Source organism: Carcharodon carcharias, chromosome 27 (assembly GCF_017639515.1).
Source record: "Carcharodon carcharias isolate sCarCar2 chromosome 27, sCarCar2.pri, whole genome shotgun sequence".
Taxonomy (NCBI): Eukaryota; Metazoa; Chordata; class Chondrichthyes; order Lamniformes; family Lamnidae; genus Carcharodon; species Carcharodon carcharias.
Genome location: NC_054493.1, coordinates 10,125,637 through 10,269,815, shown reverse-complemented (window position 1 = coordinate 10,269,815; position 144,179 = coordinate 10,125,637). Strand labels below are relative to the sequence as shown.

The window sequence follows — 144,179 nt, the reverse complement described above, 5'->3', positions numbered from 1 at the left end:
GGTGGGCAGAAGGCACGAGGATTGAATCTCAGGTTGTACTGATGCCTTGTCAACTGCTGGGTGGAACTGGGGTCCTGCATTTATATTAGTGCAGGAGGGATCTTTGCCAATGGACATCTCATTGAGTATTGGCAATTGATCTACTGCAGAATGAATTAGTCCCGATCTCTCTCTTTCCCTGTAGTACAGTAAATGTGTTATTTGCAAGTAAAAGTTCCGTTTTGAAAGTTACTCTCCAATTTGCTTCCAACTCTCCCAGATAGGGCTTTCTACATTATAATAAGTCAATGCCTCAGAATTGCCTCTTCGTCTGAAATATTTTGCTTTTTTGCTCAGGTTCATATTCAGCATCCTTTGGTTGTTGAGCCTCCACTGCTGCTAAAAATAAAATGTTTATAATTGCTCTATGAATCCCCTGTGTAATTTTAAAGACATCTATAACCTATCGATGTGGCAAGCTTGACTCAGTGGTAAATCTCAGACCTCTGATGACAGAGGGTGGGCTATTCATGCCCTGCACAATGGATTTGAGCATGTGATCTAAGGTACTGCTGGACTTTCTGAGATGCTGCATTGAAAGGTTGGGGGAGTTGATGTCCCAGAGGAGTCAAGGACAGAATATATTTGGCTAAAGCTAATAAATGATAAATTTACCATTAAGTTGCTTGTTGAATGCTATAGGCCGCCCGGTATTTGGAAAGATAAAGAGAAACAAATTTGCAAGTAAATTGCAGAGAATGGGGAGAATAATAGAGGATGAAGGTATCGAACTCTGGGAGAGGGACTGCGAAGTTCTTAAGCAACTTGATATAGGGAGTGGCAAAGTATTGGAGACGTTGGCAGGCTTAAATGTGGACAAATCTCCAGGTCCGGATGATTTGTGTCCCAGACTGTGGAGGGAGGCAAGGGAGGCGATCGCAGGGACTCTGACCCAAATTTTTAATTCCTCTCTGGACACAGGGGAGGTGCCAGAGGACAGGAGAACAGCTAATGTGGTTCCACTATTTAAGAAGGGTTCTAGAATTAAGCTAGGGAACGACAGGCCAGTGAGGCTCACGTCAGTAGTAGGGAAACTATTGGATAACATTCTGAAGGAGGGAATTTATCTCCACTTTGAGTGGCAAGGGTTGATCAGGGATAGTCAGCATGGCTTTGTCAGAGGGAGGTCATGCCTAACAAATTTGATTGAATTTTTTGAGGAGGTGACCAGGTGTGTCGATCAGGGTCGTGCAGTTGATGTAGTTTATATGGATTTCAGCAAAGCTTTTGACAAGTTCCTACATAACAGGCTTATAAAGAAGGCAAATGCACAGGGGATACAGGGTAATTTGATAAGGTGGACTCAAAATTTATTTAGTTAGGAGACAGAGGGTGATGACAGAAGAATGCTTTTGTGACTGGAAGCTAGTGTCCAGTGGCGTACCACGGCGGTCTGTGCTGGGTCCCCTATTATCTGCCATTTATATAAACGACATAGATGACTAAATGGGAGGTAGGATTAGTAAGTTTGCGGATGACACAAAGATTGGCAGGGTGGTTAACAGTGAGGTTGAGTGTCTTGGGTTATAGGAACATATAGGCGGGATGATCAAATAGGCAGTTAAGTGGCAGATGGAATTTAACTCTGAAAAGTGTGAGGTGAAACACTTCGGAAGGAGCAATTTGACAAGGTAGCATTCAATGAACAGCATGACACTAGGAAGTTCTGAGGAACAAAGGGACCTTGCCGTGTGTGTCGATAAGTCTCTGAAGGCAGAGGGGGATGTTAGTGGGGTAGTGAAAAAGGTATATGGGACTCTTGTCTTTAACAATCCAGGCATAGATTACAAAAGTAGGGAGGTCATGTTGGAGTTGTATAGAACCTTGTTGAGGCCACAGCTGGAGCACTGTGTGCAGTTCTGGTTGCCACATTATAGGAAAGATGTGATTGCACTGGAGGGGGTGCAGAGCTGATTCACCAGGGTGTTGCCTGGGGTGAAACATTTAAGTTATGAAGAGAGGTTGGATAGACTTGTTTTCATTGGAGCAGAGAAGACTGAGGGGCGACCTGACCGAGGTGTACAAGAGTATAAGGGTCATGGAGAGGGCGGATAGGGAGCAGCTGTTCCCGTTAGTTGAAGGGTCAGTCACGAGTGTACATAAGTTCAAGGTGAGGGGCAAGAGGTTTGGCGGGGATGTGAGGAAAAGCTTTTTTACCCAGAGGGTGGTGACGGTCTGGAATGCTTTGCTTGGGAGGGTGGTGGAGGCGGGTTGCCTCACATCCTTTAAAAAGTGCCTGGATGAGCACTTGGAACGTCATAACATGGGCTGAAGGGTATCTTCTGCACTGTGTGATTCTGTGAGTTTACAATTGCCGAATATAGCTTGTTTTTGCCTCCACTTCACCAACAGTATGTATCACCATCAGGGATTTTTCCAACAAAATTCCCCCGCCATCAGTAAGACTGTCTTCTTCCACAGCCATAGCAATATCCGTCTCATCCACAGTCTCAGCTCATCTGCTGATGGAAAGCCATCTATGCCTTTGCTATTTATAGATTTGACTACTGCAACGTGTCTCTGGCCGGTTTCCCACGTTCTGCCATCCATAAACTTAGCCTTCTCTAATACTCTGCCTGCTGCCCAAGCCGTACATCGCACCAAGTCTCATTCATTCATCGTCTCTTGTGCTTGCTAATCGACATTGGCTCTCGGTTGAGCAGCACCTCATTCTGAGAATTCTCATCCTTATTTTTAAATTTCTATATGACGTCGCCTCCCTCTGTCTGTAACTCCCTCCAGTCCTAATGCACTTGCATATATCTGCACTCTTGCAAGCCTAACAATTTGTACATTCCCCATTTTAATGACTCCACCATCGGCGACTGTGACTTCAGCTGCCAAGGCAATGAACTATACAATTCCCTTCCCCTCTACCTCTCTATATCTCCTTCAGAGGCTTCTTGAAACCTATCCCTTTGACTAAAGGCTTTACCCTCTGCAATGATATTTTATTATTTACCTCGCTATTAAATTTAGTGAGAACACTCACGTGAAATGTGTTGGATATATTGATACACTCAAGGCGCTGTATAAATGCTCAGTTTTGAGAGACAATAAATTAGTTCTAGTTGGTGTTGGTTCATACATTTTAACTTCTCTTTGACAAAAACAAAAAGACAGGGATAATCGGTTTCACATTAGATACACGTTTTATTGGCTATGGATCCTATAATTACAAACACAACATTCATCGATCAAAGAACACTTCACAGTAAACTCCAACAGCCCATGAAACAAACAGACAATGAAAATTAGCATCTATGTTGACAAACCAGTCATGTTTCCTCTGAAGAAGCTACTAATTACTGAATCGTTCAAGTTGGACACATACAAGTGCCTATATAGAAAAACTGAGACATCAACCAACAGCGAATAGAAAATAAGCAGCACAAATTCCAATCTAATCCTTATGCCCTATACTTATTTCCCATATGCCTGCATTAATTGCAAACAAATCTCACTGGTCACTCTGTTCTCATTGGCGATTATTAATTCCACTCTTACTCTACGACTCATTCTGCCCCTCCAGAACTGCATTAATTAGAACGAAGCACATCGAATATTCCATCCTCATGGCCATGTATTAATAACAAAGCAATCTCACAGGTAACGCTCTGCCACGGCCCTGTAGTTCTCTCACTATGAATCGCAGATGGGATAACCACCACCTGGAAGTCCCCCACCAAGCCACTCACCATCCTGACTTGGAAATATTTGGCCATTCCTTCACTGTCGCTGGGCCCAATTCCAGCATTTATTTCCCATCCCTAATTGCACTTCAGAAGGAGGTGGTGAGCTACCTTCTTGACCAGCTGCAGCCCATGTGGTGTAGGTACACCCACATTGCTATTAGGGAGGGAGTTCCACGAATTTGACCCAGCAACAGCGAAGGAACGACGATAAGTTTCCAACTCAGGATGGTGAATGACTTGGAGGGGATGTTCTAGGTGGTGATGCTCCCATATATCTGCTGCCTTTGTCTTTCTAGATGGTAGTGGTCGTGGATTTGGAAGGTGTTGTCTAAGGAGCCTTAGAGAATTCCTGGAGTGCATCTTGTAGATGCTGCACACTGCTGCTACTGTGGTGGTGGAGGGAGTCAATGTTTGTGGTTGTGGTGTCAATCAAGTGGGCTGCTTTGTCCTGGACAGTGTCAAGCTTCTTGAGTGTTTTGGAAGCTGCACTTATCCAGGCAAGTGGGGAGTATTACATCACACTCCTGATTTGTGCCGTGTAGATGGTGGACAGGCTTTGTGGAGTTTTTCAAAAACAAATTTTGATTTTGAAATTTAACGTTTTGTCCCGCTCTCTCGACATAGCCCAGCATCAATTTTAAATTAGACCCACACTATACCAACTCCCTGTAGCCCGATGTTAACCCAAAACAACTCTCAGGGCTCCCTCCCTACCCTATCAGCAATGGTCAATCCAAAAATTAGTAAAAATAAACCTAATAATTTGTTTCCCTGTTCTTGTTTCTCCGGCCAGTTGCCACATGCCCAATCTGGCAGATATGTCATTCTGGACTCGGCAAGCTCAGTCAGTAGCGCTGCTGCCATCAGTCTTGATCAGGGACATTGAAGACCACCACCCGACTATTTCCAATGTCATTGTGTCCCTCAGCGCTTCTACCACGTGGTGCTGAATACAGGGGGACATCGATTCACCAGTCGATAAAAGGATGTTTCGTGATAATCAATAAAAGGCTTCCTTAACCTCCCGGCTATATATCAGTGTGCCGCAATCTCTGGGCAGTTTAGCTTGTTAGTGGGATAAGACATACCCAGAAATGATGATGGAGGAGTCTGTAAGTACGTTATTGAGTATGACTATGTTAGACTGTTGCTTGACTTTTTGGTAGGGCAGCTGTCCCAGTTTTGTCACGAGCCCCCAGAGGGTACAGAGAAAGACATAGCACGGTCGAATGGGCAGGGTTTGCTTTTGTCGTTTCTGGTGTCTAGGTCGATATCCGGTTTTATTCCTTTTGAACTTTCTGCAGCGGTTTGGTACAAATGAGTGTCCTGTTGACGAATTTCTAAGGGCAGCTGAAAGTCACCCACATTGCTCAGGGGTTGGAATCACATGTAGCTCAGACAAAGTAAGGACGGCAAATTCCCTTCCCTAAGGAATATTAGTGAACTAGATGATTTTGTTTGAATCACAATCCGACAGGTTTCATGGCCACCATTAATGAGGTTTGCTTTTGAGCCCAGGTTTAATAATTATTTGAATTTAAATGCCTCCAGTCGCTGTGGACGGATTTGAACTCAAGTCCCAAGAGCATTAATCTGGGTGAGTGAATTAATAGTCCAATAATATTGACTCAGGTCAATATGGGCTCTGCGGTCCCTGCACCATGTGTTACTGGCGTACTCTACAGCAACCCGCCTTCCATTGAAAAGTTTGGGACCTGAAAATGTAGAGCAGAGGATTAAGGACAGTGTTCAGGAAACTGATGGCCCAGGTATACGGACGAACATTACAAATGTACCAACTCAAGGTTTCCTTTGTGGGAACCAGCAGGCTCTTCGGAATAAAAGACATTTCAGTGACGTGATATGGGGCAACACAGATAAGCAGAAGAGCCAAAATTGCCCAAATGGTTCTCAGCACTTTCTTCTTCATCATTTCCATAGATTCCTTCCCAGTTCCCACTTCACTCAGTTTCTTTGCACTCAGGGCATAGCAGGTCAAAAGGATTAGGATTGGGATGAAAAACACCACAATTTCTGGGCACAGCATAAGCACCAGGTTCTGCTCCCAGGCTGAAACCTGAGCACTGCATGTAAATGAGTTGCCCAACGGGCCTCTTGCAAGGAAAAAGACCACCAAGCTCAGGGTTAGCATCGTCAGCCAAGCTGCTATTGACAGAACAACGTAATATCTGGGCTTTCTGCAGGCATGAAACTTCATGGGGTGAACAACAGTGATGTACTGGTCAATAGCAATGCAGGTCATGAAGAACGGGCTGCCGTAAAGGCTGATTATGTTGGTGCTAATGACGAAATAATCAAGTAGTTGTACTGAAATAAATAAATGTATAATTTTCAGAATGGTAATTGCAGAAGCCAGGATTATAACGATGTTCATGATGATTAAGTCCAGAAGGAGGATATCAGTGGGCGATGAGATTTTCTTTCCTTTGATATGCCATAGTGCAACTGAGTTCGCAGTGATACCTAATAGGAAGCATGGGCCGAGAAAAATGGGAATGACAAGCAAGTGCATCATGAAAGTGACTTCTTCAGCGTTGCCCATCGAGGCTCCAAGGCTAGCATTTCCATTCTGAATGGTTGAGTTGATTTCCAACCAAGTTCAGGTGACTGTTACATTCCAGGTCACAAAAAGAGCCATTGGTGTTCTGACAAAAATGTAGAACAGCCAATCAAAAAACGGAGTAACTTCCAGAGGATATTGCCCAATCAAGGTTGAGATTGCAGTCTCAGCTTATTGGTTTTTGAAGGAATAAACTGGATCTCAATGTCATTAATCCTCTCTCAGTGGTTCAGTTCGCATGAAGATCCCATCTGAAAACAGTGGAAACCAATTCTGCCAAGCGATTCCTGTGGCATCTGGTTACAGGATCCCAAAGATGGTGAAGGACTCAGAAGCCTGAAAATGGACAGATATGCAGAAAGCTGTTGAATTGTGAAATTTCCTGTATTGCGAATATGAGAAAGTTGGATAAATCTATCAATGTCTTTCAGTGAACCTCTCTCAGGGATATATCTGCCTATTATCTATCCATTTGGGTTTAAAAGAATGAGTAGTGAACTCATTGAAATATATAACATTTTAAGGGGACTTGACAGGGTTGATGCCTGGAGGGTGTTTCCTCTTGTGGGAGAGACTAAAACGAGGGGACATGGTTTAAAAAAAACTAAGCGATTTACCTTTTAAGACAGAAATGAGGACATTACCTTTCTCCCAGATGTTCGTTCGTCTGTGGAATTCTCTTCTTGAGAAAGTAGTCGATGCTGTGTCTTTAAATTTATTCAAGGCTGAGTTAGATAGATTTCTGATGCACAAGGTAGTCAAGAGCTATGGGCGGAAGACAGGAAGTTGGAGCTGACAGCAAGGTGGAGCTGACAGCACAACCAGATCTGCCAGGACCATATTGACTGGCAGAGCAGGCTCAAAGTGCCATATCGCTAGCTCCTGCTCCTAAGTCATATGTTCCTATGTTCCCATTAACCGCACTATCGATGGCCACACCCTCAAACAGATGTTGTGTAGTGAAAGGTGCATCTCAGGGAGATATCTGTGCGTTGAAACGGGTCCTTCGTTGCTGCAACACTGACAATTACACATATATATATACATTACCTATGAATTATCTGCCTTTTTATTCCCTTGGTATTCCTTCTTTACTTCACACTCACCTCGTTACTGTCACTCTTCTAGTCTCCTCAGAATCATAGTAGCTGAGAATCTAAATATTTAACAACTGCTCAAGGAGATGGGCATCGCTGTGGAAAAATCACAAATTTAATCCAAAAGCTCAATCTAGTGTAGAATCTGTCACTGTCCAGTGTATGTCTATATCTAACATGTATTTTCCTTGCTCCATCTTTCCCTTTCTTCCCCTATCTTTCTTCCCTCACTCGCCGTGTGCTGAGCTCTCTATCTCACTTTCTCAGTTTCCCTGTCTCTAAAATTGCTCTGCTCACCTCAATTCTATTCTATCTTCTTTTTCATTCAATTTTTCGCTTTATCTCTTTCTTGGGCTTTGCGTCTGCCTCTCTTCTCCCCTCTCTGCACTTCATTCTCTGCATCTTGCTCACTAAAAATTGTTTGTTAATTTATCACTTGTTGTCCCTACCTACTCTCTAACTTTCTGTGTCTTTCTCTCTGTTTCTGTCCCTCTCTCCTTCTCCCTGTCTCTCACAGTCTCTCAGTCTCTCTCTCTGTGTCTTTCTCTCTATGCCTCTTTCTCTCTCTGTATATATATATTTAATACGCATATTTATTTTTTTTCTGACTACACTCTGTTCACTTTTTTCACTCTTTTTGTCATGAATTTATTTCCTGCTCACTATCTGTGTGTGATGTTTGCACCTCCCTCTGATTAATGGCCAAGTGGTGATGCTTCATTTTCAGTCTGTTTGCCTTTCTCTGTCAATAGGAGTTTCCATTTTACACCATGAACCATTCTGCCCGACATGATGTCAAATTCTTCAATTTTGCTAAATATTAACCGAGAGATCAGAACGCACCAAGGCACAACTGGTAACATCAACAATCCCGTGCACTTTCAGCTTCCTTTCCCACAATCTATCCACCTATTGGTCCTCTCTAATCACACATTTCGCTGCACCACATTCTGGACTCCCAGCCTTTTTAGCCAAGCCATGCTCCCTGCTTATCAATGTCTGCTCTCCGCTCACCCATGTCTGAATTCCTCGCACCGATTCCCACTTTAGTCCACAGGCCTGCATCCTGCTTATCCACTCCCGCTTATTCATCTCCACTTTCCGTTTTCCCACACAAGCGCTCTGCTCAGGAATCCCTCACTCATCCTGGTCTTGAACCACCCATCCCCTTTCTCTATCATTGGCAGTGACCAAGCCAGCATGGACCTACCTTTTAACCTGCTGAAAGTGCCACTCACCTCCCGCTTCTTCTTAATCGCTGAGTGTTGGAAAGAAGCGTTTCTCCCCCCTTGCACATCGACTGTGCTGGAGTCGGGGAATGTCCAAGTGGTATACAAATTAACCTGTTATTGCAGTGGACAATCGGTTTGAATGCAAGCGGGAAGCGAGAGGCTTCAGGCCATCCTTCAGTCAACTTGCAAAAGGTGCAAGCAGTTGTAGGGATTCGTTGTCTGTTACAGCTCCTGATCTGCAGTTGGTGTAATTACTCTACTCGTCCATGACGTGAGCATCTCAGGCTCCTCCCCCACTCCCACACTGAAATTATTGCTGATCTCCATCTCAATGTAAATCTATTATTGTGGAGCTGGTGGCATATTGTCAACTCACCCCTGGGATTAGAGTTTTAACCCGGCTGTAGACAGATAGGATGGAGTTCTCCTCTCTCTCCTGCGTGACTGCTTTGGATAGCGAAACAGGCAACGACTTTACACCCTCTTTGCCCTGGGGTCAGCTGAGATTCCCGTCACCTTGACTCCTGCCGTTTTCTCTATTGCAGGCCCTGTAGCACATATGCTGTCATTATGCAATAAAATTCTCAATACTGGCGGGCCACCTAATCCTATTACATTGTTCGAGACCCTGATGTCCAGTCTCACCGTTCAACATATCAGGTGTTACTCCACATTGGGGTTTCCAAACCCTTAGGGTGACACTCAGACTTTTGCATGTTCTCCACAATGACTGCAAACAGAACTGTTTGACTATTGAGTGGGTGCGTTGGAACAGTTGTATATGACTTGGCTAGTATTTCAGAAACCCAGAATGGCGCGCTGGGGACTCAGGTTCATATCCCACCACAATCGATAATAGAATGAAATGTCTGATAATGACCACGTGCTATGCCAGTTGCCTGTTTCATTAATGTCCGCTCCACAGGGCAATCTGCTGCCCTTACCAGGGCTAGCTTGCATATGATTTCAAATTCATGGCAATGTGGTTGGCTCTTAAATGCCCTTGGGCAATTCGTGATGGGTAATAAATTGTGGTTCCTGCATCCCATGAGTAAAAAAGCTCAAAGTGACTGGGTGACCTTGATTACTTTTCTAATTAGCATACCGTTTTTAAAAATTTGTTCACGGAATCTGGATGCCACTGAAAAGGCCAGCATTCATTGCCCATCCGAAACAGCCCTTGAGAAGGTAGTGTTGAGTTGCCTTCTTTAACCGCTTCGGTCCCTGTGATGTAGGCACTCCCATATTACTGTTGGGAAGGGGGTTTTGATCCAGTGACAGTGAAGTGGCGGTACATCTTCAAACCAGGATGGTGTGCGGCTTGAAGTGAAACTTGCACGTGCTTCCATTGTCCACCTGGATGGCAGGTTTGGAAAGTGCTGTAGCCAGAGCCTTGTGATCTGTTGCAATTCATCTTATAGATGGTACACACAGTTGCCACTGTGCTTTGATGGTGGAGAATGTGATTCTTTAAAAATGTGGTAGATGGGGTGCCAATCAAGCAGACTGCCTTATCAAGGTGGTGTGAAATTCTTGAGTGTTGTTGGAGCTGCAATCATCCAGGCAAGTGGAGAGAACTCCATCACACTCCAGACTTGTGCTTTGTAGATGGTGGCCAGGCTTTGTGGAGTCAGGAGGTGAGTTAGTCACTACTGAAATCCCAGCCTCTGACCTACTCTTGTAGTTACAGTATTTATGAGGCTGGTGCACTCCAGCTCCTGATAAATTTGTCCTTCGCCTGTTTATCTCTTCCCCCTGCTTACTAAACAAATTGTTTTAGATAGAATTAGAACTTCAAAATAGACAGAGTGTATAGCTACCCGAAGGCCCTCCATATCTATAGCTCAGTGCACTCGGGGCGTTAACTGGTAGAATTCTACGCTAATTATACGCCTATCAGTTTTAACGCTGCAAAAGGAAAGCTGCTTGCTAGAATTATTAGGAGTTTGACCTAGGATTGCTTGGATATAAATCTTTTTTTTACTGGATGCAGGCCTCCATCATTAGCCATCCCTAATTGTCCTTGTCAGCCTCAGCCATGTGCTGTGAGATTAGAGACGCAAGTAGTCCAAGTTTCTTCTTCTAAATATTTAATAATGGGCATTAGATTTGTAATCTGATTTCAAATTCCATCACTGGATGCGAACAGCGGTTCCTGGGATACTAACCCAGTGACAGCACCACTACACCCTCGCCTCCCCTCTCTCTGTTAGTGAAAATGTTAGACAGACTGAGCTTCTTTGGAGTTTCGAAGAGTGGGGGTGTGATTTAATTCAATATAAGTATGAAGTATAAAAGCAAAAAACTGCGGATGTTGGAAATCCAAAACAAAAACAAAAATACCTAGGAAAACTCAACAGGTCTGACAGCATCTGCGGAGAGGAACACAGTTAACGTTTCGAGTCCAAATGACTCTTCATCAGAACTAAGGAAAAATAGAAAAGAGGTGAAATATAAGTTGGTTTAAGGGGGCTGTGACAGGTAAAGCTGGAATGAGGGGCAGGGATAGGTGGAGATTGCCCAAAGATGTCATAGACAAAAGGACAAAGACGTGTAGACGGTGGTGATATTAGCGAAGGAATGTGATAATTGTGACATTAAGGGTAGAAAGCAGGACGAGCAAGGTATAAATAGCCCTAGTGAGTGTGGGGTGGGGGGAAGGGATCGAAATAGGCTAAAAGGTAGAGATAAAACAATGGATGGAAATATATTTAAACATAATGGAAATAGGTGGGAAAGAAAAAGATAAATAAATTATTGGAAAAAGGGGGTTGGGAAAGGGGGTGGAGATGGAGGACAGAGATCATGATCTAAAGTTTGTGAAGTATATAAATTCTGAATGGTACTGACGAGGTGGATGTGGAAAGTATGTTCCCTCTGGTGGGTGAGTCCAGAACTAGGGGGCACTGATTTAAAATTAGGGGTTGCCCTTTTAGGGCAGAGATGAGGAGATTTTTTTCTCTCAGAGACTTATGTGACTTGGGAATTCTCTGCCTCCGAAGGCAGTAGAAGTGGAGTTATTGATTTTTTTAAGGCAGGTGTACTTAGATTCTTGTTGGCAAGGGAATCAAAGGTTATTGGGGATAAATGGGAATGTGGAATTCTAAACACAAACAGATCAGCCATGGTCTTATTGAATGGTGGAGCAGGCTCGAGGGGCAGAATGGCCTACTTCTGCTCCTAATTTGCATGTTCGTTTGTATGTTCGTACATTAGGGACTTATGGTTATAAAGCGTGGCTTTATAAGAAAGATTATGTCTGAGGCATCGATATATATACCCCACGTTTTTTAAAACAGGTCCAAAGATGCCGTGTAAGGAATGAATCATAGATATTATCTGCTCAGACTTCCAAAGAACACCTGATGAAATACCACAAGAGATTTCTATTAAAGCCTTTGATGTTAGGGGGTGACATACTCAATTTGATTAGGTCAGCTGACAGGATATAGGTAAAATAAGTTTGGGATAGATTTGGATCTGTTTATCAAGCCCAGCCCCAGACAAAAAACACTAATTCTCCTCTTTCTGATGGGGTACGTTCAGACCATGTAACTACAGAGGATCTAGATTTCCATACTTAAAGGTGACACTGAGCAGTTTCCACGTTGTCAACACGAACTGCAAATAGAGATCGATGTCTATTCAAAGTTACTCTTGTTATGCTTATTTCACATTCATTTGCACTTCCGTCAATCTGTCTCTTTAACCTTGGACTATCCATCAGTCTGGGTAACTATCTATCTGCCGGTTTATCTATCTACTTGTGTACAGATCATGAGATTTGATGGTGCATTAAGTAGCGTCCATACTTCTGGGCAATAAGCTTCCAGTTCCACTCCAGGACATGTTGCCCACGGAAGATGCATTCGTGACATGGCAAAGCAGGTTGATTATCACCCTGTAAATCCTTCCTTACACCTGATGGCAGGTGGTAAATGCAGGTGATTATTTGTTTACATACGGACACTTCACTGTACCTCCTTTTTCATGTAAATGTTTTAAGCCACTCTACTACCTACGTCTGTAGTTTATTTTTTATCATCAGCAAGGCTTGATTTATAAAGAAACGCTATTGTTTTGGCATAATGACCCGACCTTTATTCAGGCAAAATGCTAATCGTTGTCTTTCTTATCGACAGATAGTCATGGATACAATTCTACATTGAGATACGGTGACAGGACGTCCATTTGAAGCTACAGCATTTCCTTGAATCTTGAAACCTTTACTCTCTCGTCGTTCTCTCTCTCTTTCTCTTTCTCCCATTCAGTTCTTCAAACCCGTCAAGAATCCAGCCGAATCGCTGGAATGTCTGTGACCTTTGCTAACGTGTTACCAGACAGTAGGGGGCGCTGCAATTGTTCGTTCAATCCTGATTGAATCGAGACATGGCCGGGCAGCCAGAGGATGATTTCTGGACCCAACAGTCGGAACCCCTAATTAGCAAAATCTTTATAAAGACCTATCAATGTAAAACGTGAGAGCAAAGTATTAAATTGAAAGGAAAGCCTAACGCATTTTCCCAAGCCACCCTGCTCCCACCAGCTGAAGTCCTTGATAATATACAAAAGCTGTTATCACCCTTGCCTCGGGCAGGCAGAAATATAGACCTGTCTGTAGATAAATGGAATGATAACACGTGCATGAACATAGCAGATATGGGTTGCAAAATGGGTTCGGGATGAATGAGCTGCACACAAGATGGAGCTGCTTTTGTTGTACGGTGTTTCTTTGGTTAAAACATTTAGCTTAATTAAGGTTACTTAGGATCTCAACGTATTCCATTCATTCTGTTCAAACATTACTGTGGAAAAGCACAAAGAGGGACTTTAAACTAAGGCTGAAAGCCGATCAATATGGGGGTGCGCTGGGGTGGGTGTTTCCAAAACATTACACAATGCAGCAGCACGATCTTCAGTTAAAGTTCTGGGACCTGAAAATGCACAGCAAGGCAGAGAAGGAAATGAGAACCCAGATGTAAAATGGAACTTTGCACCGGTAAAATGCTATGACTGGATATGATGGATCTAGCAGATCCTCAGGACCAAAATATAATTCAGGGACGTGATAACGGGCAAAGCAGAAAAGGAGAAGAGCCAACATTCCAGCATCTACAGAATTACCTGGAAAAACTCAGCAGGTCTGGCAGCATTGGCAGAGAAGAAAAGAGTTGACATTTCGAGCCATTTTTCCAGCATCCGCAGTTTTTTGTTTTTATTCCAGCATCTATCTTCAAAATTTTCTTTTCATCAACTCCATGGGTTGCTTCCCAGTTCCCACTCCTGTCAGTCTCTGTGATGTCAGGACATAGAAGATGAACAGGATCCGGGCTGGAATAGCGAATGACATAATTTCAGAAATCCGCATGAAGATTTCCCGTGGCCTCCATGCCGTGGACATTTCCTTGCATGAAACTCTATTATATAATATCTTTATCAGTCTGAAAATAGTAATTAAACTCAGAGCTAAGACTTGCAGCCAAGTTTCAATGGACAGTATACCATAGTATCGATGCTTCCTCCAGGCCTGAGACCTGGTGGGATGGGCAACAGCTATGTATTAGTCAACAACAACGCAGGCCATGAAAGGTGCATACAAGAGAAGGATAAAACTATTATATAACTGCATTGTGATATAATCTAGGGTAATAGCAATAATGTCAACTGTGGAAGCAACAATAATCAACAAGTTGGTGATGGTTAAGTCCAGCACAAGCACATCAGATGTTGACGAGAGTTTCTTTAATCTTATGATGTGCCACTAAGCAATTGCATTCCCACTAATACCCAATACAAGTAGTAAGCTAAAGAGGCAGAGGAAGGTGATCGTTTTAACGTGATCCAAAGCATGGAAAGTGCTATCAGTTGAGGTCACAAGACTTGTATTTCCACTCTGATTGGATGGGTTAATCTCAGGCCAGGGTGTGAGGACTGTTACATTCCAGCTCACAAATTTATCAATTTGATGTAACATAGAATATGGAGAGCAGTGGAGAAAATAATGAACGTATATCGTACAATAACAGTTGAGACTACGCGGTCAGATTATTGGCTGTTAAGTTCCCACTTTTATCTCCAACACGTCAATGCTATTTCATTCGTACAGTTTGGCTAATGTACTTCTCGGAAAACTATGGATACCATTTGATATGAGAGATCCCTCTGGCGACAACATGCAGGAATCAGAATCCTGTAAATTTACAGATGGGAATAAAGTTATTGTACTCAAAATAATGTCATCCTATATGCTGGAAAGCGAGCTATCTGGACACTGAATAATGTTTCTCACTCTCCCTCAGAAATATGCCTGTCTGCTGCTTGGTATCTCTAATGACTCTCCCTGTGCATGGACTGTTATTTCCCTGCCTCTCTGTTTGAGCGAGATATTTGCAAACTGCCCACACTGACACTCAGTCTCTTTCCCTCGGGAAGATATTTGAACCCTGTCTGAGATTCCCTAGCCTTTACCTTTTATCTAAATGAAAACTGATTAATGACTCCGACTCCCAACTGCTCATGGAAATATCTTCACGCTGGCTCATGTCTTCCAGTCCCTCACCTCAGAAAGATATTGGTACACTGATTTGTATCTTTCCGTGCCTCCATCTCAATGAAATATTTGTGCACTAACCAGTTCTTCTGAGTCTGCCTCCTCTGGGGAGGTATCTGCACTCTGACTGACATTGCTTAAGTTTTTCTCTCACAGGAAGATAGTTGCCCGTTGACTGGTGTCACCCTTTGCGCTTTGAGTCAGCAAAATATCTAAAGATTGCATGGTGCCCCTAAGCCCCTCTCTTGGAGGTACATCTGCACACTAACTGTTTGCTCTCAGTCCCTTTTCGAAGGCGGGGGTGGGAGGAGGGGTAGGGGAGGGGAGGAGGTGGGTGCGTGTGAGGAGGAGGTAGCGGAGAAGGTGGCGTAGCGCTATTGCCACTGGACTAGTAATTCAGCGACCCAGAGTAATGCTCTGCACACTGGGGCTCGAAACAATGTGGGTGACCCTGTAATGGCCTAGCAAGTCACTCAGTTGTATCAAGCTGCTAGAAAGCATATAAGAAGTGAAACCGGATGGGCAACCCGGCATCAACCTAGGCACCGGAAACTACAACAGCAAACTCAACCCTGTCAACGTTGCAAAATCCTTTTTACTGACATCTGGAGGGTTTGTGCCAAAATTGGTAGAGCTGCCTCACAGACATGTAAGCAATAGCCTGAAATAGTCATCCTCACGGAATCATACATGAGAGATAATGCCCCAGGCACCAGCATTACCATCCCTGGGTATGTCCTGCCCCAACAGCAAGGACAAATCCAACAGAGGTGGCGGTGCCGTGGTACACAATCGGGAGGGAGTTACTCTGGGAGCCCTCAACATTGACTCCGGGCCACACGAAGTCTTATTGCATCTGGTCAAACATGGGCATCTACACCTGATAACCTTTGATTCCTTTGCCTAACAAGAATCTACCTAGTAGATCGGATGTCAGTACACTGAGATTTCCATATCCTCAATGCGATATTCAACATTTTCCATATTGTCGACATGAACTGCAAACAACCATTGAAGGACCAGGACAACGTATTCATCAATATTTAAAGTAAGTCATTCACTGCTGAGGTTTTACTTACCTCTATTATTTGCCATCTCCAAAGTAAATAACTCTCTCCCTCTCGTGTCACAGGGTTATGCCTATTTCCTTATGCAGCAAAATCTGTCTCAGCTCCTTTATGTCGCTATCTTTGTAGCTAACGATTAGACCCCAGATTTAGATTGATGCAGGACTAAGAAGAGAAAGCCGAGCGGAAAATTTACCTAACAGCCCAGCTTTCTTTTGCTACATGTAATTGTACCGGACATTTCTTTAAAAAAGGAAGGCGCCACTGATTTGTGTAATGAATTATTCATTTATTTACTCAAATGCTGAACTTTGTATACCGATTGTCAATGAAATAATTAGAAACACAGGTGAGCAAACATACCGTTCGGAACTGTACAACATTTCCTTGAGGATAGAACTCGTCCTTGGTCACCTCCCATCCCGTCTTCTGATAATAAGTAACTTTATTAATTAAACACTCAAGTCCGTTTTTGGAAAACACCTGTATTACCTCTCCTAACATGACGCCAGATTGGAGGAACCATTGCAGTTGTTATTTCGTTCTGAAGCCTCCAACCATTCAAGGTTGAACGCACCCTATGTGTCTAGAGGGAGCCTTGTTGCACATCCCTCATGGGAACATAGGAACAGAGGACTTACGAGCAGAAATAGGCAATTCAGCACTAGGATTCTGCTCCGCCATTCGATAAAATCATGGCAGATCTCGTTATGGTCTCAACTCAGCATTCTAGTCTGGAAGCTATACTTGCCTCTCAAAACAAATACCCAATTTAGCCTTGATTAAAGTCAATGGCCCAGACACAACTGTTTTCTCAGAAAGAGAATGTCACAGGCGAATGGCCATCTGAGAGAAGACAAAAGGTCTCCTCATCTCTCTCTTAAACAGGAGGCTGCTTCTTTTGAAACAACGTCCCCTTAGCTCTAGCTCTAGTTCTCATAATCTGGTAAGGGATTCAAAAATAGTTTTCTTCATATTCAATCCTGCTCTGAACTCCACGTTCCAGCAGCCATTTTCCCACATCTTTGCCTCCAGTTCATCACTAATTTAATGTCTGATTGTCTTAGTTCAATGAAGCAAAATCTCCACTCTGAATCAGGAGGTTACATCCTCACTCAAGATTGAACCCGTCATTTAGGCCGCATTCACCGCTAGCGCTGGAAGGGCACTGCCCAGTCGGCGGTGCTGCCTGCCTGGACGAGAGATTAAATATTCTTCCACAATTCGTGCCAACTCCAGCCAATTCAATTTTCTCTCCTAATGGAAAGTGCCTGTGTAAACGGATCGGATTGCAATTACACCCTCTTGCCTCCGCAGAGCCCTATCACTTCCGTTTTACTTTTGTGTCTCGGCAGCAAGGGATTTTAGGTGTTGGATTCAACTCAACTTCTCTGCTTCGCACAATGTCCCAAATCTTGCTATTCCCGTTTAATAAGGATATCAGCTCATTTTGAAAGGTGGATGGAATGGATGATGTTGAAGTGGGCCTGAATTACATCCACACTTCAGCGGTTCAAGAAGCCAGCTCATCAGCAGCTTCTCAAGCGTAACTAGGGATGGGCAATAGATGCTGGCCCATCCAGCGAAGCCCACAGCCCGTGAATGAATAAAAACACTCCACTGGTCTAACTCTCCCTGAGCATTCCAGCCCCATTGCAGCTGTAGGGAATTTCCAATTACAGAAACATCCTGAGCTCTCTGCTTCCCAAATTAGTCCAACTGTTGCTCGTTCGCTGCAAATACGAACTTGAAAACAAAGCCTGATGCTGAAGTGATCACAGATTGCATGTCCTTAACCTGGGATTGGATTGTTTCTGCGTGCCCTGCCTCGAAGTTCCCGGCCCTCAGACCCCACCCCAGATGATATCCACGATCGGTCTTGGTTCCTTATGTGAAACGCCAGTGGAGGCGAAGAGCAACTCCCTAAAGCAAGCCACTCGCAGCAGTAAAATTTGTTTTTTATATTCTATTCATGGTCCATTCAGTGAAGCTCGCATAAGGCTAGAAAGCCTCCTGGGAGTCCCGGCTAATAGACGCTGCTGCATTTTGTCCTCAGTCCAAACTTTCCCCGTTGCCCTACATTACATAACACCGCAGCTACTGCTTATCCGGGATGCAATAATTTAAAACCTTCGTAAGTTACATTTATTCTGACGCTCCACCCTTTGCTATTGAATTTTCATCAATTTTCCTATTGGACATCAAACTGAAATTTGGAAGGGGCATATCTAAAACAGCAACAACGACGTGCATTTGTATAGGCCCTTTAATGGAATTATACAACCCACAGCCCTTCGCAGGGTCATTTTCAAACAAAATTACAAAGCGAAAGACTTAGGGAGATGGTAGGTCAGAGCAGCAAAAACTTGCTCAAAGGGGTAGGTTTTAAGAAGTGTCTCAAAGGAGAATAGGTATGGTCAGCTGTGATTAGATACAAATGGCAGCACTCGGCTGAATATGCATCGAGCAGCTGGTTGGGATGTCAATGCCGCGAATCCAAACCTCTTCTAGAGCTGAGCTCTGGATAGATTATTGTAGTGAAAGTGCTTGATCAGCCTCCTGCGTTTGCTATCGTTCTCTTCACTTAGCCATCGTGTTTGTCATGTTATTTATGAAACTACTTTTGAAACCCTTATGTATCCTTCCGCAAACCCACAATCGTTGGCCTTGAGGGAGCTGCAGAGTCTATTTACCATATTGCTAGTGTTCTGTGATTATAGATACTGAAAGAGACAAAGTTGCAGTTGAAGGGACAGATAGCAACATTGAATGATTGATAGATGCAGTGATTGAGACAGGTGAACTGACACGTAGGCACAGGGCGAAAGTCCAATTATGAGGCCAATAGGGACGTGAAAAGGGCAGAGATAAATATAGATGCAAATATATATATTTTACATGGAGCTAGTTAGATTGGGACGTTTAGGGAGAGATGTGCTGGCATCCTGCCATCCACAAGAGATGATGATGAGCACGCAGCACACAATCCATTTAAGTGGGGTCTATTACCTTGGTGCACCTTCATGAGGATTGCGAGGGCCAGCCCTCGAGAGGCAGGTTCAGCCACAATTCAGCACATGAAGCCGTCAAGTGACGTTGCAGCTTGTTCTTCTTAACACGAGCGCCTGTTGCCAGGCTGCAGTAGCCATTGGTCATGGGGGTAGTGCACATCAGCCCATAAAAGGTGTCGCCATTTTCCCATTTCGCCAGCTACTGACATCCAATACCGACCGTGGGTGTTCAGGCCCTTCATGTCAGGCCTGACAGCTTCCTTGAAGCAGAGCCCTGGCGCCCAGGTGGTCACCTGGCTCGTGAGAAGTCACCATACGGAAGATACCTAGGTTTTTGGCAATCTTCCATTCTGTGGATATGCCTGATCTACCGAAGCTGCCACTGCTTGATTGGTGCCAGCACACTTGGGAGTTATGCCTTTGAGAGAGCTGTCAAATCCGTGATACTGTCCTGTTGGACTCTGCCCAGAATGCACCACAGGCAGCAAAGATGGAACGTATTGAGATTCTTTGACTGGTAGCCATAATGCACCAATATTTTACCGCTATGAAACAAGGTAATGAGAGCATGGGCCTTATAAGCAATCAGCTTGATCTAAAGGGGCAAGTTTGAGTTATACCATGCACGTTTCGTGGGTTGGGCAAAGATAGTGGTTGCAATCGCATGCATACATGGGGCTTTGCATCAAGGGAATGATACCGTGGACCCCAGGTAGCAGAAGTTGCTAATCACTTCGAGTGGGATATTCTTTACTGTGATCAGTCGTGGAGATGTCCGCTGAAACCTTGTCCCAAGACCATAGTTTACTTGACACTTATATTCAGGGCGAACCAGTGACAGACATGGGAAAGACAACCTATGAGCATCGTCAGTGCAGAGTCTTGATTGGGACACTATGTGCTTTTGTATTTGCTTTCAATCCTGAACGATTGCAGAGCTTGCTGTCTGACCTAGTCTGCAGGTAGACTACTCCCACAATGAGAGATAGAGATAGATATAGAGAAAGAAAGGTAGGAACACATAGAGATATTGTGGTATAGAGCGACATGCAGGTAGATAGTGAAATATAGATAGAGAGATAGATAGATATTTGGAGAGGCAGAGGTACGTAGACAATAATGGAACGATTATGAGATACGTTGATAGATGGACACTTAATGATGCATAGCTAGAAAGATGAAACATGCATGATAGTTAGATGGAAATACACAGTGAAAGATACTGAGAGTGATAGGCAGATAGAAAGATATATACATAGACAGAGGAGTAAATAAATGGACAGATGGCGAGTACATGAGTAAACAACATTTACAAAAGCCAAAAAATACATCGAGATAGACACACGTTTAAGTTTGGAGAGATTGCACTAAAATTTATTCAGCTTAAAATGGTGTAAAATTTCTTCCATTTGCCCAAACAAGATAGCTTTCTTTTGCATTTCTTTCAGCTCATTCTCTCCGAGTACAATTTTACAAAGGAGAAAGTGACGTTTTATTTTTAATTCAGACTCTGTGGGTATCAGGATAATGGTCACTCTTTCCAGCACGTTACACAGCGCAGCAATGTGATCTCCATTGAAAGGCCTGGGACCTGAAAATGTACAGCACGGGATTAAGGAAGGCAGATAAGGAAGTGAGGGCCCAAGTGTAAGTCTTAACATGGCACATGTAAAAAATTGAGACTTGATACCATGGATCTATCAGGCCACGACTCACAAAATACAATTCGGAGATGTGATGTGGGGAAAAGCAGAAAATGAGGAGAGCCAGGATTCCTGAAATTGTTTTTAGCACTTTCTTCTTCATCAGCTCCATGGATTCCTTCTCAACCCCCACTTCGTTCAGTTTCTTTGCTATCAAAGCATAGCAGATCAACAGGACCAGAAATGGGATAACAAATAATATAATTTCAGAAAATAGCATGAAGAGTTTCCAAGATGCATTCGTTAAAGTCTTGTCCTTGCATGAAATGCTTTCATCTACGATGGTTCTTGTCATGAGAAAGGCCACCAGGCTCAGGGTTAAGACTACCAGCCATGTTGCAATGGACAGAACGATGTAGTATCGGGGCCTTCTCCAGGCCTGGGACCTGATGGGATGAGCAACCGCAATGTACTGGTCAACAGCAATGCACGTCATGAATGGTGGGTTGCCATAAATGTTGACAAAAGCCATGAGCAGGTGGGCTTCAAGGAGTGAATTCGTGAACTTCCATCCTGGGATCAAGTGAATAAAAGAAAATATAGACGACAGGATAACCAAGGCGTTAGTGATGGTTAAGTCAAGTAGGAGGACGTCAGTTGCTGATGAGACTTTCTTCGGCCTTCTGATTGCCGCAGTGACATTGCGTTCCCAGCAATACCCAACACAACCGTGAAGCTAAGGAGACAAGGAAGGACGATCCTTTCAATCTTTTCCATTGCTTCGGAGATCCCATGACTTGCATTTCCAGTCTGATTGGTTGCATTGGCCTCTGTCCGGGGTGGAACGACTGTTGCATTCGAGCTCACGAAGGTAGCCATTTGGTGTCTGGATCAAATTGTAAAGAACAGCCGGCGAGTAATATGAGAGAAATGAGATGATAGATTGCTGAATAACAGTTGGGAATGCACTCAAAATGATTCGCTGTTGAAGGGCTCAGTTCAGTCTGCCCAACATCTTAGTTCTATCTCGCTGGTTCAGACTGGGTGAGGCTCCCCTCTGAAACCTGTGGATTATCAATGGATGTGAGAGATTTCTATGGTGCTGGGATGCAGAATTGCAAAGGTGAAGTTGAAAATTGAATCCTGTAAAAAAGACAAATATAAAGACATTTATCAATGCACTGAAAATATTATACTAGAAGTTATAAAGTGAGATATCTGTACAAAGACTAATGTCTCAGTCCCATCTGCCTCGGGCACATACCTGCACACTGGCTGGCGTTTCCGTGGTAATGTCTCTTTCCGAGGTATTAGTGCATTCCCCAGTGTCTCTCACATAGTATCCCTGAGAGATATACATGCATAGTCGTATTTACCGGTCTCTTCTGGCAGATATTCATTTAGAATGACTGGCGGCCTTCAGTCTTCCTCCCCCAGTAATGTACTTACACATCCCCGATATCTACTTAAACATCCCTGACATTCCAACCCCCACCCGTGCGTTTTACACTCTCTGATCCCCATTCCCCACTCTCCCAACCCTGCTGTCTAATCCCCCATCCATTCTCTCTAATGTCCTATTTCACACCTCGTCTCCTATCGCCACTGACGAATTTCTGATTCCCACTCGTTACGCTCCAATTCTTTTTCCCACCATTTCAGATCTCTACGGACCCAACCCCGTTCTTCATCCTTGACCACTGCATTGTCTGTGCCTAATCCATCCCTGTCCATTCAACTGCTGAAAGTGCCGCTCACTTTCTGCTCTTTCCCAATTTTTATCTTTTGGACTGAAGTAATTGTTTTCTTACTTGTAAACTGATCCACTATCAGTGAATGTGGACGTGGGCTTACAACATCATATATTATTATTGTTGAGAGTCCGCTTTAGTAGCAGTTCAAGATAAAAGTGAAAGATTTTCAGACAGTCCTTCACCCAGTTTCCAACAGGCACAAGCAACTGAGAGGATTGGAGGCATTTTATACTTCCTAGACAGCAGTTGCTGTACTACCTCCACTCGTCTATGTCAAAGGAAACTCAGGCTCCTCCCGCTATGATTGTTGGGTTGGACTCTTCATGCGTGCCTCGTTGTAATTCCAGGATTGGTGAGAACCGTGGTATATTCTCCACTCATTTCTGGGATTTGGGGTTAAATTAAGACCCAGACAGAGAGGATGCAGATCTCTCTCATCTTGGGAACGGATTTGAGCACCGGATCAGCCAATGACATTGCAACTCTGGGAATCCAGGGTTAACTGCAGCCCCAGTCAGTCGGGATGGATGTTTCTACTCTCTCCTCGGGGACTGGTTCTGGCAGTATGACATGGAAGGTTTGCTTCCAGCCCTGGAGCACTCTCAGAAATGAAGACGAAATGTTATCTCCACAATGGTTGTTTAATACGATGAAACAATTATATATGTTATGCACCAGTGAGCAGTGAATTCTCCATCCTCAGACCACCAAGCCCACGGTATATTATTACAAACGCTGTGACCAAGACCATAACCAGAATGGATCAGGGGGGACTGCACACTGCGATTTTGGCTACAGACCCCCATCCCATTAATATTAACTATCTCTCCATCCATCCATCCATCCATCTATCCATCTATCCACCCATCCATCCATCCACTCATCCATCCATCCATCCATCCATCCATTCATCCATCTATCCATCCATCCATCTACCTATCCATTCATCCATCCATCCATCTATCTACCCATCAATCAATCTACCCATCCATCTATCTATCTATCTCTCTATCTATCTATCTATCTATCTATCTATCCATCTATCTACCTATCTATCTACCTACATAGCTGTCTCTCTCTCTCTCTCTCTCTCTCACTATCTCTCTCAGTCTCTCTCTCTCTATTAAATGCTTAAGGAAGATTTGATGTGTCGTATTTCTAACTCCAATGGTCATCGCTGCTTAGAAGCATAGAACATAACAGCCTTGCTTGCTTGTTCCTCATTCACTGTCTCGGGACTCCTAAATTCTTTTGCTCCTTTAACTTGAAATGCATATTTAATTCATATTTCCTTTCCTTACTCCTCTTGTTTATATTTACCATGTCACCCCTATGGTCCCTGGTCACTATTGTTTCATCCAATGAGACAAACAGAAACGACATTTGTTGATTGATTTGAAGTCTGATGCTACAATTATATCTGACATCCACATTGACGTTCATGTCTCCTGGTGGTTTTAGTGTAACTGCGTGTTTGCCGATTTTGTCAAACTCTGCATTAATTCCCTGAATTATTTGTTTTCACCTCCATGCATTTTTACGAGGCGAGGAAATTCACTTCGAGGAGAGATTGTCTCGCCATGGAGACTGAGGTCGCGGCAAACAGACCGAGACTCTGAGAACATCGGAGCAAGATAAAGAACCAATCAGTGAAAACACTTGTCTGTAGCTCTCATTGATTGGAGCGCAATTGTAATCAGTTCCAACAGGCCAGCCAACCTTGTCCCTGGGAAACGCTCCTCCGTTTCCCAATAAGAGAAATCTGATTCTAATCTGGGTTACACTTTAAAATCAGACGAGGAGTATTAACATGTTTAGAACATTCTGTTATTTTCTGACAAATTCTAAACCGAACACTATATGCTCCCCATGTTCCTAAGTCATAATAATGGTCTTGTTGCCTGGTGAATCTACGTTCAAATAATCAGTGTATCTCCAGGAGGTGTGTTAAGTTCCTGACTTTTGAAAATGTATGCACTTGTGTCACAGGAATGAGTGGCGAGGATTCAGTGTCTCAGGGTCGGCCTGAATCAGCGGTTCAGGAAAGACAGAACATTATTCTGGACTGTCGTTGCTCGACACCCTGCCCTGTCCCAACTCTACTCCAGTATCCTGAAGAAGTTCCGCGAAATTTACTGAAGCTTGGGAAATGAAGGAATGTCTCCAGGTTTACCAGATAGATTATTTGCTGAGGAAACAAAACTCTCCACTCAAATATCGCTTGGGATCTTCTCTCAAACACCGCCGTGTATTTCTGTGCCATTAAACCCACACTGATGCAGAGAGATAGCGGATCCCGAACAAAAGCCCCAATGGGTGTTCCTGTTAATTCCCAGCAGAGGGCGCTCTAACACCGTTTAACAGAAACAACAATCCCACCTCGAGTGCGAGTCGCAGGGACCTTCCAAAAAAATCATAACAAATCACAAACCTCAACATTAAGAGGTGAAAAACACTTGTGAAATTGTATTAGTTAATTTCAAGTCGAATTTGGACTATTGCCGACCGTAATAAAGCTATTTGATCACTTCAATTTATTTTTTGCCTTTTAATGCAGTTTCAGTGACTGTCTGTAATATTGAGTTCCCCTTTCCCCATCTCGCCTGTCAGGTTCTTGGACCCTTTGGTCGCGGCCTGTTCTCAGGATTTATTTGTTCAGAGTGTGTTGCTGGGCCAGACACATTTTGTTCACAATGAGCAGAGTTCACCAGATCGTTAACACAAACCTCAGGTACAGGGTCCCCATCGAGCTTCAGAACGTTTCCTTAATGCTGGGATGTTTTCTGTTACCATTATTAATCTCGAGTTTACTGGTGATGATTAACAGACCAGAGTTTCACTCTCTCCACTCCCGTCTCTAAAAGTGCAGCCATTCCTCTATCAGGACATTGACTGTAGTCCAGCTCGGGGTGTTTCCATTCAATGTCAGGCAGCTCACCACCGACGGATCTCACAGAACCAGAGAGACAAGGAAGTCAGGTGAGAACATTCCTAGACATGACAGCAAATTATTGAGGATGGGGATTAGAAAGGGTGTCTTCAAATCTGACTCTGTGATGGCCTTTTGGTCGGATCCGATTCTGCCGTTTGTTTTCTTGGCCGCTCCTGGGAACAGTTGGTGACAGTTTGATTGGAGGTGAATGTGTTTTCCTCTCGATGTGTGTCTGAGGGGCTGACAGCGCCACTGTAGATTGTGGCTGCATGTGTCCACCATTCTACACAAACCCCAACAGTCAGGAGCTCCAAGCCACAGACCTAAGGCAGTTTCTGTACAAAGGCCAGACCGTTTTCCATCACTGTGAGTTTGAGAGCGCAGCAATATACGGTAGTGTCAGTCAGCTGCAAACCCGAGATGGTTAAACTGGTGAATTTATTCGAGGTCTGGAGCTCGACTGAGAAACGGCTTGTAGCAAAATTTGCTTTATCTTCACTACCGCTCCAATGTTTCCACAATATAAACTCAGGCTGTGTACCTGGGTGTTGCTAGTGCCAGTATAAATGACAGCTCCTCCGTGTAGTTTCATGAGTACAGCTTAAAGTCACCGATTCTCCTTCTGCCATAACATATGAGGACAACGGCTAAGTAACAGAGTCTCCATGACCTGCATCTGAACAATATGTTCACGTTTTTGTTAAATATTCAGGAGATAGTGGTTGTAGGCTTAGCTATCTGAATCAGCATTTATTGCTTATCCCAGTTGCCCTTGGTGGTGATAATTGAGGGCTTGCTAGGTCATTTCAGAGGGCATTTTTTGAAAGAGGCAGTAACATTTCTGTGGGCCTGGAGTCACACGGAGACAAGGCCAGATAAGGACGGCAGATTTTCTTCTCCAAAGGAGAGAACCAGATGGGATTTTACAACAATCGATTCATCGTAATTTTAATCCCAGGTGTCTAATGAAATCAAATTTCATAATCTGCCATGACGGGATCCAAACCTGGAACCCCAGAGCATTAACCTGAGTTTCTGGATTACATCGCGTCCCTTTCATTGTTTAAAACTGAGAGAAAATATGAAATGTGTGTGGTCCACAATTACCTGTCAGAATTTCCCCACACACAACCCAGATGTTGAGTAAACTCATTGTCGCTCTCCGCTCTGTGAAAGGGCAGTTGGATATTTGAAGACACCCGTTCTAAACCCCACCCTCTATAACTGCTGTTGTATCTCAGGATGTTCTCACCTCATTTCCTTCTCTCCCCGATGATACTGTGACAACGGTACATGGTGAGCTGGCTGCCAGTGATCAGAAACACCCTGAGCTGGGATTCAGTCAGTGGCTTCATAGGACGATTGTTTCAGTTTTGTAGAAAAGATGGTAGCCTGGATATTGAAACTGTCAAACACAAGATTGTACATGGGTTTGGCTTTTTCAGGGTAAATTTGTTCTCTATAAACATTTTCGTCTCACTATCAGGACATGAGCAACAGTGAGATTTCCCTCGTGAACCACTTAATGAGTAATTTGACTATGATTATATATCTTGTTGGACTGATTTATGGACTTATCATATTAAAGCGATTTATGTTGTTACCGCCGAAACAATTGAACAGACTTAAAGGATAAACTCTTCTGATAATGTAAATGGGTAGGCGATGGCGCACTGGTATTGTTGGTGGACTAGTAATCCAGAGATCCAGGGTAATGCCCTGGGGACCCCGGTTTGCCACGGCAGATGGTGGAATTTGAATTCAATAAAAATCTGGAATTAAAAGTCTTATTGTTGACTGTTGTAAAAATCCATCTGGTGCACTAATGTCCTTTAGCGAAGGAAATCTGCTGCCCTTATCTGGCCTGGCCTCTCTGACAGCGCCTATCAGGCCACTCGGTTGTATGAAAACATTATGAAATCTCAAAAAGGAATGGGCGGACCGCCCGGAATCGACAAAGACATAGGACAAAGCAACGGCAAACTCAACCCTGTCGACCCTACAAATTCCTCCTTACTAGGCGTTTAGACTTACAGACGTTTGCCGCGCAGAAGAATGCCACTCGGCCCATCGTGTCCGCGCCGGTCAACAAAGATCTGACCACACTAATTCCATTTCCCAGCGCTTGGCCTATAGCCCTGGTGGCTATGGCAACACACGTGAATATCTAAATACTTCTTAAATGTTACCAAAATTTCACACCCGTTCAGGCAGTGAGTTCCAGACTCCTACCGCCCCCTGGCTGGAACAGAAATCTCCTGACCTCATCTCAGCCTTCTACCTCTTACCTTTAATCTATGCGACCCCTGGTTATTGACCCCTCTATTAATGGAAAACGCTCCTTCTTATCTATCCTATCTATGCCCCTGATAATCTTATACACCTCTGTCAATTCACCTCTCAACCTTCGCTACTCCAACCCCAGCCTATCCAATCTTTCCTCATAGCTCCAGCCCAGGCAGCATCCTGGTAAATCTCCTCTGCAGCAGTGCAGGGACTCATGGTACAGCATGGTACCGGGGTCGGAGACCAAGGCTTTACTAATCGTTGACTCAGTGATCTCAGTAGTTTTAGCAAACCTAAGAGAGAATCAGTCTGCAAAGTAGAACTTTCAATTTGTTATCCATCCATGGAGAGGTTGGACAGCGGAGGGTGCCTGGAATGTTGACTACTCCACAGCACATAAGAGTCAGAATAACTTGGCTGAAGGTGCAGTTCAGGGAGATAATACTTTCCTCTTCAGCAGTCATTTCAGCAGCCGACTATTCTACTGTGTGTTGATGGCCCAATTCTGACATAAATGTTGGGAATAGTCACCATCTCATCATCAGCAACATCATAATCAGTGCATTGTTTTATTCATTTACGGGATGTGGGCTTCGCTGGCTGAGCTAGCATTTATTGCCCATCCCTAACTGTCGTTGAGAAGGTGGTGATGAGCTGCCTTCTTGAACGCTACAATCCGTGTGGTGCAGGGAAACAAACACAAGGAATTGCAGGATTTAAAATGAAGTTGGCATCAGCTCCCGTGTGTCTGTTCCTCTGCATTTAATCATATTACAATAGTAATAATATTAACAGGAATAATGTGACACAAATTTGCAAGAACATCGTTCAATAAGTTGAGAACCCGGTGATTTTTCCAATTAGTGCCCATTTACCTCAGATCGCCACCAGATGGAGCGCCTATATCGTGCTTGTTTGTTTGCTGCCACAGGAAGGGCACAATAACACGACGGTTAAGATCTTGATCTAGTAATCCAGGAGGCCATGTAGTTCTCGGAAGTCAACCTTTCCATCTCATGTGTTGCATAATGTTAATTTTCTTTCCCTCCTGGAATTCCTGCTTCCTATTAGGGCACTGCTTTTCTCACAGTAACAATGTTTCTCTCACTATCAATACCTTTGTTTAGCTTGCTGTCTGTTCGTTTGTCTCTCATCGTCTCTCCGTCTATAATGTCTTCATATTCCTACAACTTTTCCCTTCCCCGTATCTTCATCCATTTCCCTTCCTATCTACGTCTCTCCCTCATTATCTCACTCTCTCCCACTGTTTACCTCCCAGTTTCTCCTTCACTTCGATTGTTCCCGCCCTTTCTAGTTATTTCCCTCTGTTATCTCCATCTGTTTCTCTCCCTCTCTCTGTCTCTGCCTCTATATTTATCACAGTCTCTCCCTCCGAATCACCCACTGTATTTTCATTTTTTTTCTCTTCATTTCGTGCTTTAATGTGCCCATACTGCTACATCTGTTTCTCCTTCTGTATTTGCATCTAAATACTACCGTCTCTCTCTCTCTATCTGTGTGTGTGAGTGTGTGTGTGTGTGTGTCTGTCCCACTCTCTCTTTCTCTCTCATTTCTACCCTTTATCCCTCTCTCATTTCTCTCGTTGCTTCTCTCTCTGTTAATCTCCATGTTTCTCCTTCATTTTCTGGCATTGCCTTCCCTCCTGTTTATCCTCGCCCTGTATCTCCATCTGTGTTTTGCTCACTGTCTTTCACTCAGACTTTCTCTCTATATTTCCATCCGTGTTTCTACCTTTGTCACTCTCTGATTTTTTCTGTCTGCCTGTCGATATGATTCTCCCCGCAGACTCTCCCCCATAGACAGTTTTGAGAAAAACAACAAGTATTTAGATGAATGGTGGTGCTCTAGTCCATTTTAAATTCTCAATGCATTGAAAATGTCCAAGTGTGCCTCATACATTCTATTCCCTGGAGATTAATTAGCATTAAATTACGTTTACTGTTATAGAAGGTGAGGTTAGTCAATTATGTGCAGCCACTGCAGGCACTACAATTCATGTGTATCCGGCCCTGGGCACAACAACAGGCCTCAAATGCTCGAACATTAAAGGCATTCATTTCCAAAACCAATTGCGGTCATTCATTATTTTTGAGCTCTAATTAAACGCAGGGGAAATTGCAGCATTAGAACAACCAAGGCACTCAGTCTGCATCAGACACAATTGATGTGTACTCTTGTATGAAAGCAAAATACTACGGGTGCTGGAGATTTGGAATGAAAGTAGAACATGCTGGAAAGGTCTGGCAACATCTGTGGAGAGAGAAGCAGATTGAACGTTTCGGGTCCAATATTAGTCTCCTTCTGAATTCTGGTCTTGCCCACCAGTATTTCCTGAGCAAAAGGAGACAGTTGTGGCTTTTATTGAAAAGGATAGATGAGAAATCTGGCTCCAGAGGGCATATCAGCGTTGGATTGAACCCTTGCCCTCCGTGACGATATGAAAGATATTTACCACGAAAGTAATGTTCTTGACTGCAAATCCCAATAATTCCCAATTAAACTAATCCTCCAGTAATATTCCTGATCCACCGAGTGCAGAAACCAAGAAACACAATGAATGAAGTTACAGCTTCATCTTTTTGATCTTTAGCGAGGACTGACAATCTCCACACCCAACACTGCTCTCCTCAGTACGGTTGACTTCTTTATGAATTACAGGTCCACAGACACCATCCGTTCAGCAGGGAAAGTGTTTACAGGGTCGGCTGAAGTCTGTTACTGTTTTACTGCTATTGTTTTCTCATGTTGCTAACCTTCAGCTCTTGTCTGTAGGCCAGGTCTGTGCCGGAAACAGTGTTTAATTCAGTCAGGCGGAGATCAATGCACCATACTGCAGAGGTGGAGTCCATTCGGCCCATTGTGCTTGCGCCAGCTCTTCGCATGCCCAATGCAATTAATCCCTCATCTCCGCTCTTTCCCCAAACCCAAGACAATTCTTCATTCACGTGTTTGTAACATTATTCAATTAATTCATTTTAAAAAGGAAGTAACGGAAAATAGTCAGGAATAGAGGTTACCATTTCAAATGAAAAGTCTGTTTCATTTTAAACATTATGATGAACGATTAAGATATTAAGAATGTAAATACGTTGTAAATATATTTCACTGAGCAGAGTTTGTCTGATTCATCTACTGCTTGCCTCTCCCATTCTGCTCAACCCTTTCAGTCAATCCCCATTTCATTCATGTAATAGGTGGAATTCATCTAATTGACAGTGTCGCTTTACTCAAAGCTTTCAGAGCACCCTGGTCCTCTATAACCGCCTTTCTATTTGCCATGGATTGCCCTAATGACCAGTGAGAAGCTCTTTTCACGTGAGCTTCCGGCATTGATACCAGCGCAATATGAACACTTTCCATTCACTCTACCCACCTCGCAGACTCAAACAGTTGAAGGGATCACATTGTGTTTAATTCTTGTCCTTCTGCCTGTTCCATTCACTGCTGCCCGCTCTGATGTCACGAATTGGAGAGTAAAGGAGCTCTCAGCTGATTGGCCGAATAACATAATAAAAGACCCGATTGGATGCCACCTGCTGATTCTGTCAGGAATGAACCAATAGGCAGAGACGCCGGATGTTGCGCAATATTAACCAAACTCTTCACGAAAACAATTTCAGGTACACGCCCTCTACTCTGAAAACATCCCCAGCAGAAGTGGTGGAGATCAAGAATGTGGGAGCCTGCTCCCGGTGCTGACAGTACAGTTGTATGAAATAGAAACCAGCAGTGGTCGCATAACTGAAATTAATGTTCACCGAGTCTCCTTCAAACTGTTGCACTCTCTCCGGCTCCTGCGAAACAGAGTCCGCAGCATGAATACCTGCAGAAATTTAGAAATACAGAACTTTAACTTTTTATGAGAATTTTTTTATCACCGATTGTTATTGAGTTAAAAGAATATATGCAAATACAGGTAAAAGGCAGTTAAAGGGAAGATTACTGTCTCAGTGTCACCATCAGGATGAAAATTGTGTAACTTGTGAATCTTACCAGTTAAGAGAGCTGCAGCTACGAGGAATGATTAAAAAGTAACACCCAGCATGTTCACTGAGCTGATGGTAGATTCGAACACAATGTGTTTCACCAGAATTGTTTTAGTTGTTGAGTATTAACCGGACCTCGCAGTCGATTGGTTCACCCCTGAAAGAGTTAACAGGTGAATGAGTATAGAATGTGTCAAAATCTGTGCTTAAATATAACCCATGAAACACACACTGAGGATTTTAGCTCAGACTCACCGGGCAGCATGACCATTATCATCAGTAAATTACACAAGGAACACATGGTTCCCGATTCGATAGTAAACAGCACGCCATTTAAAATATGTTGACGCTTGGAGTCTTATACCAAAGGCACTTTTCTCCTTTTGGGGAACTGAGGGGCGTTTCTCAGCCCTGCGATTGGCTGCTGTCTCAGATATCTAGACCAATCACTGTTGGTTCAGCGTAATATACAGCTGACACTGACCACTCACCTTCCACCTCTGGCTCTTTCTGCCTGTCTTTCTCGTTCCCTTGCTGTCTCACATAATCAATCATTCTGTCTCTTTCTCGCTTTAACTCGCTTTCCTTATAATTCAACGTCTCTATCTTTAGATACATAGATCTTTCTCTCTCGTTAAGGCATTGTACTGGTCATCTTGTACTGGTAAAGTGCCGATTTTAGTCATTCACTATTTTACCCCAGAAACTCTGAAATGTGCCGTGCCTTAGGCCGCCTTTGAAACTAGGTCACTTTTGAAACATGTCATTGACAAATAGGCAGCAGGCCCAGAACCATTACAAATACAGATTGGTTCTGGTATTCACCCGGGGGCTCTACAGGTTTGCACCAAGCGGACAGTGAGATGTTTGAATTTGATCCTGGAGTTAAAATGATCGTTAAATGTCCCATTTCCCAACAATGACAAACATTGACCTTAACGAGAGGAATCAACTCGGATTGGACTGCATTGTTGCATTCATTCTCTGCACAGGTTCTCTGGGGTTGAACTTCTTGCGTTTTCTCGATATTTGAACCCTTGATTGTCGACCTGCGCCCAGTTTCTGGATGAGACCCACGAGACACTCAGTCCCTGTGGGCCCCAGCGCGTAATAATGCACTGAGATGTCTGTCATCTTCAGCTCTTTCATGGACAAGTGAAAAGTGCTTCGCGGCGTGTTGAGGTTCCCGTTGGAGTGTTTAAAACCAGAGCCGTATCGTTATACCCGTAAATATCGGCTCTGACCAGATACTGAGGAGTTTGCTGTGGATCCTGGCGATATCAGAACAGGTTATGCTGTGTAGCTCAACCCGATACAGAGTAACTTGCAGGTTATTGCAGCATTTGCGCCCTCTCCTGCTTCGCAACATTGTTCTGGCTGGGACCCTGAGTCTCTATTTCTCGTCTCTGAAAATAAACAGCGGATACACAGCGGATTAGAAGGAGCATTAGAAAGAGAATTATCATGCGGAGATGGGAAATTGCACAAGGATCGCGAAATAGTGTAGCAAGGTTCCAGTGCCACTGGCCTGAGATCAGGAAAATAATCACAGTCAGAGCAACTGGGAATAAGGAATAAAAGCTGGCCCAGCCAGCGAAGCCCACACCCCGTAAATGAATAAAAAAAGACAGTTCCAACCCCATGGTCCAAGTCTGATCTCCAGAAACAGAAGCAGCGATCACCGTCTGTACCGGACCTGGAATGGGAGAAATTGACGGAGCAGTGGGATGATATGCGATTGGCTGGGATTTCTTCACTCTGCCAAGTTTCATATCTTCAAGCAACTACTTCCTGTTGAAGGGCACCGTGATCTTTAGCAGGTGACCAGAGAGCGCCCTCCCGTGGACAGCACAACCGCTTTTAAAAAAAAGATATAGGCCCACGTGCACAGTCACATAAACATCGAGAAATATAAAAACATAGTAATATACACACAGGGGCATACATGAACATACAGACGTATGAACACACGGACATATTTACACAGGTATAGACACACGGATACACACGAACATCTAGGCATATGTCCAAGCGCAGTCACAACATTAACAGTGAGCCAACATAAAGCCAGTTATGTTTTTGAGGTTTTTGATGAAAATTCGGCTGAGCTGGTTACGACGAAAATCAGAATTATTGATCAGAGCGCGCCTCCTGTGTTCACAACAAACCTGGTACAGCACACAGAATTAAACATGCCGATTCAGAGAAATAGGCGGACAGACAGGTAAACACATTTACTGACACAAGAACAAATCCACTCCAATGTAGACACAGATGTGGATTAACACAAACATAGAAACAGGCAGATAAACACAGTCATAGACGCACAAACAGATCTAATTCATCGTGGGCCCACATATTGAAAATCACCAACATAGACAGACAAATCAACAGGGTGATTGACACAAAACAGATAATGCAGACTTGGAAACAGAGACAGAGAAATACAAATATAAAAACACATCCATCTTGTGCGTTTACCTACTGTGGTTATCTGTTTGTGCACGCGTTTCTGTACCTGAGGGTTTATGGGAATGTGATTGTGCGGCTCCGCGAGGGTTGTGTTGTCCAGCGGAGGGCGCTCTCTGATCACGTGATCGCGACCATGTTCCCCTGCGACATGAAGTGGTTGTTCAGAGAGATACAAATGGGGAAGAAATTTTCGCCGACCTGCTGTGACCTCGGCGCTGTTTCAGTTTTTTTTACCCCAATGATCAAAATATCTGATTCTAGAGTTCAGACTTGAGCCAAGGAGATGAAACTTTGCCTGGCTTTGGTTATTGTCTCGATCACTAGTCAGTGATATTGGGCATTTCCTATAATTTTCTCCCATCTTTGTATAATTTCCCAATTCCATCTCTGGGAGATTCGTCTCTTTCTGTCACTTCACCTAACCTGCTGTGTGTCCGTTGTTTATTTTCAGAGATGAGTGATGGAGATTCATTGCCCGAGAAAGAGCAAGAAATCGGATCAGAAGATTCCCCAGGGATTTACGCAGAAAATGAATGAGGATATACATCCTGATCCGATCGGGATCCGCCAGCTTGAAATCACTGCTCTCAGTCTTTGAGAAATTGAAATTTCTCAATCATTTTAAGTTTTGGCCAAATTCAGAAATTTCCACTTCCATGCTCAGACTTATGGACTTCTGAATGAATACCGGAGCCAACTGTTGTCGTAAGCGTTCTGTAGACTCTTCAGGTCATATTTTTAATTGTTATTTCACCAGTGCAGCTATGTTCACTTCATCATGCCTCTGGGCTCTTTTGGCTGTGACTAGTAATGGAGCTCGTTGACTGTGGCAGTGATGACAGGGGATGAATTGCGTTTCATTATTTTTCGCTGAAATTGTAAGGGAGAGCGGTGAGTGCTAGAGGGGCGGATATAGAGAGAAGGAGGAAGAAATAGGCAGTGTGACACCGGAATAAAAAGGAGATCACTGGAATGCATAGGTGTAGAGAGAGATGGAAAGAGAAAGACAACGAGTTAAGCAAAGTGAGTGAGATCAGGACAGAGAGATAAAGAGAGATGACCAGGAGCGAGAAAGCAGTAGGAACCGGGTGAAGGATGCAAACAGAAAGGCAAAGAGAGGCAGACGCCGGACTAAACAGATAGATTAACGCCGAAGTACCAAGGGAAAGAGCGGAAGAGAGAGAGAGAGAGAGGCCGAGAGACAGATAGACAGAAAGGGAGACACAGAAGACCGACAGACAGTATCACTCACACAGACAGACAAGGAAAATGTTGGACAGGAGACTTCAGTCATTGGCACACAGCCAGCGCCGGTTGGTATACATCTGCTGTCAGTTCTGATGGGCCAGACAATCGTGTCAAAGAGAAACGCCCAGAATTCCCACTACAAGCGAAATCTCTCCCTTCGCTGAATTTTCTCCTTAATATCGGGCCAGAAATGTCAACATAGATAAAACATTCTGTTCATTTCTATCATAGCTTAAACAAGACACCATATGTTCGCCATGTTCCTCACTGGTAGCAATGTGGTACCTGGTGATTCTATGTTTAGGTGATCAGTTTTTGAAACATCCTTTTTTTTTGCCACAATGAGTGGCTAAGATTCAGAATCTCAGGGTCCGCCTTCACAATTAACACTTCACAAAGAACAGATCCTGATACGAAGCTGCAGTTACTCCACGCCCCATGGCATTCACTATCTCCACTGGGATGTCCAGTATCCCAGAGCTCCGAGATATTTACTGGGGAAATACAGGCCGGGGCAAGAGGCTAAGCCTCCAGATCTCCCAGAGCGGTTTTCTGCTGATTTGGAAAAATACAAGACTGTCTCTGCATCTGCCGTGCGTCACATGGACTGAGTGCCACACTGTTACAGAGGCATAGTTAGGCCGTAAAAAAACGACTTCTCTCACAGATCACTGTTGGCATCTGGATTGTTAACTGTTAATAGTGCTGAAACCAAAGTAAAGATTAATTTAGCCTAGTGGCATATTTATGTGTTGCAGATCCTACCTAATTCTATGTACTATTCCTCTCAATATCAGCTGTGGATGATTCCCATGGTCAGCGGGCAGGTTTTTGAATGCGGCTCACTGGCATTGGTACAAGAACAGCATTAGCTCTTTCCCGTCACTGTCATCACCTCACACACTGACCCTATTAAAGAGCCAAAATTGGGTTCAGTCTTCGTCTCGGATCGCGTCATGGGGAGAACAACTACATTGATTCGCTGCATCCTCTCTGACGTTATGAATTGGAGAACAAAGGATCTGTGAGTTGATTGGATGAATTGGAGAACAAAAGACGGTGGAGCTTATTGGACTTCACTTGTTGCCTCTCTCAGGAATGAACCAATCGCTGGAGAGACCGGATCTGCATGAGCCCATTCCCAACTCGAGACTGAAACAATTACAGATTCAGTCCGTTCTGTTTAAACCCACCATCAGCTCGTTGCAAATATATTGGTTTTACTTTTTATCCATTTCTCACAGCTGTAGCTCTCTTATCTGGTAAGTCCACAAGTTACACAATCTTCCTCTTGCATACATCTTGACGTTAATTTCACTGTTCTCTCTTTCAATTTGCATCATGTTCCATCACCTGATTTTATTAGATAGAATAAAATGATAATGCAATCTTAACGTTCTGCATGTCTAAATTCCCGCAGATGTTGGTTGTACAAACTCAATCTCACAGGAGCCGGTTACAGCGCTGCAGTTGAAGGAGATTCGGTGATCATTACTTACAGCTATTCGACCACTGATGGCTCATATTCTATGCAGCTATGACCCCGGGTCCGGACTCCAGACCCCATGAAGTCTCAAGGCATCAGTCCAATCATGGGAAAGGAAACTTCCTGCTGATTACAACGTACGGCCCTCCCTCAACTGATGAATCAGTGCTGCTCCATGTTGAACACCACTTGGAGGAAGCAATGAGAATGGCAAGGGCGCAGAATGTACTCTGGGTGGGGACTTCAATGTCCCATCACCAACAGTGGCTCAGCAACACCACTACTGACCGAGCTGGTTGATTCCTAAAGGACATAGCTGCTAGACTGGGTCTGCGGCAGGAGGTGAGGGAAACAACAATGGGGGGGGGGTGGGGGGGGGAGATACTTGACCCCATCCTCACCAACATGCGTGCTGCAGATGCATCTGTCTATGACAGTAGTGGTAGATATCCTCCATCGTGTTTTGTGGCACTACCGCCTTGCTAAATGGGATAGATTGCAAACAAATCTAACAACTCAAGGCTGGGCAACCATGAGGCGCTGGAGACAATCAGCAGCAGCAGAATTCTACTCGAACACAATCTGTAACCTCGGGGCCCGGCATATCCCCTACTCTACCATTAATGAGAAACCAAGGGAGCAACCCCGGTTGAATGAAGAGTGCAGGAGGGCATGTCAGAAGCAGCAACAGGAATACCAAAAAATGAGGTGTTAACCTGGTGAAGCTATAACACAGGACCACTGGCATGCAAAATAGCATAAGCATCAAGTGATAGACGGAGCCTAGCATTCCCACAACCAACGGGTCCGGTCGAAGCTCTGCAGACCTGTCACATCCATTAGTGAATGGTGGTGGAACATTAAACAACTCACTGGAGGGGTAGGTCCACAAATATCCCAATCCTCAATGATGAGGGAGCCCAGTGTAGCAGTGCAAAAGATAAGACTGAAGCATTCGCAATAATCTTCAGCCAGAAGTGCTGAGTGGATGATCCATCTCGGCCTCCTCCGGAGGTTCCCACACTCGTAGACGGCAGTTTTCACCCAATTCGATTCACTCCACGTGATATCAAGAAATGGCTGAAGGCACTGGTTGCTGCAAAGGCGATGGGTCCTGACAATATTCTAGCAATAGCAATGAAGACTTGGGCTCCAGAACTTGCTGCGCCCCTAGCCAGGTTGTTCCAGTACAGCTACAACACCAGCATTTACCTGGATATATGGAAAATTGCCCAAGTACGTCCTGTACACAAAACGCAGGGCAAGCCCAACCCGGTCAATTACTGCTCCATCAGTCTATTCTCGAACATCAGTAAAATGATAGAAGGAGCCATCAACAGTGCTATCAAGCGGTAGTTGCTTGGCAATAACCTACTCACTGCGCTCATTTTGGGTTCCATTAAGGTCACTCAGTCTGTGACAACATTACAGCCTTGGTTCAAACTTGGACAAAGAGATGGACTCGAGAGGTTAGGTGAAAGTGACTGCCTTTGACATCCAGGCCGAATTTGAACAAGTATGGCATCAAGAAGCCTTAGCAAAACTGGAATAATGTGAATCAGGGGGAAAACTCTCCGCTGGTTGGAGTCATACCTAGCACAAAGCAAGATGGTTGTGGTTGTTGGAGGTCAGTCATCTCAGCCCCAGGGCATCAGTTCCTCAGGGTAGTGTCCTGGGCCCAACCATCTTCAGCTGCTTCATCAATGACCTTCCTTCTATCTTAACGTCAGATGTAGGGATGCTTTCTGATCATTGCTCAAGGTTCAGCACCATCCGCGACTCCTCAGATACTGAATCAGTCCGATTCCAAATGCAGCAAGGGCTGAACAATATCCAGGCTCGGGCTGAGAAGTGGCAAGTCACATTCACGCCACACAAGTGCCAGACAATGACCAACTCCAACAAAATAGAATCTAACTGACATTCATTGGCATTACTAACGCTGAATCCCCCACTATCAATAACCTGGGGGTTACCATTGACCAGAAACTGAGCTGGGCTAACGATATAAATACTGCGGCTACAAGAGCAGGTCAGAGGCGAGGAATCCTGCGACGAGTAACTCACCTCCCGACTCCTCAAGGCCTGTCCACCATCTACAAGGCACAAGTCAGGAGTGCGCTGGAATACACTTCACTTGCCTGGATGAGTGCAGCTCCAACAACACTCAAAAAGCTTGACACTATCCAAGGCAACGCAGCCCGTTTGATTGACAACTCTCCCACAGTCATTCACTCCCTCGACTACGGATGCACATTTGCAGCAGTGTGTAACATTTTCAAGATGCGTTGGAGGAATTCATCAAGCCTCCATAGGCAACACCTTCCAAACCCATGACCAATATCAGCTAGATGGGCAAGGTCAGCCGATAGATGGGAACACCACCACCTAGAAGTTCCCCTCCGAGCCACGCACCATCCTGACCGGGAAATATATCGCCGTTCTTTCTCTGTCCTTTCCCTTTTATCTCTTCAATAGGCTCCACCAAGTTACTTAAACATTTCTCCTGAACAAATCCATGATGGCTTTCCTTAATTAACCGCATTTGTCCATGTAACTATAATTTTGTCCTGCATTATTGTTTCTGAAATTTTCCCCACTACCGAAGCTAAACTAAGTGGTCTGTAGTTGCTGGAATAGTGTCAAAGAGTATTGCGTTCTATCCCAAGCACAGCACTTCATGAAGAATTGAAAGCCATTAGAGAGGGTTCAGAAACGTCTCTTGGAAACTGTTGCAGGGACGAGCAACTTTATTTACGTGGATAGATTGTAGAATTTGGCACGAACCTCCTTGAAAAAGGGAAGATTGAAAAGAAATTTGATAGCGGTCTTCAAAATCGGTGGAGTGGTTGGTGGGCTTCACAGACCATGCAGGGGAAAATTGTTCCCATTGGCGGAAGGATCGAGAACAAGAGGACACCGGTTTAAGGTAATTGGGAGAGGAAACAATCCGGCGAGGGGAAAACCCTTTTCACACTGTGGGTGATTTGGATCTGGAATTAACTGCATGAGAATGTGATGGAGGCAGGATCAATTAATGCTTTCAAAAAGGAAATAGATTATTATCTGAAAAGACAAAATATTGCTGCGCTACGAGGAAAAGGGCGACGCTAGGTGAATAGCACAGCACGTACAGGAATTATGTAGTTCCGTGGTTAGTATCTAAAACAGTCACTGAATTCGGCATTGACAGCATCTGCAATAGCAGAGTGTGCCCAGTAGGTGGCAGTGAAACCGTGATTGCTGACATTACCTGAAGTGCGCATTGTCTCTATCAGTTCTGCACTGTACCTTGTATCTGTTCATGCTGAACAAGGTCCGGTGTCTATTTATATTACACCAATTCATGTCCCTGATCATTAGACAGCAGGCTGCGTCTCAGTTGTTTCTGTAAAAGGCTCAATCTCAATTGTTAATATACTGGACCAAGGCCATATTACACAAGGTATTCTCTCAGTTATGATTGTATTGAACCATGTCTTGGCTAATATGGCAATAGCCCATGTTTCAATTGTTACTGCATTAGCATTTCTCCCTGCTTATACTAAATCAGAACATGGTTCTGTTTGCATTTCAGGAAGCCCTGTCTGAGTTATTAATACAGGAATCCCTGCCGAATTTATAATAAATTAGAGGATGTCTCAGCTAATGCTGCACCAATCTATGTCTCTGTTTATATCACACGATACCCTGTGTCTGTTACTGTTGTGCTAGAACATGTCTCTTTCACTGCTGTACATGTCCACATCTCTGTTTATATTAACCCAGGATCTTTGTTGGTAATTACTGCACTAGGCTCTGTCTCAGTTTATATCACACAGTTTCCTAAATCAGTTAAAGCTACTCTGGGCCCTGTATCTGTTAAAATAACACTGGCCCCTGTTTCTGTTATGACTGCACTAGCCCATATCTCTGCTTATATTATACTACACCCAATCTCTGTTATTACTGTATTAGTCTATGCCCCTGTTAGATGGACAGATAATATTATAAGTAAAGATGTTGTGCTCGTAATTGGTCTGTGGCTTTGGCCTAAAACGGGCGGTATCGGAGTGACCGTCTGTTCTGTGCAGCGCCTGATATTCAGTTTCAGTGCATCAACGGAATTACTTTTCAGATATCGCCTGTTCTGTGTGCTTGTATAGAAACAAATCATTTTCACGCTTTCACTGTCATTCCACAAATAAATAAGATTTATCTTCACCAGAATGTTTCAGCGTTTATTTTCTCTTCTTCAAACTGTAACTGCTTATCTTTTAATACCGAAAGTTTTTATTGATCATTCTCTGTTATGCATTCTTTTTTAGAAATTCGTGTCATATTGGTCATTCCGTTGCTGAGGCGGGCATGTCTGTCAGAAAAATCGTTTAATCTCCCTCTTCTTTCTGTCTGGGAAAGCGGATAATTCACTGAACCACTTTGTTCTCTCTATCTCTCTCTCTCTCAATGCTCTCTTCCTCTTCCTCTTTCTCTCTCCCTGCCTGTGAAACATTCCCCTTTTTATTTTAAATTTATTTTCAAATAAATCTCTTTAGAAAAACCATTTTTTTAACAATTCTCCTTCATTTCTCTCAATGGTAACCTTCAGCCCATCCCGCCTTCAGTGAATGTGTTAAAACACAAACAGTTCATGTATTTTAATTGTAGATAGTTTAATACTGTAATAATTTGTCGGTAACCATTCTGTTGTGTGCTCTTGTTGACAAAGTGGTGTCGATATGAGAACAATACGCTTATAATTCTCCGGCTTATTATTCCTATTGATGGAAAGGATTGAAGCACATGCTGCTGTCCAGAGAACTTTCACTATCTCTGTATCCACAGTTTTTAACTGTTATCTTCAACAAATTCCAACCCAACTACGTTAATATTTTTTGGACAGATTTGCCAGCCCCTAGCCTGCATATTCTATGTAATCTTATCAAAAATGAGACAGAGCCTGCTGTAGCAATAACAGGGACCGGACCTGTTATAATAAAACCGAAATATGGACTAGTGTTGTAATGATAGAGACAAGCTCTGCTGTAATACAACTAGAGACATCAGTTAGCATAACAATAGGAGAGACATTACTGGTGCAATATAAACAGATATGGGCTAGTTCAGTAATAACAGAGACGGGATCTCGTGTAATATAAAGCTAAATGTGGACTACCACAGTAACAACAGTAACAGAAACCGGTGTTTTAGAAAAAGAGATATGGGCGCGTTCAGTAATTAGAGACACAGGAACTAGCCTAATACAGACAGAGACATGGGCTAATGCAGGATGACACGAACGGGTCCTGGGAGTAAGATAAGCAGAGATGTGGGCTAGTCCAGGAATAAGTGAGATGGGATCTGATAGAATATTTGAATAAGCAAGTCTTTGTATAATCATAATAGAAAAAATACTTTGTGCAATAATAGATGAAAGACGTCATAGTGGAACACTAACTGGGACAGGGATAACTTATCAATACTAGAAACAGGGTTCGATTGAAAACTGACAGGGACAAGGTTTTCAGTAATAATAATACAGGTTTGCACTAGAATTTGAATAACGGGAAGGCTCCTAGTGCAACCAATACAGATGCAGCGACTTAGACAATGAGAATTGACGCATGGAATATATTAATAACAGCAGAGTTAAGTAAAACAGATATAGTGTTAGATGCTAGAATAACAGATCCAGTCTGCAGTGTATTACTGAAAGCGTCACTGGGTCCACTCTGATCACACAGTCAGGATCTAGTGCACCCACGTCCAAATTGGGTGTGATATAAATGAGTGTGTTTGTGTGTGTGTTTATGTGTGTGTGTTTGTGTGCGTGTGTGTGTGTGTTTGCGTGTGTTTGCCAGTGTGTCAGTGCCTATTGATATGAGGGTAAATATTTCGTATAATGCCTGATAACAGAGTCAAGCACCATTGCAATATGAATAGGATGGAGTTAGCGTAATGACACTGACATGGTCAATTGTAATTGCAGCAAATGCTGGAATTGCTCTGCAGGACAGGCAGAATCTGAGGAGACAAACAGAATTAATGTTTTACGTTGATGACCGTACATCGACTTGAAACTCACTCTGTTTCTCCGGAAAGCTGCTCCGCACCAGAGTGGAACATTTGGTAACAGTCCTGTTTCTGAGCTGTAAGACCAAGGTTCAAACTCCACTCCAGGATTTGTTGGCCATGGAAGGAGAGTTCGTGCGACTCCAAGCAGATTTTTAATACGCCTCCAGAATTCTCCTCCCTCTCCACATCTTTCTCCAAGAGCACGAAGGCAAAAAAACAGATTCTCCACGTTCTGAAAGCCTGTGGAGTTTTTCCAGTATCTTCTGTTTTTATTTTAGATTTCTAGCATCTGCAGCATCTTTATACTAATGTAATTCGACCTCGGAGCAGATCATGTGAGCATTGACAATTCGGTGGCACTCTCACCCCTCTCAGAAGGCTGAATGCTCAAGCCCCAGTCCAGGGACTCGACAACATGTGTAGGCCAATGCTCATGGTGATAGTTTATATGCACGCCTTTCTGTCAAATTATCCATTATTTTCTTACATCTCCATCCAGCGAAGGACGGCTTTCTGGGAACATAATTGTTACTTTGATGATCCTGCCCTCTCCAAAAATACAAACAACCTCTCCCTCCTTGGGTTAAGAAGGGAGATATGACTGCCGGGCCGGGGTCAGACTGCACTTTGGTATAATGATAATCACAGAGGCCGGCTCCAGTCCATCACTAACAGAGGCTGCTGGTAATCTTGCATAAAGGGATGCAGGAGCCTAATAAACATCTGATTATAATCTAGAGGGAAAGTGTAAGGAAGCTATGGTGTTCAGGGCCTTAGCGCAGGGTGCTGTGTTATGGCGAGTGACACAGGGATTTATATGGTAAAAATGGAGTGGAAACATTATGACAGAGGCTCATGTGACTGACTGTACCTGACTAAGAGCTGTTATACCCAAGAGGAGGGCAATTATGGCGGACTCCACAGATTTCTGATATCTGAGAGGACAATGCTGCATCTGTCAGAGGAACAGAAAATAATCTGCTCCTTCCCATTCTTACCAACAGTTCTACATTTACACAGACAGGCAAGGGCCGGACCCGGCAGTTTGTAGAAACCAATGTTTAAATCTTCAGCGTGAGGCACATGATGACTGAAAAGATTAAACACCAAAACCTCACCAGAGGGAAAATCAGAGCCACAAATGTTAAGGATAATCGTGCTTTTTACTAAACAAGTTCTATCCCGTGTTATTTTATTCAATGTAGTGATTTGTAAATAGTAATGAACTTCTGAAGGATTCCTGGTAATTATCGATACACACACTCAAGTACTGTCAAATGACAGGATTAGCACACGACGAAAGTTGTACAATTATTGCATTTTATTCGGGTTCAATGGGGGACAGAGATAGATACAGAAAAGGCCCCGGGACAATGCTATAGATGAACGATCCTGCTGGTTCCTTCCATACATTCCAACAAATTTTAAACTGTTCGAAGTTAAATCTAATTCATTTTACAAAGTTACTATTAAATCAGATTCCCTCACCCTTTCAAGCTGTGCATTCCAGTTCATAACAACTCGCCATGTAAAAAAAATAAACAATTATCCTCATGTCTTCCTCTTCAAAAAAGTAAATCTGTTTCTCCTGGTTACCGACCTTCCTTCCAGTTGAAATATTCTTTCTCTATTTACCCTATCAAAACTTCCACAATTTTGAGCACTCTTACTTGAAGACACACAGAGGGGAGGAGAGAGATATGCAGAGAGATAAACAGATAAAACTGAGCAAACGAGACTTAAAATGAAAAAGGGAGACGGAGTATTGCAGAGAAACAGAGGAAACAAGTTCCGAGTGAGAGTGTGTGCAGGGAGTGTGTGTGTCTGTGTGTTTGTGTGTGCGTGTGTGGCGGATGAGGGAGGGGTGGGGGTGGTTGTGTGGAGTGTGAAGGGGTTGTGGGGGGTGTGGGGAACGGGGTGGTGGAGAATGACAACGAAAAATGAAGGACAGCAAGATCTCATTTCCCGGCTTCAGGGACCCGGGGGAGCTCAGTGATTGATCCACTGACCATCCAGTTATGTCCTGCAATGGAAGTTCTAAGCAGATCACAACAGGCTCATTTGTAAATGTCACCGCAATGTGATCTGTGTGACTCTGCCCTAACTCTGCGGCCAGATATAGGCCGCCTTGACAGATGTTCTCACCAGATTGTGGCCCCTGGATTTATTTTCTGCTCAGAAGTGAGATGTGCGGTTTGGAACCGGCAGCAGAGAAACAGGAAGTTGTGTTACCTGAGAATGAAACAGCAGGCGTCAGTTTCATGTTATCACCGTGAACAGTCTTCCTGCCTGTGAGGGTGAACTCACTCTGACAGCATCAAGAACAACCATACAGATTGCTGCCGGTCTCGGTATTACATTCACGTCCATTCCCAATTTAAAGAATTAAGTAAATGAGGTTATTTTGGTTATAACATATTAAATGAAGGCGAGATGGACCTAATGTTATCACCGGGAGAAAAGAGGGGAAATTGAAACAGTAATATCGCCCACAGGGGTTATTCTAAAATAGAAAGTTTTAAGAGGCTTTTGTGCTGTGTGAGAGAAAGAGAAGAGAGAGGTTAAGTGAGTGAGCTGGTGTCTTTATAAAACTGAATTTTCCTCTGATGAGGTTTTGGCGCTTAATGTTTTCAGTGATAATGTGCTTCAAGCAAAAGATTTAAACATTGGTTCCTCGGAACTGCCAGATCCAGCCCTTGTGAGTCTGTGTAAGTAAGTGGAGTGAAGCCTGGGAGAGAGAAGAGAGGTTAACTGATTTTGGTGTATTCTGAGACAGAGGAAGAGAGGAAGAAGTTCAGTGAGTCATTTGAAAGATGTATTTGCCTTGACAACGGAATGGCCAGCTTCGCATTACTTCCCAGAGCACGCAAGACAATGCACTACCGATAAGTATTTATGGCAGCATATAGATATGTTCTCAATAAACTATCGTGACGTGCTGATAAATAATTATAATGTCTTTTGCAAGCAATTAAATATATGTTCCAGGCGCACACGCATCCACAACTACACACATTCACACACACACAGGCACGCAGACACACAGACACACTCAGACACACACACACACACACACACACACAGTCACACACACGCAGGCACAGACGCACACACTGACACAGACACATGCACACACACTCACACCTTTCACACACAGGAGCATTAGTTATTAGGAGCCTGCGGCCGCCTATTCATCTGAGGACGCGATTTCAGATCCAGTCTCTCACAATCAGTGGCCACGCCAAAAGCAAACAGAAATTCCTATTGGAAAAGTGGAAAAAAACCCTGGAAATTAAAGAGAACTGAGCAATTGCCAGTGATCAACTCAAGTATGGGTGAGTCATCCCGAACACATTTCTGCTTGTGACTAAGTTGTGCAATGTGCAGTGCGATGTGGTTCACCTTTATTTCTGTTAATCAATCTGATTAAGAAAATGTTACAAGATTCACCCCAATCTTTCAACACAAACATTACACACATTACACCAGATCAGTCAGAAATTGCACCCAACGGCTAATAGTTATTAACAAGACTAAACGTATTCTCCCAACCCCTTTTTACCTGCGGTATATTCTAACATTTTAAAAATTAACATCCGCCTATCCACCCCACTCTCTCTCTCTCTAGCTCTGTCTAGTTAGTAGAAACCTTTCATAATGCAGTAATAACTGAGAATCGGTCTAGTTTATTAATAAATGGGATAGGACATTTATAATATAAGGTGAGACAGAGGAGAGCACAGTAATGAATGAAGCAGCCTAATACAGTAATATCAAAGAATCACAGAACTTTAATGGCACAGAAGAAGGCCATTCGGCCCATCTTGTCTGCATCGGCTGTCCAAATGAGCACTCTGACCTTATGCAATTGCTCTGAATTTTCCCCGTACCCTTGCACTTTGTTTCTATTCAAATAATCATTTAATTCCCTCTTGAATGCCTCGATTGAACCTGTCTCCCTCACACTTCCAGGCAGTGTATTCCAGACCCGAACCACTCGTTGGGTGATTTTTTTTTCAGGTCACATCTGCTTCTTTTGCAAATCACTTTAAATCTGTGACCTCTAGTTCTTGATCATTTTACGAGTGAGAACAGTTTCTTCCTCTCTACTCTGTCCAGCCCACTCATGATTTTGAAAACTTCAATCAAATCTCCTCTCAGCCTTCTCCTCTCCATGGAAAACAGCCACAACTTCTTCAATCTATCCTCATAGCTGAAGTTTCTCATCCCTGGGAACATTCTTGTAAACCTCTTCAGCACTCTCTCCAATATCTTCACATCCTTCCTATAAGATGGTACCCAGGATGGTACACAATATTCTAGCTGAGGTCTAACGAAGGCCTTTTATAAATTCAGCATAACCTCCCTGATCTTGTACTCTATGCCCCTATTAATAGAGCCCAGGATACTAGATGTTGAATTAACTGCTCCCTCCACCTTTCCTGCCATTTTCAATGATCTGTGCACAAATACGCCTAAGTCTTCCCGCTCATGCACTCCTTTCAAAATTGCACCCCTTATTTTATATTATCTATCCATATTCTTTCAACCAAAATGCATCACCTCACACTTCACATTAAACTTCATCTGTCACCTATCTGCCCACTCCAACAACTTGTCTGTGTCCTTTTGAAGTTCCACACCGTTCTCCTCGCAGTTTACAACACTCCCAAGCTTCGTATCATCCTCAAACTTTCAAATTGTCCCTTGCACACCAAGGTCTAAATCATTAATATATATCAGGAAAAGCAAGGGTCCCAATAGCAATCCCTGGGGAACTCTACTACAAATGTTCCTCCAGCCCGAAAGACATTCATTGACCATTACCCCCTGCTTCCTTTTTTTCAGCCAATTTTATGTCCACGTTGCCACTATCCCTTTTATTCCATGAGCAATAACTTTTCTCACAAGTTGGTTGTCAGGTGAATCCTAATAAAATACAAACGGGGACTTTGTGCAATGCAACAGCAGCTCAGAAATTGTCACTTGCAGTATATATGAAGGCACGGCTATGTGCATTAATAAATGAAGCATCATATAAAACCCCCGCCCCCCCAACCTTAAACCAGCTTATATTTCACCCCTCTCCTATTTTTACTTAGTTCTGTTGAAGGGTCATGAGGACTCGAAACGTCAACTTTGTTCTTCTCTGCCGATGCTGCCAGACCTGCTGAGTTTTTCCAGGTATTTCTGTTTTTATTTTAGTGCTAATTGGTACAAGGTCTAATATTATAAACAGCAGCAGGGTCAGGTGTAGTGATAACTGGGAAAGGACCAATTGCAACACAAATAGAGATATGGAGGGCTGCAGTAATAAATAAGGTAGGGCCCATTGTACTATTAATAATGACGGTCTCTAGTGCAACAGTAACTTAAGCAAAGCATAGTCTAGCATTTACAGTTACAAATGAGGGTGTGAAATACATTGAACCAGGGATGTATAGGAATTATTAAACAGGGCCTTGATTGACATAAACTGAGGTAGGGTCTAGCGCAGTGATTACTGAAACAGGGCATGGTTTATTATCAACTGCGACAGGGCCTAGTGCAATGATAACTGATACAGGGCTTCGATTGATATAAACTGAGACAGGGCCCAGTGAATTGATTACTTTCACAGGGCCGAGATTAATATCAACTGAGCAGGGACCAATACAATGATTACTGATACAGGGTCTAAATTGATGTAAAAGCAGAAAATGCTGGAAAAACACCACTAAATTCACTCAGCTCCTTCGCCTGCTTCGTACCTGCTCTGATGAGGCCAAAACGATGCTTCTGACATGCCTTCCTACTTCCTTAAACAAGCTTCCCACCCACTGTGGTTGACAGGGCCCTCAACTGTGTCTGACCTATCTCCCACGTCTCTGCTTTCACACATTCCTCTCTCTCACAGAATCATGATAGGGTCCCACTTGTCCTCTCATTTCACCTCACCAGCCTCTGCATTCAAAGGATCATCCTCCGCCATTTCAGCTAACTCCAGCATGGTGCCACCATCAATCACATCGTCCCCTCACCACCACACCCCTCACCACCACACCCCCAACCCCACCCCCGTAGGGGCCATTCCCTCTGGGACAGTCTGGTCCAGGCCTCCAACACCCCCAGCACCTCATCCCCTTCCCATGGCATCTTGCCCAAGCAATAAGAGAAGATGCAACACTTGCCCATTTACCTCCTCCCTCTTCACTACCCAAGGGCCCAAATATTCCTTGCAAGTGAAGAACCAATTCATTGTACCTCCTTCAATTTGGCCTCCTTCATTCGCTGCTCCAATGTGGTCTCCACTTCATCGGGGAGACCATATGCAGACTGGCAGATGGCTTTGTGGAACACCTTCGGTCTGTCTGCAAGTATGACCTAGACCTTCCTGTCGCTTGCAATTTCAACACACCATCCTGCGCTCATACCCACATGTTCCTCTTTGACCTGCTGCAATGTTCCAGTGAAGCCCAAAGCAAACTGGAGGAACAACACCTCATCTTCTGATTATGCACTTTACAGCCTTACTCATTTATTCTTTCTTTTATCCCTTTTTTATCCCTATTTCTATTCCTTTATGTACTGTTTTTCCCCAATCACTACCCCCTCCCCCTACCACACCCCCAAAACTGCCATCAGTTACTTGTTCCCTGTTGTTATTTCACAGTGTGCTGATACTGGTTCTGCAATTAACATATTCTGATTTCTTACCTCTATGATTCTATCAGCACCTTCTTTAGCCTTACCACCACCATTGACACTCCCTTTTTCTTTTCCCCATGATATTTATCAGTCTCACCTTACTCCCACCTATTGCTTGCCTTCTATCCAGACTCACCTGCTCTACCGCGCTTAAACAACAAATGTCATCGCACTTTGAATTCTATTTTGCTCTGAAGAAGAGTCATATGGTCTCAAAACGTTAGTTCTGCTTCTCTCACCACAGGTGCTGTCAGACCTGGTGAGATTTTCCAGCATTTATTGCTTTTCTTTCAGATTTCCAGTGACTGCTGATACAGGGGTCTAGACTGAAACAAACTGAGGCAGGGCATAGTGCAGAGATGACTGATACAGGGCCGAGATTAATCTAAATTGAGACAGGGCCTAGTGCAGTGAGTGCTGCAGGTCTAGTTGAATTTAAGCTGAGACACAGCCTAGTGCATTCATGACAGACTCAGGACCTACATTAATATAAATTGTGACAGGGCATGGTGCTGTGATTATTGATACAGGTTCAAGATCAGTATAACCTGAGACAGTGCCCTTTGCAGTGATTACTGATACAGAGTATAGCTCAATGTAACTGACACATGGTCTAATTCAGTGTTTACTGATGCATGGTCTCAATCAATATAAACTCAGGCAATGCCCAGTGCACTGATTACTGATTCAGGGCTGAGATATATATAAAATGAGACTGCGTCTAGTGCAGTGATTATGGATACAGGGTCCAGATCAATATAAACTGAGACAAGGTCAGCACAGTCATTACTGATACAGGGTCTAGATTAATATAAACTGAGACAGGGCCTAGTACAGTGATTAGTGAAAGATGGTCTGGACTAATATAAACTGAGGCAAGCCAGAGTGCAATGATGACTGATACAGGATCTAGATTAATATAGAGTGAGACAGGATCTAGTGCCGTGTTTACTGATACATGGTCTCAATCACTATAAACTCAGACAATGTCCAGCACAGTGATTACTGATACAAAGCTGAGATAAATATAAACTGAGACAAGGCCTACTGCCATGATTACTGACGCAGAGCCTAGATTAATATAAACAGAGAGAGGCTCTTTTGCGGTGATTACTGATTTAGGGTTGAAATTGATATAAAATGATGCAGGGTCTAGTGCAGGGATTATTGATATAGGGTCTAAATTGATATAAAATTGTGCAGTGATTCCTGATAAAGGGTTGAAATTAATATGAACATGAGACAGGGCCAAGTGCAGTGATTATTGTTACAGTGTCTAGATTGATATAAACTGAGACAGGGCCTAGTGCCGTGATTTGTGATGCAAGGTTGGATTGATATTAAATGAGACAGGGTCTTGTGCAGTGAATACTGACACAGGCTCTAGATTAATAGAACCTGAGAGAGGGCCATTGCCGTGATTAGTGATGCAGGTTTGAGGTTAATATGAACTTAGAGGGGGCCTAGTGCAGTGATTACTGATAGAGGGACTAGATTGATATAAATTGTGGCAGGGCATAATGCAGTGATTATTGATACAGGCTTTAGATTAATATAAACTGAGAAACAGTCCAGTGCCGTGCTTTTTGGTTCAGGGTGCAAATTGTTATAACCAGAACAGGGTTGAGTGCAGTGATTACTGAAACAGCTTCTGAACCAACATAAACTGAGACAGGCCCTGGTGAAATGTTCACTGATACAGGGCCTAGATAAATATAACTGGGACAGAAGCTCTTGCAGTGATTACTGCTGCAGGGACTAAATTAGCATAAACTCAGACTGGAACTTGTGCAGTGATTACTGATTGAGGGGCTAAGCTAATATAAACTGGGACAGAGATAATGATATGGGGCCAAGATCAATATAACTCTTTTGAGTACAAACACATTTCCATCTGTTTCAGATGAAGTTACATTGTTCCATAGTTTGCCATTGTGAGATTTGAACTCTTGATCTTGAGGTTACAAACCCAGTACCATAACCACTTAGCTATTTAGGCCAAGCCCAAGACCGATGTAAACTGAGACAGGGTCAAGAGCAATGATTACTGATACAGGTTTAGATCAATATCAATTGAGACAGCATCAATTGCATTGATTACTGATACAGGGTCTTGATTAATATAAATTGAGACAGTGTCCAGTGTAGTGATTACTGACATGGGATCTTGATTGATATAAACTGCGACAGAGCCTGGTGCAGTAATTACTGATGCAGGCTCTAAATCAATACAAACTAAGGCAGAGTCTAGTGCAGTAATTACTGATAGAGGGCCTACTCCATATCAACTGAGGCAGGGCCTCGTGCGGTGATTACTGATACAGTGCCCAGATTGATAAAAGCTGAGGCAGGGCAAAATATAATATAAACTGATACTGGAAAAGGTCTAGATCAATGTCAGCTTAGACAGTGTCTAGTGCAGTGACTACTGACACAGGATCTAGATGAATATAAACTGTGACAGGGTCTAGTGTAGTAATTAGTGATACAGGGTCTAGAATAATAAAACGTGATGCAGGGCCAAGTCCAGTGAGTACTGTTACGGAGTCTGGGTTGATGTAAACTGAGGCAGGGCCGAGTACAGTGATTACTGATACAAGGTCCTGATTAATATAAACTGAGACAGGGCCCGGTGCAGTGATTACTGTTATGGGGTCTCGGTTGATATACACTGAGACAGGGTCTATTGCAGTGATTTCTCATAAAGGGCCTAAATTAATATGAAATGAGACAGGTCATAGTACAGTGATGACTGATACAGGGTCTAGGCTAATATAAACTGGGATAGGGCCAAGTGCAGTGATTACTGATACAGGGTCTGGGCTCATATAAACTGAGGCATTCCCTAGTTCTGTCATTATTGATACAGGGTGTGGGCTAATATAAACGGAGAAAGGGTCTCGTGAAGTAATTACTCATAAAGGGCCTAGATTAATATGAAACGAGACAGGTCATAGCACAGTGATTACTGATACAGGGTCTAGGGTAATATAAACTGAGACAGGGTCTCGTGTAGTGATTACTGATGCAGGGTCTAGATTGATATAAAATAAGGCAGGCCATCATGCAGTGTCTACTGCTACAGGGCCTAGATAACAAAAAACTAGTGCTTACTGATACAGGGTCTAGATCAATACAAAGTGAGAGTGTCCATTGCACTGATTACTATACAGGGTCTAGATTAATATAAGCTGAGATAGGGTCTAGTGCAGTGATTCCTGATGCAGGGTCTGAATCAATATAAACTGAGAAAGTGTTCAGTGCAGTGATTATTGATAAAGGGTCTTGATCCATATAAACTGAGACAGGTCCAAATGCAGTGATTACTGTTACAGGGTCTCGGTTGATATTCAGTGAGGCAGGGCATATTGCAGTGAATACTGATACAGGGTCTAGTCAAATATAATCTGAGACAGGCTCCAGTGCAGTGATTACTGATACAGGGTCCAGATTAATATAAAATGAGACAGGGCCAAGTGAAGTGATGACTTAAACGAGGTCCAGATTGATGATATATATTGAGTCAGGGCACAAAACAGTGATTACTGATACAGGGTATAGCTCAATGTAAACCTACACATGGTCTAGTTCAGTGTTTACTGATGCATGGTCTCAATCAATATAAACTCAGGCAATGCCCAGTGCACTGATTACTGATTCAGGGCTGAGATAAATATAAAGTGAGACCGAGTCTAGTGCAGTGATTACGGATACAGGGTCCAAATCAATATAAACTGAGACAAGGTCAGCACAGTCATTACTGATACAGGGTCTAGATTAATATAAACTGAGACAGGGCCTAGTACAGTGATTAGTGAAAGATGGTCTGGACTAATATAAACTGAGGCAAGCCAGAGTGCAATGATGACTGATACAGGATCTAGATTAATATAGAGTGAGACAGCATCTAGTGCCGTGTTTACTGATACATGGTCTCAATCACTATAAACTCAGACAATGTCCAGCACAGTGATTACTGATACAAAGCTGAGATAAATATAAACTGAGACAAGGCCTACTGCCATGATTACTGACGCAGAGCCTAGATTAATATAAACAGAGAGAGGCTCATTTGCGGTGATTACTGATTTAGGGTTGAAATTGATATAGAATGATGCAGGGTCTAGTGCAGGGATTATTGATATAGGGTCTAAATTGATATAAAATTGTGCAGTGATTCCTGATAAAGGGTTGAAATTAATATGAACATGAGACAGGACCAAGTGCAGTGATTATTGTTACAGGGTCTAGATTGATATAAAGTGAGACAGGGCCTAGTGCCGTGATTTGTGATGCAGGGTTGGATTGATATTAACTGAGACAGGGTCTTGTGCAGTGAATACTGACACAGGCTCTAGATTAATAGAACCTGAGAGAGGGCCATAGCCGTGATTTTGATGCAGGTTTGAGGTTAATATGAACTTAGAGGGGGCCTAGTGCAGTGATTACTGATAGAGGGACTAGATTGATATAAATTGTGGCAGGGCATAATGCAGTGATTATTGATACAGGCTTTAGATTAATATAAACTGAGAAACAGTCCAGTGCCATGCTTTTTGGTTCGGGGTGCAAATTGTTATAACCAGAACAGAGTCGAGTGCTGAGAATACTGAAACAGCTTCTGAACCAACATAAACTGAGACATGCCCTGGTGAAATGTTCACTGATACAGGGCCTAGATAAATATAACTGGGACAGAAGCTCTTGCAGTGATTACTGCTGCAGGGACTAAATTAATATAAACTCAGACTGGACCTAGTGCAGTGATTACTGATTGAGGGCCTAAGCTAATATAAAGTGGGACAGACTCTAGTGCAGAGATAACTGATATGGGGCCAAGATCAATGTAAACTGAGACAGGGTCAAGAACAATGATTACTTATACAGGTCTAGATCAATATCAATTGAGACAGCATCTATTGCATTGATTACTGCTACAGGGTCTTGATTAATATAAATTGAGACAGCGTCCAGTGCAGAGATTACCGATACAGGCTTTAGGTAAATATAAACTGAGGCAGTTGTCCAGTGTAGTGATTACTGACATGGGATCTTGATTGATATAAACTGCGACAGGGCCTGGTGCAGTAATTACTGATGCAGGCTCTAAATCAATATAAACTAAGGCAGAGTCTAGTGCAGTAATTACTGATAGTGGGCCTATTTCATATCAACTGAGGCAGGGCCTAGTGCGATGATTACTGATACAGTGCCCAGATTGATAAAAGCTGAGGAAGGGCAAAATATAATATAAACTGATACTGGAAAAGGTCTAGATCAATGTCAGCTTAGACAGTGTCTAGTGCAATGACTACTGACACAGGATCTAGATGAATATAAACTGTGACAGGGTCTAGTGCATTGATTACTGATAGAGGGCCTAGGTTGATATAAAGTGAGGCTGGGCCTAGTGCAGTGATTACTGATACTGGATCTAGACTAATATGAACTAGGGCAGGGGCTAGTGCAGTAATTAGTGATACAGGGTCTAGAATAATAAAACGTGATGCAAGGCCAAGTCCAGTGAGTACTGTTACGGAGTCTGGGTTGATGTAAACTGAGACAGGGCCAAGTACAGTGATTACTGATATAGGGTTTAGATTAATAGAAACAGATGCAGGATCTAGTGCAGTGATTACTGACACAGGGTCCTGATTAATATAAACTGAGACAGGGCCAGGTGCAGTGATTACTGTTACTGGGTCTCGGTTAATATAAAGTGAGACAGGGTCTTGTGCAGTGATTACTGATGCAGGGTCTAGATCAATATAAACTGAGAGAGGGTCTAGTCCAGTGGTTACTGATTCAGGGTCCTGATTAATATAAACCTAGACAGGGCCAGGTGCAGTGATTACTGTTATGGGGTCTTGGTTGATATAAACTGAGACAGGGTCTATTGCAGTGATTACTCATAAAGGACCTAGATTAATATGAAATGAGACAGGTCATAGTACAGTGATGACTGATACAGGGTCTAGGCTGATATAAACTGGGATAGGGGCTAGTGCAGTGATTACTGATACAGGGTCTAGGCTGATATAAACTGGGATAGGAGCTAGTGCAGTGATTACTGATACAGGGTCTAGGCTGATATAAACTGGGATAGGGGCTAGTGCAGTGATTCCTGATGCAGGGTCTGAATCAATATAAACTGAGACAGGTCCAAATGCAGTGATTACTGTTACAGGGTCTCGGTTGATATTCAGTGATGCAGGGCATAATGCAATGAATACTGATACAGGGTCTAGCAAAATATAATCTGAGACAAGCTCTAGTGCAGTGATTACTGTTACAGGGTCCACATTAATATAAACTGAGACAGTGTCCAGTGTAGTCATTACTAATAAAGGGTCTAGATTGATATAAAATGAGCCAGGATCAAGTGCAGTGTTTACTGAGCATGGTGTTGATCAATATAAACTCAGATAATGTCCAGTGCAGTGTTTACTGATACAGCGCTGAGATAAATATAAACTGAGACTGGGCCTACTGCAGTGATTACTGATACAGGGTCTAGATTAATATAAGCTGACACAGGATCTAGTGCAGTGATTACTGATACAGTACCCTGGACTAATATAAACTGAGACATCATCTAGTTCTGTCATTACTGATACAGGGTCTGGACTAATATAAACTGACACTGTGTCCAATGCATTGATTACTGATACGGGACATGGATTGATATGAACTGAGTGCAGATATTACTGATACAGGGCCTAGATAAATATAAACTAGGACACGGGCTAGGGCAGTGATAACTGATACAGGGTCTAGATACATGTTAACTGAGATAGGGCCAAGTGTAGTGATTACTGATACAAGGCCTAGTTTAATATAAACTGAGACAGGGCCTGGTGCAGTGTTCACTGATACAGGGCCTAGATAAATAAAAACGAGGACAGCAGCTATTGCAGTGATTACTAACACAGGGCCCAGATCAATACAAAGTGAGAGTGCCTGTTGCACTGATTATTATACATGGTCTAGATTAATATAAACTGAAATGGTGTCTAGTGCAGTGATTTCTGATGCAGGGCCAGTATCAATATAAACTGAGAAAGCGTTCAGTGCAGTGATTGCTGATAAAGGGTCTAGATTAATATAAACTGAGACAGGGCCAAATATCAGTGATTACTGTTACAGGGCCTAGGTTGACACGAAGTGGGGCAGGGGATAGTGCAGAGGTAACTGATACAGGGTCTAGAACAATATAAACTGAGACTGGGTCTAGTGCACCAATTAATGTTACAGGGTCCTAATTCATATATACTGAGTCAGCACATACTGCAGTGATTACTGATATAGGCACCAGATTAAGATGAACTGAGGCAGGGCCTTCTGCAGTGATTAGTGATACAAGGTTGGATTTATATAAAATCAGACAGGCTGTAATGCAATCATTACTGATACAGGGTCTGGATCGATATAAACCAAGACAGTGTCCAGTACAGTGATTCCTGTTACAGGGTCTAGACTAATATCAACTGATACAGAGCCTAGTGCAGTGATTACTGATACAGAGTCTAGACTGATAAAAACCGAGGCAGGGCATAATGCAGAGATTAATGATACAGGGTCTAGATTAACATAAACTGACACAGAGCCCAGTGCAGTGATAACTAATGCAGGGCGGAAATAAATATAAACCAGGACAGAGGTTAGTGCAATGATTAATGATACAGGATCCGGATCAATATAAACTAAGATGGTGCCCAATGCAGTCATTATTAATACAGGGTCTAGATTACTAGAAACTGAGGCAGGGTCGGGTGCTGTGTTTACTGATACATGCTCTTGATCAATTGAAATTCAGACAGTGTCCAGTGCAGTGTTTACTGATACAGGGCTGAGAGAAAAATAAACTGGGACAGAGCATAGTGCAGAGATAACTGACACGTGGTCTAGAAGAATATAAACTGAGACAGGGCTTTGTGCACTGATTAGTGTCACAGGGTCCAGATTAATATAAACTGAGACAGGGCCGAAAGCAGTGATTACTGATACAGGGTCTAGGTTAATTTAAACTCAGACAATGTCCAGTGCAATGTTTACTGATACAGGGCTGAGATAAATACAAACTGAGACTGGGCCTACTGCAATGATAACTGATACAGGGTCTAGGTTAATATAAACTGAGACAGGGTCGAGTGCAGTGATTACTGATACAGTATCTGTACTAACATAAACTGAGACAGTGTCCAATGCATTGATTACTGACACAGGATCTAGATTGATATGGACTGAGTGCAGATACTACTGATACAGGGCCGAGATAAATATAAACTAGGACAGGAGCTAGTGCAGCTATTACTGATACAGGGTCTCGATCAATATAAACTGAGACAGTGTCCACTGCAGTGATTACAGATGCAGTGTCTGAATCAATATAAACTGAGACAGTACAAAAACAGAATTACCTGGAAAAACTCAGCAGGTCTGGCAGCATCGGCGGAGAAGAAAAGAGTTGACGTTTCGAGTCCTCATGACCCTTCAACAGAACTAAGTGAATATTAGGAGAGAGATGAAATATAAGCTGGTTTAAGGTGGGGAAGGGGTGGGGGGAGAGAATTCGGGGGGGGTGGGGTGGGTGGTGTTGGTGTGGTTGTAGGGACAAGCAAGCAGTGATAGAAGCAGTTAATCAAAAGATGTCACAGACAAAAGAACAAAGAGGTGTTGAAGGTGGTGATATCTAAACAAATGTGCAAATTAAGAATGGATGGCAGGGCACTCAAGGTACAGCTCTAGTGGGGGTGGGGTGGAAAGACTAGCTGGGCATAAAAAATTAAAAATAATGGAAATAGGTGGGAAAAGAAAAATCTATATAAATTATTGGAAAAAACAAAAGGAAGGTGGAAGAAACAGAAAGTGGGTGAGGATGGAGGAGGGAGTTCAAGATCGAAAGTTGTTGAATTCAATATTCAGTCCACAAGGCTGTAAAATGCCTCGTCGGAAGATGAGGTGCTGTTCCTCCAGTTCGTGTTGGGCTTCACTGGAGCAATGCAGCAAGCCAAGGACAGACATGTGGGCAAGAGAGCAGGGTGGAGTGTTAAAATGGCAAGCGACAGGGAGGTTGGGGTCTTTCTTGCGGACAGACTGCAGGTGTTCTGCAAAGCAGTCGCCCAGTTTACGTTTGGTCTCTCCAATGTAGAGGATACCGCATTGGGAGCAACGAATGCAGTAGACTAAGTTGGGGGAAATGCAAGTGAAATGCTGCTTCACTTGAAAGGAGTGTTTGGGCCCTTGGACGGGGAAGAGAGAGGAAGTGAAGGGGCAGGTGTTGCATCTTTTGCGTGGGCATGGGGAGGTGCCATAGGTGGGGGCTGAGGAGTAGGGGGTGATGGAGGAGTGGACCAGGGTGTCCCGGAGGGAACAATCCCTACAGAATGCCACCGGGGGAGGGGGGTGAAGGGAAGATGTGTTTGACGGTGGCATCAGGCTGGAGTTGGCGGAAATGGCTGTGACATCTTTTGATTATCTGCTCCTATCACTGCTTGCTTGTCCCTACAACCACACCACCGCCTCCCCCCCAACAACTTCTCTCCCCCCACCAACTCACCCCCCCCCCAACCCCCACCTTAAACCAGCTTATATTTCACCCCTCTCCTAATATTCACTCAGTTCTGTTGAAGGGTCATGAGGACTCGAAACGTCAACTCTTTTCTTCTCCGCCGTTGCTGCCAGACCTGCTGAGTTTTTCCAGGTAATTCTGTTTTTGTTTTGGATTTCCAGCATCCGCAGTTTTTTTGTTTTCATAACTGAGACAGTGTTCAGTGCAGTGATTACTGATACAGGCTCTAGGTAAATATTAACTGAGACAGGGCCTGGTGCAGTGATTACAGTGACAGGGCCTAGTTTAATATAAACTGAGACAGGGCCTGGTGCAGTGTTCACTGATACAGGACATAGATAAATATAACTGGGACAGGGGTTGTTGCAGTGATTACTGCTGCAGGGACTAAATAAATACAAACTGAGACTTGGTCGAGTGCAGAGATAACTGAGACAGGGCCAAGATCAATAAAAATTGAGGCAGGGTCTAGTGCACTGATTAATGATACAGGTCTAGATTAATATAAACTCAGACAGTTTCTAGTGCAGTGATTACTGACACAGGGTCTAGATTGATATATACTGAGGCAGGGCATACTGCAGTGATTCCTGTTTCAGGGTCTTGAGTAATATAAACTGAGACAGGCTCTAGTGCAGAGATTACTGATACAGGGTCTAGCTTAATATAAACTGAGGCAGTTTCCAGAGCAGTGATTACTGATACAGGCTCTAAATTAATATAAACTGAGACAGCGGCTAGTGCAGTGATTACTGATACAGGGACTAGATTAATATGAAGTAAGACAGGCTATCATGCTCATATTACTGATACAGGTACTATATTAACATAAATTGAGCCAGCATCTAATGCAGAGATTACTAATACAGGGTCTAAATCAATATAAATTGAGACACTGCCTTGGACATTGAATACTGATACAGGGTCTTGATTAATAGAAGCTGAGGCAGGAGCAAGTGTAATGATTACTGATACAGGCTCTAATTTGATATAAACTGAGGCAGAGCATAGTGCAGTGATTACTTATATAGGGTCAAGATAAGTATAAGCTGGGACAGAGTCAAGTGCAATGATTACTGATTCAGGGTATAGATTAATATAACTTGAGATGGGCTCTACTGCTGTGATCACTGATTCTGGCTCTTGATTAATATAAACTAAGACAGGCTCTACTGCAGTGATTACTGTTTCAGGGTCTAAACTAATAGAAACTGAGACAGGGTTTGTGTAGTGATTACTGGTAGAAGATGAAGATTAATATAAACTCAGGCAGGGTCTAGTGCAGTGATTCAGCATCTAGATTACTAAAAACTGAGACTGGATCCAGCGCAGTATTTACTGATACAGCGTCTAGATTTATATAATTTGAGGCAGGGTCTAGTGCAGAGAAGACAGATACAGGGTCTGGATTATTATAGACTGATACAGGGTCTGGTGCAGTGATTACTGACATAGGGTCTAGATTAATACAAACTGAGACAGGGTCTACTGCAGTGATTACTGACACAGAGTCTAAATTAATATAAACTGAGACAGTGTCTAGTGCAGTGATTCCTGAATTCTGGTCTGGACGAATATGAACTGTGACAGGGCCAAGTGCAATAATTACTTCATCATTGACACCCATATCCCAAGAACAAATTAAAACGCTGCAAAATACTGCGGATTCTGGAAAACTAAAGCAAGACAAAAAAAAAAACACTCAGCAGGTCAGTGGGCATCAATAGAGAGAGAAAAAGATCAAACTTGCAGGTCGATGACAGATTCAAAATCTCCCTTGGTACTACTCTGTAGAGCAGGACTAATCTTCCCACTATCCTTCACCAATATTCATTCTTCAACTAAAATTACATATTATCTAGTCATCTTTCACAGCTTCATTCATGGGAGCTTGCTGTGCACAAATCACCGGATGGATTTCCAACATCACAGCAGTGACTAAACTTCAACAAAACTACGAGTTTTAAGGATTTTAGGGTTTCATGGGGTCGTAATCAACGTTCTTTGAATGCAAACTCTTTCTAAGTGTTAGCATTTTAAAATGCTAGTTGTGATATGTTGAAAACTGTGAGAATAATATAATAATAGGTCGCTCCTCTGGCTGCTGTTTTAAACTGTCTGGTTTAAATGGGTTAAATCTTCCAATAAATTGACATTCAGTGGAATCCCAGCCTGTTCAAAGATTCTTCGTTGATTGTGATAGGACAATTTTCAGAACTGAATTATTAATTTAAATGTAATTTTAATTGTTTGAAATAAATAACATCTGTTCTAATGGATCTTGAAGTGGTTTCTATTAATTTTGTACCAACTGTCAATATTCTTAAAATAAACCCTTGTTTTGTGTTGGAACCAATCAATAAGTGTCTGTGTTTATCTGGTTTTGCTGCCATGGACACTTCATTGAAACCAATGAGGCATTTATGTAAATAAACACAGAAATAGAAGTCCCAGATTAGATTCTGGAGACACAAAAACACAGCAAATATTTCCCCATCAACAAAGCACAGAAATGGAGTCAAACATGCAAATACATCAACCGATTCCAGTAGCAATTGTTTTTTGGACATTTTTAAAATCAGTTATATGAGAATTATGTCACGGTGATATCTATGTTGAGAATTAAGAAAGATTCCCACTTATCATGAAATATAATATCACGGCAAATGTGTTTGTAGAGATTTCCTGTATCCTCTGTCTCTCTCTCTCTGTCTCTTTCTCCTCTCTGGTTCTGTGTCTTGTCTCTCCACCATGGGTCATTGTCTTCACTCCACAACATGAAGTGAATGTCTAGCCAATGTATTCTCCCAGCACGATTCAGTCACTTCAAACTAAATGGATCTAATGAAATGGATTGGAATCCGTGGAGGGAACTTTACTCTAAATCAGTTTTGAGTCTTCAATGACCTGGGAGTGCTTGATGGGAAACTGCAAATGAAAATTTACTCTGTGCCTGTGTTGTAGCCAGTAGCGAGGATTTGATGTGGCCGTGCCGAAGGATCTTTCCTTGTATCTAACCCGTGCTGTCCCTGCCTTTGGAGCGTCTGATGGGGCAGTGAGGAGGGAACTTAATTTTGCACTTAACCTGCACTGTACCTGTCCTAGGAGTATTCGATATGACTGTGTAGAGGGAGATTTACTCTGTATCTAAACTGTGCTATACCTGACCTGGGAGTAATTGATAGGGCAGTTTAGAGGGAGCTTTACTCTGCATCTAAACTATGCTGTATTTGACATGCCTGTGCTTGATGAGACAGTGTAGACGGAAATTTGCCCTGTATCTTAGCCCTGGGAATGCCTGATTTGACGGTGCATAGGCAGCTTTCCTCTTTACCTGCCCCCAGTGTTGAGCTGCCTGGGAAAGGTCTGATGGAACAATGCAGAGGAAACTTTACACAGCTTAGTACCCTTACCCTACACACCTTGACTGTGTTTGAGCGGACAATGTAGAGAAAGTTTTACCCTGTATCTAAACTATGCTGTACCTGTCCTGGGAATGTTTGATGGCGACAGTGTAGAGGGAGTTTCACTCTGAATCTAACCCGTGCTATACCTGCCTTGAAGGTTTTTCATGTGACGACATAGAGGGAGATATACATCATTAATCATGCCCCATGCTACACCTGCGGCTGTTTGATGGAGCTGTGGGCCTTGTCTCTGCATTACACTAGGCTGTGTCTCACCGTATCTAAACCGTCCTGTACCTGCCCTGGGAATGTTTCATGGTGAGAGTTTCGAGGGAGTTTCACTCACTTTGACACGTGCTGTACCTTCCCTGGGAGTGTTCAATATGGCAATGTAGAGGGAACTTTAAATTTTGTGCCTGGCCCCATGCTGTACCTATCCTGGGAGTGCTTGATGGGACAGTAGACCCGGTCTCGATATTGCATTCGACCGTGGCCCTGTCCCTGTTTATATTAATCAGGCCGGACCCTGTCTCTGTTTATATTACATTAGAACCTGTCTCTGTTTGTATTACACTAGGCCCTGTCCCTGTTTATATTACACTCGATATGTCTCTGTTTATATTACACTCGACATGTCTCTGTTTACATTATACTGGACATGTTTCTGTTTATATTGCAACAGACACTGTCTCTGTTTGCATTACACTCTGCCTTGTCCCTGTTTATATGACATTCAACATGTCTCTGTTTATATTATACTCGATATGCCTCTGTTTATATTGCACTAGATAGTGCCTCAGTTCAGATTGCACTAGGCCCTGTTCCAGTTTATATTACACTCAACATGTCTTTGTTCATACGGTACTAGACCCTGTTTCTGTTTATATTACATTAGACCCTGTCTCTGTTTGAATTACACTTGGCACGTCTCTGTTTATATTACACTCGACTTGTCTCTGTACTATTTTTGCACTCGATGCTGTCTTTGTTGATATTGCACTACGCCCTGTCCCTGTTTATATTAAACTGGCCCCTGTATGTTTATAATACACTAGACCCAGTCTCTGTTTGTAATACACTAGACCCTATTTCTGTTTATCTGACACTAGACCCTGTCTCTATTTATATTACACTGGACCCTGTTTCTGTTTATAATACTCTCGACCCTGCCTTTGCTTCCATTAAACAAGGCTCTGTCTCTGTTCTTATTATACATGACATGTCTCTTTATATATTGATCTAGAACTGTCTCTGTATTTCAGCAGATGCTGTCTAAATTCTGTGCTAGATCATGTCTGTATTTAAATTACATTAGGCCCTGCCTCAGTTGTTCTTGCACTGAACAAGTGCAATAACGTGGAAATTAGCTGGGGTGGAAACAGTGAAGATAATACAGCAAGATGGTGGGAACAGTAAGGATGCAAAAATTCTTTTGGGAACAATTATCATGGGTGCTTATTTAAATGTCGTGACTTGCCCTCCCTGCATCCCAGATTTGTGTTCATAAACCGCAGATCTCTCTTACCTTGCAGCTGTTTAAATTTAACTCCTATTTCTCGGGTCTAGTGCAATAAAGTAAGGGAATATAGTAATGTAATGTAAAGAGAGGACAATTACATAAGTAACTGAGAAAGGATCTTGTGTTACAGAAACAGAAGCATGGACAATATGACAGGCCTGGTGTAGTATGAACAGAGACACAGTGGAGTGCAGCAATAACCGAGACAGGGTCCAGTGTTACAGTAACAGAAACATGGACTACAGCAGTGATAATGAGGCTGGCCCAGTGTAATATAAACAGAGACAAGGTGGAGTGCAGCAATATTGATAACAGATGTCCTGAAGTCCCACAGAACCAGATAGGATATGCATGGAGATACCTCCTGGTGATTACCCTCCCTCAGCTGATGAATCTGTACTCCTTCATCTTTTGCACTACTTGAAAGAAACACTGAGGGTAGCAAGGGCAATGAATGTGCCGTGAATTTGCAAAATCAATTACCATTTGACAAGACCACTAATGACTGAGCTGCAGGGTCCTGAAGGACATATCTGCCAGACTGGACCTGCCACAGATGGTGATAGAGCCAACACGATAGAGAACCCTATCCCATCTCGGGCCGTTCACACTATTGATATAGGTGTGATTGACCCCTGCACTGTCCTTGTTTAAACCAAGGCCGGTATTCACACTGAGCACATTCTCTATTGTGTTGTGCTGCACTGCCGCTATGCTAAACGCGATACATTCAGAACAGATCTATCATCTCAAAACTTGGCATCAACGAGATGCTGTTGGCCATCAGCAGCAGAATAATTGCATTAAATCCCAACCTGTGATCTCATGGTGAATAACTTACTTCCGGACTCCCAGAAGCCTTTCCACCATCTGCAAATCTGCAAGTCAGATGTCTGTTGGAAGTTGTTTACTTTCCTGGACGAATGTAACTGCAGCAACACTCAAGAATCTCCACGCCAACCAGGGGAAATCAACCCCTTGATAGGCACCTGATCCAGGAGTTAAACATTCATTCCCTTCACCAACGTCACACAGTGGCTGCAGTGTGTACCATCCACAAGATGCACTGCAGTAACTCGCCAAGGCCTCTTCAACAGCAAATTCCATACCTGTGACCTCCACCTCCTAGAATAACAAGGGCAACAAGCACATGGGAACGCAATGCCCTGAATCCTCCTGCGCATAGTACTCAAGAGGTGAGGAATTGGTCTTGGGCACTGGCAATAGAGAAGCGATATCTGAAATCTAATTCTGCTGACTGCGCTGAAAATGAATACCAAGTGCTGCGTAGCATATGCAGCCGATCCGTTACCGCCCGTTTCAGGCTACTGCCATATACCGATTTCTAGCCTAACATCTATATTTATAATATTATCTCTCATCTCACAAAAACATGGAGTAACACGGCCATAATTTAAACAGAGGCATAGATTAAAGCAAAACACTGCGGATGCTGGAAATCTAAATAAAAACAGAAAATGCGGACAAACTCAGCAGGCCTGACAGCATCTGTGGAGAGAGAAACAGAGTTAATGTTCCGAGTCCGTGTGATTCTTCTTCAGAGGCATAGTCTAGCGCCTTAGTTAAAATGATTAGATATGGACAATATAGTCATAGTCAAGATCTAATATAATATGGAAAGAGACAGGGCCTCGTTTAATATAAACAGAGACAGGGTTTAATGTAATATAAATAGAAATAGGGTCCAGTGCAATACAAACTGAGATGGCTTCTAGTGGAACGTTATCGAGATGGAGTCTATTTTAATACAAACAGAGGCCTGATCCAGCATAATAGAAATAAAGTAATTCCCAGGAAATTAATAACAGAACCAGGATCCTGTATAACATGGGAGGGGCGATCGTGCAGTGGGAGCGTCACTGGATTAGTAACCCAGAGATCCAGGCCTTTTCCCTGGGGATAGGGGCTTGAATCCCATTATGGCAGCATGTGGAATGCAAATTCAATTAATAAATCTGGAATTGAAAGCTCGTCTTAATAAGGGAGACCATGAAACTATAGTCGATTATATTAAACATCCATCTAGTTCACAGCTACCCTTTAGGGAAGAAAATCTGCCGTCCTTACCCAGTCTAGACCATATTTATTTTCTTCACTCATGGGAATGTGGGCGGCGCTGGCTAGGCCAGCATTTAATGCCCATCCCTAATTGCCCTTGAGAACAGTGTGGCTTGTTAGGCTATTTAAGAGTCAACTACATTGCTGTGGGTCTGGAGTCACATGCAGTCCAGACCAGGTGGCATTAGTGTGAACCAGATGAGTTTTTACGACAATGTTTCATGGTCATCATCAGATATTTGAATTCAAATTTCAGCATCTGCCGTGGTGGGATTCAAACACAGACCCCAAGCAAATTACTGGCCCAGTGAGAATACAACTGCACCACAGCTTCCCATACATATAACTCCAGACCCACAATTTTGTGGGGTCCCATTCTCGGATTATTTGTTTAATTGCCCACCACCATTAACGACTGGATGTGACAGGACTGCAGAGGTAAAATCCAATCCGTTGGATGTGGGATCTCCGAGAATATGTGATATGAATATTGGTATTGACTGGTGCAGTATTAATTGAAACGGCGTACAGTGAAATATAAACAGAGACAGTGTTTGGTCTAACATAAGGATAGATGGAGTCCAAATTAACAAGACAGAGACAGGGTCCAGTGCAGTGTTAATTGAGACAATGCCTGCTTCATGGAATGTATCCTTCAAGATTTCAAATCCATCTGCTGGCCAAACTTTGCAATTGCAGCTCCTGTGAAAATGTTGCTGTCAGGTTAGACCTTTGACATTATTGTATCAAGAATCCACTTCCCCAGATGTAGTACCACATCGCCTTCTGCGGGAGGTGTCAAAATTTAACACAATTCAACTAATTGCAGATGAACGTGGTTGATTAGCGCACGTTAAAGTCAGCACCAGAGTAAAGCGGCCCAATTCCTGGTGATGTAACTTTGTTCATCTTGATTAAAGGGAGGGATGTTGACCAGGGCGCTGTATAGAGACGGCGGGAACTTTAATGTCCACCTCAACAAACATGATGCTGGGGAGAGTTTATTGGTTCATGATACCACCTGAAAGTCAGTTAGGGTCATTTTCTTCAATAGTTCAGAGATACGGAGCCTCCCAAAAAGTCAAGGTGGGATCTTAAGTTGAAGCACAAGATGCCATTTTGGTCTCAGTGTGTGTGTGTGTGTGTGTGTGTGTGTGTGTGTGTGTGTGTGTGTGTGTGTGTGTTTGTGAGGTAAAGAGAGAGAAAGGGAGAAGCAGATCATATTGTTTGCAACTGAATTTCACGAAGATCCTGGAAAAACTTCCATCCATGAAAGGTCACAGACACACAATGGAAACAAACCATTTCAGATGTGTTGTTGGCTGAGGAGGCCAATTGTTGTGAGGCAGGTTCTGCTGGAAGTGCTGCACATGAATGTACAAAATGTCGTTGTGGCTTGTTTTTTTCCAGCGATGTCCTCTATTGCCAAACTGCTGTAGCCACTGGTCATCATGATGGTTCACGCCAACCCACAGGAGGTGTTGCCATTTTCCTCAGTTGTCTGTTAGTTAGTCAGTTGTGATAATAGATATTCAGGGCCTTCACTTCAAGCATCCTTGAAGCAGAGCTTTGGGCGTCCCACTGGTTGTCTGGCTCCGGCTACCTCTCCTTACAGAAAGTCCTTGTGCATGTGACCATGATCCATCCTGCAGACTTTCCCAAACCACCAGCACCTCCTCTGTTTCATGAGCTCTTTAGTATTGGGAGATCTGCCTTTGAGTGTACCACTGCATTCGTGACTTTCTCCTGCCAGTACATACCCATAATATGCATCAGGCAGCAAACATGGAAATTGTGGAGCTTCTTTTCTTGATAACTGTAAGTCGTCCATATTTCACAACCATACAGCAAGGTGCTGAGATCACACGCCTTATAAACCATCATTTTGGCCCTAAGGGTCAGTTTGATGTTATTCCAGGGGCGTTTCATGAATCAGCCAAAGGTGGCAGCTGCTTTCCCCATGCGGGTATCAAGTTCTGAAGCAAGGAACAAGCTGCCTGTCACCGTGGAACCCAGGGAGCGGAATTTACTTCCATCCGGGTGTTATTTAGTGTGATCAACGGTGGAAATACAACACCTTGTCCCATGACCAGGGTTTCCTTCATGTTTATAGTCAGGGAGAACAAGTTACAGGCATGGAAGAGTCAGTTCATCAGTCTTTGTGGACGAGTTTCCGGTTTGATGACAAAGTTATCAGCTTCGAGCAATTCTTTGATCAGGATTCAATGTGTTTTTGTCTTCGCTATCTGTCTTCTAGATTATGGGGCTTGCGGTCTGACCGAGTGTAACAGTAGACTCCTTCCATATCTACAGTGAAGGCAAAGATCAGGAGCATGGGGAAGAAGATGTCAAACAGAGTGGGACTAGGCGACATGGCCTGTTTCACTCCGAAGCTGTCGGAAGTGGAATCATCAATCTGTACAGTGCAATGCATGTTGTCATGCAAGGAGTGAATCGGACTGAGGAGCTTTGGTGGGCAGCCAATTTTCCCCAAAATCTTGCACAGTCCTGTTCTGCTGAAGGTGTCGAGCGTATGGATCAGATCATGTCCAGAGTATACCTTCTGACACCAACACCACACTGTGCTTCGGCCTGCAAGTCGACTAAGTCTTTAAGGTATGACCCGAGCAAAGGCCTTCCCCGTGACTCTATGAGTGAGATATTCCTGTAGTTGTTGCAGTCTCACCTGTCAGCTTTGTTTTCAGATAGTGCCATGATTATTATGTTACTCATCTCCTGCAGAACAGATCTTATCTGTTAGCAGAGGAGGATAAGGTCGTGAAGGCTGAGAAATATACATAATTATATGTACCAATCATTATCAATTCACAAAGATAAATAATTATATTCACCAATTAGCATCAATTCATCAAGATAAATAATTATATTCCCCAATTACCATCCATTCACAAAGGCAAATAATTATATTCATCAATTATCATCCATTCACAAAGATAAATAATTGCATTAACCAATTATTTTCAGTATTTTATTTCATATAAAATGTAATTGCGGTTCATGTAATATCATTAACATTGATTGAGATCACATTGACCATTCTGTCAGCAAGGAATCACATCTGTCCCAGAATTCAGTGGGAAATGGAATTAAATCAGACCGAGGATAATGAGCAGCTACCCAGCAGCATCTGCGCTTTATTGACAAGTAATCACCTCATCATCACACAGAAACTCCTGATATGTAACTGGAGTGTGTGAGGATTTGTAAAGTGATGGTATGAATAAAGCTATCTGGACTTGATATTAGTTGATAAATATTTAAATCCAGATTTGTTATTTCCCTCGTCTGGAAGGTAATGAAATATTTGCGGCCCTCCATTGAGTTTCACACTATTTCTCTTTCCACAGTAATAATGTTTAGTTTGTTACATTCATTTATTTGGGTGAGGACATGTTGAATGTTTTGTTGTACATGAAAGGACCACAGTTTCCAAGTATTACAATCTTCCACCCTAATCCGAATTATGTGCCCGCTTTCTGTCTTAAAGATGATGATTCACCATCAGCAGGGGAGAATCAACAGTAGCGCAGGGACATTTCCAGCCTTCTCTTGGTGACGTTCAGCTCATTAGTTCCCGATAGCCAGGGGATGGAATTCATCCAGAAAATCTGGAAGGAGTGAAGATATTAGACTAACACAAATGAAATACAGGACCAGCTTCAAGATATGATGTGGTCAAGCACAAAGATGAAAATGGAGAACATCTTTCAGGCACATCTATGCATCGATCAATGCATTCACTGATTCCTTGATCAAAATATTCATTCCTGCATCACTGCAGTCATCCCTCTTTTCTTTAGCAGACGGTGGTGTTGTATTAATGTCACTGGGCTAGTAACCCAGAGACCCAAGCTATTCACCTGGGGACACGAATTCAAATCCCACCATGGCAGCTGGTGAAATTTAAATTAAATTAGAAAGCTGGGATTGAAAACTGGTCCCATTGAAGAGAACCATGAAACTATGATCTATTGTGGAAAAAGGTCACCTGATTCACTAATGTCCTTTAGGAAAGGAAATCTGCCACTGTACCTAGTCTGGCCTACATGCTACTCCAGATCCACAGCAACATGGTGAACTCTAGCTGCCCTCTGAAATGGCCTCGCAAGACACTCAGCTCAAGAGCAATTAGGGAAAGGCAACAAATGATGGCCTTGCCAGTGACTCTCACATCCCATGAAAGGGTAAAGGGGCAGAAAAATCACACAAACACACATGTTTTTCTATTTCAAAATGTATCCTCTCTCTGAGTCCTCTCTGCTAGTCTGTCTGTAATTCTTTCTATCCATCCATCCACCATCACAATATTATGATGTGTTGGAGAGCTATTGATGCTAACAGGGTGTCAGAGAAGCTGGATAACTTTTCTTTCCTGGGAGATTGGAACAGTTCACATAGGTTCACAGCTTAGAAAAATAAAACTGACTCCAGTGTTGTTGCTGGGTAGATTTGTTATAAATAGGCCTTGTTGACAATGTTAAGGGTTTGAAGTTGGCTTGCAGCCAAGCGGTCAGTACTGAGGAAACAGATCTTTCATTTACTGCACAAACCCGCAGATGCTTCCTGTAAATAACTTTGGGCATTCGAGCCTCCCTGACTGCAGCCGGCTGGCTTGCTGCCAAATACTGTGTGGGGCAGATTAGCCTGGATATGAATGAACAAAATGGGATTCAGCAATTCAAACAATATTGCTTTCAGTCACACACGGAATACACATTTTAAATGGCATTTCATCCAAGGAAATATTTTAATAAATGCCGTGTTCACTGAGGTTAAACACGATCAGAAAATATTAAATTGACCATATACCAGTTAATTTATATTATTTCTAAGTAAAGGGCATCCCAGTTATTAAAGCCTGTTTATTAAGAACTTCATGAAGTGCGAGAGAGCGATATTGATGGTCCCAATGTCCCAGTCCAATGAAATGAGTGCAATGGCAAAACTTAAAAGAAATTAAATTGAATGAAATTTGTTGAATTGCCTTAATTCCGCAGGAATCCTTGAATATTCTCCGAGTTGTGCACCTCATTTAACCTGAGGCGCCTCTTATTCCTGATTAGCGCCGTGTACTGTACAGTTTAATTTGTGCTGATTTCGATTAGTTAACAGTCCCTCTCATAGCTGCCAATAAGTGGAGAAATGACCAGTTCATGACCCGCTTCAGTGGAAGATAAAACATTTATTCTTGTGCTATTGTGTAATATGCCCCAAAGTCCTGATATCCTGTGTTCCCAATACCAGTGAATGGTAGACAGCCGGTGGCCAATAGAATTTTCTGCAATGATTTAGATGCTGAAGGATAACTTCACTGATCTCCGTGTCCGTTCTGATTCATTAACTTCTCGGTCAAAAGTTGATGTAAATTTTACGTTTCTCTGTCAATTTACTGTTTAATTATCAGGCCGGTGGTCTTCTTTTTCCGCTAATTTCCACAGGGCTGTCTTCGGGTCAGGAGCAATTCGAGAAATGCAAGGAGGGACATTGCACAATATGAGGAGTTTCTTCTTATCTCTGGACCCAAACTGTATGGCGATAGCCACCCATTTTATATATAATATCACTTTGTTCACCCCCCGCATTTAATTACATAAATCAATAATAATTCCAATGACTAATGATACTTTATTGCTGTAATGAGATAGAGACCCAGAGTTGCTGCAAAACAGACTGACAGCCCCTTTATTCCCTGATAAAATAACTTATTTTTTTAGATTCAACCCGCTGTGAAGTAGTGCAGAAATAAATGGACTTAATTTACATTTGAATTAGTCGTTTTTATGAACTATATCCCGATATAGATAAAATGCCCACTTTTAACAATAACCTATTGTAAATATCTGAGTCCATTCTGTTGGGGATGTGGAAGGTGGGGCGTGGATCCAGTCGCCGCCTCTACCAGGGAATCAACAGGCGGCGCCTGGAAACCCGCCCCCTTCTGCCGGGTATTTAAATGCCGCTCACTGGGGCCGGAATCCAACAGTCCGGGAGCTGGTTTGTTCACTGAGTTCTGGACAGAACCATTTTCCCCAAATGACCAGAAGGATGAGGTCGGCGATTTCTCTCAGTTTGTTGCTGACTTTCTTATCCCGTGAGTAGTTTTTATTGTCCAAGTCTCTCACTGTTACTGTCTCAGTGTTAGTCTCTCTCTAGAATGTTACAGAGTCAGGAATCATTTCACCATGGTTAATCTTCGGGGTTTTTGATATATTTTTACAGGTGTCCAGTCGGATGTTGTGTTGACTCAGCCAGAGGCAGAGACCGGGCGTCCCGGAGGCACCCTGAGACTGACCTGTAAAACCAGCGGCTTCGATCTTGACAGCTACGGCATGATCTGGGTCCGACAGGTTCCCGGACAAGGGCTGGAGTGGCTGGTTTACTACTATAGTCCATCGGACAACAGCTATGCCCCAGCAATTAAGAATCGATTCACTGCGTCCAAAGACACTTCAAGGAGCATTTTCTCCTTGGACATGACGAACCTGAAGACTGAAGACACCGCCATCTATTACTGTGCAAGAGAGTCACAGCGAGAGGAACCAGGGCTGGACCCGAACAAGAACAGATCGAGAGGGACTCAACAACTTCCATCGTAATCTGACGGTCAGTACTTGTTTTAAATGTATTATTAACTGTAATGATCAGAACCAGACAACAAGCCACTTGTGACAAAATTAAAACAGCAAATTTAACAGAAAACCTAACAAACCAATCGATATAATCGGCTGAGCTTTTCGCTGTGTTTATATTTACTGATAACAGTTTCCGCAATTACAGACCTGGATATAATACTCATTTTAACCTGCCTGACACTTGGAGGAGGGTCTCTATTCATTGAGTTTTGTAAATTGCTGCATGAATTCTAAACCAGATCAGAAGTAAACGTCTATTTGAAGTGAAAATTGGGATGCAGCACTGAACAGAGTGGGTGCAGTTTTTGTGCGGGTGTATTTCACTGTGATACTACAGTGGGTCACAGTGCTGTGCACAGCGACATCCTCATACAAAAACCTCAGAGAAAGAGTTTGTTCAAATTGGTGATCAATATCACAGCAGGAACGTCAAAGAAAGTGAGAGTTAAATAAAATAATGGGTAGAGGTTTGCAAAAAGGTATAAAAGTCTTCCGCTTTGTTCGTGTTGACGGACACTCTAAATCTGTACAGAGTCTTTAAAAGTATTCCAATTGCATTTATAAATATATTCACCAGCACAGCCTGAAATATCTCACCGATTCGCTCTTAAGTGAGTCGGAATCAGGTTTTTGTGAGCGCAGTGAAATTAAATCTTTGTATTTTCAGTGAACAGTCTGCCACAGTATTTGACATGGTGTGTCTCACTGTGACTGGGATGGCACAGCAGTTACTGTCAATACAAAAACCCCTCAGCATTAATTGAGTCTGCCTGGGTCAGTGCTCGCTTTTACAATCCAACTATATTTACAGTGAAGTATTAGTTATGTCCAGCGCTGCCCAAAAAACATGGTTTAAGATGGAAAAGCTGTGATAATTATACATTAATCGGTTGCTGATTACAAGAACATGTTCATATGTTACTCTGTGAAATGTAAAACATGAGGATCATTGATGAATACCTAAAGATAACTACAACGCAAATATAATTTCGTGAAGATTTATCGTGAACTTACTTTGCCCCTGACTTATGAATATTTAAAATAATGGTGGATTTCTGTCTTTTTCGTGCAGGGACAGTTATTGTATGGCACAGCCCAGGGAATGTAATACTGTGACGCTATGGACTACTGGGGACAAGGGACCATGGTGACGGTGACTGCAGGTAAGAACCATGCACTTATTTAGTAACTGCTTTATTTGAGTCTTTGCTTTATATTTTTGTCTATTTTAATAACTGATTCGTTTACTGAAACTTGGGTTTGCTGGATTCTGTATGGAGATATTTTACAATGTTTCATGTGATTCTGCTGAAATTGAGTTATATAATTCCGCTGTGTCTCAACAAAAAGGGATTCAATCCCTGGTTGTTGTGATTTGGTGTTTATCTGCTGAAGATACTGTGTGACCGGGTTACGTGAAATGTCTAACGTTTGTTTAAAAAAACAGTTTGACGTTCCTGCAATGTTTAATCTCGGTGACATCTAATCACTTCGGATTTTACCATCGACTGCACAAGGGTTCAAATATGTTTGAAATCAAGCCCAATATCAACAAAATATGCTTTAGTTTCAATATTAATTTATTGAACGCTTACTCACAATACTGTTGACATTATTCCATATTTCTGTTTACTTTAATTATTCATTCATTTGGCGTCGAGCGGGTTGTCTGGATTAGACATTGAGATTTTCTTGCAATGTTACATTGGATTCTGTTGTAAGTGTTTGTTGAATTGAGCTGCTTCTCCATGAAACGGGTTTCAGCCTCTCAGTGATGTGATTAGATGTTTTTCTCCTGATGAGATTGTGTGTCTGGGTGACTTTGAACAAATAGAATTTGTGAAACAGTTTGGCGGTTCTGCATTGTTTCTGCTTTGTTTAAACTCGGTGATATTGAGCGGTTACACGTTTTGTGATTGAAAGGAAACAGTCTACGCGTTTGTTTCTGCTTGAAGCGCCATTGTCAGCAGAAAACGGGCAGAATTCAGAAATGGGGGAAAAGTGTTTAAAGATGTGTTAGAGCATTTTGTTTTTATTTTAAGTCATAACTGCAGATTAAACTAAACCATGGATTAAGATGCTCAATCAGAACATAATTCGTTACTGCAATCAGAAACTATATAATTAACAAGTTTTCAAATTGTAGAGTAAAATTAATATAATTCAAGCAATTATAATGTGGTAATATTTCTCCATATTGACTGAACAGCTTTCATGTTAACCTAATTGATCATTAATCACCTTTCACAATTCTGCTGTGCACTGCGCACAATTAACTTGACCGGGAAAATTTTTAGGGTGGAATCATTTTGTGATTATGTATGAAAACATTTCAATAAGAGTATACTGATTCTACAGAATTGTTCATTTCCACAAGAGATTTTGAATTCTTTAAATCCCTGATAACGTTTGCATTGATTTAAAGACGAGTTTAACATTGCAGTTTGGCAATATGTCTATCCGGTTATTACATTCTTTCTGTGCAGCCGTAACCATATTATTCCTTCAATGTCATTGGGATTTGGATAGCGAGATAATTGTCACTAATCTAATCGTAAACAGTTTTCTGGGGGGTGGAATTCGCTGGCAGTCAAGGAATTGTTCTTATTTTTTTTGAACTGTAGGAAGGTGAAAACTGCGTATGAATAGAGATTGACAAGGAAACGCTTAAAATTCGAACAGATTAATTTAATTGCAAACATTAATGTTAGTTTTGAACTTAATAACAACATTCTGTCTCCCATTGCTGTACTGTGCACAGGATAGAATTATAGGAGAAGAACAGATTATATCTGAGATTCATGCTTAATACTTATTAACTATTAAATTGAAGAGCAAAATCTCTAATCATTTTGCTGGTTATATTTCAGTGGCGCATTTTGCTGGTTATATTTCAGTGGCGCAGGTGATCTGAATAAATTTTTCTCATCAAATTATATACTGATTAATTTGGATCGTCTTTCAATGAACAATATATTTAACAATTAAACTATAGTGATTTTATCAAGGAAGCACTTTTATTGATAATAAGTAACTGCGAGGAACATTTTTTTACATGTAGTTTTGAGTTAAGACAAGTTTGCTTTAGCAAACAAATGATGTTACAGTTCGTAGACACTTGATGCGATGTTACCTCGGCCAGATTTGAAAGTATTTAAAATATTCCACTCATAAATTCGTCTTGTGAATTACTCGATGAGAATAGATGGAATTTATGATTTCTCAATGCATTCAGAAACACGCATAGTTTACAATTTTGTCTGTTAAAACAGAGCAGTGGAAGTAAAAGTAAAGTAGTAAATAGTGATTAAATTTAAGTAAAATTGATATTCTTGCCTGAAGGTTACCATCTCGTAATTTGAAGTTTATTGTTTAACATTGTTTCAGTGTCAGGTTGATTTAAGTAAACCCCAATTATTTCACAAAGTACCAGGGAGAAACAAATTTTCAATTTTTGAAAACCATATTTTTCATATTGTAGAGTAGAAATCAATTAACAAGGAAATAAATTGACAATAACAAAATAATTAACTTACAATATAATATTAGTGATAATTAATTCAACATAAATGAACTCCAACAATTAAATAGTATACTGTTCATTATTGTGAATGCAAATTCTCAGTGGAGAGAATTTTTAATTTTATCCAAAATGAATTTAGAAAAGAATATTTTTCTTATTCAGCTGTGCTCCGATCGATAAGGTGTTTCATCTCGATGATTTTATTGGTTATATTTATCCCTAAAATCAATTCAAATCAGCGGGTAGTTGGTTTTCAATGTGAATGTTTTCTGATTTGTTTAATTCTTACCCTGTCACTGATTCTCTGTTACGGACACCAAATTACCCTGAATCTGTAATATTTGCTGTGCTCACTTTCAGGGTAACTTAAATCTTACATTGTTTGGAGATTGGAGATTGACAGGGAGAATTAGTTGGACTTCAAAGGGAGTTTTGAAATGAAAATCAGATTAATTTCAACGAAGTTGTGGAATAATTGGAGTAAATTGACCATTGATTAATTAGAATCAAACAGCTTGAATGAAATAGACAGATTGAACAGATCTATCTGCTGGGAACTCGCTTGTTGCACCATTTGTGTCTGTTCTGTTTCTGTGCGTGTGGTCACTGTGCTGGGACCAGAAATCTTCCTGACTGGTTGTTAACCTTCTGGTTCGCTCTCCTGTATTTCAGGAAGTGCAATTTCATTTATTTATTCAAAAAATTTGTATCTGTGAGAAATGTGAAGGTTTGACTTTCTGACCAGGCCCCTCAGAAATGAGATACCCAACCCATTGTAACAGTCAGAAAGGACAATTCAGAAATGACAGACAGACTGTCGAAGGAGGTTTGGTCGATTTTAAACCAGTGATGTAGCTGTCTTTGGAGTGTTCGGTTAGGCAATGCAGAGAGAGCTCTATTCTATTTCAATCCGTGTTGTAGCAGTCCTTGACCGATTTGGTTGGATAGTGTGCAGGAAGAAATTAGCCTGTATCTTATTTTTAATCCCATCATAGGATGTTGGGGTCGCTTGCAAGGCCAGCATTTGTTGCCCATCCCTAATTACCCCTTGCAGTACTGTTGATATTCCGCTTCCTTGAATAATTCCCAGTGCACTCAGTGCTGTTCTGTCCAGAGTTCCGGGATTTTGACCAATTGACAGTGAAGGAATGACGATATTGTTCCAAGTCAGGATGGTGGGTGCTTTGGAGGAGAACGTATAGAGGGCAGTGTTCCCCAGTACCTGCTGCCCTTGTCCTTCTAGTTAGGAGGGGTCGTGGTTTCTGATGGTGCTATCGAAAGAGTCTTGGTGAGCTGCTGCAGTCCACCTTGTATATGGCACGCCCTGTTGTCACTGTGCGTCAGTGGAGGAGGGATTGAATGTTTTAGGTAGCGGATGGGGTGCCAATTCTGTGGGCTGCTTTGTCCTGGATAATATCGAGTTTCTTGGGGGTTTTTGATGTTTCACTCATTGAGGCAATGTGCCTTGGAGATGGTGAGTTGTCTTTGGGCGATAGGAGTTGAATTACTCGCCACAGAATTCCCAGCCTCTAACCGACTCTTGCAGCTGCAGCATTTATATCAAAAGTGGATTGAACCCTCTCCTGGGCATATTTGATGGGACAATGTAGAGGGAGTTTTATATCAAACCAGTGCTGTACCTGACCCGGAGTGTTTGCCAGTTTAGTGGAGAGATGGCTTTCTGTTGAATTCCACCCCTGCAGCTGATGGCAGGATTGTACTGGGGAGGAGTGGGGGCTTTAACCCATATCTTAACTTGTCCTGTCCCTGACCTGAGAGCCTTCTTCCGGCAGAGATCAGCATCGAATTAACTAGCTGTGAGTCCACCAGCCAGATCTGTGAAAATAAATTGTTCCATTGCTCGGGTGAAATTACGCACATTAATTGTTTTTAGCAATATTTTTGAAGAGAACATGCATATATTTTAATGAATTAATTATGTTTCACATTTTGAGTATCAGAAAATCATTGAATGTGAGTGACCTGAACTTGAACACAATTTCAGAACAAACAGAAGTGACAGTGAGGCTCCAGAGAGCAGCGCCTGTTCTGATCTGATCAGGGGCTGCGAGATATTTAAACGATTGAAATGGACAATGACCGGCCCCTGCTCCAAATAACCAGCCGCGGGGGATTTGGGGAAAAGGAGCCGCCATCAAAAACTGAGGCATTGGATTGCCGCCTGCAGGGGGAGGAATGAATGACAGAAATGAGAGCATAAGGAGGACATTCAGCCTTTTGATCCTTCCCTGCGTTCATTCAGATCATGGCTGATCTACCTCGACACACTCAGTCTCTTTACCACACACCTCACTCGCTCACTCTCTCTGTCACACACCCTTTCTCTCACACACGTGTACTCTCTCTCGCATGCACTCTCTCTGACAGACACACACTCTCTATTTCTCCCTCTGTCACACACATGCACCACACACACACACACACACGCACACAAGCATTCTTTCTTTCATACACAAACTCTCTTTAACATGCACACACTCTGTCTCTCACGCATTTCCTCTCTTCTACTCACACTCTCACACAGGCACTCACATTCTCTCATACACATACATTCGCACCTACACACAGTCTTACACATGTGTCCACTTACTCTCTCACACACACATGCACTCACTCTTTCTCACACATGCACTCTCCTACACACATTCTCTCTCTCACACATGCATACCCACTCTCTCTCTCACATAAATGTACCCTCTCTCTCACATACATGTACCCTCTCTCCCACACACAGACACACTCTCACCTATGCACACGCACGCTCTCCATTCCTCTCTCACACACATACAGACACATCATACACTCTCTCACATGAGCATCCTCATTCTCTCTCTCTCTCGCACACACACAAACACATTCCATCTCAAACATACACACTCTGTTTCTCTCACACATGCACTCTCTCTCATTCTCTCTTTCTCTCTCCCTCTGACACACACCGTGGCTCACTCTTTCACACACTCTTTCTCTCTCTCACACACTCACACGTTCTCTCTCTCACACACTCTCTCTCCCCCACACACACACGTACTCTCTCTAACACATTCTCTCTCACACACTTATACTACCTTTCACTCACACCCGTACACACATACTTCCTCTCCCTCTCTCTCTCTCACTCTAACACACACAGTCGTTCTCTCTCACACACACACAAAGTCGCTCTCTCTTATACACACATACTCTCTCTCCCACAGATACACACTTTCTCTATCTCAGACATTCTTACAAGTATACTCCCTATGACACACACATACATACACACACTCTCCCTCTTTCTCACACAGACACTCTCTCTCTCTCACACACACGCAAAGTGGCTCTCTCACACACACATACACACACACGTGCATGCACTCTCTCTCTCTCTCTCTCTCCCTCTCTCACACTCACTCTCTCACACACACACACTCTCTCTCACACACACTTTTTTTCTTCTTCTCACAAACCTATAAAATTCTTACAGGACTAGACAGGGTAGATGCAGGAACGATGTTCCCGATGGTGGGGGAGTCCAGAACCAGGGGTCACAGTCTGAGGATATGGGGTAGACCATTTAGGACTGATGAGGAGAAATTTCTTCACCCAGAGAGTGGTGAGCCTGTGGAATTCGTTACCACAGAAAATAGTTGAGACCAAAACATTGTATGTTTTCAAGAATGAGTTAGATATAGAACTTGGGGTGAAAGAGATCACAGGGTATTGGGAGAAAGTGGGAGCAGGCTATTGAGTTGGATGATCATCCATGATCATAACGAATGGTGGAGCAGGCTCGAAGGGCCGAATAGCCTACTCCTGCTCCTAGTTTCTATGTTTCTATATAAATACACACTCAATTACATGCGCACTCTCTCTCTCTCACGCACACATACACATATTCTCTCACACAGATGTGGGCTGAAAAGATTCATTGCAGAATAAAAATCCGCTAAGCTGCATGTTCATTGTTCCATTTCTGATGTTTTTTGTGGAAAATGAAATTACACAGGTGACATCACTATATATGTGGAGAATTTCGAAGTGTGGAACCAGACACAAAGAAACAAGAAAAGGGGAGGGATGTGGCGGAGACCACGGCCGTCTGGATCCCCAATACAGATGCACACTTGGTGCAAGTTGCCTGCACGGCCCATCCTGGTTTTGCTGTAACCTTCCCCTCCAGCCCTCTCAGTCTGCCTATTCTCGCACTGACATGGGTTTCTCAAAGAAAGGCATCGACATTAAAACAGCTGGCCAGCGATCTACACTGCTACCTGACTTTACGCAGCCGGTGTTACTGAAAGCTGATCAATATGAAGAATTGGGAGAGGGTCGATGGAGAGGAAGAGGAGGAGGTGGAGGTAGTGGAACCAAATGGAGGAGCCCCCAGCTTGGCTGTGGACAACAGGAAATGGAAAGCTGAGCCGGAGCAGAAAATCATCTGGAGAAACATCACCTTGATGAGCCTGCAGCACCTGGGCACCTCACTACCCACAAAAACTCACGCTCACTCACCATCACTCCCTCACTCACCCTCACATCCTCACTCACTCACCCTCGCTCATTCACCCACCTTCATTCATCCTCATTCACTCACCATCAATTGCTCATTCACCCGCACTCACTCATGCACCCTCACTCACCCTTACACACCCAGCCTCATTCACACTCATTCACCCACCCTTATTGATCCATCCTCACTTATCCTCATTCAAACTCACTCATCCACCCATCCTCACTCACCTACATTCACTCACACTCAATAACTCATCCACCCACCCTCAAACACCGACTCACCTTCACTCACATCCCGACCCTCACATAACCACCAACCCTCACCCACTCACCCACTCACCTACCCTCATTCATTCACTCATCCATTCTCACTCACCCACATTCAGACACCCACTCACGCTCACTCACCACCTACCCTCACTCATTCCTTCATACACCCACACAACCTCACTCACCCAGCCACCCACCCTCACTCTGTCACTCAGCCATCTTCACTCTGTCAATCATGCACACGCTAACTCACACGATCAATTTTCATAAATCAGTGCGTGGAAGGGCCAGATCTGCGGGGAAGAGAGACCTGGAAGTGAGGACTGAGGCCTAGCCATTCCGGAAAGTGGAGCATGGCCCATGGGAGCGACGAGCGTCGGTGGAAAGGGCAGAGAGGCGGGGCTAAAGTGCAGAGAGCCTGGGGGAAAGGGCAGGAAGACAGGGGGAAGGGAAGAGAGTCGGGGTAACGGGCAGGGACCCGTAGAGTAAGTGCAGAGAGGTGGGGCGGGGGAGAAAGGGCAGAGAGGTGGGGCGGGGGAGAAAGGGCAGAGAGGTGGGGCGGGGGAGAAAGGGCAGAGAGGTGGGGCGGGGGAGAAAGGGCAGAGAGGTGGGAGGGGGCAAGGGCAGAGAGGTGGGCGGGGAAGAAAGGGCAGAGAGGCGGGAGGGGGCAAGGGCAGAGAGGCGGGAGGGGGCAAGGGCAGAGAGGCGGGAGGGGGCAAGGGCAGAGGGGCGGGAGGGGGCAAGGGCAGAGGGGCGGGAGGGGGCAAGGGCAGAGGGGCGGGAGGGGGCAAGGGCAGAGGGGCGGGAGGGGGCAAGGGCAGAGGGGCGGGAGGGGGCAAGGGCAGAGGGGCGGGAGGGGGCAAGGGCAGAGGGGCGGGAGGGGGCAAGGGCAGAGAGGCGATGGAAAGGTCACAGAGTTGGGCGAAAGTGCAGAGGGCCTTGGAGTAAGTTCAGAGAGGCGGGAGGGGGAAAGGGCAAAGAGGCGGGAGGGGGAAAGGGCAGAGACACCGGAGGGGGAAAGGGCAGAGAGGTGGGAGGGGGAAAGGGCAGAGACACCGGCGGGGGAAAGGGCTGAGAGGTGGGAGGGGGAAAGGGCAGAGACACCGGAGGGGGAAAGGGCAGAGAGGTGGGAGGGGGAAAGGGCAGAGACACCGGCGGGGGAAAGGGCTGAGAGGTGGGAGGGGGAAAGGGCAGAAGGGCGGGTGGGGGAAAAGGCAGAGAGGCAGGAGGGGAAAGGGCAGAGCACAGGGGATGAAGGGCAGCGGGGTGATGGAAAGGTCAGTGAACCAGTGAAAAAGTCAGATAGCCAGGCGAAAGCGCAGAGAGCCATGGAGTAAATGCAGAGAGCTGGGGGAGAAAGGACAGAGAGGTGGGAGGGGGAAAGGGCAGCGAGGCGGGGGAAAGGGCAGAGAAGCAGAAGGCTGGAAGGGCAGAGGGGGGTGGGAATGGGCAGAGGGGAGGGGGAAACGTCAGCAAGGAGGTGGCGAAAGGGCAGAGAGGAGGGGGGAAGGGCAGAGAGGTGATGTAAAGGGCAGAGAAATGGGGGAAAGTTCAGAGAGCCAGGCGAAAGTGCAGAGAATCTTGGATTAAGTGCAGAGAGCTGGGGGAGAAGGGGCAGAGAGCCAAGAGGGGGAAAGGGCAGAGAAGCGGGGGCAAAGGGCAGAGAGGCGCGGGGGAAGGGACTGAGAGGTGGGAGGTAGGGAAGGGCAGAGGGAGGGTCAGGGCAGAAGGCAGGGTTGCGGTGGGCAGAGGGGTGGGGGGAAGGTCAGAGAGGCGCGTGAAAGTGCAAAGAGTCGGGCTATAGTGAGGAGAGCCAGGCGAAAGCAGTTGTGAGCCAAGGCCCTAGGCGGCCTGGGTCCCACTCTCTCCATCTCTCTCTCTCTCTCTCTCTCTCTCTCTCTCTCTCTCTCTCTCCCTCATTGTCTCTCCTCCTCCTGAAATCCTTTCTATTCCTGGGGAAAGGCGCTAAGTGCCTGGGATAGAAAGGAGACAATGTCTCTGTGTGCTTCCCCCTCCGGCTTCCTGCACCTTTCTCCAGCGGGTGTTCACTGCCCCTCCAATCACAATCTGTTTGTCTCCCACCTTTACTGCTGATAGGCCCACAAGCCAGTCTGTCAGCCGCTAACGGGATAGAGGGATTGAAGGAGCAGCTCCTTGCAGATACCTTCAGCTCCACTTACCCGTTCTAACGGCATTTTGAACAACGGCTCCGGGATCCATATAGAGGGGCTTCCGGGGCCACAACCCAGCCACGGGACAGGGATTGGACAAGCCTGTAATAAAGGAAAATAAGGAAATGGGCAGAGAAGTTGCACAAATATTTTGGCCTTAACGATGTGGTTATTAAAATAGCAGAGGCATTGGTTTTAATTTTCCAAAATTCCCTAGATTCTGGAAAAGTCTCATCTGATTACTACACAAAATAATCGTGTCGGCTGTAACAGTTGAGCATGGGTAGAAGGTTGGTTAGCTAACAGGAAACAAAGTTGGGATAAATTGTTTATTTTAGGTTGGCAAGATGTGACAAGTGAAGTGCCATAGGGATCAATGATGCGGCCTCAACTATTTACAATTTATATCAATGACTGAACGAAGGACTGAATGAATTTGCTAAATTTGCTGATAACACAAAGATAGATAGGAACGTAAATGGTGAAGAGGGGATAAAAGCCCAGCAAAGGGACATAGATAGAATAAGTGAGTGGGCAAATAAATGACAGATGCCATATAATGTGGGAAAATATAAACTTGTCCACTTTGGCAGGAAGAATACAAAAGCAGCATATTATTAAAAGGGAGAGAGATTGCAGAACCCTGAGGTACAGAGCAATGTGGATCCCTTGGTGCATGAATTACAAAACGTTACAATACAGGAACAGCAAGTAATGAGGAAGGCAAAGGGAATGTTGGCATTTATTACAAGGGGAATAGAATACAAAGTAAAGATGTTTTGCCACAGTTTAACAGGGCATCGATGAGGCCTCGTCTGGATTGCTGTGTACAGACTTAGTCTCCTTTAAAAAAGGATTTAAAAGCATTAGAAGCTGTTCAGAGAATGTTCATTCACATGATACTGGGAGGTGTCGTCGGTTATCTTATGAGGAAAGTTTGGATAGGCTGGGCCTGTATCCACTGGAGTTTAGAAGAATGAGAGCTGATTTTATTGAAACATATAAGATCCTGAGGGGAATTGACAGAGTGGAATCTGAAAGGATGTTTCCCCTTGTGAGAGAGACTAACGATAGGGAACACAGTTTAAAAATAAGATGTCTCCCATTTCAGACAGAAATGAGGGGATTTTATTTTTCTCCCAAAGACTCGTGAAACTTTGGAACTCTCTTCCCCAGAGAGCGATGGAGGAGGAGTCATTAATATTTCAAGGCAGAGGTAGAGAGATTCTTCATTGACAAGGGAGTCAAAGGTTAGCCGAGAGGAGGCGGGAATGTGGAGTTCACGCCACAATCAGATCAGCAATGATCGGTAGTGAATGGTGGAGGAGGCCCCAGAGGCCGAATGGCCTACTCCTGCTACTGATCCGCATGTTCACATGTACGTACGATTGGAACATGTCGTACTAACTGTCACTAGTATTCAAGTTAGGGTTCTATGGTCATTATATAGGTACCATTACAAAGGTACTTTCGAAGGGTTGTTGCTGTTCTTTGTTTTGGGTGGACGTGGAGACGGGAGGGGGCATCAGTTAATTTGAACAGAGCCAATTTCCAAACTGCAATGATATAAATGACGAGACAATTTCTGTATCACCAAGTGCTGTTGATTGAGAAATAAATGGTGTCAAAATAATGGGGAAGATGCTCTGCTCTTCCATTTTAATCCACTGAAAGGTACGTCATTCAGATGACATCAAAGTGTTCTCTTTTAGTAATGGGATAGAGGCGGGAAAAGAGGTGTGGGTTTCTAAAGAGGGAACCGACAAGTGAGGGTCACCAAATGATGGAAATAATAAATGATCAAATGTGGATGTGGGTTTTAGTTGGAATATATTTGGATATGTTTATAGTTCTAGTCTAATTTCGAGTTGTTTGATTACTTAATGATCACAAATCACAGAGTCTAACTTGTTCGATCGGCCATTCTTTCCCAGTGACACCGTCTTCGCCCACTCTCTACAGCCTGGTCTCCTCCTGTCAGCAACACAACACCGACGGCTCCGTCACCTACGGCTGTTTGGCGATGGACTACTCCCCAGAAATCACCAGCTTGACCTGGAAGAAAGATGGGCAGCAGATCACCACTGGATTTAAGACTTACCCATCGGTGAGAAATCAGAAGGGAACCTACACCATGAGCAGCCAGTTAACCATCACCGAGTCAGAGGGAGAATGCAACAAAATCAAGTGTGAGGTTCGACACAGCGGCTCAGACAAGAGCATTGAAATGCACTGTAAGTGTTGGGGAACCTGTGAGAAAAGAAAGGCTGTGATTGACCTGTATAGGGCCTTGGTTATAACGCATTTATAGTGCTCTGCATAGTTCTGATCCCTGGAAATTCCAGGTTAGTGTCCATTGACCGCAAAGAGCCTGTTAAAATATAAGAACTTATTGTATCTGTTATCAATTTCTTCTGCAAGAAATGACTAATCTGTGTTTTTTGAAGGTCCTCTTCTTGACTTACCTCCAACTGTTCTCCTCACCGTGAGTTCCCGGGAAGAAATCACAACCAACAAATTTGCAACTGCCGTCTGTTCAATCATCGATTTCCGTCCGAAGCCAATCACCGTGAAGTGGCTGAAGAATGGACAACCCATGAATTCAGGAATTGTCACCTCTCCCGCCTTTGAAATGAACGGGAACTTCTCGGCGACCAGTCGGCTGAAAGTCTCCGCTGGGGAATGGCTCAGCGACGCAGTCTATACCTGTCAGGTCACTCACCAAGGGCTCACCCAAAGTCGAAACGCCACCAAGTGTGAGGGTAAGAAATACAAACCGAGGAAGCAATAGATCATTCTGCTCTCCGATGTTAATCAAATCAGGAATTTATTGGAGTTAGTAGAAAGCACGAAACAAATTCTAATTTACTATCATATAGTTGGTGTTTCATTCCGATGTAAGTGCTGCATTCGGATTATTCACCATTCAGGATTTTATCACATCACGTCTCTGTATTGACGTCATAGAGTGAGTGAGGTGGACTTGATATCAGCTTTACCTTGAGTAAGCTGATCATATTTGGAGAGGCAGAAGGTGTCTGGAACCCTTCACTGGTAACAGCTTCGAGATTAAGTGTTGGAAAGTGCACCCACCCTATTTATAAAAGAGCTTTCAATCCTGCATTCCAGGGCCCAGGAATGATACATTTGTATTGGGACTGGGGCAACGCAGATTCATGAGAATATTACCGGGGCTGAACGACTTAAATTATGAGAACAATTTACACAGACCAAGCTGTTTTTCCATTGTGTAAAGAAGATTAAAAACGATAGTTAGAGGTTGATATGTCCAAGGTGATTTATTCTCCTTCAGGGAGTGAAGGCTGAATACTGCTGTCCTGATTCTGAAGGTGAAACTTTGGTTGATTTTCATTTCTGTCTCACAGATGATTCCCACTGCCACAACGATCCCACAATTACTCTATTGCCACCTCCAATAGAACAAGTCTTACTGGAAGCAACCGTGACCTTAACCTGCATCGTTTCTAATGCTCCTTATGGAGTCCTCGTGTCCTGGACCGAGGAGAAGAAGCCTTTGAAATCAGAAATCGCCGTCCAACCGGGAGAGGATCCCGACAGCGTGGTCAGCAACGTAAACATCTCGACACAAGCCTGGCTGAGTGGGGCTGAGTTCTACTGCGTGGTGAGCCATCAGGATCTGCCGACTCCTTTAAGAAGTTCCATCCACAAGGAACCAGGTGAGCAGTGAGATTGAAGCAATAAGTTGTTCAATGTGTCTATTTCCAGTGTAAGTGTCAGGATCAATATTTACTATTCATTGTATTCATGGTCTACTCTGATTAGCAATTTCGCCAACTAAACGCCCTGGGCCTGTGGACTTTCAGGGGGAAATTGATAAGTAGATGAATGAAAAATGAATTGAAGGCTGTGTCATTGGGTTTAGATGAAGCAAGATGGGAGGAGCCTGGTGCGAAGCTAAAACACCAACATGGACCAGTTGGGCAGAATGGCCTGTTTCTGTGCTGTAAACTTTGAGAAACTTTCTCGTCCAACCCCAGGGAAAAGGATTGTGCCACCTCTGCTCCGAGCTGGAAAGCCGGACAGATCCCAAAGTATTTTATTTATTAATTCATGGGATGTGGGCATCGCTGGCTGGGCCAGAGTTATTGCCCATCCCTAATATCCCTTGACAAGGTGATGGTGAGCTGCCTTCTTGAACCGCTGTAGTCCATGTGGTGTAGATGCACCCACAGTGCTGTTAGGAAGGGAGTTCCAGGATTTTGATTCAGTTATAGTGAAGAATCGGTGATATATTTCCAAGAAGTGGATAATGAAAAACCTTAATATTCATCACAAAACACGTTTCTCTCACATCTAACCAGCCGTTTCATTGTCTACGAAAGTATGCAGCTTATTAACATTTATTGTACATTTTCTGCAGTTAAAGACCCGCGGGAACCGTCCGTGTCTGTCCTCCTACCCTCGGCAGAAGATGTCTCCGCTCAGAGGTCCGTCTCCCTCAGCTGCTTAGTGAGAGGTTTCTCCCCCCGAGAGATCTTTGTCAAGTGGACCGTCAATGACAAGCCGGTGGCTCCCGGAAACTACAAGAACACCGAGGTAGTGGCGGAGAACGGCAATCGCTCCTTCTTCATGTACAGCCTGTTATCCATTGCAGCGGAGGAGTGGGCCAGCGGCGCTTCTTACTCCTGTGTGGTGGGACATGAAGCGATCCCCTTGAAGATCATCAACAGAACGGTTGATAAATCCAGCGGTAAACCGAGTTTTGTGAACATTTCCCTTGCACTGATGGACACCGTTAATTCATGTCAATGAGAATCTCTTGGTTCCATTTCAAACTTCAATAAAAAATAATAAAGTCCTTTTCTCCAATCGTGATTTAAATACACAATCGTTTAATTAATGTTGTTTTCTACTTTTGATCATGTTAGACGTGTTTTGTTAAAATCGGATACTCACAGGGCTCAGACCCAAGTCTTGTACATCCAGTGCTCCCAGCTAAGATACCTCTGGGTTAGAGACAGAGTAAAGCTCATTCATTACAAGATTCTGCAAAATAACTTCACCAGCTCTCCTCCCGCTGAGGAGAAATCTGACAATTTCTCATTTCCGATAAACAAACACAGTACATTTAGATCTGGGTGTTCCTGCTTCTCTTGTCGTCCATCCCTTTAAAACGGATGTCAGCTTTAAGCTTCTGCACCACACCCACTGGGAACTGAAGTGAGGGTCACACAGAAATATGTCCCAACAATCCCCCATCAGAGAGAGGGGGAAGGGAAATTGTTACCTCACTGCACCTCCACCTCCCCAACAGAGAGAGAGGAGTGGAAATTGCTAACCCACCGTACCCCGACTTCTCCAACAGAGAAAGGGGGAGGGGAAATTGTTAACCCAATTTACCACCACTTCCCCAACAGAGAGAGGGGGAGGGGACATTGTTAAACCACTGCACCTTCACTTCCACAACAGCAGGTTGGGGGGTTGGGGGGGGGGGGATTGTTTAACCACTGTACCCCCACTTTCCCAACAGAGAGAGGGGAAGGCAAACTGGTAACCTACTGTACCTCCACTTACCCGACAGAGAAAAATGAAAGGAAAATTTTAAGTCAATTTTACCTCCACTTGCTAAACAAAAAGACGAGGAAGGTCATTGGTTAACCCGGTCTGTCTCCACCTTCTCAGCAGAGAGAACCGAAAGGGAAATTGCTTCGACAACCAGACAGAACAAAACTATTAACTCACTGGACCCTCAGTCCCCGAGCAGTGAATCTGGAAGGGAATGAATCTCTACTATAAGGATTCAGTTACCAACAGTCCAAGTCAACTTCTAGCTTACTGGCCACAGATTTTAAACTCCCATCATGCTTAGGATGTTGTAAAAACATCTATTTATGCAACATAACTTGAAGATGTTTTAACACTCTTGTCCCTGTTAAGGTTATGCTAAGATTGATTTCCCATCATCCAAATCTAAACTGGTGTTTAAATCCTCCCTGGGTTGTTAAAGGTTCTGTCCCTGAACTTTTATGAGGCACATGGTTGATTGTTTGCATTCGTTCACCTGATATCACCTTGCATCTCACAGAAAACATGTTTATACACAGAATATTGAAAATATTCACCAAATTTCTCACCGTCAAGATCAGACTCGATCATTGGTACCTGGTGAAATTTGGAAAAATAGTAAAAATACACACAGCTGACACAAATTGACAGACACAAACACGTGTATACACACACACATAGGCACAGACACACAGACACAAACACACACAGGTACAAGCAGACACATGTACACCCACACATGCGCACCCACACAAACACAGGCAGACACACATAGACAAATATACACACATGTGCACACAATCACAAACGCATGGACACAGACGCACAAACATACACAGACACACACATACACACATAAGCAAATACACACGCACAATCACACACATTCACAAATACACACACACAATCACACATACAGAAATACACACACAGACACACTCGCTCACACACATGTACACAATCACACACACACAAACAGATAAAACCAGACAAGCAGACTCATACAAGGATACAAAGCACAAACGTAAGTTTTAGCATATGCATTATCACACGTTCACAATGACAGAAATACAGACAGAAAGACACACACTATCGTACACATTAAAACAATGCATGGGCATACATGAACACATGCACACACATGCGCAGACGACACCCAGATGCAAAAACACAGAGGAACTGACTAAGACATTCACAGACACCCATGTGGACACAAACATGAACATACTCATACACACTAGAACACAAAAAACACACGTTGGTACATATGAAAACATAAATACGCATTGATACATAGTTCTAAATATCGATCAACACAAATGCACACATTAAAATGCTATCTCTCTCTCGCTGTGTCATACACACACACACACACACACACACATATACACACACACAGACGCTGTGACACAGGCATTAATATGCTGACACACAGTGGAACACAAAAAGAAACATTAACACTCATATTAACAGCAGGAACGCGTAAACACACATTAACACAGACAGTAATAAGTCAACATAGACAACAATACACAAACACGCACAATAACACACTCATACATACACTTTGGCAGAAAAACCAAATATACGTACAGACGCAGACACAAAAATACACAAATCAGCACTCATTGGCACATGAACACACACATTAACACACATGCACACCTATGGAGACACAAACAACCAGTAATGCAAAGTGCGAGATACTCATGCAGACACACACAAAAGCTAAAGCACAACACAGAGGCCAGGCTATTGAAGAAAGTATAATTCAAATGTACTTTTTTAACGGGCATATCCTCCGGCAATTGTCTCTATTACTTAATAGCCCGATAAACACACTGAAACAATGCTCTTACTGAGAAACTGATTTAAATTAATGATGCACCAAACATTCCCATCACAAAATAGACAAACAAGATGGGAACTCACATCCGAGATTTTAAAAAGCAACGTTCACAGTTTCCAAATAAGTAGCTCAATGAATCCCTCCAAATACCCATCATAATATTCTCCAATAATAGATCATACGAAATTGTTCGAAAATAATCTGATATTGAGAAAAGTTGTCACATTTTCCGACATGGACTGTACAAAGATTGTAAAGAGAGAAGAGATGTGGAGATAGTTACAGAGATGGGTTACTGAGTGTCACTTAATAGTAGATATACATTGAACATTGAATACATTAATAACTTATGAAAGAGTAAAGGAAATATTTAAAAAATGATACCCTAGATTAGTAAACAATCTAATTATATTTCCTCGGCTATATCCCCGTAGATTCCACAGACCGCATCTGGATTGAAGACTCTGAGGATGATAACGGCAACATCTGGACAACCGCTTCCACATTCATCATTCTGTTCTTCCTGAGCATTTTCTACAGCACTGCCGTCACTCTGGCGAAGGTGAGAAGATTCAATCCACTCACACTTCAAACTGACAGAAGCGGTTTGAAAAATCTCTCAATGTTTCATTGATTAGAACTCTAACATAAGTGTCCCAGATTATAAACATCTGCTTCATTATTTCATCCTCTTTTACAGATCAAGTGACTGGTTGAATTTTGGACACCGTAGATTTTCCTCAGCTCTTTATTGAGATCTCTGTATTCCGAATTTAAAATATATCCTCTCGGTGACTGTAAAAATGAAATATCTTCAGTTTATGTTTCCGAATTTGTAACTGAGACAATCATGGACGGTCTTTCCGTTTCTTTGTTTCAAACGTGCGAGATAATTATGATTCATTGCAACAGCAGCTTATAATTTCCCAGTAGTTTGAATTCCCTGTGTAAATAAGTAACTTTTCTGATTTTTCATTCACAATTAATCCCTTCCCTTTATATTGAGCTCCTGTTTTCTCTTTCTGGTCTCTGTTAAGTTGTACACACGGTTGGCAGCTCAGAGCGAATGTGCTCTGTTCTCAATGTGACTCTCAGTCATTATATTCACTTCAGTTAACTTTAAAATAAACTTTTCTGTAAAATGTTCCCTGAAATTGTTAATAAATCATGAATGTGAAACGAACTGACTTTGCCGAACTCCTTTCTCTCAGGCCCATCGACACCGCTCCTTTTTCCCTATTACACTGTTTTCCCCCCTTTCCCAGGCAGGCATTTTTAACCAGTCTTGTCTGGGATGCGAAACAAAAACAGAAAATGTAGGAAAAGCTCAGCAGGTCTCACAGCATCTCTGGAGACAAAAAAACAGAACGTTTCGAGTCCTCATGACTCTTCTTCAGAGCCCAAGGTCCTTCAGTGAAAGAGTCAGAGCGCCACCCAACGACCTGTCGGTGTTAATACACCTTTACCTCTGCCTTTTTCTGGCAAACCCCAGAGGCAGAATGATTGCACAGCGAGGAGAAACTCGGTGATTTCACTCATACTCAGGCCTATCACAGTCACATGTTAGGTAATGGTAAACAGCAGGGGTCTGCTTCATCAGAGGCCCATAGAGGACAGCATATGGAGGACTAAAGTTTCCTTTACACAGTCCCGTTAAACATTCCCAGGGTCCGTGTAGCAGGGGTTAGGTAGGGAGTAAAAGTTTTTTTCCTCTTTATCCTTTCATGAGATGTGGGTGTCGCTGGCAAGGCCACCCCGAACAGGCCGGCTTCCGAGGCCAATTCAGAGGGCAGTTAAGTCACATTGCTGTGGACCTGGAATCACATGTCGGCCAGGCCGGATAAAGATGGCAGATTTCCTTCACCAAAGGATATTAGTGCAGCAGATGGGTTTTTTATGACAATCGGTGATGGTTGTCATGGTCACCATTACCGAGGCCAGTTTTCAATCCCAGATTTTATGAACTGAATTCAAATCCCAGCAGCTGCCATGTTGGGATTTGAACCTGTACCGCCAGAGCATTCGCCTGGACTCTCTCTACCTTGTCCAATTAAACACTCACATGGCAGAGACGTCACAGTCCATCTTCTCAAGGCAATTAGGGATGTGCAATAAATGCTGGCCCAGACAGCCACGCCCACATCGCATAAATGAATAACAAAAAGGACACATTTAAGACAGAAGGAACAGCTGACACAAACCCAAGAATGACTCCCAGAAGCTGGGGCCGATCTGACAAAGACACGTTATCGAGCAGTATTCCTGCAAATTATTACCACAGTTTGGGGTTTATCAGGATCACCAGTGAGTACAAATCGTGGAAATTCTCAGAACCTGCGGCCTGCCTGATGCAACAAACAACTGATCTCACTCAACATCACCACAGGGATCCTCTCTCGCTGCTCCATTCTCCCTGATATCATCCTCCTGAACTCACTGAACATCACTCCAGGGATCCTCTCTCGCTGCTCCATTCTCTCTGATATCATCCTCCTGAACTCACTGAATATCACCCCAGGGACCCTCTCTCCCTGCCCCATTCCCTCTGATACCAGCTCTGATGTGAAGCTTCAAATCTCACTCCACTGATTCGCCACTGCGTTTTCAGTTTTTAACCAATAATATAAACTCTCTGTTTAAGCAGTGTGGACATGAGCAAAGAACCCTCATTCCCACACAAGGCCGCGGCGGTGAATGTGCTGAATCCTGTCCACTCGGACACCAGGGGCGTTATCACTGTGCTTTAATCAACCAGAAATTGAACGCAAGCCGCGGCAGTAGAAGTTCCGAACCCTAGCCATGAGGCCAGCAGGGAGGTTACCCCGGCAGTTTCATAAACAATACTTTTGCCATTTTTTTTTTCATTTTAAACCACTTTTTCCAGAGGCAAAATGACCTATTCAGCCAATTAAAACAACCATTGCCATTGGCTAGAACATGAAATTGACAGGTTGGTGAAGTAGTACCAAAAGCTGTGAAATGCAAAATTTAATTTCCAAAACCCTCCAATCAAATCACTGCGGTTCCTGCAAACCTTTTAAGGCAGCACACGGCAGATATTCATGATGGAAAATAATTGACCAACATACAATTCTTCCACTTTCATGTCATATTTTTTAATTCTTAATCTCCAACTCAGACATTTCCAGTTCTATTTAATACCCACGTGGAGCTTTAACTCTGTTTCAGACAATATGACTTCTTCAGAACTGAAGGGAAGTAGAAATGTGATGGGTTTTATGCTGCTGCCGAGGGTGGGTGGAACAAAATAGAAGGTCAGGGATAGGTTGGAGGCCAGGAGGGATTCAATGACAAAGATGTCATGGAACACAAGTCAAGGGAAATGTTTATGATATCATTAAAGACTAAAACATGTGTTAATATCTAAACAAAGGTCAGCACTGACTGGAAGCAAAATAGCAGAATGTGTTAATAGCAGAAAAAGAGTCAACGCTGTCTGAAATCAAAACATGAGAACAAGATGCAGACTGGCACTTGGGGGTTTGGGGGCTGCAGGGAAATTAAAATGGAGGACAGAGTTCATAATGTGAACTTGTTGACCTCAATGTTGAGTCCAGAAGGCTGTAGAGTGCCTCATGAGAAGATGAGGTGCTGTTCCTTCAGTTTGTGCTGGGCTTCACTGGAACATTATGGAAGGCAGAGGATAGAAATGTGAGCATGAGAGCAAAATAGTGAATTGAAATGGCAAGCGACAGGCAGGCCTGGGTCATGCTTGTCAACAAGTTTGGCAAAATGGGCAGTCAGTCTCTGTTTAGTCTCCCCAGTGTGGAGGAGACCACATTGTGAGCGGTGAATACAACAGCCTGAATTGTAAGAAGTGCAAATAAATCTCTGCTTCACTTGGAAGGAGTGTTTGGGGCCTTGGAAGGTGAGAAGGGTGAAGGTAAAGGGGCAGGTTTTGCACTTCCTGCGATTGTATGGGAAGGTGCCATGGGAAGGGGATGAAGTTTTGGGGGTGATAGACTTTTTCAAATCAGTAATTGATTTCTGGTTGTGATATTGTTGCACAACAGCGAGACCGGGGATCAAACCTGGGTGATGAGAGTACCGAATCCCTAACCATTAGGTCACCAGGGTAGTTGTGCAACATCTTGTTTCGCGATTGCAGCTGTCAACCCAAACCTTGATGGTTTTATACCATCTGGGGTCAGTAGATTCTCTCTATTCCTGCTTCTACTTATATTACTGACATAGTTCTGCGTTGTTTCCTTTGGCTACAAGAAAATATTGTCCAAACTTTGCCAGTCCTGCTGTTATCCCAACTATCTTTCCAAACAAATAGTTTTACGAATATTTACTTCAAAGAAAATAAGATAAATTAGATCAAACATATGCATAACATCCAACCCATTAGAAATATTGGATTCAAAGCAGCAAATAGAAATTGATTCTATAATTTCACAAAAAGAACTGGAACATACCATCGCACTGAGTGAATCCATTGCCTGTTTACATGTTCCTCAGTGAAAATTTCAATCTTCCTTGACTTTGTGGCATACAGGCATTGAAAGCAGCCTGGATTAAAAGAACGTGTGAAGATATGAACAAGGAGCAGGAGCAGGCCACTGAGCCATTCAAGCCTGCTTTCCGCCCTTCAATAAGTTCATGCCTGATCTGATTGTAACCGCCCACCGACCCCCTGATAATTTTTCACCCCCTTGTTGATCAATAATCTATCTAGTTCTGCCTTCAAAACATTCAAAGACTCTGCTTCCACTGCCTTTTGAGGAAGAGAGTTCCAAAGACTCACGAGAGAAAAAAAATTCTCTCATCTCTGTCTTAAATGAACGATTCCTTATTTTTAACCAGTAACCTCTAATTCTATATTATCCCACAAGAGGAAACATCCTCTCCACATTCACCTTGTCAAGGCCCCTCAGGATCTGAAAGATTTCGGTCAAGTTGCCTCTTAGCCTTCTAAACTCCTGCGGATACAAGCCTAGCCTGTCCAGCCTTTCCTCATAAGACAACCTGACCATTCTTGGTATTAGTCCACTAAACCTTCTCTGAACTACTTCTAACGCATTTATACCTTTCCTTAAATAAGGAGGCCAATAATCTACACAATACTCCAGATATGGTCTTACCAGAATCCTGTACAACTGCAGCATAATCTTCTTACCTCAATTCCCCTCACATTAAATTATAACATTCTATTAGCTTTCCTACCTACTTGCTGTATCTAAAAGTTCAGCTATTAAAAAATTTCTTTCAGACCTTCTGAAGCACTTCGCACATCCCGAACCTATACTCCATGTTCCATCCTTGTTGCCCTGATCTGTCCTAAATCTCTTTGCAGTCTATATACTCCCCTGTATCTTCCCCACAGCTTACATTTCCATCGCTTTCATCAGCTAAACTTTAACTACAGGCACCAGCCATGACCGAACTCACAGCACCTGGTTTCCGAGATCAGTATTTTAACCACTGGGCTTTGCCAATGGGTCTAGTATGTACAAAGAGGTCAATCCCTTCGTGCAACTTTTAAGCCTGCTGTTTTTCTCTGTACCATTTACCATGAAGATACATAACGAAAGTGAATAACGTTTGCGATGGTAAAAATGCGTTTACCCGCTCAGGGAACTGAACCACGCTGACACACGGCGAGGAACACACACAGACATAAACACCAATAGTGACAGAGGCCGAAGGAGAGATAAACATTCAAAAATCAAGGATGTCGCCAAATTGGCTCCATTTTTGTTCCATTTGCAACTGCAAGTTTGGCGAATGCCTACGGATGAACGGAAATGAAAAACACACGGGATCATTTGAAAGATTCTTTAGTCAATTTCATAGATAATTAATTTTCTAACTTAAGCAAATTGATATAGGGAGTGACAAGGTATTGCAGGTACTGGCAGGCTTAAAAGTGGACATATCTCCAGGTCTGGGTGATTTGTGTCCCCGACTGCTGAGGGAGGCAAGGGGGGAGATCACAGGGGTTCTGGCCCAAATTTTTAATACTTCCCTGGCCACGGGGGAGGTGCCAGAGGACTGGAGAACAGCTAATGTGGTTCCGCTATTTAAGAAGGGTTGTAGAGATAAGCCAGGTAACTACAGGCCCGTGAGTCTCACGTCAGTGCTAAGGAAACTATTGGAGAAAATTGTGAAGGAGAGTATTGATCTCCACTTGAAGAGGCAAGGTTTGATCAGGGATAGTCAGCATGGCTTTGTCAGAGGGAGATCATGCCTAACAAATTTGATTGAATTTTTAGAGGAGGTGACCAGGTGTGTAGATGAGGAGAGTGCAGTTGATGTAGTTTATATGGATTTCAGCAAAGCCTTTGACAAGGCCCCACATGGGAGAATTAGAAAAAAGGCAAACGCACATGGGATACAGGGTAATTTGATAAGGTGGATTCAAAATTGGCTTAGTTGAAGGAGGCAGAGGAGGATGACAGAAGGATGCTTTTGTGACTGGAAGCCAGTGTCCAGTGGCATACCACAGGGATCTGTGCTCGGTCCCCTATTATTTGTCATTTATATAAACGACATAAATGATTATGTCGGGGGTGTGGGGGCTAGGATTAGTAAGTTTGCGGATGGCACAAACATTGGCTGGGTGGTTAACAGTGAGGTTGAGTGTATTGAGCTACCAGAAGATATAGATGGGATGGTCAAATGGGCAAATAAGTGACACATGGAATTTAACCCTGAAAAGCGTGAGGGGATACATTTTGCAATGAGTAATTTGACAAAGAAATATTCAATGAACGGCATGTCACTAGGTAGTTGTGAGGAACAAAGGGACCTTGGCGTGGGTGTCATAGATCTCTGAAGGCGGAGGGGCACGTTAGTGGAGTGGTGAAAAAGGCATATGGAACACTTGCCTTTATCAATCGATGCATAGATTATAAAAGTAGGGAGGTCATGTTGGAATTGTATAGAACCTTTGTGAGGCCACAGCTGGAGTACTGTGTGCAGTTCTGGTCGCCACATTACAGGAAGGATGTGATTGCACTGGAGGGGGTGCAGACGAGATTCACCAGGATGTTGCCTGGGATGAAACATTTAAGTTATGAAGAGAGGTTGCATAGACTTGGGTTGTTTTCACTGGAGCAGAGAAGACTGAAGGGGTGACCTGGTCGAGGTGTACAAGATTATGAGGGGCATGGACAGGGTGGATAGGGAGCAGCTGTTCCCCTCATTTGAAATGTCAGTCACAAGGAGGCATAAATTCAACGTGAGGGTCAGGAGATTTAGGGGGGATGTAAGGAAATGCTTTTTTACCCAGAGGGTGGTGACGGTCTGGAATGCACTGCCTGGGAGGATGGTGGAGGTGGGTTTCCTCACATCCTTTAAAAAGTACCTGGCTGAGCACTTGGCTCTTCATAACATTCCAGGCTATGGGCCAAGTGCTGATAAATGGGATTAGGTAGGTAGGTACGGTGTTTCTCACGTGTCGGTACAGACTCGATGGGCCGAAGGTCCTCTTCTGCACTGTGTGATTCGGTGAACTCATTCCTAAAACAGGAACAGTGAGAAATGTAGCTGGTAGGATTTAAACCTACATCAGGAAAATCCAAACAATTTCCAACCCATTTCCTGAGCAACTCAGCTCTGTCCTCAGGCGCCATGTGCCTCTTAATGTTCTGTACATAAAATCAGAGAATGGCTGTAGCAGAGAATGAAGACGTGGCCCCACCTATTCCTGGCTGCCCTGCAATTCCTCCTGCCTCTTTTCGATCTTCCCTCCAGAATGGAGCACTGCACTTGTCCCGAGCACATTCTGAAGAATTTGGCTAAATTGACTGAAAATATGAACTGTCTGAAACTCTGTCAAACCCCGCACCTCCATAGAAACTGGAGCTTAAGTCTAGCGCCTTCAGCCACTCGGCTTCGCCACCATGATCAATTCCGAAATTGTCATTGCCTTGACAGAAAATTTCAATCATCCTCCACTTTGTAGCATATGGGGACTCTGTAACGGAACAGCCTCCACTGAAAAAAACATACAGAAAGAAACAATTTCCTCTTGCATCTTTTCAACCTGCTTTTTCTCTCTGAACCTTTTTAATATGAAGCTACACAATTAACGTGAATGAAGTTTGCGATGGTAACTGTGTCCACCCCCTCGTGGAGCTGAACCGAATTGATTCATTCCTGATCCGAACCACTCGCTGTGCAACAAAGAAGCCCCTTTAAAACTGTAACTATTATTTTCAGTTTCCTCTCCTCTCCGACCAAAATGAATCACTTCACACTTCCTCCCATCAAATTTCAGCTGCCACTTGTCCATCCAAATGGATTTGTTGAAGGGGCCGAAAGGAGAACCGACTCAAACTGGGAATGAACGAGTGAGAATGAAAGATGAAGAGAAGTGATGGGTTTTGTGGATCCCGGGGGAAAGAGACTCCAGGATCAGTTCATTGTGACAGTTCACACAGCAACAAGAAAACAACATTCCCTGATGAGGGCCAAACCCGGGCGGCAGGAGTGGGAGCGCCGAATAACAGCGATTTTAGTTAAAACACAGAAGATTTGTTCAGCCAATAACAGCATCGAGTGTGTTCGACATGAACATGAAGTGAACATTGAGGGGAAATAGTGCCACAAGCTGCGGATGTACAACTTCCAACTTCCAAACCCACCAGCAGAATTAATGCAGCTCCTCTGAACCTTTCAAGGCAAATATTGATCTTTTATAAGGTGCTTTTCCCAGAACTGACTGTGATGGATCTGAAAATGAGAACCATGGGATTTGTGTTACCGACTGACTTGTTTTCCATTGTTTGTCCATCAGGTTTGCAACTCAATTTGTGTTGGAGATTGAAGTGCAGCTGATTTCAGAATGAGGTCACAAAGCAGGCAAATATTAAATCAAGGAACAAATCCTGAGGAAGATGGATCACAATGTTTGGAAGGGGGTGCAGCTGAGAAGCAGAAGCTGTGAATGATGTTATTGATAATTGATGGGAAAGCATTGGACCCCTGGGCTTCTGGTGGTAAATTTCCTTCTCTACCATTGCAGTCAGACAGTTATCTCGCTGTGATAAGGGATATGGACTTGTCTTCACCACATGTCCCGCTAACTCAGTCGATGAAGTTTGAGACCTTGAAACGTCCTCGGTTTGAGCCATTCCTCCAAGGTATCACGGGGCTCAAAGTAAGTCAAAGTAAGCACTCCAATATTCAAATCACGATTGCTGGTTTATGACTTAAAACTGCCCTCAGCTTCACTGGAAGCACGGCAGACATGTGGCCTAGTGTACAATGAATGATGATAATTGAAGGGGCAATTTCCAATCAAACCTCTGCACCAGCAAAACTGCTCAGAGTCAAAGGGTTAGAATAGGCAATTAGTGGGGAACTGAGAGAAGTAGGTGCAGTTCAAACACAATACAGCTGAGAAAGATCAGATTTATATGGTTAGGGGAAAGTATTGGGAAACTCCTGCTGAACCTCATTCACATCAAAATGAGCGAGGAGGAAAGATTGGATAGGATGTGTCTGTTTTCTTTGAACAGAGGAAGCGAAGGAGATTTAATTGAGGAATATAAAATTATAAAATCGAGATGAAGAAGATAGAAAGGACCTATCTCCGTGAGCAGTGTGATCAATAACCAGGGGCATGGATTGAGAAAGAAACAAATCCTCATATTTGTAAAGTGCCTTTCACCACCACCGGAATCCCAAAGGGTTTTATAGACAGTTATGTACTTTTGAAGTGTATTCACTGTTGTAATGTATGAAATGAAGCAAACTCCCACAAACAGCAGCGCATTGATGTCCAGATAATCTGTTCTTGTGGTGTTGATTGAGAGATAACTATTGGACAAGGCAAGGGACCCTGTTACAGAGTCATAGAGTCATAGAGGTCTACAGAACAGAAAAAGGCCCTTCGGCCCATCGAGTCTGCACCGGTAAAATAAGTACCTAACTATTTTAATCCCATTTTCCAGCGCTAGATCCAGAGTCTTGTATGCTATGGCATCGCAAGTGCAAATCCAAATACTTCTTAAATGTTATGAGGGCTTCTGCCTCTACCACCCTTTCAGGCAGTGGGTTCCAGGTTCCCACCACCCTCTGAGAGAAAAAATTCTTCCTCACATCCCCTGTAAACCTCCTGCCCCTTACCTTAAATCTATGCCCCCTGGTTATTGATCCCTCCAACAAGGGGAATAGTTCCTTCCTGCCTACCCTATCTATGCCCCTCATAATTCTTTACACCGCAATCAAGTCCCTCCTCAACCTCCTCTGGTCCAGGGAAAATAACCCCAGTCTATCCAATCTCTCCTCATAACTAAAACTCTCCAGCCCAGGCAACATCCTGGTAAATCTGCTCTGCACTCTCTCTAGTGCAATCACATCCTTGCGATAATGCAGATTCCAGAACTGCAAGTAATACTCTAGCTGTGGCCTGAACAGCGTTTTATATAGTTCCAGCATACCCTCCCTGCTCTTATATTCTATGCCTCGGCTAATAAAGGCAAGTATTCCATAGGCCTTCTTAACCACCTGTTCTTTGTCAAAATTGTGATTTGGGATCTTGTACATCCAAGGGTAGATGAAGCCTCAGTTTAACATCTCGTCAAAAGGCATATTACACTCGAAAGTGCGGGACTCCCTCCGTATTGCACTGGAATCTCAGCCTAGGCTGTTGTGCTCCTGTCTGGCAATGGTGTTTGAGCTCACAATTTTCTAAGTTAGAAACAAGAGTGGTACCAGCTGACCCATGGCAGACTATACAATTCAACTTAATGTATCTGGTGGAAGAATTAGAGAAAAGCTGTTGAGTAATTTATTTCACACAGGAGGTGGTAGGGGTCTGGAACCCACTGCCTGAGCTGATCATAGACTCAGAAACCACCATTGAAGTAAAGGAACTAACACATGGAAAAGCATCTGTGGTGCTGGAACCTACAAGACTATGGAGCAAGAGCTAAAACATGGGATTAGACCGGATTGCTCTTTTTGTACTGGCATAGACATGATGGATCGAATGGTCTCGTTCTGGATCATAAATATTTCTGTTTCATTGTTTCAATGCTTCAATTGATGATTTTCGTTCCCTGGTGTCAGTTGTGTATTTGATCAATTAAATATTTCCATAAGGCCATGGAGGAGAAGGATTCAGTTTCCAACGTGGAGCAGAAGAGAAATGGATCAACAGTGAAACAACGCATTTCCAATCAGAAACAGAATTACCTGGAAAAACTCAGCAGGTCTGGCAGCATCGGCAGAGAAGAAAAGAGTTGACGTTTCAAGTCCTCACTCGAAACGTCAGCTCTTTTCTTCTCCACCGATGCTGCTAGACCTGCTGAGTTTTTCCAGGTAATTCTGTTTTTCTTTTGGATTTCCAGCATCCGCAGTTTTTTGTTTTTAACATTTTCAGAGTGGAAATAGGTGACAGAAACAGAATGGTTCTCCCACCTTTAGTTTCTTCACTAGTCCAATTACCATTCTATTCCATTAGCATTGCTTTTGCCTGGCATCCTCATCCCTGGTGTTATTTATTCTCTTCTGCCTTCCACCCAATCACAAAATTTCTCTCCTGCTATAACGTCTTTAATAATAGCTCCTAACGTTTCCCTTAACATCTGTCACCATGGTTTTCTGAAAGGGAAATCATGTTTAACCAAATTATTGGAGATCTTTGAAGAAGTCACATGAGCTGCGGATAAGGGGGAACCAGTGGGTGTACTGTACTGAGATTTCCAGAAGGGATTTGATAAGGTGCCATATCAAAGGTTATTGCTGAAAATAAAAGCTCATGGTAGAGGGAGATAACATATTGACATGGATCGATGATTGGCATGAATGGGTCAGTTTCTGGCTGGCAAGATGTAATGAGAGGTATGCCTCAGGATCAGGGCTGGGGCCTCATTTTTAGATAAGTTATACAAATGACTTGAATGAAGGGACGACAGGTATGGTTGCTGAATTTGCTGATGACACAAAGAAAAGTAGGAAAGTGAGGTGTGCAGAGGACATAAGGAGGCTAAAAAGGGATATAGGTAGTTACATGAGTGAGAAAATATCTGGCAAGTGAAGCATAATGTGGGCAAATGTGAACTTGCCAAATGTTGGCAGGAGGAATATAAAGCAGCTTATTACCTAAATGGTGAGAGATTGCAGAGCACTGAGATGCAGAGGGGTCGTGGTGTCCTAATGCATGAATCACAAAAGGTCTAGCAAGTAATTAGGAAAGCTAATAGAATGTTATCGTTCATTGTGAGGGGAGCTGAATACAAAAGTTGGGAGGCTATGCTTCAGTTACACGGGGCAGTGATGAGACCATATCTAGAGTACTGTGTCCAGCGCAATTACCCTTGTTTAAGAAAGGATGTAAATGCGTTGGAATCAGTTCAGAAAAGGTTTACTAAATTAATACCTGAGATGGGCAGATTATCTTCTGAGGGGAGGTTGGACAGGCTAAGCTTGTTTCTGGAGTTTAGGAAAGTAAAAAGCAACTTATTTGAAACACATAAGATCCTGGGGGGTCTTGAGAAGGTGGATGTGAAAATGATGTTTCCTCTTGTGGGAGAATCTTGAATTAGGGGTCACTGTTTAAAAATAAGCGTCGCTCATTTAAGACAGAGATGAAAAGTTTTTTTTTTCTCTCAGAGAGCCTTGAGTCTTTGGAACATCTTTTCCTGAAAAAGCGATGGAAGCAGAGTCTTTGAACATTTTTTCTGCTTTGAAACGGAGGGAGCTAGATTATAGATAAGCAAGGGGATGAAATGTTATCGGGGTAGACAGGAATGTGGAATGTGGAGTTGTGGTTACAATCAGATTAGCCATGATCTTATTGAATGGCAGAACAGGCTTGAGGGGCCGAATAGCCTACTCCTGCTCCTAATTTGTATGTTTCTATTTTCGTATGTTTATATGTTCGTTCCCTCTCCTCCTTTCCTTGTCCATGAACTTTCTTGAAATTTATAATACTTTTCTTTTTCTACTTCATTTGATAGTTCATGGACGTGCAGCATTCACAGTGGAGAGGGAAACAGAGTGAATGTTTCAGCTCGCTGGCCTTTTATCCAAACTGGAAGAATTTAGAGATTCAATAGTTTAGCAGCAAGGACAGAGTCAGGAGAAAGAAAGGGGGAGAGGAGGGAAGATCAAACGGTCTTGTGATAGGAAGACTGGAAAGATTAAATGACAAAGGTATGGTGATTCAAGGTAAAATTTGGTGATAATGAGACAAATAAATAATCTAATAGGACAAATGAAGAAACAGGAGGGGGTTCAAACGGTAACAGCAGAACCATTATCAACACCTACAGTCCGAAAAAATTGGAGTGTAGTTATGATCTGAAATTGTTGAAGTGACTACAGAGTGCATAACGTTAAGTGTCTGATCAAAGATAAGCTGCTGTTCCTTGTGCTTCCATTGAGCTTTATTGGAACAGTGCAGAAGTCCAAGGACAGAGGCCAGAGAATGATCAAAAGCTAGGAGCACGCTTGAACACTCAATGGTGATGCTCCACAAGTTAGTCGCCCAAGCTGGATTTAGTATCCTCAGTGCAAAGGAGACCGCATTGTGAGCAGTGAAAACATGATAATGAATAGCAAAGAGTAGCAATCACTGCATCACCAAGAAAATGTGTTTGGGGCCCTGGAATGTGGGAAGGGAAAAGGTGAAAGGGCGGGTGCTGCATCGGCGGTGCTTGCATGGAAATGATTCACTGTGATGTTCATAAGAACACGAGAAATAGGAGCAGAGGGAGACCATGTGGCCAGCTGAACCTGCTCCACCATTAAATGATCTTGCACATCCATTGAATCGTTTAGTATGCAAAATGTCATGGATTTCTATTTGAATATGCTCAGCACCAAGAGTGATAGATTCAATTGATTTTCATCTGGAAAATGCACAAAGTGCACATGAATTGCAAGTGCTCCCTATCACTGCTCGACAATAATATTAACAACTTAACCTGGCCTCGTGTCACCGCACTGAAATCCTGCCATTCTCAGACACGCTGTTCTTCATGTCATAATTGATGGATAAACAGCCCAAGTTGTAATGCAACTTTGTAGATGCTCCATAGTGTTACAGACTAGATCATTGGATCTGCTCATTCCATCCCATCTTATATTCAGCTAATGGGGAAAATTAATAAAAAACTGAAACATACAGCGATTTGTGGACAGTGGTGAGTTCGCTGCTCAGATTAGCTCAGGTCTCCATATTATAACATGTATTTAGAAGCGATGCAAGAAGCGAGCGATGGGGCGATGCAAGAAAGATTTATTGGACTGATTATATAACTGACAGGTTATACCTATCAAGAAATATTGAATAGGCTGGAGATGTTTTATGTGGAAAAGTGAGTGAGCGGTGACTTGATCGAGGAATTTAAGATCACATAAGTGTTTCTACAGGCCAGACAACTGGAAGATGTTTCCACTTCTGCAAGGACGAAAATAAATATAACTTAGTAATGAATCTAATGTGAAGTTCAAGAGAAGAGGTAAAAACGGACAATGCTGGAAATACTCAGCATATCTGGCCATATCTGGGGATTGAGAAACAGACTCAAAGTCCCTGTAATGATGCATGCCGTTCTAATGAAAAGTCATAGACCTGAAATGTAAGTGATGTCTCCCTTTTCACAAACACAACAGATCTGCCGAGTGTTTCGATTCAACAATATCGACTCTCAATGGCTAGCTGGTTACCCAGTATTCTCCGCGGGGAAGAATGTGTCCTATCCAGACTACAGGGAGCTTGCTGCGCAGGCGTACTACCGAGCTGGAAGTTGGGCATGCGCAATACGGTCGCTAAGTGGGGCATGCGCAGTGCTGGTTGTGCCTGAAGTGAGACGGAGAAGGGAGAAATAGTCGAGTGAGGTTGAGCAATGGAGTCGCTGGGTGGGTGGAAAGAATTAGTGCCAGCGGAGTGGGCAGGGAGGCCTCATAAACACCCAGAGAATACCTCAAACCCCCAATTCGAAGCCCCCGATCCTGAGTTTGCGCAGGATGGGGGCGACAGTTGTTGGCCTGCTCTGGGTCACAGGCCCGATTTAACGGCCGCCATCTTTACCAGGGGCGAGGTGCCGCATGGCGCATGCGCGGTCATCCCTGTCCCTGTCAGCAGGAGGAGAGAATGTTGTGAATTTCGATCCTGGACTGACAGGGATGGATTTTGGAGACTCCTTTTACACGGGGTGAGAAGGGGTGAATTTCCACACAACAACCTCAAACGAAGAGTAATGTTTGTCTCTTCTAAATTTCTATCCTGGACTGACAATAAAGGCCTTTGTAAATTTGTTTTACAGGGTTATTAGAAGTGGAGGATTGACAGACGGGAAACTCAAACCAAGCGTCACATCCAGATCTGACAGAGTCACTCGATTCATCAGGACCTGAATATCATCAGCATCTGAATGTGGAATGGAAAAAGGTTTGTCTGCTCTGTCTGTAAAAAAGCACCAAGACGCACAAACCCTGGTTAGACCGCACCTAGATAATAAGTTCAGTTTTGTGCAACAAGTTAAGGAAGGATAGAATGGTTTTGGAGAGAGTGTAGCACAGATTTACCTGAGTGGTACCTGAACTCCATGGGTTTAATTAGAAAATGAGATTACAGCAAATACCCATAGAGTCACAATGGCAAAGAGGAGGCCATTTGTACCATTTAGCCCATGCCAGCTCTCGAGTGAGACCAATTCCCCTGCTCCATTTCCCTGTATCCTTGCAAGTTTATTTCCCTCAAGTGCCTATTCTCCCTCGCATCCCCTTCTATCTCTTACCCAAAAACTTAAATCTGTACCCCCTAGTCCTTGTACAATCAACTGATGGGAACAGATTTTCTTTGTCCACCTTATCTAAAGCTCATAGTTTAGTATACGTCTTTCAATCTACCCTCACCTCTTTGCAAGAACCATTCATTTAAATCTCCTCTGCACCTTCTCAAGGACCTTTACATCTTTCCTGAAGTGTGGTGATCAGAACTGGACACAAATACTCGGGTTGTGGCCTAACCAGAGCCTAACAAAGATTCAACATAATTTCCTTGCTTTTCTACTCAATAGCTCCATTTATGAAGCCCAAGATTCCATATACCTTGCTAACTGCTCTCTTAATCTATCCTGTCACCCTCAAAAAATCTCTGCACATAAAGGGCCAGATCCCTCTGACTCTGTACACTGTTTCGACCTGTGCCATGAGGCCGCTATTGTCTTTCTCTCTCTATCCTTCCTGTCAAAATCCATCACCTCGCTGTGAGGGTTGTAATCTCTGAAATTTAGAAGATTAAGAGGTGATTTTATTAATGTTTTCAGGATGTTAATGTGAATTGACAGGGTAGATAGAGAGGAACTATTTCCACTGGTTGGGAATCTAGGACAAGTGGGCGGAGTCAAACATAGAATCAGATTCCAGCACCTTTTCAGAGAGAGAAATGTTGGTGCAGAAACTCCTGAGCTCGATTTTGAGTTCTAAAGGTTGTAAAGTGCCGAATCAAAAATGAGCTGCTGATCCTGGAGCTCCCACTGACCTTCATTGGAACAGTTCAAGAGGCCAAGGACAGAGAGGTCAGAGTGAGAGTGGGGTGAAGAATTAAAATGACAAGTGACTGGAAGCTCAGGGTCAAGCTGACAGACTGAACAGAGGTTGTTCCACAAAGTGATCACCCAATCTGTTTTTCATCTTCCCTGTGTAGAGCAGACCAGATTGTGAGCAGTTAACACAGTAACTAAGCTGCAAGAAGTACAAGTAAATCATTGTTTGTTTCATCACACAAAATCTCAAATATAACCTGAAGGAATATACTTATTTGGAGAGGAAAGGATACAATGTAAAGCAAACCGACTGCCAGAATATTACATTTCACCCAAGCCATAAAGATTGTTAACATCAGCAGAAATCAACTCCAATGTCAAAATCAACATGGTTCAGTCCTCAGTGTGATTAACAGCAGCAACAACCGCAGAATCCAACCCCTGCAGTTACTTGACAACTCACTGGTCTGCCTGCAGGTTGGATGAAAGAGTGAAGCTCTTTTCACATTCAGAGCAGGTGAACAGCCCCTCGTGTGAACTCGCTGGTGTTTCAGCAGATCCCTTGTGCTTTTCAAGCTCTTCTCGCAGTCAGAACATGTAAACAGTCTCTTATAAGTGTGCACTCACCAGTGTGCCCGACGGTGTGATAAAAATCCTTTCCCACATTCAGTGCAGGTGAACAGTCTCTCCCCTGTGTGACTGTGGCATTGAGTTTCCAGATCTCAGTCAAAGAGTCACAGAGATCTACAGCACAGTAAAAGGCCCTTCAGCTCATCGAGTCTGCGTCAGTCAAACAAGTGCCTAACTATTCTAATCCCATTTTCCAGCACTAGGCCCATAGCTTTGTATGCCATGGCATCGCAAGTGCACATCCAAATACTTCTTAAACGTTATGAGGTTTCTGCCTCTACCACCCTTTCAGGCAGTGAGTTTTAGATCTCCACCAACCTCTGGGTGAAAAAATTCTTCCTCACATCCCCGCTAAACCTCCTGCCCCTTACCTAAGATCTATGTCCCCTGGTTATTGATCCCTCCACCAAGGGGAAAAGTTCCTTCCTGTCTGCCCTATGTATGCCCCTCATAATTTTATACACCTCAATTATGTTCCCCCTCAATCTCCTCTGCTGCAGGGAAAATAACCCTAGTCTATCCAACCTACTAAAACTCTCCAGCCAAGGCAACATCCTGGTAAATCTCCTCTGCATTTTCTCCAGTGCAATCACATCTTTCCTATAATGCGGATTCCAAAACTGCACGCAATACTCTAGCTGTGGCCTAACCAACGTTTATACAGTTCCAGCATAACCTCCCTGCTCTTATACTCTATGCCTCAGCTAATAAAGGCAAGTATTCCATATGCCTTCTTAGCCACCTTATCTACCTGCCCCGCTACCTTAAGGGACTGGTGAACATGCACACCTAGGACCCTCTGATCCTCGGTACTTCTCAGAGTCCTACCATTCATGGTGTATTTCCGTGCCTTGTTTTACCTGTCCAAGTGCATCACCTCACTCTTATCCTCAGGCTATCCTCCTCACTATTTACCACACCACCAATTATTGTGTCATCCGCAAACTTATTGATCAACCCTCCTACGTTCAAATCTGAACTGTTTATATATACCAGATGACAGATAATTTAATTCCTTTCAAATCGCCACATTGACACAGCTTCTCCCCAGTGTGATTGCACTTGTGTTTTAACAAGAGAGAGGATCAGTTGAAACCTTGACAACACGCAGAACACGTGCATGGTTTCTCCCTGCTGTAAATGGTGCTGTTTGTGGGGCTGAAGCGAGTCACAGTCCCAGTGACCAGGAGAGAAAATGATTTACTCATTAATTTTATTCTACTAGAGAGGAAAAAATATTCCACAAAAACTGGAATTTCTATCCTGGATTGACGGGGTTGACTTTGTAAACTCCTTTTCCAGGGCAAAAGACGGGGAAAATTTACAGACACGAAACTCAAATCAAACATCACGTTAAGCTCTGACGGTCACTCGATTCATCAGGTCCTGAATATCATCAGCCTTTGAATGTAGAACGAGAAATTTCTGTCTGTAGGAAAGGATTTCAAACTTCAGTGTGGCTGGAAAAGCAGCGAGACACACACACCCGAGTGAGAGTGATCCAGTGAACTGACTGGGCAAAGAGCTTTAACCAGTTACAGAGCCTGAAAAACATCACACCATTCACAGTGGAGAGAAAGTGTACCCCTTTTTCTGTGGATGAGGCTTTAACTGATCATTCAACCTGGAGAAGCACAAGGACACCTGCACCATGGAGAAACCATGGAAATGTGGGGACTGTGGGAAGGGATTCAATTATCCATCCAAGCTGGAAACTCATCAACACAGTCACACCAAGGAGAGACCATTCATCTGTTCTGATTGTGGGAAGGGATTCACTTGGTTATCTACCTTGTTAACACACCAATGAGTTCACACTGGGGAGAGACCATTCACCTGCTCTGTATGTGGGAAGAACTTTACTAAATCATCTACCCTGACTGAACACAAGCGAATTCACACCGGGGAGAGGCCATTCAGTTGCTCTCACTGCGGGAAGAGGTTTGGGCTGTCATCCAATCTCACTGAACATCTCCGTGTTCACACTGGGGAGAGACCATTCACCTGCCCCGTGTGTGGGAAGGGATTCACTTGTTTAACCAACCTCACATCACACCAACTTGTTCACACTGATCAGAGACCTTTTCAATGTTCTGACTGTGATTCTGGCTTCAAAAGCACAAGGGATCTGCTGATACACCAACGCAGTCACACCAGGGAGAGGCCCTGCTGTCTGCCCTGAATGAATCCATTTCACTAACAAATGTTGAAATGTTTGCTCCACACCCACAGGGTTTCATCTGTTTAAAGCCACAAACAGAAAGGTCCAGTTTTCTCCTGGAGTTTGAGACAAATCAGCTTCCAAAATGATGCAGAGTTTCAGCCAATGAGGGAGATCCGGGCCTAGCCCCACCCCTCATTCACTCCAATTGGTTGGAGGACCATCCGATTCCCCTCTTGGTCCTCCAGTACTGTCCCATCTTTCTATTGTTCCGAAGCTTCAATAAATCATTGCCCGGCATTGTGATCTGGAGCATGTGCAGTGCGGGTGATGTCCATGGACAGACGCTTGTTTGTCTCATCTTCAGGCAGGAAGGAGGCGGATAAGCAGAGGCAGCGTTAGGGGCAGTGGGTGGGAGGGAAGGCTTCACAAAGACCCAGTAGGAAAGTACCAGGCCCGCCTTTGCACCAAATGGAATGGCAGCTGCGGGCTTTCTCCCGGTGCCAGGTCCGAGTGAACATTTGTGGGTTAATGAAGGAAATGCAGCAATGGGTTTGTTAATGAGAAATCATCTTTAACTCACTTTACTGATCCTGGAGCAGGAGGAGAGAATGGTGTGAATTCCTATCCTGGACTGACACTGATGGATTTTGTAAACACTTTTTACAGGGAGTGAGGAGGGGAGGATTTATAGACGGGAAAGTCAAACCAAACATCACATTCAGAGCAGACCCGATTCCTCAGGACCTGGATCTTATCGGCCTTTGAGTGTAAGCATTGAGTTCCAGATCATTACCACTCACTGTGTAAAAAGAAGTTATTCCTCACATTCCCCCTTTATCTCTTCCCAAAATCTTAAATCTGTGTCCATAATTTTTTTTTAACAATCAAATAATGGGAACAGCTTTTCTTTTTCATATCTATTATTAACTTGTACACCTCTATAAAATCTCCCCTCAATCTCCTTTGCTCCAAGGAGAACAACGCCAGTTTCTCCAACCTAACATTGCAACTGAAGCCCCTCATCCCTGGAAGCATTCTGGTAAATCTCCTCTGCACCTACTCAAAGACCATCACATCCTTCATAATGTGAGATGATCACTGGTTTGCACAGACCCAGATGTTCTGTGTTCGTGTCTGTGATGTCATCACACACCGACAATTGCGCGGTGACATCACCCCGCTCCCCGGGTATTTCCTCAACTGGGAGATTTTTCTCTGACTCCAGTGCTTCTCGTCTTTCCAGCTGCTGGCTCCAGCAGGAGATTTTAAAATTGAAAACTGAAAGTTTCAGGTGTGAGTATTTTTGACCATTCGTCTCCAATTTATAGCTTTTCATGAGAGGTTCCATGGCTCAGGGGCTGCTGTGACTCCTTCACTGTGGATCTGAATCCATGTCCATCCTTTGCTCTGTTTCAGCGCTCTCCTCCCTGATCACCTCTCTGCCATTGTCCAACTTCCTATGCCTCTAATATTGGGTGTATTTTAGTTCTGTTTAGCATTTTACTGTTCCTTCTGCCGACCATGTCTAAATGAGGTTTCCACTGCTGCCCATCCCCTGAACTTGTGCTGCTGGCTTATCAACTCTTTCACTTTTGAGCTTATATTGATCAAGTTCTGCACCTTTCTACAGACCCTGAATCGTTAACTCTGTTTCTCTCTCCACCAATACTAGCATATATTGCCAGTCACCAGTTGCTTGTGGAAAAAATGATGTTTGATCTTCTTGAACCGCTGCAGTCCATGTGGTGAAGGTGCTCCCACAATGCTGTTAGGTAAACAGTTACAGGATTCTCACCCAATGATGATGTAGGAAAGGTGATGTGTGTCCAAATCAACAGGAAGAACTTGTGTTTATCCGCCAGCTTTAACATAAAGCATTCAAGGGCATTTCACAAAATTTTACGCAGCTACATTTAACAACGAGCCACACGATGAGATATTAGGACATAAATTTGGTGAACGAGGTTGGTTTAAGGTGTGTCTTAAAAGAGGAAAGCAAGTTAGAGAGGTTTAGGATCAACATCCAAAGCTTGGGCTGCCAATGATGGAGCAATTAAAATCAGGAATGCTTAAGAGGGTGGAATTGGATGAGTGCAGATATTTTGGGGGGTTGATTGGCTGGAGGAGATTATAGAGATAGGGATGATCACAACCATGGAGGAAAACCAAGGATGCTGATTTTAAAATGCTACTGCCTCTGAATTGGGAGCCTTTGTAGATCAGCGATCACAGGGGTGATGGGTGAGCAAGACTTGGTCCAAGTAAGCACAAGAGCAGCAGAGTTTTGGATGGTGGAGGTTGAATCTGGAAGGATGACCGGGAGTGCATTAGGGTTGTTAAGTCCAGAGGTGACAAAGGATTGGATGATGGTTTCAGCAGCTGATGAGCTGAGACTGGGTGCAGTCAGGCAATGTTACTGAGGAGGAAATAGGCGGTCTTGGTGATGATGCGGATATGTAGTTAGAAACTCATCGTGAGGTGAAATATTTCACCATGGGTGTGAACAATCAGATTCAATGTCAGGGAGTTCCCAGGGAGAGGAATGGAGTCGGTGACTAGGCAGTGGAGTTTGTAGCAGGGACTGAAGACAATATCTTCAGTCTTCCCAATATTTACTGAGAAAAGCTTATGTATTGAGCGATGCTTATTGAGGAAAGCGGTGATATGGCAGATTTAAAGGAGAAAGGAACAGTGCCTGGAGAGAATTGTTAACAGTATTTGTTAACATGGGGACCAAGAGATGAAGTTGAATATTTAACAGTTCAAGTGACAAAAGTATTGAGGAAGCAAGAGGTGAGTGTCATGGACAAGTTAAGTTCGGAGAGGGTATATCGGAGACAGGAGAGAAACTAGAGAAAGATGTTCGGGGCTAGGGCAGGGGGAAGCTTCAGAGGATCTTTAGGCCAGGTGGGCTAGTGGAAGGGAAGGAAGCAGGTGGAGGCAGCTGAATGGATGATCTTGATCTTAGTGACAAAAGTCTGTGAGCTCCTCTCTCTTACTATTGGAAGTGAGGGTAGAGGAGACAGTGGAAAAAGGTTTAAGAAAGATAATTTGCATGAGAGAAAAGAAGCCTGGGGTTATATTTGCATTCGAGGATGATCCTAGAATAGTGAACAGTTATGGCAGGTGAGAAAAGAAACCTTTAGTGCGTTATATGCTTCAGCAAGATCTGGGGGGTGGATGGTTAAACCAGTTGTCCGCCGTTCAAGTCTGCATCCCTTGCAGCCAAACAAATGGACATGAGGGTTGTACTGGGGGGAGTGTCCAGGGTGAGAGAGAGTCAAGGCTTTACTGGGAACTAGAGCATCAAAGGTGGACATGAGGGTGTGGGTCACTGTTTAAAAATAAGGGGCCACTCATTTAAAACAGAGAAGAGGATTTTTTTCTTTCAGAAGGTCGTGGAATCCCCTTCCTCAAAGGGCAGTGGAAGCAGAGTCTTTGAATATTTTTGAGGCAGAGTTAGATAGATTCTTGATAAACAAGGGGGTGAAAGGTTATCAGGGATAGGCGGGAGGTTACAATCAGATCAGCCATGATCTTACTGAATGGAGGAGGAGGCTCGGGTTTCCAAGTGGCCGACTCCTGCTCCTAAATCGTATGTTTGTATGTTAAATGGAGGAAATTTCTCCTCATGCAGTGCTAGATGTCAGACGTCAGAACGGTGTGTGAGTTGGAGAGGAACTTGCAGTTGATGGCGTTTGTATCCACCTGCTAATCTGGTCCTTCTAGGTGGTAGAACTTGAGAGTTTGGGAGATTCTGTCAAAGTTCTGGTCGAGTTGTAGATATATAAAATCTCTCTCTCCGCACTTTGCCCCTCTCACCTCTCTCTCCGCCCTTGTGGGCCAGAGTCTTGTGCAGGCCCAGACCAGGTGACAGGTTCTCTTCCCTGAAGGACATTGGTGATCTAGTTGCATTTTTATGACAATCCAGCAGTTTTCATGGTCACTTTCTCCCAGTGCCGGCCCCACAAATGACCAGATTCATTCAGCTCAATTTCACAACCTGCCTTTGTGTTTTTGTGGGTTCTCTCTCACTCCCTTTTTTCTGTTTTCAATCAACTTCACAGGATATTAGAAGGGGAGGATTTGCAGTCAGGAAACTGAAATCAAACATCACATCAGGATCTGGCAAAGTTGTTCAATTAATTGTAACCTGAATATTACTGGATTTCGAACATGGAAGGAAAAAGCACCGTTCACGTTGGAGAGAAACCATACACTTGTTCTGTCCTGTCGAGACACAAGCAGAGTCACACTGGGGAGAAGCTGTGGAAATGTGGTGATTGTGGGAAGGGATTCAATTATCCAGTTAGGCTGGAAATTCATCGGCGCATTCACACCTGGGAGAGGCCGTTTACCTGCCCCAAGTGTGGGAAGGGATTCACTACCTCATCCCATCTGCTGACGCACCAGCGCACTCACACTGGGGAGAGACCGTTCATCTGCTCCAAGTGTGGGAAGGGATTTACTCAGTCATCCAACCTGCTGACACACCAGCGGATGCACACTGGAGAGAGGCCCTTCACCTGCTCCGAGTGTGGGAAGGGATTCACCATTTCAGCCCACCTGCTGAGACACCAGCGAGTTCACTCTGAAGAGAGACCTTTTAAATGCCCAGACTGTGGGAAGTGCTATAAAAGTTCTGGGGAACTGATGTCCCATCAACGTGTTCACACTGACGAGAGACCATTCAGATGCTCTCACTGTGGGACTGGGTTCAAGCAATCATCTGACCTCACTGTACACCAGCGCACTCACACTGGGGAGAAGCCATTCTCATGCTCCGTGTGTGGGAAGAGATTCAATCAGACATGCACCCTTCTGCGACACCAGCAAGTTCACACTGGGGAGAGACCATTCACCTGTTCCATGTGTGGGAAGAGGTTTGGTCGGTCATCCACACTGCTGAGACACCAGCAAGTTCACAAGTGACTATAGTGATTGGATTTTTCTCTTAATCACATCCAGGACTGAACTGGAGGAACAGCAAGATCAGGAGAGACAGAATCTGACCGGAGAAGCTGTTTCTCACAGATTCTGTCTCTCTCAGATTCAGAGGCAACTTTTTTACAATGGTCACCCCAGTGACTGAACATTCAGGGGCGTTTTGGGGGCTTTTGCAGGGAGAGTTTTCCTGCCGTCCTTGTGTATTTTGCAGTTCCTCTGATTAGCATCGACAATTAGAAAGTGCTGATTAATCCTTGCTGACAATTCTTACTGACTTCCACATTCTTCACAGTGACACCTCCATCATGAAATTAAATTATCAAGGAGCATGAAACAAAACAGTAAAATATTTCACAGGCACATCAATAAAAGCTTCATCGATCAACATTGATATTGATGAAGCTTGGAAGTCGCTGATTCAATCATTTCTGACACAGCAGCAGCAACATTTGGTAAAGGTGGAACCCACAACAAAGACTGGTTTGAGACCCACTCAGCAGAGATGAATCTGTCATTGAAGCAAAAAGCACAGCCCACCTGATGCACAACATAAACCCAACAGCTAGACCACTGCAAAACTTGAAAGTCTCCAAGATAGTTGTGCAAAAGACAGGGAGGAGCTGTGTAAATAAACCCTGGATCAGCCTACACCAAGAAATCCAAACTGACTGTCACACCAGGAACTATGTGTCATGTATGATGGGATCAAGAGGCCGCTTGGTCCGACCATCACCAAAGTTGCCCCTCCCATGAAATGGGCAGATGGTGAAGTGCTGACTGACAGAAGTGAGCAGGTTGTCACTGGGTTTAACACTGGGAGCTGTGCTCCCTGTGAGACGGACATCTCCCAGTCTCTATTAGATTCTGCCCAGCAGCTTCCTGTCAGGGCTGAGTTGGACCAGGAAACCTAATCACTTGAGCTGGAAAAGGCCATTGATTGTTCAGCAAGCAGAAAGGCACCCAGCAAGGATGGAATTCCAGCTGAACTGCTGGAGCACGGAAAGTCCCATCTACTGCCACATCTTCATCATCTCCTCCTCTGTTGGATGGTCAGATCCGTTCCACAAGACAGGTGTGACACAAAAATCATCACAATAAACAAAAACAAAGGTGACAGAGGAGATTGCAACAACTACAGAGGCATCTCACTCCCTAACGTCACTGGGAAGACCTTCACTAGGGTCAGGCTTAAAAGGCTTCATCTGCTTGCAGACCGAGAGTATCCAGAAGCAGAGTGCAGTTCCTGTGCTGGCAAATCTACAGAGGACATGATCGTCTCCAAACACCAGCTCCAAGAGAAGTGTACAATTGGTATTTAATCTAAAATGCTGCCAGTTCCTGTGCTGAGAAAAGTGAAACGTTAAAATTACTGAGTGAAAGTAAACCTTTAAGTATGAATTACAATTGCCTTGTACAATTGGAAAAGACACCAAAAAGTTTGATTCCCTGAAGATAAGCTTCACCCTTGAAGTTATGTTTCAGAGCTCACAAGTTGTGGGAAGCCCCATCCTCTTCAACACTTTTTGGTCTAAGATGGTTGAAGCTCTGTTTACCTGTGAAAGCTCACTTCTTTAGTTTTATTTTTCTTCAGCTTTATTACAGTCATTTGGAAAGGCACCTGAAGAAACAACAAAAAAAGCACTAACATTTGGGCAAAGCTGAGAAAAATACCAGAGGAATGAGGAAAACAAAGTTGACAATGGTGCTCGGTTCGTCTTTAATCTGAAAAATAAAGTTGTCTAAAGTTAACACAATTGTGCATATTTGTGAATGTTTGCTCTGCCCTTTTGCAAACAAACAGTGAAGTTAACCCTTTCCACTGACTGCATGGTGACGATTTGAACAAAAGGTTTTGCCTTTTAATGATTTGGGGAGACGGTGGCATAGCGGTAATGTTGCTGGATTAGTAATCCAGGAACCAAGGTTAATGTTGTGGGGATATGGGTTTAAATCCCACCATGGCAGCTGATAGAATTTGATTTCAGTTAATAAATCTGGAATATAAAACCAGTCTCAGTGATAACGACCATTGATTGTTGCAAAAACCCACCTGGTTCATTAATGCTCTTTAGGGAAGGAAATCTGCCATCGTTATCTGGCCTACATGTGACTCTAGACCCACAGTGATGTGATTGACTCTTAACTGCCCTCTGAAATGACCTAGCAAGAGCAGTTAGGGATGGGCAACAAATGCTGGCCTTGCCAGCGATATCCACGTGCCATGAAAAAATTTGGCTTTGTTATTTGTTATCTTCAAGACAAAGTTCTTGAGAACGGGAGATATGGGAGTTATCTCCAAACTGATTGCAAACACTTCTGTCTCTGATCTACAGACACCACATTCTGAGAAGATTGAATTGAACAGTAAAGTTCCCCCAGGGCTCATGAGTGAGATGGAATGGCAATTATTGGAATTCTCCACTTAGGTAAAAAGAGCAAAATCACACCACCAACTGGTAATTGCAATGACTCGTGCTGGGTATAGTTAATGGAATTTGTCAATCCATCAGGGTGAGATGTAATCCAGATGTTCAGGCTAATGCTTGGAGACACGGGTTCAAATCCCACCATGACTGCTAGTGGAATTTAAAGTCATTTAATTGAATCTTGGGTTCAGTACTGACTCTGCTGGCCTACATGTGACTCCACAGCAATGTGGTTAACTCTTAACTGTGTTCCGACATGGTCTGAGTGCAATTAGGAATGGCCATATTCCATGAAAGTATATATTTTTTTAAATTGTCATAATGAAAGTGTCCATGAAACTAGTAAAATGTCTTGGGACTTACTTGTATTTTTTAATAGAAAATTGCATTTATAACCTGGCCACTTTCAGAGGGAGTAAACTTAAAGTGAAGAGGGATATAGAATCTGGATTTAAAAAATATCCACAAACTGGATGCAGGTGAACAGAGAGCTGGAGAATCTTTAAAGTCCATGCATGAACTTTTGTTTGAACCAGATGTATTTACGACATGCCAATAATTTAGAATTCTATGAGATGAACTGCAGGTGGGGAGGATGAATTAAAGTCAATCGTTATCACCATTTACTGGAAAAGTTTTTACATTTATTCTTGGTGCAGCTCAAGGGTTTGTGTTGCTGATTCTGATGATTCTAGTAGCTTTACTTTGTCATCGATGGAATGTAGTCAAGACATTATGAAAACACAGCTTAGAAATAGCTGGGTTAAGCAGAAATCAGTTTGTGAGAAGTCAATAAGAATATTCCCTTCTCAAGGTGGGGAGATCTGTAATAAATCAGTCCAATAATCTTATAAAATCTTTAAAAATTCATTATTATAGGATTGACTCGTTCTCTCTTACTCATGAAGAAAGCTTCCTGGATTGACAAGCACAGGACAGTGTAGGCCTGTTATATCTGACAAGGACATGTCTCTAGCACAGAAACTGAAACAAGTCAAACTTGGTGAGGTGGGGAAACCTCATGACCCATATGTAAACTAACTGTCTGAATAAAGATTAAACAGGATGTCGTAGCAAGCAATGACTCAACAGACTTCCAATAGAAATAGCAGGGATGTTCTTGAATATCTGTCCCTTGCTAATGGACAAGTGGATAAGTGATTGGCATAAGACCCTCAGAAATAAAGTACATGAACGGGCATTCGAGAGGAAAAATCATTTCAGACAGGAAAGAGCTTCTCAAAATGATGCATGTTGGCATTGGCCAAATGCTTTGGCTCAAGGAGACTGAGAAACCGTGACCTCCAGCCACAGAGATCAGCATCCCCCTGCTCCGGGACCAGTAAACCATCCCAAGGAGACTGCCATCTCCAGCCACAGAGATCAGCATCCCCCTGCTCCGGGACTAGTAAACCATTCCAAGGAGACTGTCACCTCCAGCCACAGAGATCAACATCCGCCCCCCCACTGCTTCTCCCCATCCATTTGTCCAACCCGGGATCAGTAAACCATTCTCACCTGTTGTGGGTCATATTTTTTTTCTGCCCATTTAACTGATGTATCATATCTAAACTGTTGCTTCTTAATAAATTGCTTTAAAATCACCTATGACTTCGACTGCCTTTTTGGGTAATCTGTGACTCCTGGACTAAAATCTTACACTTGTCCAGGAGAGTAACTGAAGGGATGAGAACTGAAATAATCTAGAGTAATGATGGGTGTTAGCTGTGGCTCAGTGGTTGCATTCTTATCTCTGAGTCAGGAGTGTGTGAGTTCAAATCCACATCCAGAAACATGAGCATAAAATCCAGGTTGATATTCTGATGCAGTACTGAGGGAGCACTGCATTGTCCTGTCTTCTAGTTGAGACCGTCAACTATGGCCCCATCTGCCTTCTCAGTTGGGTGTAAAACTGCCCAGGATGTTATTCCAAATAGCGGAGTTCTCCCTGGTGTACTGCTTCATATTTATCTCTCAACAAACATCACTGAACAGATTATTTGGTCTCAGTCACATTTCTATTAGGGGGATCTTGCTGTGCACAATTTGGTGGACTGCATTTCCGACATCACAACAGTGACTACACTTCAAAAGAACTTCATTGGCTGTAAAGCACTTTGGGACATCCTGAAGTTGTGAAAGGTGCTATATAAATACAAATCTCCATTAACAAAGGAGAAAAGACCCAAAAATGGAACAGTCGATAACAGGACATCAACCAGTTTCCTCTTATCTTAGCGAAATCAAGGACTTGAATACTCTGTGTGTTTGATACAAAGCTGATTTATTAAACATTTTTTTTATTCATTCATGGGATGTGGGCTGGGCCAGCATTTATTGCCCATTCTTAATTGCCCTTGAGAAGGTGGTGATGGGCTGCCTTCTTGAACTGCTACAGTCCATGTGGTGTAGGTACACCCACAGTGTTATCCAGAATATTAAACTCCAGCCCAGGTACAGGGATTATTAACATCAACAAAAATAAACTCCAACTTTCAGATTGAACATGGTTCAGTCCTGGATGTGATTAAGAGCAGCAATAACAGCAGAATCCAACCCCTGCAGCTTGTGACCTCGCTGGTGTGTCTGCAAGGTGGATGAATGAGAGAATCCCTTCCCACAGATGGAGAAGGTGAACGGTCTCTCCCTGGTGTGAATGCGCTGGTGTTTCAGCCTGAGGGAATGCTGAATGAATCCCTTCCCATACACGGAGCAGGTGAACGGCCTCTCTCCAGTGTGAGTGCGCTGGTGAGTCAGCAGATCCATTTTGACTTTAAAACTCTTCTCACAGACAGAACATTTAAAAGGTCTTGTGTCAGAGTGAACACGGTGTGAAGTGAGGTGAGGAAGCTGAGTGAATCCCTTTCCACACTCAGTGCAGATGAATGGTTTCACCCCAGTGTGAATGCGCTGGTGTCTCAGCAAGGTGGATAACTGAGTGAATCCCTTCCCACACACAGAGCAGGTGAACGGCCTCTCCCCAGTGTGAACTCTCTGATGATCCAACAGTTTGCATAACTGAGTGAATGCAATCCCACACTCAGGGCAGGCGAATGGTTTCTCCCCAGTGTGAACTCGCTGGTGTAACTGAAGGCTGGATAACTGAGTGAATCCCTTCCCACACATAGCACAAGTATACGGCCTCTCCCCGGTGTGAACTCGCTGGTGAGTCAGCAGGTTTTGTTTTCTTTTAAAGCTCTTCTCACAGAACATTTAAAAGGTCTCGTGTCAGAGTGAACAAGTTGGTGTGCAGTGAGGTGGGTTAGTCGAGTGAATCCTTTCCCACACTCAGAACAGATGAATGGCCTTTACCCGGTGTGACTGCGTCGATGAATTTCCAATGCCGATGGCGATGTGGATCCCTTCCCACAGTCTCCACATTTCCATGGTTTCTCCGTGGTGTCAATGTCCTTGTGTCTCTCCAGGTTGAAATCTCGTTCACACAGAATACACGTATGGTTTCTCCCCACTGTGAATGGTGCAATGTATTTTCAGGCCGTGTAACTGGTTAAAGCTCTTTCGACAGTCAGGGCACAGGAACACCCTCAATCGGGTGTGTGTGTGTTGGTGTTTTTCCAGTCCCAGGCAGAACATACCAAAAATTTTCCTTCCACATTCAACTGCCGATGATATTCAGGTCCTGATGAATCGAGTGACTTTGTCAGATCTGCAGAAATCTTTGCAAATTATCTCCTTCTAATCGCTGGAAAAGAAGTTGACAATGTCAGTATCACTATCAGCCCAGGATAGAAATTCAGAATAGGCAATTCTAATTCCGATGGAACATTCTTTCTTCTCTTGTTTCCCCAAAGATGTGGTTCAATAAAAGTAAAAGAAGAGAAAATCAGCAACAAAGTCCCAACAAGAGTTCAGAGAACCTTTGTATCTAAACCAGGATGTTGTTCTCCGTGTCTATGAAACACTCTGTACCCTGATGTCCCCACCAGTTATGGAAGATGGACACCAGATGCTCCCTGTACAGGGTTATTGGGGCACAGACGAGGTTACGAAAGAGGCTGGCACCTAGTGTGAACCCACCACCATCCCCCACCATATGCCCTTTACATCTTGGATCTTCAAATTGCTGTTTTAACCAAGAACAGGTCCAGGAGAAGATCCTCTAACTTACCCAGTCCCTCCACATTGGACAGGCAAAGATTATAACCAAGCCCTTCAGGTGGTTGCAACCTCTCACAGGCGCATGGATTTCTTGGGGCTGCAAACATCATCCAGTTCTGTTAAATCGGCCGGAACCTAGGACCCTGTTAGGAACAGAGACCCCGAATGTCCGCCTACTCAGTGACGTCTCCAATAAGCAAGCGCATGCGCTCTACAATTCTATTTTTGTCATGCGCTCTACACCCCGCTGAACCAAGATGGCGGCCGTTCACTTGGACCTGTTTCTTGGTCTCTTACTCGAAGCTGCAAACGCGGGAGCTGCAGTTTCGTATTTGCAGCTTGATGTCTCCACCAGATGTTTAGAAACCCTCCCCGTAGACCCGCCAGCTCCATCGCTTCCTCCGCGTTTCCGCATCCTTACCGGTTTGGGGATACGACAGACAAGAGGCCCTCTAGAGCCATCACTGCGCATGCTCCAAACAGCGGGCGGTACTGCGCACGCGCACTACTCCTGTGGTGGGAATAGGGGACATTCACCATCGCGGAGGATGCTGGGTAACTTCCCGCCATGGACAGTCCAATCCAGTGAATAGTGATTTCTTTTGTCGTGACGTGGAGATTGGGGCACTGTGGTGTGGAAATCAATAAAATTCGTAACCAAGTTATAGAGAAACCCGAGTAAAACTCTCCTTCCATCTTCTCTGCTTCAGCCAACAGTTTTTCCATCCATGGGCCTTTTAATGCTCCTAGGTCAGGAATCCAGCTAGAACTAGTTTGTGTACAAGGTGATTGCGTGGGCCCTGAGCTGTGGAGGGATTTGAACAAAATAATGGTAATTTTAAAGGCTGAGGGCATCAGAATTTTACTCCCGACTAATGATGAAGAATGCTACCTTAACTACTGAAAGAGCAGAAAAGTGAAACATTGTCCATCTAAATATTGGAAATAGATTCAAAATGAGGGGGTTATCAAACTCTATATCTTTTACAGACATGGAAAGAGGGAAATGAATGACCTTTAGAGATCTACTCCACTTGTGAATCAGTCACCACTCGCCAATACTGTTACACTTTCAGAGTTCAGGGGCTCGGAGGGAAAAAACAATGTGGCCATGAATCTAATTTGGGAAATACAGTTAAAGAAACAGGATTCAATTTATAAACTAAAGTATTGAACTTCAATTAACAATAATTGTTTGCAATTAATATATTCATATTTCCCAATACTTGTGGGGAGGAGGTGTGGAGAATGTTCACTGTTTTATACTGTTCTATTTTTCTATGATTATGATGCATGACCTTCCCCTCCAATCTGTAACATATAAATGGCGAACCATTCTACCCAGAATGCTCCATGTGGGTGAATTCAGCCTATCTCCATCAGAAGGGTCGAAATGCACAGGGATGGCCTCTCCCTTCTCAGAGGGAAGGGATCTGCTGGACACAGCCTCTCCCACCTTAAAAATATGTGGGGCTTCTTCATATTGCAACATCCCAGCCAATTGGTCATTGTGAGGTTGCAGGAGAGTAATGCCTTTACTTTATAATTCCATAAGCCATCTGCCTTATCACATTGGGGTTATTACCTTAACTGGGCTCTTTATTAAAAATGTTACTCAGGTATGTGAAATGTGTGGAAATATTGGATCAAACTCTACTAGACACTCTGTGTACCTAACTAACCAGTGAACCCCTAATATCTGTTTCAGCACACAGGTAGATCGATTTTTCCACAGGGATGAAGGTGAGAGAATTATCCACCCTAGGATTCTCAGTGTGGACAAAGTGTGATGTGTTTTGAGACAGGATGACAGGAATGTCATCAGCGAACTCACAGAGGGGAGAGGCCATTCACCTGCCCCGTCTGCTGGAAGGGATTCACTCAGTCATCGAGTTTGTTGCTACACCAGTTATTCACCTGCTGTGTGCATGGGATGTCCCAGTTCTCCACCATGGGATTCTCAGTATGAACAGAGTGGGATGTGGTTTGAGACAGGATGTCCCAGTTCTCCTTCCTGGGATCCTCAGTATGAACAGGGTGGGAATGTGTTTTGAGACGGGATGTCCCAGTTTTCCACCCTGGGATTCTCAGTATAAGCAGGGTGGAATGTGTTTGGAGACAGGATGGTCTCAGTTCTCCTCACTGGGATTCTCAGTATGAACAGGGTGGGGTGTGTTTTGAGACAGGATGTCCCAGTTTTCCACCTTTAAAGGGACAAGGAGAGGACTAGATGGATAGAATGGTGATGCTTTATGACATCAGTGCAGTGCCTGGGATCTCACCTCCCTGAACCCTGCTCAATATTGGCTAAGAGAGTTTGACGGGACAATGCAGGGAGATTTTACTCGCTATCAAAACCGTGCTGTACCTGCTCTGTGGCACTGTTTGATGTGGTACGTTGTGGAAGTTTTTCTCTGTATCTACCCCGGGCTGTAGTTGCCCCGGGCATGTTTGATGGGATGATTTGGAGGGAGCTTTGTTCAGTATCTAATTCTAACATGTGTTGTACCTACCTTGGGAATATTTAATGGGGAAGTGTAGAGGGACCTTTACTCTGTTCCTAATATATGTTGATCCTGCCCTGAGTGAATTCCACATGGAACAGGCACATTAAATTCTCTGACCATGAGAAATGCTCTAAAAGACTAAAGTCATTAATTCACAATACTGTGCTAATGGAGAGAGGCTGTTTAAATGTCCTGTGCATGGAAGTAAGTGAGATATCAGTGAGTTCATCTGTGACTGCAGGGGTTGGATTCTGCTGTTATTCATCACATTCAGGCCTGGGCCATGTCAGAGTGCCAGTGAACTTGAATTTCTGTGAGTCTTTAAAAATTAAGTTTATTGATTTAATTAATTCTTTCATCTTAATGGCATCACAGAAATCAACTATTATTTACCATTTGTGATTTTCAATCTCGGGGTTTTTTCCCGAAGTAAATGTGCCCTTGTTCACTCTACAGGAGCTCAGGGTGCAGGTGCAGTGCTGGACAGTATTTGAATTATGCCCAGTGTCGTTTTGATCAGAACCATGCAAGTACTGGATGCACTCTTCAGGCAGGTGAGTTGATGGCATGCAGAGGATCAAGGCTTTAGAAAAACCTTGTGACGGCCATAAGGCCTGAATAAGAACCTGCAGGGCCCACGTTAGCCACTCTGGGGCTTTTTCCCATGAACAGGCCTGGGTTAATAGCTGCCATCCTGCTACATAGCAAATGCGTGGCCATTTTGGTGAGGGAACAGGGAGTGGATGAGGCTTCAAGGTCCCAGTGACCAGGAGAGAAAGTTATTGAGTCATTGATTTCAGTACCAGTCTGCACACAAGTGAGAACTGAACCCAGCCAGAGTAGAAGGAGAAAACTGGGAGTGGAGGAAAGGAATGGTGTAGATGGCACATTGAGTTTGCTTCTCATCACAGGGAGGAAAGCACCAAGACGCACACCCAAGTGAGAGTGTCCCAGTGCACTGACTGTGGAAAGAGCTTTAACCAGTTACACAGCATGAAAAATATCACACCATGCACAGCACAGAGAAAACATACACGTGTTTTGTGTGCATGGACCAGGCTTCAACTGGTCATTCAACTGAGAGACACATGGACAAAGACACAAGGCAGCATGGAGAAACTATGAAAATGTGAGGACTGTGGGATGGAATTCAATTATCCCAGCTGAATGTCATCAGCAAACTCACAGAGGGGAGAGGCCATTCACCTGCCCCGTCTGCTGAAAGGGCTTCACTCAGTCATCAAGCTTGCTACTACGCCAGCAAGTGCACACAGGTGAGAAGTTATTCACCTGCTGTGTGCATGGGAAGAGAATCACTCAGTCATTTACCTGCTTCCTGTCTGGAATTAAATTTGCTGATAATGGATCCACTGCTTTTCAGAGATCCTGGGATTCATTTCAAATTGTAACAGGACTTTGGCCCCTAACAGGCTAAATGTACATTGTGTTCTTACACAATTATCTGTGTCCAAACCCCTTCAAACAAGATCAGAAAGTAGGAAATGATGTGTTGTTGTTCAATGTTTCTTTCTGTTAAATGTTTCTTTCTTCCCTACTGAGACCATGAGATTACTGGATACTTACGGAAGGACTCATCAGAAAGAGCTGAGAGTACAATCAGCACATTCATTCTAATCTGGTTACTCTGGTCAAAGTTAGATCAGGTCAAGAGCCCCGACCTTTTGTGTATGGAACCATGTTTCTTTTAGTAAGGTCTTGCTAACTTGATAATAAATATCAACATGTTCTGTTTTTGTTTATTAAAATGGAAAAAATCAATCCAATTAACTCATAAATGATTTAATCCTCTTTGGTGAGTCTGTGAGATAATGTCATTCCTTTTCTCATAGTTTGTGCCTGAAAATCTCATCTCTTTCTGAGAGATTTAATGTTCGTAAGTGTCTTTACTATTGAGAAACATTTAATAAAGTTATTAAGATTATTCAGATCTTCCTCACTTGGCCTGCCTCCATCTACATTCCACACCGTGAGGCTCAAGAAGATTCTGCCTTTTGTAGCTTCAAAGCTTTTCTCTTGGTCAATGCAAACATTTCCATTATACTCTTTCTCCTTGTAATCTGTCTTCAAATTCTCTTCATCAATCATAGAACCACAGAACACTACAGCACAGAAAACAGGCCATTCGGACCTTCTAGTCTGTGCCAAAATATTACTCCGCTAGTCCCATTGACCTGCACCTAGTCCATAACCCTCCAGACTTCTCCCATCCATGTATCTATCCAATTTATTCTTAAAACTTAAAAGTAAGCCCGCATTTACCACGTCAGATGGTAGCTCGTTCCACACTCTCACCACTCTCTGAGTGAAGAAGTTCCCCCTAATGTTCCCCCTAAACCTTTCACCCGAAAGCCATGTCCTTTCGTGTTTATCTCTCCTAATCTAAGTGGAAAGAGCCTACTCACATTTACTCTGTCTATACCCCTCATAACTTGTAAACTTCCATCAAATCTCCCCTCATTCTTCTACGCTCCAAGTCCTAACCTGTTTAATCTTTCCCTGTAACTCAATTCCTTAAGACCAGGCAACATCCTAGTAAATCTACTCTGCACTCTCTCAATCTTACTGATATCCTTCCTGTAGTTAGGCGACCAGAACTGTACACAATACTCCAAAGTTGGCCTCACCAATGTCTTATACAACCTCACCATAACATCTCAACTCCTATACTCAATACTTTGATTTATGAAGGCCAGTATGCCAAAAGCTTTCTTTACAATCCTGTCTACCTGTGACACCACCTTCAGGGAATTATGTATCTGAACTCCTAGATCCCTTTGTTCCTCCACACTCCTCAGTGCCCTACCATTTACTGTGTATGTCCTACCTTGGTTTGTCCTTCCAAAATGCAACACCTCACACTTTTCCGCATTAAATTCCATCTGCCATTTTCTGGCCCATTTTTCCAGTTGGTCCAGATCCCTCTGCAAGCTTTGAAAGCCTTCCTCGCTGTCCACAATGCCTGCAATCTTAGTGTCATCAGCAAACTTGCTGATCCAATTTACCACATTATCATCCAAATCATTGATATAGACAACAAACAACAATGGTCCCAGCACAGATCCCTGAGGCACACCACTAGTCACAGACCTCCAGTCTGAGAAGCAATCATCCACTACCACTTTCTGTCTTCTCCCACACAGCCAATTTCAAATCCAGTTTACAACCTCTCCATGGATACCAAGTGTCGGAACCTTCTGAACTAACCTCCCCTTGTCAAAGGCCTTACTAAGGTCCATGTAGACAACATCCACAGCCTTTCCTTCATCTACTTTCTTAATAACCTCCTCGAAAAACTCTACAAAGTTCATTAAACATGACCTACCATGTACAAAGCCATGCTGACTATCCTTAATCAGCCCTTGGCTGTCCAAATAATTGTATATCCGATCTCTCAGAACGCCTTCCAATAATTTACCTACTACTGACATCAGGCTTATTGGCCTGTAATTACCTGATTTACTTTGGAGTCTTTTTTAAACAACCGAACAACACCTCCAATCCTCCGGCATCTCACCCGTAGCTAAGGACATTTTAAATATTTCTACCAGGACCCCTGCAGTTTCTACACTAGTCTCCCTCAAGGTCCGAGGGAATATCATGTCAGGCCCGGGGGGATTTATCTACCTTTATTTGCTGTAAGGCAGCAAGCACCTCCTCCTCTTTCATCTCTACACTACTGCTTGTTTCCCTTCTTCCTTATATACTATGCCAGTTTCCTGAGTAAATACTGATGCAAAAAAACTGTTTAAGATCTCCCCCATCTCGTGAGGCTCCACACATAGATGACCACTCTGATCTTCAAGGGAACGAATTGTGTCCCTTACTATCCTTTTACTCTTAATATACTTGTAGAAACCCTTCGGGTTTACCTTCACATTATCTGCCAAAGCAACCTCATGTCTTTTTACCTTCCTGATTTCCTTCTTTAGTATTTTCTTACATTTTCTATACAAGTACCTCATTTGCTCCTTGTTGCCTATACCTGCTATACACCTCTCTCTTCTTCTTAACCAGATCGCCAATATCCCTTGAAAACCAAGGTTCCCTATGCCTGTTAACTTTGCCTTTAATCCTTAGAGGAACATGCAAACTCTGCACTCTCAAAATTTCGCCTTTGAATGCCTTCCACTTACTGAACACATCCTTGCCAGAAAACAACTTATCCCAATCCACTCTTCCTAGATCCTTTCTCATTTCCACAAAATTGGCCTTTCTCCAATTTAGAATCTCAATTCGAGGACCAGACCCATCCTTATCCGTAATTAAGTTAAAACTAATGACATTGTGGTCACTGGACCCAAAATGTTCGCCTACACATACTTCTGTCACCTAACCTGACTGGTTCCCTAATAGGAGATCAAGTATTGCATCCTCTCTCATTGGTACCTCTATATATTGATTTTGAAAACTTTCCTGAACACATTTGACAAACTCCAAGCCATCCAGCCCTTTTACAGTATGGAAGTCCCAGTCAATATGTGGAAAGTTAAAATCTCCTACTATCACAACTTTCTGTTTCTTACATCGGTCTGCTATCTCTCCACAGATTTGCTCCTCCAATTCTCTCTGACTATTGGGTGGTCTATAATAAACCCTATAAGTGGTCACACTTTTCCCATTCCTCAGCTCCACCCATATGGCCTCTGTAGATCATGATCAGATCATGAACATTAGAGGAATTAGCATCATTAGTAATACCAGAAGGAAATTAGAGGCAGTGATTATCCAGAGATGTTGTCCTGTATTTCACACTATCTGCCACCGGGACTGATCACCCAGGATAACAATGGGCCACTCAATGTTAACAGTAGGAGGGAGAATTTAACATGTTTAATTATATCCTGATCATTTTAAAGTCTGTTTCTCCATGGAGTATGTGTCAATGCATTGATAATATAAAAAGTCTCATTTTAATAACCACATTAATCACTTTATGCTGTTGTGTTGTTGAGATCCTGAGCATGTCTGGGACTCATTCTTCAGAGCAGGTTCACCATGCATTTCCACATGTCAATTACTTCACATGTAACAAATCACAACTACAAACTCACACCAGTATTCCAATATCATGCTACACATTCCGTATGATACAAGCCATCTTGACTTTTAGATAATCTTACGAAATGATCAAGAGATGTCTGATGATCTTGGCTTATTTCCCCACTACAATGCCTCAGGTAGTGGCCAGACTATTAAATGCAGTTTCCTTGAAAAGTTCAGAGGCAAGGATACTAACGTCTCCAACAAAAGGTTAAACATTTGCTAGTCTCATCTACACTTTCATTTCTTTCACATAAATATACATGGATACCAGATTGATCTATTCTATTGAACTATACCCAGGATGACTTATTCCAATTTCCATTTGGTCGTATGATTTTCTCTGTCTTTTATTTTAAGTGGGCCATCCCATCAATTACCATTCTACCTCATTCATGAGCCCTGGAGGAACTTTACTGTCCAACTCAATCTTCACACAATATGGTGTTTTTACATCAGAGATAGAAATACTTGCAATCAGCTAAGACCTAACTACCATATCTCCTGCTGTCAAGCACTTTGTCTTGAAAGATAGCAAATGGGATAAATCCAAATCTTTAAAAGGCAAAGTCTTTAGTTCAAACTGTCACAGTGGAAAAGGTTAACTTCTCCGCTTGTTTGTAGAAAGGTTGGAGCAAACGTTCTCAAATGTGCACAATTGTGTCAACTTTATGTAACTTTTCCTTTCAGATCAAAGATAAACCAAACACCATTTTTGTTTCTCCAGTTCTTTTGGTATTTCTCACAGCTCTTTTGTTCTTTCTTCAGATTACTGTTACAATCCCAGCTGATGCTAATACTGGGCAACAAGATCCCAGAGTGAATCCTGGTTTGACAGATCCTAATTTTTTTTGAAAAACCTATGGAAGAAAGTTCATCAACAGGAGTCTGTTGACACAAAGAATAATTTATTAAACATGAAAAAAATGAACTATATTACACCAGACAAAAAGGTTGGAAAGATCTCAATACCAACACAATAAGGCACTTCACATCCACACTATTCCTTTACCCCAGAAATATCTTTACAGACACATAAACTAGTGAAGAGTTACCACTAGCTTGACACAAAAGCTTCTCATTTGGGACTGGCACAGTTGCAAAGAGTTTTCTTCCGGTGAATTCCTGGCATTCACTCGATGCTTATCACCCAACTTTTATCTCTCCCTGAGACACCCAAAAAATGCACTTTAAACTCATTGCTTCTTCAGCTGCAAAGTGAACAAATGAGTTCCCTAAACTCTATCTTCCAGTAGCATCTCTGCTAAACTGATCAATTTACTGAGTTCTATAACTGATTATTCAGTTAACTACTGTCCCCAAAAGCCTTATAATTTTTCTTATCAGGGAGCTTAAAACTCCTGTCCTCCAACTCTGACACACTCTGAACTCTCAAGGACAGGTGCAACCAAAGCAGGTACCATGGATTCCTCAACAACCCACCCAGACGTTTATCACATTGTGAGCTAACCAATTTCACTGAAACGTTGTCTTTCTCATGAGGGTTTTCAGTTTCCACATCTGAAGACCTCACCTTGGAATTCTTTCCAAAAGTCAATCCCACTTGGGCAGTTTCAATAATGGCCCTCACAGGGTTTCAACCACTCCTTCCAATATTCCTTTCTCTTGGATTCTCGAGTATATTCAAGCATCACATTCTGAGCACAATTTCAGATCTTTGGCTGTGCCAAGCAGAACACCACTGCTTCAAAGAGGTACCCAACAGCCCACAGCATGGAGTTACTGACCTTCAGCTGCCTTCGCAGATCTTCAGGGCTTCTCTCAAGCCCAATTCACTACAAGTCTGCTCACTGCAGCTCCTTATTTAACTCTGAGCCTATTTATCTGCTCCTTTCATTTATCTCATTTCAGGGGACCTATTTCTATCCCCTATCTTGATCCCTTACCTGGAGCTACCTTTTGGGATTTCTCCCTGGTTTGGGAACTTCTCCCTCTCCCCCTCCCGGGTCCTGCTACCTGGGACACCGACCAGGTAAACATGCTCCATCTCAGGTCATCTGACATGCATTTCCCGACTGCAGTTCCCGACCTTCGAACCAAAGAAGGTGAGTTGAGGTTTCATCACACACCTTTACAAATCACTGTAATATAACTGAAGAAAAATAACACTAAATAAGTTGGCATTGAAGCTTCAACCTCCTTCAACCAAAAAGAGTCAAAAAGGGTGGAGCTTCCTACAGCTTGTAAGTTCCAGATCATAACTTCTGAAGCTTATCTTTAGGGAAACCTAACTTTTCGGTGCCTTTTACCATTCTACAAGTAAATTGTGATCCATGCTGAAAGGTTCAGTAATTATAATGTTTCCATTTTCTCAGCACAGAAGCCAGCAGCATTTTAAATCCCAATTGCATGCTTCTCTTGTAGCTGATGTATGGAGAAGATAATTTCTACTGTAGACCTGCCAGAACAGAAACATCACTATGCCCTGGATACACTCGGTCTGCTAAAAGATAAAGTATTTAATCGTGACCGTAGTAAAGGTCTTCCCTGTGATGCTAAGGAGTGAGAGGTCCCTGTAGTCATTGAAATCTCCACTGTCACCCTTGTTCTTGTATATTGTGATGCTTTTTTTCATCAAGCATGTCCTGTGAAACAGATGCCACCTCCCAGAGAAGCAGATAATCACAATATCTGTGACTTTCTGTGCCTGAACAGCTTGGTTGGAACGACATCCTTGCCGGGTGTCTTTCTGCTTGCTGAACAACAATTAGCCTGTTCAAGCTGAAATGATCAGGGTTCCTCATCCAACTCAACCATGATGGGAAGCTGCAGGAGAGTCAAACGGATACTGAGAGATGTCCATTTCATGGGGGTTACAGCGCACAGTAGTGTTCAACCCAGTGGGACATCTGTTTATTTCTGTCAGTGAGTACGTCACCATTTGTTGATTTCGGGGAAGAGGGGGGTGGGGACAACTTTGGTGATGGTTGGACCAAGTGCCATCTTGATCCCATCATACATGGCACATAGATTTCCAATGTCACAGGCAATTTGGATTTCTTCGTGTAGGCTAATCCAGTGTCCATTTACACAGTATATCCCTGTCTTTTGCACAACCATCTTGGCTACTTTCAAGTTGTGCAGTGTTCTAGCTGTTGGGTTTATTTTCTCTTTGATGACAGATGTCATCTCTGCTGAGTAGGTCTCAAACCAGTCTTTGTTGTGGGTTCCACCTTTACCAAATGTTGCTGCTGCTGTGTCAGAAATGATTGAATCAGCGACTTCCAAGCTTCATCAATATCAATGTTGATTGATGAAGCTTTTATTAATGCATCTGTAAAATATTTTACTGTTTTGTTTCATGTTCCTTATTAATTTAATTTCATGATCAAACTGTCACTGAAGAATGTGTAAGTCAGTCAGAATTTTCAGCAAGGATTAATCAGCACTTTCTAATTGGAGATGTAAATCAGTGGAACCTTTCAGACACTGAATTGTAGATTTTGCACCGAAGACCAATATAGGATTGAAGAAAAAGTTCAAACTTTTATTGTAAACATGTTCCTGAGGAGAGTTCTTGTATTAAGGGGAAAGATCACAAATGGTGCTTTCAAACAGGAACACTGCAGCCCCGAAAGTCAGTGACATATCCAGAATATTAAACTCCAGCCAGTCATAGGGCTGCAAACATCAGCAAAAACAAACCTAATATTGTCAGACTATCAGACCTGGATGTTATTAACAGCAGCAATAACAGCAGAGTCCAACCCCTGTAATCACTTATGAACCCGCTCGTGTCTCAGCAGGTATTGTAACTGAGTGAATCCCGTCCCACACAAGGAGCAGATGAATGGTCTGTCCCCGGTGTGAACTTGCTGATGTGTCAGCAGTTGGGATGACCAAGAGAATCCCTTCCCACAAACGGAGCAGGTAAATGGCTTCTCCCCATTGTGAGTGCATTGGTGTTCACTAAGGTCGGTTGACTGCCTGAAACTCTTTCCACAGGAAGTACAGCTGAATGGATTCTCCTTCGTGTGCATTTGGTAGTGTGACTAGAGGGCAAATGCCTGAGTGAATCCCTTCCCACATACGAAGCAAGTAAATGGTCTCCCACCCGTGTGAATTCGCTGGTGTTCAGTGAGGATGGATGAAGATTTGAACTTGCATCCACAGGTTGTGCAGCTGAATGGCTTCTTCTCAGTGTGAACTCGCTGGTGTGAGCGAAGGCTGGATGACCGAGTGAATCCCTCCCCAACACAGAACAGCTGAACGGCTTCTCCCCAGTGTGAATGCGTTGATGGATTTCCAGCCGGGATGAAGAATTGAATCCTTTACCACAGGCCTCACGTTTCCACGGTTTCTCCATGGTGCCACTGTCCTTGTGTCTCTTCAAGTTCAGCAATCAGTTGAAGCCTTGTCCACACACAGAACACCTGTACAGTTTCTCCCTACTGTAAATGGGGTGATGTATTTTCAGGCTGTATAACTGGTTAAAGCTCTTTCCTCAGTCAGTTCACTGGAACTCAGGTGTGTGTGTCTCTGTGATTTTCCAGTCACACTGATGTTTGAAACCTTTTCCCACAGAGGGAAGAGAGAAACATTTCTCCTCCCACATTGAAAGGCTGATGACATTCAGGTCCTGATGAATCAAGTGACTCTGTCAGATCATGCTGTGATGTTCGATTTGAGTTTCTTGTATGTAAATCCATCCATTCTAATATCCTGGAAGAGGAGTTTACAAAATTCATCATTAAATACAGGATAGAAATTCTGAACAGACAATTCTGGCTTCTTTGGAACATGTTTTCCTCCCTTGTTCCTGCTAAGCAGTAAATCCTCATGCCACATACTCTCCCCTCTCCCCATTGGTCACTCTCCAGAGCACCCCACCCAACAGCCCCCACACCCTCCCCCCCACCACCAACACCATCTACTCATAAGGACTCCCATGGCAGGCTATCGCTTAATTTTCTCCTTGAGAGAAGGTCATCCTGCCAAACCCCTCATACCATCTCCACCATTTCTTTCTTCACTCCCAGTTTTAACCCTCTGTCTACTCTGACTGGGTTTTGTTCTCAAGTCCCTGTGTGGAGAGTGAGAATATAGTCAATGAATCAATCATTTTCTCTCCTGGTCACTGGAACCCTGAAGCCCCGCCCACTCTTTGTTGCATCACACAGAAAGTAAAAAGCCCCAGAGCTGCAAATGTAGGACCTGCAGGTTCTGAAGAAGAATCATATGGACCTGCGGAGTTTTCCCAGCATTTTCTGTTTTAGTTCTTGCAGGTTGATATTGGGGGTTTGGGGCCTCCAGTGGGTGTTTCTGAATCCTCCCCGTCCACCTCCCAGTGTTTCCTTCCTTCCCACAGATCAGAGTCCTCATTGATTTGAGCCCAAAGTGTAACCTCTTATTTATTGTCCTCCCTCCCCCATCCTCTGATGTGAACCATCCTCCAGTCACTGAACCAGGATGGCGGCCGTTAACCTGGGCCTGTTCCCAGGAGGGAGAAGCCCCGCAGCTGCAAACCAGGGAGCTGATAATTATTCATAATGGTTCCTCCTACCTCCCCCTGGACCATGACCCTACCACTGAACATCAAGCCATTGTTTCCAGGACTGTCACTGACCTCATCTCCTCTGGAGATCTTCCTTCCACTGCCCTCAACCTCGGACGGCCCACTTCTACCTCCTACCCAAAATCCACAAACAGGACTGTCCCGGCAGACCGATCATGCCAGCCTGTTCCTGCCCCATGGAACTCATTTCTTGCTATCTTGACTCCATTCTCTCTTCCCTTGTCCAGTCTCCTCCCACCTACATCCATGATTCCTCTCACACCCTACATCATATCAACAATTTCCAGTTCCCTAGCCCCCAACTGCCTTCTCTTCACCATGGATGTCCAGTCCCTCTACACCTCCAAGCCCCACCGGGATGGTCTGAGTGCTCTCCACTTCTTCCTCGAACAGAGGCCCAAACAATCCCCATCCACCACTACTCTCCTCCATCTGGCTGAACTTGTTCTCTCACTGAACAATTTCTCTTTAAACTCGTCTCACATCCTCCAAATGAAAGGTGTGGCTATGGGTACCCACATGGGCCCCAGTTATGCCTGTCTCTTTATGGGGTATGTGGAACATTCCTTGTTCCAGTCCTACTCAGGCCACCTCCCACAACTCTTCCTCTGGTACATCGATAACTGCTTCTGTGCCACTTCATGATCTCGTCTGGATCTGGAAAAATGTATTAATTTTGCTTCCAATTTCCACTGCTCCATCATTTTCATATGGTGCATCCCTGATACTCCCTTCCCTTCCTTGACCTCTCTGTCTCAATTTCTGGTGATAGACTGTCCACCAATATTCATTTCAAGCCTACCAACTCTCACAGCTACCTCGACTACAGGTCCTCACACCCCACTTCCTGTAAGTACTCCGTCGCATCTGTTTTGATGATGACACTTTCCAAAACAGTTCCTCTGACATGTCTTCCTTCTTCCTTAACTGAGGTTTTCCACCCATGGTGGTTGACAGGGCCCTCAACCGTGCCCAGCCCATCTCCCACGCATCTGCCCTCACACCTTCCTCTCCCTCCCAGAACCATGATAGGGTCCCCCTTGTCCTCACTTATCACCCCACCAGCCTCCACGTTCAAAGGCGATCCTCCGGCAACTCCAGCATGATGCCACCACCAAACATATCTTCCCTACCATCCCCCCCCCCCCCAAGCCGGCTTTCCATCTGGACCTTTCCCTCCGGGACACCCTGGTCCTCCATCACCCCCTACACCTCAACCCCCTCCCACAGCACCTTCCCATGCAACTGCAGAAGGTGTTACGCCTGCCCCTTTACTTCCCCCCTCCTCACCATCCAAGGGCTCAAACATTCCTTTCAAGTAAAGCAGCACTTCACTTGCACTTCCCTCAATTTAGTGTGCTGCATTCGCTGCTCCCAATGCAGTCTCCTCTACAGTGGAGAGACAAAACGCAGACTGGGTGACCGCTTTGCGGAACACCTTCGGTCTGTCTGCAAGCATGACTCAGACCTCCCTGTCACTTGCCATTTCAACACAGCACCCTGCTCTCAAGTCCACATGTCCGTCCTTGGCCTGCTGCAATGTTCCAGTGAAGCTCAACGCAAACTGGAGGAACAGCACCTCATCTTCCAACTAGGCACTCTACAGCCTTCCGGACTTATCATTGAGTTCAACAACTTCAGATCATGAACTCTCTCCTCCATCCCCACCCGCTTTCCGATCCCCCTTTTTCCAATAATTTATATTTTTTAAATCTATTTTTCTTTTCCCACCTATTTTTAAATTTATTTCGACCTATCATTTTATCTCACCTTTTAGCCCATTTCGATCCTTTCCCCCCACCCCACCCCCACTTGGGCCATCTGCCACTTGGTTGTCCTGCTTTCTACCCTTAATGTCACCATTAGCACATTCCTTAGATAATATCAACACTGTCAACACCCCTTTATCCTTTTGTCTGTGACATCTTTGGCAATCTCTTCTTTGCCTCCACATATCACTGGCCCTCTATCCAGCTCTACCTGTCCCACCCCCCTCAACCAGCTTATATTTCACCACATTTCTATATTTCTTTAGTTCTGATGAAGAGTCATATGGACTTGAAACGTTAACTGTGTTCCTCTCTGCAGATGCTGTCAGACTTGCTGAGTTTGTCCAGCTATTTTTGTTTTTGTTTCAGATTTCCAGCATCCGCAGTATTTTGCTTTTATTTTACTCAGTTTTTTCCGCTGGTTAACATTTCAGCTTTAAAAGTTCAATGCAATTGATATACAATCAGTACATTATACGTTGTAAGGAACTGTTTAAATGTTCTCTTTGTGATAAAGAGACACTTGTTCACACCACCTGCTGAGATTCCAGTGAGTTCACATCTGACAATTAGGGATTTTTATTTGCTTTAAATCAAAATCCAAGATAGAACTATGGAGCAGATCCATGCACTTGGATGCTGTATCAGCTGACTTAATCATTTTACCTCTACGGTTCAAATCGTAATAGGACCATAAAAGATGATTTGGTATTCAACAAAACAGGTTGTCAATGGCGGTGCGGTTACCCAGCATTCACCGAGAGGCAGAATGTGCCATATCTGCACAACAGGCGATCATTGCACAGGCGCAGTGCTACAGCGACTGGAGCATGCGCAGTGCGGGTGTTGGATGTGGTCGGTCTGGTGTTGGAATCCCAGGGAGGCAGAGACTGATTGGAGGCAGCGGGTAAGTGAGGTCGAATGAAGCAGGCGATGGCGAGGGGAGGCTTCATAAACACCCGGTGTAGGAAGGAGAGTTTTCATAAACAGCGGCCGACCTCCTCAAACCGCAAGTAAGAATCTCTTGGACCGATTTTGCTGTTATCTTTAGAGGACAGTGAGCAGCACGGCCGCCATCTTTATACAAGGCAATGTGCAACAGTGCATGCGCTGCCGCCATATTTAAAGGGGCGACGGGCAGCAGGGCGCACGCGCAGCTGCCATCTTTACAGGGGGCAATCGACGTTGATACCAGATGTTAGTCGCTGGACTCCAGTGTTGGTCCCTTTTTCATTAAGTCATATAATCAATGAATGATTACAATACTGAAGGATATTATTCAGTCCATACGGCCTGTGCTGGTTCCCTGCAAGAACAAATCAGCTAGTCCCATTCCTCAGACCTTTCACGAACAAGACCAGCAGCAGATATTATTCATCCCTAGTTACCTGTGGAGAAGGTGGTTTTTGACCTTCTTAAACCGCTGCAGTCCGGGTGGTGAAGGTGCTGCAGGTGAAGGTCTAGAGGTAACAAAGGATTGGATGAGAGTTTCACCAGCAGATGAGCTGAGACTAGGGCAGAGTTAAGTGATGTTAATGAGGTGGAAATAGGCGGTCTTGGTGATGATGTGAATATGTGGTCAGAATCTTAATTTGGGTCAGATATTTCGCCATTGTTGTGAACATTCTGGTCAGTCTCCGATAATTACCAGGGAGAGGGATGGAATCGGTGGCTCAGGAGTGGAGTTTGTAGAAGGACTGAAGACAATGGCTTCAGACTTCCCAATATTTAAATTGAGGAAATTACTCCTTATCCAGTACTGGATGTCAGACAAGTGAGGACAGTGTGTGAGTTGGAGGGGAACTTGCAGGTGATGATGTTCACATACACCTGCTACCCTGGTCCTTCTGGGTGGTAGAGATTGAGAGTTTGGAAGATTCTGTCAAATTGTCATTCAGTTGTAGATCTACAGAATACCTCTCTATTGCCCCATGTCTCTCCCACCCCCTATTCTTTTTCTCTGCCACTTTCTCTCTTTTCCTCTCTGTCTCACTTTTCAGAGAGAATTCTCTAGCCCAGAGGGCTGTGGGTACTCTCTATCCCGTTCCTCTCATTCTTTTTCTCTCTCTCTCTCCGATTTCTCTCTTTTTCTTCTCTCTCTGTCTCTCTTGTCACATAGCATTTTCTCGGCCCAGAGAGCTCTGGATGCTCCATCATTAAAATATATTTAAGGCTGAAATGGAGAGATTTTTGGTCTCTCAGAGAGTCAAGGGATATGGGGAATGGGCATGAAGGTGGAGTTGAAGACCAAGGTCAGTCACGATCTTGTTGAATGGCGGAGCAGGTTCAACGGACCGTATAGTCTACTCCTGCTCCTACTTCTTGTGTTCTTCTAGAGGCCAGAGTCTTGTGTGAACCCAGTCTGGGTGGCAGGTTCCTTTCCCTGAAGGACATGAGTGAACCAGTTGGGCTTTTATCACAATCCAGCAGCTTTTGCAGTCACTTCTTCCTGGTGCCAGTCCCAAAAAATTACCAGATTCATTCAGCTGAATTTCACAAGCTGTTTTTGTGGGTTCTCTCTCACTCCCTTTTTTCTGTTTCAAATCAATTTCACAGGGTGTTAGAAGGGGACGATTTGCAGTCAAGAAACTCAAACAAAACATCACACCCGGATCTGAATATCATAGAATTTTTAACATGCAAGGAAAAAGCACTGTTCACAGTGAGGAGAAACGGTGGAAATGTGGAGACTATGAGGAGGGATTCAGATCGCCGTCTCAGCTGGAAATTCATCGGCCCAGTCACACAGGGGAGAGGTCATTCATCTGCCCTGAGTGTGGGAAGGGATTCACTTGGTCATCCAACCTGCTGAGACACCAGCGAGGTCATAGTGGGGAGAGGCCGTTCACCTGCCACAAGTGTGGGAAGGGATTCACTCAATCATCAGGATTGTTACAACACCAGCGAGTTCACACTGGGGAGAGGCCGTTCACCTGCTCCAAGTGTGGAAAGGGATTCACTGATTCATCCACCCTGCTGAAACACCAGCGAGTCCACACTGACGAGAGACCTTTTAAATGCACTGACTGTGAGAAGTGCTATAAAAGTTCACTGAACCTGATGCGTCATCAACGTGTTCACACTGACGAGAGACCGTTCAGGTGCTCTCACTGCGGGACTGGGTTCCGGCAATCATCTGAACTCACTGTACACCAGCGAATTCACACTGGGGAGAGGCCGTTCACCTGCTCTGAATGTGGGAAGGGATTCTCTCGATCATCAGGACTGTTACAACATCAGCGAGTTCACACTGGGGAGAGGCCGTTCACCTGCTCCAAGTGTGGGAAGGGATTCAGTGATTCATCCACCCATCTGAAACATCAGCAAGTCCATACTGACGAGAGACCTTTTAAATGTGCTGACTGTGAGAAGTGCTATAAAAGTTCCCTGGACCTCATGCGCCATCAACTTGTTCACACTGACGAGAGACCTTTCAGGTGCTCCCACTGTGGAACTGGGTTCAGGCAATCATCTCAACTCATTGTACACCAGCGAATTCACACTGGGGAGAGGCCGTTCACCTGCCCCAAATGTGGGAAGGGATTCACTCAGTCATCCACTCTGCAGAGACACCAGCGAGTTCACAGTGGGGAGAGACCATTCACCTGCTTTGTGTGTGGGAAGAGATTCACTCGGTCATCTACCCTGATGGGTCACCAGCGAGTTCACAAATAATTACAGTGATTGGATTTTGCTGTTAATCAGGCCCAGGACTGAACCATGTTCATTGGGGTCTGTTTCTGCTGATGTTAATAAACTCCAGCCCAGTTATAGTAGTTAATATTCTGGATAAAAGTCAAATAAATCAGCTTTGTGTTAAACAGTGTGTTGAATCTTTTTAATATCTCTGACACAAGTTAGCTCCTTTTGAAGGGCTCTCCCTTTCCTTTGTCTCCTCCATCTTCACCTTCAACAATAAGTGTGAGGAGCTCATGGAGCTTCTTTGTCACTAAGATTGAGACAATCCAATTAGCTGCCTCTGCTGCTTACCTTCCACTAGCCCACTGAGCCAAACTGCCTCTAAAGCTCAGCAGGTCTGGCAGCATCGGTGGAGAAGAGCACAGTTGACATTTCGAGTCATCATCAAACATTAACTGTGCTCTTCTCCACCGATGCTGCCAGACCTGCTGAGTTTTTCCAGGTATTTCTGTTTTTGTTTTTGTTTTGGATTTCCAGCATCCGCAGTTCTTTGCTTTTGCCTCTAAAGCTCCTCCTTGTCTGGGCCCTGAACACTCATTGTTCTCCGGTTTCACTTCTATCCTCTGTCTCCCTCAGAGCTCATCTTATTCATGAGACCTGCCTTCAATTTGCTTGACCCCATTCTCACTAAACTGCTGATCATCCATTTTCCCCGAGTTAGCTGGTATTTTTGACAGTTCTCTCTCTCTCTCGGTACTGTCCCTCTCACCTTTAAATGCACCATCATCACCCATCCTAAAACAACCTATGACCCCACCATTCCTGCAAATTAACACTCCATCTCCAACCTCCCTTTCCTCTCCAATGTCCTTGGACTTGGTGTCCCCCAAGGATCTATCCTTGGTCCCTCCTATTTCTCATCTACATGCTGCCACTAGGTGACATCATCCAAAAGCACCATGTTAGTTTTCACGGGTACACTGTCAACACCCAGCTCTACCTCACAAACATCCCTCTCCATTCCTCCACTGTTACCAAATTATCAAACTGCTTATCCGACATCCAGCACTGGATAAGCAGAAATTTCCCCCAATTAAAAATTGGGAAGACCAAAGCCATTGTCTTCAGTCACCACTACAAATTCCGTCCCCTAATGACCGAGTCCATCCCTCTCCCTGGGAACTGCCTGAGGTTGAACCACACAGTCCACAATCTTGGTGTCAGATTTGACCCCAAGATGAGATTCTGACCACATATCCACACCATCACTATACCAGATATTTCAATTTCCATAATGTCACCTGTCTCCACTCCACCCCCAGCTCATCTGCTGCTGAAACCCTCATCCATGCCTGTGTTTCCTTTAGACTTGACAATTCCAATACATTCCTGACCAGACTCTCACATTCACCCTGCCCCAACACGGAAACATGAGGTTATCCAAAACTCTGCTGCCCAAAGCGCTTTCTCACACGAACACCTGTTCACCCATCAACCCTGTGCTCACTGACCTCCACTGGGTCCTGGTCAAACAATGCCTTAATTTTTAAAGTTGCATTTTTGTTTTCAAATCCCTCCGTAGTCTCATCTCTCCCTATCTCTGTAATCTTCAGTCGCACACTCTGTGAGATATCTGCGCTCTGCTCATTCTGGCCTCTTTAGCATCCCAGGTTTTAATGACTCCTCCAATGGTGGCAGGGCCTAGGCATGAAACTCTGAAATTCCCTCCCTAAACCTCTCCACATCTCTCCTGATTAAAGATGTTTGTTAAAATCTGCCTCTCCAATCAAGCTTTCGGCCAACTACCTTAGTATCGCTCTATGTGACCCGGTGTCAATTTTTTCTTATTGAAATTCCCCTAAATCCTGGGACGTTTTATTTCATTAATCCTGTTATACGAATACAAGTTGTTATTGTTTCATGACAGCCAGTTTGCACAAAGTAAGATTCCACAAACAGCAATTAGACGAGTGACCGATTAGTCCAGTTTTTTTGGTGGTGTAAGTTAAAACACAAGTGCACCAGGAGAACTCGCCTGTGGACAGTATGTGGAGGTGAAAGATCTTGTGTTGTTTAGAACGTTTCACGCCCTCAGAACATCCCAAAGTGATTCACAGTCAATGATGCATTTTGGAAGGAAGAATGAGGAGAAGCGGCATAAACTAAATGGTACAATTTTAAACAGAGTGACCTGGGAGTGTATGGACACAAATCTTTGAAGGTAACAGGAAAAGTTGATCAAGCTGCTTAAAAAAAACTAATGGGGTCCTCCATTTATTAATGGAGACATGAAGTACAAAAGCAAGGAAGTCACACTGAATCTTTATCAATCACTTTTTAATCCTCAGCTCAAATATTGTGTTCAGTTCTGAGCACCCTCTAAGGAAAGATGTCAAGGCCTTGGAGAGAGTACATGGAAAATTGACCCGAATAGTATCAGGGATGAGGGGTTTCCATTATGTGGAGAGACTGGAGAAGCTGAGATTGTTCTCTTTAGAGCAGAGAAGGTTGAAGAGTGATTTAACAGAGGTGTGGACATTTTTGAAGAATTTTATCAAATAGGAAGAAATTGTTTCAATTGACAAGATAGTTGGTAACTACAGAACACAGATTTTAAAAAAGTTGGCAGAAAATCCAGGGTGAAAATGAGGAGAAATTATTTTACTCAGGTCTGATGATCTGGAACACATCATCTGAATGGTTGGTGGAAACAGATCCAATAGTAACTTTCAAAAGTGATTTGGACTTTTACTTAAAAAGGAAAGATCTTCAGGGCTTGAGAGAAGGATCAGGGGAGTGGGACAGAATGGTAACATTTTCAGAGACAGTACAGACATGAGGGGCTGAATGGCCACCTGAGCTCTATGATTCGATCTTATGGTGTTTATTATGAATCATTAACCTATTCTAGAATCATGGGATCTCATCATTGTACAGCACAGAAGGAGGCCACTCGGCTCATCGAATCTGCACTGGCTCTTTCAAAGAACAATCCGATCAATCCCATTTCTCCCACTCTTTCCCCATATCCTTGGAGGAGGTTTCAGCCAATCATCTGGCCTGTCAAGAAACAGGCACAGTCACATTGCGAGAAACTGTGTTAATGTGGGGACAGTGGGAAGGGATTCAATTACTCATTTGAGTTGGAAAGTCATCAGCACATATACAATGCGGAGAGGAAGTTGACCTGCTCCATGTGTGGGAAGGGATTCACTCAGTCATCCAGCCTCCAAACACACCAATGAGTTCATACTGGGAAGAGCGTGGGTTTAAATGCTTAGACTGTGACAAAAGCTTTAAAAGCGCATTCCCATTTTATAGTCTCAGAGTAAGTTAGGGTTTTCCAAACTGAGGGTCATGACCCCAATGGGGTGTGAGGCGAGATTTTGGGCTTGCGAGTTCCGAGGCAGCAATGGCTGCTGTGGAACTTCAGCTGTTTCCTGACAGCTGTGAGGCCCCTTTAAATCCTCACAATTTTTGTTTTGTTAGTGGGTGTGGCCTAATGGATGACTCTCTTGAGGCTCAATTGCTGCTGCAAAAAACGCTTGTGAAAAGGTTGGTGTTCATTTTTTCCTGGAAAGCCAATCTCTTCAATAATCAGGATCATAATGTATTAATAATCAGGATATATATATATTATTAATCAGGATCATAATGTATTAATAATCAGGGTAATAATATGTTTGTAATCAGGATCATAACATTAATAAACAGGGCCATAATGTATTTAATAATCAGGATACTGTCACATTAATAATCAGAATGCTATTACATCAATAATGAGGGTCCGATTACATCAATGCTCAGGTCCTTGTTACATTAATGATCAGAGTTCAAATACATTAAGATTCAGGATCTCAACACATTAATAATCAGGATATTATCACCTTAATACTCTGGTGCCTATTGCATCAACAATCAGGATCTTATTGTATAAATAATCATTGTCCTATTACATTAA

The 144,179-nt window shown here is 43.6% G+C and overlaps 2 protein-coding genes and 2 gene segments (V, D, J or C); 3 read left to right on the top strand and 1 right to left on the bottom strand.

Moving 5' to 3' along the window:
* Positions 1-5,400: 5,400 nt before the first annotated feature.
* On the bottom strand, positions 5,401-6,297 carry LOC121270163 (lysophosphatidic acid receptor 6-like). The gene has a single exon (XM_041175467.1). The coding sequence runs from the start codon at positions 6,295-6,297 to the stop codon at positions 5,401-5,403; it is 897 nt and encodes a 298-aa protein (XP_041031401.1).
* A 66,001-nt stretch (positions 6,298-72,298) lies between these two features.
* LOC121270162 lies at positions 72,299-73,034 on the top strand. The segment is given in 2 exon segments: positions 72,299-72,383; positions 72,658-73,034. Coding segments are annotated over 2 exon segments (462 nt in total).
* Positions 72,953-92,128, top strand: LOC121270589. The segment is given in 8 exon segments: positions 72,953-73,041; positions 74,143-74,233; positions 85,484-85,783; positions 85,997-86,311; positions 86,936-87,247; positions 87,952-88,281; positions 91,380-91,507; positions 91,646-92,128. Coding segments are annotated over 7 exon segments (1,437 nt in total).
* A 13,596-nt stretch (positions 92,129-105,724) lies between these two features.
* LOC121270159 (zinc finger protein 229-like) lies at positions 105,725-140,170 on the top strand (the record flags this gene model as incomplete). The annotated part of the gene is made up of 7 exons (XM_041175466.1): positions 105,725-105,789; positions 106,197-106,321; positions 111,887-111,986; positions 114,282-115,145; positions 137,304-137,486; positions 139,393-139,889; positions 140,058-140,170. Coding segments are annotated over exons 4-7 (1,548 nt in total), but the record flags the coding sequence as incomplete, so codon positions are not given.
* Positions 140,171-144,179: the final 4,009 nt, after the last annotated feature.

Bases quoted from the DNA above. Each gene is read 5' to 3' on its own strand.
- LOC121270163 (XM_041175467.1), bottom strand. From the start codon at position 6,297: ATGGGCAACGCTGAAGAAGTCACTTTCATGATGCACTTGCTTGTCATT.